General features: G+C 39.3%; 2 protein-coding genes across 3 annotated transcripts in view; one reads left to right on the top strand and one right to left on the bottom strand.

Annotated features, from left to right (window-relative positions):
- The window catches only part of AK9 (adenylate kinase 9), a 71,321-nt gene extending 42,218 nt beyond the window's left edge, over positions 1-29,103 (bottom strand). Inside the window, exons 1-16 of the mRNA XM_060753156.2 lie at positions 28,984-29,103; positions 26,546-26,670; positions 22,104-22,167; positions 18,754-18,806; positions 17,976-18,072; positions 16,642-16,754; positions 15,765-15,965; positions 12,165-12,290; positions 10,906-10,980; positions 9,927-10,025; positions 9,030-9,169; positions 8,770-8,950; positions 6,231-6,375; positions 4,817-4,933; positions 4,206-4,274; positions 2,367-2,518 (exon numbers count right to left, since the gene is read on the bottom strand). Coding sequence (XP_060609139.2) covers positions 2,367-2,518; positions 4,206-4,274; positions 4,817-4,933; positions 6,231-6,375; positions 8,770-8,950; positions 9,030-9,169; positions 9,927-10,025; positions 10,906-10,980; positions 12,165-12,290; positions 15,765-15,965; positions 16,642-16,754; positions 17,976-18,072; positions 18,754-18,806; positions 22,104-22,167; positions 26,546-26,662 — 1,749 coding nt within the window. The 5' untranslated portion in view covers positions 26,663-26,670; positions 28,984-29,103. The remainder of the gene's footprint in view (positions 1-2,366; positions 2,519-4,205; positions 4,275-4,816; positions 4,934-6,230; positions 6,376-8,769; positions 8,951-9,029; positions 9,170-9,926; positions 10,026-10,905; positions 10,981-12,164; positions 12,291-15,764; positions 15,966-16,641; positions 16,755-17,975; positions 18,073-18,753; positions 18,807-22,103; positions 22,168-26,545; positions 26,671-28,983) is intronic.
- A 1,469-nt stretch (positions 29,104-30,572) lies between these two features.
- Positions 30,573-102,409, top strand: FIG4 (FIG4 phosphoinositide 5-phosphatase). Of its 2 annotated transcripts, XM_060753157.2 has the most exons (23): positions 30,573-30,868; positions 43,040-43,138; positions 44,291-44,414; positions 46,722-46,878; positions 49,330-49,380; positions 49,851-49,999; positions 51,980-52,108; positions 60,593-60,693; positions 62,473-62,635; positions 66,824-66,921; positions 75,096-75,229; positions 76,641-76,757; positions 79,897-79,942; positions 80,846-80,994; positions 81,960-82,126; positions 85,526-85,664; positions 86,600-86,658; positions 87,803-87,950; positions 89,492-89,575; positions 93,466-93,661; positions 96,331-96,413; positions 98,439-98,525; positions 99,751-102,409. In XM_060753157.2, the coding sequence occupies exons 1-23, from the start codon at positions 30,806-30,808 to the stop codon at positions 99,926-99,928; spliced, it is 2,721 nt and encodes a 906-aa protein (XP_060609140.2). In that variant the 5' UTR covers positions 30,573-30,805; the 3' UTR covers positions 99,929-102,409. The 2 variants fall into 2 exon arrangements, with proteins under 2 accessions (XP_060609140.2, XP_060609142.2); XM_060753159.2 differs by lacking the exons at positions 30,573-30,868; positions 43,040-43,138; positions 44,291-44,414 and adding an exon at positions 44,943-45,113.
- The last annotated feature ends 41,770 nt before the right edge of the window (positions 102,410-144,179 follow it).

The following is a 144,179-nucleotide window of genomic DNA, read 5'->3' as shown; positions in this document are numbered from 1 at the left end:
AGAGCTGGCATCAACAAAATGATAAATACAAGATTGTACCCTATGACAGGTGATGGTGAAAAAGAGAGACATTTTGTTGAGAGTAAAACTTTAGATCAACTCTTCCTTGCTAACTCTGAACATGTCGATGTGTCTACATCTGAAGAGAGGGTGAGCAGAAAAAGAAGATTTGGCCAGGTGTCGGAAGAGAAATCTCCTTTATCCTTGAACAAAGAAGAAAGAGAGAATAAAAGCCAAGTTGATAGACTGACAAGAAAACTAATATACACAGACTATATTGGTGATAAAAGGAAAAATCTACAATTTCCAGCTTCGGGGGTCCATCCAGACTACAGTGATGAGATCACAAGGGAGAGAGAAGGTGTTCTTGTTCGTTCTTCCAACGGTGGCGAGTTCTCTTCAAGACCAGGAGAGAATATTCAAGGAAGTGCTGATTCTTCGCAACAACAGAGTGCTACGCTGAAGCAAGTCTCATTCCAAGCCTTAGAACTCGATAAAAACAGAACTGTTCCTGATAATTGGAAGACCAGATGGAAAGAGGATAACTCCAGTAGCGGAGAGGAGAAAGGAGAAGAATGTGGTACTGGGGGGAAGTGTATTGGCCTGTTGTAATTTGAGACTGGGTATCAGGGAAAGGAGAATTGGAATTGGGTAAAAGAAAAAAAAACAAAAACCTTATTCTCTACAAGGGCCAGATCAAATAACACATTGCATAATAAAAGTGTTAATGTAGAAAGGTAATAGATGTGTAATGTAGTGTAATATTTAAAAAAAATGGTATCCTGTTTTATTATAGACTTATAAAATATAGGATGTTATTACAGTGATGAACTGTATATGTTTCATACCATAGATATAAGATATAATCCCATTATAATAAAGTGTGATAGGTATATATGTTTTACAATAGGCAATAGATATTTACGAATATATGTATAAGTATAAAAATGTGAGACTTTGATACCACATCCATAGATGATACTAGAATTTCATAGGTTAAAGGTTTGTATGTATGGTAATTGAAATATACTTAACCATAATATGTTTCCCTTTCAGAATTGATATATATGTATTTATTGTTGGATAATATGTGGAATTATTTTTTTGCCATTCTGGGACTGGGAATGGTCCAAAAAAATAATATTTCTGGGGAGGAAGGTGTAGAGATGTGTTCATTATAAAGTGTTATTTATAATGTTTATTATAGAGTGTTAAATGTACTGTGTTGAATCTGTATTTATGTATTACATTTATTGCCATGGCCTAGCTGTGAGGGATAGGTTGCCATGGTGACAAGACAAGGCAGCAGAGGAGGTGGGCGGAGCTAAAGGAGTAAAAGGTTTGAAAGTGGCAGTTAAGCTCCAGTCCGGTGGAGGAGACCCGGAGAAGAGCAGAGCCAGTTAAGGGCTCTGGGAAATAGCAGAGTCAAGAAAGGACTCTGGGGAAAGTAGTTTAGTCCGGTGGAAGAGACCCGGGGAAGAGGAGAGCCAGTTAGGGCTCTGTTGTGAAGCTGTGAGAATTCAGTAGTTCCTAGAATTTGTGAATATTTCTTCAGCAAGAAAGCTGAAGGTGTTACCTTGTTAGATTGCTTAGGTTAAAGGAATCTAACAGAGGGGGTTTTCAGGATTGCCAGTAAGGAAAGACTGGTGATCAGTGGTTTGTTCCGAGTATAGGGCAAACAGTGTGGATATTCACAATAGGGAACTCTGAAGTAGTATAAGCACTTCACTAAAGAAGAAGTTTGTAGAATTGTATCATTAGAAGCATGTATCTCAAACCAGCCATTTTGTAACATCAAGCCTTGTGCCAAGTTCAAATTCTCAAAACTGCAACAATTACGTTCTGTTAACAATAAATCTTGTTCTCTTTGTATTTCAAACCTGCCTCCTCGATTGCTTTCATGCTTGGTGCATTCCACACTACCAAAGTCACCTCACAACACAACTAAAGATAAACAGAGACATAATCCAGCGTCTCTAAACATATTGGTGGCAGCTTAATTGATATTTAAAAGAAGGTTCCTCACAGAATATTGGTGGCATTAAAGAAGATTAATACTTCCTCACATAATTTTTGGTGGCATCTAGTGAGATTAGGGCTGCTTCTTTACATTTTTGTTGACAAGCGGTGGGATTAACGCTTCTTTACAGTGCTTTAGGACAAAACATTTTATACCTAATAGTATGCGAACATGTGATCTCATGTGGGTGTAATAATCAACAATAATCTCAACAATAATAGTCTTTGGTGACTGTTTTGTCTATATCTATGTTATGCAATGAAAATTTCAAAAGAAAATATATATAAATGTAAATTATTAAAATGTTTCTTTATAACTATTTCATATGATACTGAGGCCTTTTTACCGCTGAAAGGGCTTCTTCCAATACTTCAGTATATGCTTCTGGTGGCAGCAATATTGGAGATATCATGGCAGCATCTATAGCTTGCTGTACAAACGCTTGAACCTCTGGATGTTCAGGAGGTATATCTGATTCTGTTTGATGAGTTGATGAATCTGTTAAGTATGTAGCAAACATGCAAAAGTGAATATGTACTTACCAAAGGATAAAATGGAATTAGTGTTTTTTGGCTTACGGAAGGCTTCCTAATAGATAATGCATAAAGGGTAATTCTGCTTTCTCCAATCCCTAACACATTTTCAAATTTATAACAGATGGTTGAAGGATCCTCAGAGCAGATCTGGGAGTGGAGATTGTAGGAACAAGCAAAGAACTGTTGTGTGAATTAAGCTCTGATGAAAGTTTGATGCAGCTCCATATGGTCATTTGGTCAAATGTGTCATAAAGTACGCTTTAGTATATTAATAAACTATATTATGAACATCGGACTAATACAAGTAATTAGCAAAATGCATGCTGATGCAGAAGAAAACTTTTACAGCATTTATTATTGTGGTACTCTTGGCGATTTACTACCTTTTGATGTAACAATACATGATACCAAAGACTGGGCATAAATATGAAGCAAAGGAAAGCACATTCCGAAAACAAGAGACAGCGAGAAGAAGTAGGAGGTGGTAGGTGAGGAGGAATGGAGGGAATGGAGAAAGTACACTCCTGACCTAGGGAAGTATTTAAAACCTCCAAAGATACCCAACATCTTGCCCAAGGTGACAGGCTTGTTGCTTCCCTTGGGTCCCCAAATACACAGTAAAAGATCAGAGATAGAACATGCTGATCAGTATTGTCTCTGAGAGCAGGTCAATCAGACTCTACCATAAAAACATAAAGATTATGTAGACTCTCGCAAACTAAGCACTTCTTTGGAAAGTTTCTTTAATGATGATGTAAAGCCTACCTCTGCAAACTGATCTTAAAAAACAAAGGATTTTTATTTTATTACTAACTCAAGGTGGGATTATGTATATGTCATTCCACTTCCCAAAGTGTCTTCAATTCAAGATGCATTCAGGACCAGAAAAATGTATGCCTTTCAGCATTAGGATACCACAAGTATCTTCCTGCATGGGTCTACCCATCTACATCATTTGAATTGAGACAAAAAGTATCCATGATGGAGCCTTCTCTGTTAAAGTGTTTTTCACTGAAACATGCTCTCCAAATGATGTGATTTATATTCACCTGGGCTTTTAGTCTTCATTAGCTTTAGTCTGATAGTTTTCCCTGACTTTCATACAAGGAACCTTTGATGCACTTTCCCTTTTTACACACATGAGTTCCTTGATTGAGATTTGGTTTTGCAGTGGTTCTTAACCTGTGGGCCATGGACCACCCGTGGGCTGCGAGGACCAAAATTTGGTCTGTGAGCCTCCTTCCTCTTTATTTTGTTTTATTTTCTGCTCCTTTCACGCTGCCTGCCACTCCTTTCCTGTTGCTGACCATAGCATATGTTCTGTATCAAAAGCTAGAACTGATGTGGTCTATCCAATGCAATTTTCTGAATCAGCACCCCAAATAATCAAACCAAATCTAAAGTTGACCAAAAACCGATTTGTAACAGTTTTGGTACTCATGTTGGAGAGTGATCCCTGGTCAAAGTGATCCCTGGTCAAGTTGTCCCTGGTCAAGTGGTCCCTGGGGAAAAAAAGTTTGGGAACTACTTGTTCAAAGGTAGTAATGTCTAGCTTCTACAAAAATATTGGAAACAAAAAAAAATCTACTTCTACTGGGATCACTTTCATTACAAACAATTACTATTTTTAATATGGTTATCAATAATACCTGTTTGAATTGCAGTCTGGGATGAGGACATCTCTTCGATTTCATCTTCTTCTTTTATGGTAGAACTTGCTACAAAAGTAGATGGAGAAAAATATGAAATTTTTGGGACATGGTGCTCATCTCCGTTTCTAAACCGAAGAGCCGGTGTTGTCCGTATATGCCTCCAAGGCCATGCAGCCAGAATGACTGCATGGAGCACTGTTACCTTCCTGCGAATGGTACCTATTGATCTACTCACATTTGGATGTTTTCAAAGTGCTAGTTTGGCAGAAACTGAGGTTAACAGCAGGAGCTCACCCTGCTCCCTGCTCCCCAAATTCAAGCCACCAACCTTTCGGTCAGCAAGTCAGCAGCTCAGTGGTTTAACCCGCTGTGCCACCAGGGCGCCCTGGAACACTAGGGTTCTGTAAAAGGTTGCTAAGTTTTCTGTGAGAGACAGTGATTGTCATTTCTGAACCAGCAATATTTTTATGCAAGGGCTTCCTGAAACCTGAAAAATATTTCAAAGCTAAAATTTGAAATAAGCTCCCAATAAGAGGAAGAAATGAAGGCCTTATAGGCACTTCACAATCTTTGTGAAATATTGTGAAAGAACTGCATTATTACATCACCTTTCTGGCTAGCAGACATTGAAACACTAGGCTGCACTGAAGTTCTTTCATCAGTAGGATTGCTTTCTTCATATTCATCTTGGTCCTTTTCAGCAGCTTCTTCAGCAGCTAGCAAAGCTGTAGAAGATAATTAAATAGTAAAAAATCATTTCAAGAAAAAGAACTTACATTTTCTTTTAGGAATGCTAAAACACTTTTGCAAATGCAAACAGAACATCAACTGGATGTTCTGTTTGTTTTGAGTGACATCATAACTCAAAATCAGTTGGACGAATTGCCGCCAAATTTGGCCACAAGACCCAAAACCAAAACCAAGAAGTGACCATCACTAAAAAAACCTGATTTTGTCATTTGGGAGCTGTAGTTGCTGGGATTTATAGTTAACCTACAATCAAAGAGCATTCTGAACACCACCACCAATGGAATTGAACCAAACTTGGCACACAGGACTCCTATGACCAACATAAAACTCTAGAAAAGTTGAGTTTTGGAGTTGTAGTGCATGTGTTAATAGGTGTGTGTTAATCAATTGTTTTAATTATTGTTTTAATATTTTAATGTATTGTTCATTGTTTTGACACCGTATGGTGTTTGTGAGGTCGCCCTGAGTCCCCCCTCGGGGGTGAGAAGGGCGGCATATAAATATAGGAAATAAATAAAATAAATACATCCCGAAAGCACTATGGACTCAAACAATGAAAGATCTAGACAAAACTTGGCATGAATACTCCATATGCCCAAATATGAACACAGATGGAGTTTGGGGAAAATAGATCTTAACATTTGGGAGTTGTAGTTACTGGGATTTATAGTTCACCTACAATCAAAGAGCATTCTGAACTCCACCAACAATAGAATTGGGCCAAACTTTCCACACAGAACTCCCATGAACAACAGAAAATATTGTGTTTTCTAGTGGTCTTTGGTGACCCTTCTGACACCCCCTTGCAACCCCCCCCCCACCAGACATCCTGACCCCCAGGTTGAGAAATGCTGCCTTAAGGCCCTCCAGTCCAACTCCCTTCATCAGGGCAAGAAAACATAATCAAAGCCCTCCTGGCAAAGAGCCATCCAGCCATATATATAGATATATATATTTGAATCACACACACACATATATATGTATATGACAGATATAGTATCATAGATTTGAAAGGGACCCCTAAAGAAGGACAATTATATGTTGCATGTTCCAGAGTAGGCAAACCAGACAATCTCTACATGAACACTGTCAAAGAAACAAGAAATATTGTTTCCCCACAAGCATAAAGAAATTACATATATTAGAAACCAACTCTTCCCCATTACTTTATTTTCCAGATAACCAGACTGGGCCGCAGCAATATGTGGCATGGGATGGGGTAGTATGATATAAACAACTACATGTCTTCAAATTTATACAGAATATCATCACCTTGTTCCTGTAATATCCGCTCTAGTTCCCGTTTTTCTTTCACTTTAGCAATGCCTGCCTCTGTTGCTTCAATACGAGTTTGCTCAATGAGTTCTATTCTTGCATTTTCATAGTGTGTTTGTAGAAGGACATCCATGTCAAGAACCTAAACAAAGCCACTGAAAATTAAACTATAGAAAATGGAAAGTGGCCAGGTATGTCTGTTCCTGTTATTCCCTCATCTCCATCTATCTCAAACAAACATGCTTCGGCAACTCTACTTTTCCATAATCCTTGGTCCAATTGGTACTTCTACTTCCAAATGTCACAGGAACATTTAGGACCCCATAAAGGAAAAACTGAACTCCGTCACTTTAACCCTAGTCCTGCTTTACGTCTTTCAGGCCCCTGCTGTAGAAAGGTTTCCAAGAGCTGGAAATGTTGACCATGAAACACACCACCAAGTGAATTCATCTCTTCCCTTTGCTGAAATAGATTTCCCAACTCTGCATCTGATAGTAGTATTCTTCCAAATATCTTAGCCAAGATGAGAGGAGGACTCATAGTAAAAAAAAGGTCGCTTGATGAAATGGATTATTCCAATCTAGCTTCAGGCCTAGTTATGGAATGCAGATTATTTTAGTAATCTCAGTGTACGATCTACACCAGTGGTTCTCAACCTGGGGTCCCCAGATGTTTTTGGCTTTCAACTCCCAGAAATCCTAACAGCTGGTAAACTGGCTGGGATTTCTGGGAGTTGTAGGCTATAAACATCTGGGGACCCCAGGTTGAGAACCACTGATCTACACTGTGAATTGGACAGAGGAAGTATAATTCTGTGGGTTCTGCTGGATCTCACAACTGGTTCTATTGGACCAGTATATCCTTCTGGGTGACCACACTAGGGCCCCTTCTACACTGCCATATAAAACCAGATTATTTGCTTGGAACTGGATTATATGATGGTGTAGACCAGGGGTCCTCAAACTAAGGTCCGGGGGCCAGATGCAGCCCTCCAAGGTCATTTACCCGGCCCTCGCTCAGTGTCAACCAAAGTCTGAAACTACTTGAAAGCACACAACAACAACAACCCTATCTCATCAGCCAAAAGTAGGCCCACACTTTCCATTGAAATACTAATAAGTTTATATTTTTAAAATTGTTCTTCATTTTAATTATTACATTGTTTTTATGTGTCTTTTCCACTACAAATAAGATATGTGCAGTGTGCATAGGAATTCATTCATTTTTTTTCAAATTATAATCCGGCCCTCCAACAGTTTGAAGGACTGTGACCTGGCCCTCTGTTTAAAATGTTTGAGGACCCCTGGTGTAGACTCATATAATCCAGCTCAAAGCAAATAATGTTGCTTATATGACAGTGTAGAAAAGGCTCCAGTGATTGTCCTCAGGTTGTAGAATTCTGTACTGGTCCACTGTATTTCCATTAGAAGACAAGAATCTTCTTATTTGGGCTGGGCTTTGGCTCTTAATGTGTTGTGGCTAAATGAGTTTTTAATGCATTGTGTAGATGTTACTTTTTGTTTTGTTTAAAATTGATTTTGAACTGTTTGAACTGTGTTTTCTAGTAAAATAATTATATATACGGTGTGTGTATATATATATATAGAGAGAGAGAGAGAGAGAGGAGAGGAGAGGCGCCCCTGGTAACACAATGGGTTAAACCGCTGAGCTGCTGAACTTGCTGACCAAAAGATTGGCAGTTCAAATTCATGGATGGGGTGAGCTCCTGTCATTAGCCCCAGCTCCTGCCAATGTAGCAATTTGAAAATAGGCAAATGTGAGTAGATCAATAGGTACCACTTTAGGGGGATGCTCCTTGCAGTCATGCTGGCCACATGACCTTGGAGGTGTCTATGGATAACTCTGGCTCTTTGGCTTAGAAATGGAGATGAACACTGCCCCTCAGAGTCAGGCAAGACTAAATTTAATGTCAAGGGGAAACCTTTACTTTTACCTATACCTATGCCTATGTCTGCATTTTGGTTCAGTTTGTTTAAAGATGCCTTGAGTCCTGTGCTGGGAGAAAGGATACACACACATACACTAAATCAAATAAATAAATGAAATAAATAATCCAAAGGCACCAAATCATATCTCATCTTGGTAGCTAAGCAAGGTTGGCTCTAGTTAACACTTGGCTGGAAGGCTGCTAAAAAACACCAAGTGCTGTAGGACAACATTTAAGCAGAGAGAATGGGAAAAACTACCTTTGAGTATTTCTTGACTAAGAAAACCCTTTGAAGTTCATAGGTCCACCAAAAGTCAATGGGCAACTTGAAGGCATGTATACACTCACTCACACACAAACATCCATTACAGTTTAAACCAGCAACTTCATGAATTATATATAGAAACTAAATAGCAACAAATCCACTGACACCAAACTTGGAAGAATATGATCCTTTCTCACACATATCGTAATGATGGAAGTCCATTTCCATTTAGAAAACCATCATTTCAGCTGAAAACAAGATGCACAACTGCTGTTCAAATCAGAACCTTTGCAATTTAGGTATACAAATTAATTGACACTCACCTTTCCCTGATAATAGTTTGCAATCACATCACACAGAGTTGATTTGCCAGATAATGGCGGTCCAACTACTAGAACTTTACAAGGTGGGAGTGGCATAGGTGGCATTAGGTAGGGTCGGGGATTGAGCATAAACTTTTTCTGTGCTTCTTCAGTTGACAAAAGATACATCTTACCTAAAAAGCTAAGAAGAAAACAATGGCACTGAACTGCAAGTTTAGAGTGGCAGGGCATATACTAATGCACTGAGGATTTTTGCCTACCTAATAGCAAAATCTGGTGATCCCATGACAATTTCGCCATCTTTTAAAGCCACAGGGCATGCCCGTCCCCATTTGCTGCGGCGCCATCTGTATCTTGGAGCTACAAGTTTATAGGCTGCAAGCACCCGAAAAAGTTCATCCTGATAATAAAATCAAACACTTAAGACACATATAAATTCTGCAACTTAAAAACCCCCGATTGTTTTTACCTTAGGACACTTCAGATCATTATTCTACCAATATTCTGTAGCACTAACTGTTAAAAAATAACTTTGTGTTATGAACAGCACGACATCACCATAATTGAAGTGACAGGACTTATTAAAGACTAAGGCCCCTTCCACACAGCTGAATAAAATCCCACATTTTCCACTTTGAAAATGGGTTATCTGAGTCCACACTGCTCGGATATATGGCAGTGTGGACTCAGATAACCCTGTTCAAAGCAAATGTTGTGGGATTTTCTGCCTTGATTTTCTGGGTTAGATGACTGTGTGGAATGGCCCATAGAAGAAAATTCTGGATTAAAAAAAAAAAAAAACAGCTTCCAGCTATGGGAATATTCACTTTAGAAAGTTGGCAAATAAATACAATCAAATTCCAGAAGACAATATCAACTGTACTGAAACTATTCCCCTATCAGAGCCATACATTTGAATCTAAGGGCCCTTCCACACCGCCAGTTAACCCAGAATATCAAGGCAGATAATCCACGATATCTGCTTTGAACTGCAATATCTGGGTCCACATTGCCATATAATACAGTTCAGTGTGGATTTTATACAGCTGTGTGGAAGGGCCCTAAGTGCAAAAACTGCTTCGTTACCATGTTAACTCCAAGTCTCCTCTTATGAAATCAGATGCTATTACAACCAGTTGCATAAATATAAGGCTTACGTTCTCCATTCCATCCAACATTTCTTCCTCCTCACTTTGCAGCTTGGTGAGAAGTGCTCCATTTCGTTGCCCCATGGATTGAAGGCGGAGTATTACTGACTAAATAAAATAATACATATTTAAAAAATAAATTGTCACTGAAATATTCAGTTATTATCATGGGTATGTTGTGAAATAAATAGCCAGTTCAGGAACTTGCTTCAATGCCTTTCAAAAGCTACCAAGACTATTTATTAACTATGTAACCCAATCCAATAAAAATGTCAGCTGTATGGTGATGCTTTACAAATACCTGTCTTTCCACTTTTGAAAAGCTGCTTGAGCAGCTGTGGACGCTCCCACTACATACAGTACATTGAATCGAAATGTGCTCTTCAAATACTGGTGACTGTTACATGTCAAACAGCTTAATAGAAATGCTTCTGGTGCACAGGAACATGGCAGGTTCATCTTAAGTATCACAGCTGGTATTAATAGCCGTGAAAATATTTTAGTATACACTATGTGGTAAGACAATGGCTTAGAAAATTATCAAGACAAGATTTTTGGATACAACTATTTCTTGGACTACTATGCTTAACTAGTTCATTACATGTTTTATATGCCCAAAGCGTTACTGGAAGTGAATGAAATTGTTATTTTGATCAGCTTTTCTTTATGACACATAGAGAACAAGCAGCTATTTAAATAGAGTGGTGGCGTGGTGATTGTTGCATTAGGACAATGGGAGACAATGGCCATGAAAACCTATTGAGTGATATTGGACAGGTCACACATTCTAAGCTTCAGAGGAAGGCAAGGGCAAACCCTCTCTGAAGTAATTAATCTGCCACAGAAGTCCCATGATAGATTCGTCCCAGGTTCACCATAAGTCCTAAATTACTTCAAGGTACACAACAGCAAAAAGTTTTAAGCTGCAGTAAGGATAATCAGGGTTTTTTTTTTTAGAGGTAATATGCAATAATTCCCATTCACTCACTGTATAAAGTTCTTCTGCAGTCTTATTTCCATCAAGTTCAAAAAGATATTGGGAATCCTGCTCAGCCATTAACTCCTGGATGTTTTAAAAGAAGAACCAAAGATCTTTGGTAACCGATTTTAAAAAGTCACATAAGATCACGTAACACTCCACCTCGTTTGCTGACGACATATTTGAAAGCAGTTTCATGGAATCACAGAGCGGGCAGAGTCCAGCCCTCTTCTACGCTGGAACACCCATCAAAGCACCTCTGCTTAAAAACCTCCAGAGAAGGGAACTCCACCATACTCTGAGGCATCATATTCCACTGTCAAACAGCTATAACCATCAGGGTGTTCCTAATGTTTCGATGGAATCTTTTTTCTGGCAGTTTGAATCCATTGTTCTGCATCCTAGTCTCTGGAGCAGCAGGAAACAAGATTGCCCCCTCCTCAATATGACATCATTTCTAATATTTAAACATGGCTCTCGCATATCCTCTCAACCTTCTCTTCTCCAAGATAAACATGCCCAGCTCCCTAACCCGTTCCTCACACAGCTTGCTTTGCAAACCTTAGCCAGTTTTTTGTACCTGGATTTTCACATATACTTCTGTAGATTCCTTTAAAAATTAACATCCAAAACACTGCACTATGCTTGTTGCTTTGCTTGACAAGAAATGCACAGGTTTGATAAGTATATTTAGCTTGGAGAAAGAAAGCTAAAAGGTGACATGACAGCCATGTTGAAATATTTGGAAGGACATCATACTGAAGATGGAGCACACTTGTTTCCTGCTGCTTCAGAGACTAGGACAATGAATTCAAACTACAGAAAAAGAATTTCCAACCAAAAATGAGGAAGACCTTCCTGACAGTAAGGCAATGGAATATGCTTTTTGGTAATGGAATATGCTGCCTCAGAGGGTGTTTCCTTATCTAGAAGTTTTTTAACATATGCTGGGTGGCCAGCTCTTCAGAGTTTCTTGATTGTGTATTTCTGTATGAAATGGGATAGGACTGGATGGTCCTTTTGATATCCTTCAACTGTATAACTTTATAGTTCTTTTAACTATAGATGTGACTGCATTCATGCAAAAGACTCATAGGTACTATTATGCTGATAAAACTTTGTTAATAATAGTATGTAACAGCTTAGAAATTGACAAGAGGAATGGGCTGCTGGGATAGCAGCAAGGAGCAATTGCAAAGACATATTTAAAAAGATGATCTAGACTTGTCCTTTTCCTTCTTCTAGAATTTGAGGTGTTTTGTTCTTACCTCCAGAGGATGTAGCATAATATCCTTATAGAGAGTAACTCTCTCTTGCACATTTTCCAAAAAATCTTCTGGTCTCTGCACTAAATATGGCAAAATTTCTGCCAACATGACTTTATCCATAATTGCCTAGGAGAGATTAAATTTTATATGGATTAAATGTTGTGACAACCTTAGATTACAGCATGATAGGTTCTAGTTCTTCCTCAGGCATTATAAAGAGTCACAGCTCTGAACAGTAGCAGAACTGCATGTTATTTTTCAAATGACTGATTTTTAAAAATAAAAATAACAACGAATATAATGATTCATATTGAAGGATGTGGCATTTTAATGCCGAAATCTATGGCAATATCCCAGCATGGTGCAGTACTTTTAGCACTGGTCTAAGACTCTAGCAAGCAGGATTCAAATCCCCTTTAGGCTGTGAAAGCCTACTAGGTAACCTTGTCATATTCTCCCAGCCTTAGAAAGAGGCAGAAGCAACCTCCCCCACCCATAACAAATGCTGATAGTTCACCTTGGATCATCATCAGTCATAAATGACTTGAAGACAACAACCACAGAATGCTTCATACTGAAGGATGTGGCGTTTCAATACAAAAATCCATGCCAGAATCTCATAAAGTGAGTGATCAAGTTTTTAGATTTTAGGTACTGACAGCACTCCAAATTCCAAAAGAACTTGTCCTCTGTAAGAGAGAAGATGCGTGTGACACTTTGTTCTACTGTGTGTTGAATGGCTGGGGGTGCATTGGACTCACCCGAGCATAGCCTTCATTGTTTGAAGACAAAACAAGTAATGTTTCTTACAAAAGTAAAAAAAAACAAAAGCTTGGAATGTCAATTGGAATGTCGATTATTTCTAAATATCAAAGCAGTGCTGTTTTTCCATTACTCTAAACCTAAAATACCCTGATCTCGAGGGCAATCTTTGGACACCAAACTGAGGGACTCATATACTGTTTAATAATACATCTTCCATCACTTTTCTCTTTATTTGAACTTGGGATAATATACAACATCTGCACCTATCACTGAGATTTTGCTTATATGCTCTGACATGAATCGCGATGGGTAGCCATCTCATAACTCTGGTTAACAGACCAGGGCCAAACTGGTTAAAGGGACAAAGGCCTGTCCCTTCTCCTTTAAGGCATAAACCCCAATTCCTACAGTGATGTATTGATTAGAGTGTGGCGACTAACTTTTCTTCAGTTACGTAATCATCAGTGTATGTGCACGGTTGTAAACAATGTCCTCAAATTACAGTCACTTGCCTTGTGCAAATTTTCAACAGAAATGTTCCAACAGATCTTAATTTTTTTACAATGGTGGCATTTTTATGTCCTTGCCAGTGTAATGTACATATTAGAACCAAAAACAGCCTATGCTACTTTTCTGCATCTCATGACGGAATGAAGAAGTGACACAATGTAGTTGTTCATGGGTTGACCCCAAGTATCTTTACATGAACAGACTTTCTGCGTTAACTTGCTCCTGTAAAATTAATTACATTGCTCTTTTCCACTTTCTCTTTTTCACTTTCATGAGAGGATTGGAATAGTTATCTCAATTCTGCCTTTCTTTCTTTCTCAGAGGCATGCTGTGCTGTAGACGTGTAAGAACGTCTTTTCTCCCTATTGTATACCTAATTAATCTATAAATTTAAAGAACTGTTGTGGCAAGGGAACTGCCATGTCAAGTTAGCAGGACAGGAAAGAAAAAACAGTTGCTGTCCTATTTTGCCCAATAATAGCTTTGAAACCAAGTTTAAGGTAAATAAGAAAGTTGTACTCCAGCAAAATCAAAGCAACAGGAGCAAGTCCACAAAAAGAAAGCAAAGTCTCTTGACACAGTCTTATGGAGTTTCCTCAATAAAGCAAATCCACTTACATAGGCAAGACACTGAACTGGGAACAAATCAGGAACAAAGGCTAGGTTTATTTATTTCATATCAAAAGCATTGCATAAATTATTATAAAACTGATAAAAATAGAAGCAGCACACGCAGCTAAATATCTTTTGACCAAAAATGGGCAACAGCATTGTCTGTAGCCTCCAACAATACTTCCTCTGTACATAAGGCAGGGCATAGTGGACAAGCATACAGATGCGGAGTTGTCTGTTCTGCTTCACAGTCACACAAGGTGGAGGATTCTTTTAGGTGGTGCCATTTTGCCAGGTTATCTTTTGATCTGCCCACTCCACTTCTGAGTCTGACTTCCAATTCACCCTTTCTTGGTTTGCCCCTGGAGGCAGACCCTCATGGGGGGGGGGGCAATCCAATTGGGATTTCGTGGTTTAGCTGCCCAGAGGGATGCTCTTGCTGTTGATGGGGAAACATTAAGAAGAGTGGTGGTTCTCATGAAGCTTTCCCTTGATTTGAGTCTACTGGGAGGAGGCTGGTAGCTATGCAATGGATGGCTTTTACAGTGTTCAACCTTATTTCTCTCACAGTTAGCAGCAACTTCTCATCACACATCGGGGGAGGGGGGGCAATGCCAGCTAGTTTGTCAACAGGTGTAGGTTTAAGACATCCTGTGATTATTTTACATTTTTTGTTCAGTGCTATGTCCACATGGTTTGCGTGGGCAGACTTGAGCCAATCAGGGCAGGCATACTCAGCAGTTGATGTTTATTCATCTTGGGTCTGCACCCCACGTGCTGCCAGTAAGTTGCTGTAGGATGCTATTGCATGCAGTACTTTGTGCTTGGCGTTCATACAGTGTTTCCTAAATGTTAGTGTTCGATCCAAGGTGACATTGAGATATTTAGGATGGAAGCAATGATCAAGCTCTTGACCTTCCCAAGTAACTTTCAATTTCCTGTTGGCTTCAAGGTTCCGTAGGTGGAAAGTACACACTTGTGTCTTGGCAGGCTTAGGCAAAGACTAGGTGATGGATTGGTTGCTGGTTGCTGGCACCAGTGGGCTATTCCTCTGCTTCCGATTTATAGCCCCAGTACACAGTGCATGTATCTTTAGGGAGCGGTCTGATTGCTGCACATCTTTCAGCAATCCTTACTGACTTACATCTTGCTTGCTGCTCCCTTCGACATTCCTAAAAACTAGGGATAGACAGAGTGCCTTCCTCCTCCTCTTCTTCCTCCAAACGAGAGCTGACCACCTGCCCAGAATCCCTAACCACTTCCTCTTCAGCCTTCTCTTCTTCCAACTCATCTTCAGAGGAAAAGGGAGACACAACAGCTGGGAAGGGAAAGTGTTCCAAGTGTATGAGAGGATTAAACTACAGTTAACAGATTGGTCCTCTCATGCCATCCTGAGAATAGAAATTTCTTCCAAGAAGGTGCATTAGAATTTTGGGGAGTAAGGAAACAAATACTTCACTACACACAGGAGTATATCAGGAGGTATGTTTGTTTTATCTGATTTTTTTCCTTGTTAACTCAACCTTTTTTCTAGTTCTGATGAGTTAGGATAGAAGACATAAAACACTCCTTTGCTCATATAGTGTTTTATATTGTGTAACAAATTATCACAAATACCAGAAAACACCCATATACCACATTCCCACAGTGAACATTTCTAATCCTTGTGCATCTGAGTTAATAATGACTTCTTGGGAAACCACAGTAAGATACCTGATTTGTTTCCTCTTCCTCTCCTTCTTCCTCCTCCTCCTCCTCCTCTTCTTCCTCTTCCCCAGTTTTATGAGGTTCCTTCTTCTTTTTTCTACGTTTTTCAATAATTTCAGGATCCCACTCTTCTCTTTGGAATATTTGTCCTGTTTCAGGGTGTTGTCTTTGTCCAGATATTCTTTTGCACAAATCGTTATCAGGGCACTAGTTAAAAATAGGGGGGAAACCCATTGTTATACAGATAGGATTGACTAAAACAACCCCATAGTATAACTACCAGTATTAGTGTATGTGTTTTGAGATAGTGTTTAATATCTAAAATAATCTAGTGTGTTACTGTAGAACTAGAATGGCCCAAGATGATATGAGTGATGTCTGGAAATATTCACTGTGTGTCAGTGAAACAGATTCCACCAAAACATTAGGGAAAACTTATTGACAGTAAGAGCTGTTTGACTGTGGAATATGCTGTCCCTCAGTGTGGTAGAGTCTTCTTCTTTGGTGTGTGTGTGTTTGTAAACAGTGGCTAGATGGCCATTGTCAGAGGGTTGGACTGGATGGTCCTGGGGGTTTCTTCCAACTCTATATGATTCTGTGACTTTAAAAGAGCTACACAAGGTGTTTCATCCTATCACCAAAACAGCACCAGTAGTTTAGATGGCTCCTTTAAATTTGAGCTAAAGTTACTCTCCCACTGAAATGGAAGTCACAAGCTACCACCGGTTTCCAAACCAGAGGTAAAATCTACTTTAGTTGTGGTATCAGGCCTAGCTTTTGAAACAACTAAAATACTAAAATTAAATTCTGTAATTCTACCAGTTGATCACATTTGCAGAGTAAGTACAAAGGTGGCAAAGAAATAATCAGAAACTGATATTACCTTAATATTTATCAAGAAATCTGGTTTCAGTTTTAAATTTCTAATTATCTCTATCTGCTCGGGTATACTTAGGAAGTCCTCAGAAAGACTAGGGAAATCACATAGAACATAACCTGCAAAAACACACATACCAAAAAGTATTAACGACAATATCCAAAATAGGGACATTTCACAGTTGCTTTAAATATGAGAGTGAGCCACTTGTGGATGTTCAATAGGGAGGAAAAACATACAAGATAAAAAGTGGCTAGTTTCCATAACCCATGCCACAATGACGTACAGCTCTATTACCTGAGGTAACTGTCTCATGGAGTCCTAGGCTTGACTGCTTTACACAAACCATATTATTTACAAAGTCTGCAAATTCTGACATAAGCATTAAAGTAGCCCCACATAATCACAAACAGCTCTGGATAGACTACAGGTTATATAACATTGCAAGCTACACAAGCTGTCCTAAAGTGATAGAGAGAAAAATAGTTCTATCTTTGCAGTTTTATTCTGTTGGTATACAGCTCTGTTAAAAACATTCTAGTTGGAGGAAATGGAAGGAGCAATTTTCCTTTCCTTTTCCTTCACCTCTCACTCCTTATTTTACTAATAGTTCTGGAAGTTTGGGAGATGGTTCTGGAAAGTCCTCCAATATTGTAACAAATTAGAAAATAGTGAAAGGAGTGGAAAATCAGCAGGTCACCTCCTTTCTCACTCAGGCAATGGAAAAACTGTTATTTATCAAAAGTCATATTGTCTTTCTCTCACTGGGAGACTTATTGGCAGATCCAATCGAATGACAGAGTCTTCTCTCACTAAAAATAGTAGGTATGTGATCAATGCTGTCTGGTAAGAAGGATTGTTCTAGAGACACCTAATATGAGAACAGCTACATTCAATCATGTAGTTACCTTGCTTCATATGACAAAAAATGGTTAAGTAGAACCAAGTTTGAGATTGCCTATGAGTGTTCATCATGCGAGTACAAAAGAAAAAGATGGTACCATTTTTTCTTAATGGGAAAATATATCTTGCATGCAGCTAAGGTCTCAAATACACAATTTAAGAGAATTCATAGCTGGGATATATATAATTTTTAAAAGGATTTCAATGTTACTTGGCAATACAGTACAACATTTCCAGGATGATTTCTAATATTAAAGTCGGGTTTTTGTTGCTTAGTTATTAGCAATACATAACAATACAGAACATCAAAATGTATTCCTTACCATCAGGGCTATCAAGTATCTAATATACATATTACAGACCACTTATTTTGCCTCTATAGAAGAAAATTTATTTATAGGACTATGTGGAGCATATTCAATTCATAAGAAACATACCAAAGTGCACAATCTCTGGAGATTCAAGTTTATTCAGCAGCATCTTTATAAGCAATTCTTCAGGAACACTTTGACCCTGATACAGCAATTCTTTACACTAAAGAAAAACAAATAAAACATTGTATTACCATATTTTATATAGGAAAATATGCATAGTTAACTTAAGAAGTTACCTTATAACGTAAAAGTTCATCTAGCCAATATTGTCCAATTGATGTGGATGCCCTCAAGCATCTCTGACAAAATTTGCAAATGTATTTATTGTTTTTTAAAATATATATTCCTCTTTGTGTCTGGTGATCTCACTTGTCACAAAGATGCTTTTCACTGGCGATGGCAGGACCTGAAGCTGCAAGCAAAGCATCCACTCCAGCATTAAGCTATCTATCGTCTTTTTACCTACAACCCCAATTTAGACCGCCATTGTCTTGCAGTCAAACCACATAATAATTCAAAGTTGCAAGCATCATGTTGATCAGTGGTTCTTAACCTGTGGTTCCCCAGATGTTTTGGTCTTCAACTCCCAGAAATCCTAACAGCTGGTAAACTGGGTGGGATTACTGGGAGTTGTAGCCCAAAACAGCTGGGGGGGGGGGGGGCACAGCTTGAGAACCACTGATGTAGATGAACCAAACTTTCTCTAGAGAGAATCCTAGCTTTATGAAAGTTTCCAGACTTTCGCTGAAGAGAATAATAGCTTGGAGAGAATAACAGCTTTAAAGAATAAAATACAGATCAAAAGAAGGCCCCCAAACCCCAGTTGCAACGCACTGTTTACCTGGAGTCCGTATTCTGTTTCTGCTGTTATGTTTTCATCTATCAGTTCTAAAGCTTTTAAAAAAAACACCACATAAAAAAGTTTGCAACTGTCTCGTAAATGATTTATGCATGATATGTGCAACAAATTTATTAAATGGATCTTAATTAAGACTATTTTAAAGAGTTATTAACCAGCAATAATTTAACACATAATTGCTGTAAAAATCAATATATGTTTCTGGTCCACAACAACCCCTCAGTGTAATATAAAAATGTGTCTACATTTGCTAGTACCTATTTTCACAATATGGAGATAATGTGATCATGGCATAATGAATATTACCAGAAAAAATGGAAAGCAAGGGTTCTTGAGATTTAAGCTGTCTATCTAGCATAACATCTGACCATATTTTGAATACCCAAAATGTCCAGCCTACTGTTTTTAGGCAAGCCATTAATGTGTGTGGTGGCCTCCCAACTCGAGGAGTTTCTGGATGAGATAGATTATCTCTAGATTCATTTCAGACCTAACTATAGGACAGAGACAGCTTTGGTGAGTGACCTGTGCAGGGAATTGGACAGGGGGAATGTGTCCCTGTTGGTTCTGCTGGGCCTCTTACAGCTTTTGATACCATCATCCATGGTATTATTTTGGACTGTCTCACTAGGATGGGACATGGAAGCACTATTTCTTCATGATAAGATTAATCTGAAAGGAGGTGGTGGGGAATTTCTGTTTGACCCCCCAGTTTTTGGCCTTCTCTCACATGCTTATTTTGTCCCCCACGTCTTTTCACATAAACATGAAAACACTGGGAGAGTTCATCTGGAGTTTTGGGGTGCAGTACCATCGCTATGCAGATGACACCCACCTCTACTATGCCTTTCCATTCCAATTCAAGGAAATTGTCTGGTCCTAAACCAGTATCTGGCAACAGTAATGAACTGGATAAGGTTAAACAAACCGAAACTCAATCCAGAAAAGACATGGTTGCTCTTGGTCAGTCAAAAGGGACATCATATGTTAGATGAGGTTACATTCCCCCCAAAGACACAGACTTGCAATGTACCTCTGTACTCAGTGCTGAACCTAGAGACACAAGTTTCTGCAGTGGCCAGGGTTACTTTTGTACATTTAAAGCTTGCATGGTGTATCCATTCCTTGAGATGTCAGATCTTTAGGTGTCATACTTTGGTTATATGATGAGAAGACATGACTCACTAGTAAAGACCAGAATGCTTGGCAAGATAGAGGGCAGTAGGAAAAGAGGACAACTGCATTAATGATAGACGGATTCAATCAAGGAAACCACATCTCTAAGCCTGTAAAATCTGATGATGCTAAGTTGAATTGGAGTTCTCTCAATCATAGTCACCACAAGTCAGAGTTGACTTGACAGCAACAATGAACAAGTAGACTAAGCATTTGGGTCCTGATATCTTCTTCCTCAACTTGTTCTTCATCTTCATTTTAAAAAATATGTGAAATGAACTGATCCACATTTGCACTGAAATTATCTCTTAAAACACACACACACTGCTGCTTTACCAGAAAGCCAATACAGTGGAACCTCTACTTAAGAGTGCCCCAACTTAAGAGCATGCTGAGTTTGAGTGATTGTCAGAGAGAACGCTTTAGGACTTCGTGCCTCATGCCCTTGTCTGCTTTGGGAGACTGCTGTCCACTTTGCTCCTGACTGCTTTGAGGAACTTTGGGTTAGTTGATTTTGTGTGGTTTTTATTCCTGGTATGTTTGGTTTCATGAAGAGAGAGAAAGAGGGAGGGAGGGAGAGAGCTAGAGAGGGAGGCAGGCTGGAATGCAGTATGTTTCTGCCTCTTCACCTTGTGCTTTGTGCTTTCTTGCCACAACTTTGTGATTCCACCATTGTGCCATAACTTTGTGCTTCTACCATTTTAAAGCTGATTTTTCTTTTTTATTGTTCTATGTGAATGTGCATTTATGCATTGTTTGTTATTTATAAAGTACATTTTCTTATTTTAAAACACGTAACAAAAAAGGGGGGTCCAGGGGGCTAGAATGTATGAATTGCATTTCAATGGGGAATCTGCTTTTGAGATAAAAGCATTTTGGGTTAAGAGCTTGGTCACTGAACAAATTAAACTCTTATGTCAAGGTATCCCTGTATAACTATAAATCCTCTACTGTAAAATAACAAAAACAGTAATGGAAGGAAAGGATAAATACTCCTTCCATCTCAAAATGTTACATCTCTGATCTTACTAGTGGGATTATATGATTTTAAAATATCATTGTGTCTTTTTCACCATGGCTTTGACAAACAGTCAGGACTGCAGTTTTAACCACCAGAGGGCTCCCATGTTTTTTCTGGTTAATAAAACCTCAAATGTCTAAAGAAAATAGTTAACAGAGCAAGGTTATCTGGAGACCCTTCTGTAAAATTGCATGGAAAATCAGATTGCAGTTTAAAAATATTAAGACACTAGTTGCACAATGTGATTCTTCAATAAAATTTTAGAGTAACCAGTTCTGTCTTAGAAGACTTAGCCTTTTACTCAGAGTCCCCAGATGAGTCCTGGAGGAGCAGAAATCTAATCCCTGCCTTTCTGTGACATACTTTTAATTCACTCTTGAAAAATTAAATCAAGCAACTGCTCCCAAAGGCAAAATCACTATGGGACGTGTGCCTTTTCTCCTTGGGACAGGCTAGTTCCTGGGAAGAAATTAACTGAAAAATAAAGATTGTAGCTGAAGTGGTGAGGTTGGCCAATAGTATTCCAGAGAGAAAATATGTCTCTCTTAAATTACTTCACAGAGGCAAGAAATATTGGAATATGACTCTGTCCAGCCTATGCTTCCTAGGTCAATGAATTGATGGTAGGGGGGAAATAAATGGGATGAGAAAAGCTTTTGGATGAACAATCAGTTCTCCAAGGTGGATCCTATATCCTTGGTAAAAAGAATGAACACTATACATTAAATATGCTTTTTAAAAGATAGAAGAAGTTGCATCCTTTAACAAAACATTTAGCTATTCAGGAACTGCACTTGGGCACTGGAGAGTCAGATTCTACTTTCCACTTAGCCAGAAAACTTGCTAGATGACCTGGATCCACTCATCCTGACCTATCTTCCAGAGTTGATGTGAGGGTAAAGTGAGGAACAAGAAAGTCATGTATGCCATTTTGAGCTCACTGGAAGAAAGGTATTATGTATATGTATCTAACAACTGCAACAACCCTAAAATATAATATCCTAAATAAAATCATAAGATGATAATGGAAAACATTGTAGATAATTTTATTTACCCCATAGGCCTCTGGAATGTTAGAAATCATTCAAAAGTACAAGGAAGGAAAAACATCAAGCTAATAAGTTTTAATATTTACCATTTATGAGTGTGCACTTCCAAAATTGGGCCAGTTTTTTAGCTAGTGTTTTCTTTCCAACACCCTTAAATAAACAAACAAAATAATTGTTTAATATTATAATACCTTTGTAATGCTGCAAAAGTAATAAAGTACAGTGGAAAGATTATGGCTTATAATATACTGATTTTACTACAATTGGTGATTAGAATTTCCATTCAGACTTTCACGTTACTAGCTTCCACCTCACAAACATACTGGCCCTTGTTTTTGTGTACATGGTATACACTTTCACTCAATTGTGCCTACTATACAGCACTAAATAACACTGTACTGTACTCAAGACATGTGACCTGCGGCCCAGATTGTAGAGTTATTTTGGCAAAGTTCTCTTCCAACCAAAATCCGACTAAATACATTGAAGCAATATAATTTGGCCTGTCAACATTTATATAAATCTCAACAATTAAGTTGTCACATTCCAGTTAGAGAGCCAATGTTGTGTAGTGATTTGAATGTTGGACTATAATACAGTATAATGAACTGCATTATATGGTCAGTGTAGACCCATATAATGCAGTCTGAACTGCATTATAAAAGTCTGCACTGATTATATAATGCAGTTCTTTCCCTTGTTGGATCGTCACCTTGTCATGGTGAGGAAACTAGTGTTCCAGTGAACAAAGTTGAACAGTTTGGCAGTTTGGCAAAGTCACACACTCCCAGCATGGAAGCAAGGTCATGGGGAAGAAACCAGATGAAGAACGATCCAAAGATCTCAGTGGTGGAGCACGCAAATGATATCATGATACATGTTAAAATGGCTGTGTCAGTGTCAGAGCCCAGCACCTGCAGAGAGCCGCAGGAAGAGAGCTGCAGGCTGACACTGAGGAATCTACTCCAGCAGAGGAGAAACAGGAACCTCAGGGAAGTAGGGATGCAGAGTTAGGGCAGGATCAGCAGTTTCAGGAAGAAGACCCGAAGTTAAGCATTCTAGCTAGGCTGCAATTAAGAACTGATTAGATCCAACTGAGGAGAACTAATTGGTTGGGTCAGCAGAGGGCCAATAGGTGAGAGCACTTGGGAAATTGAAATAAATAGCTGGACGCTGGGATCTGGTAGTTGCTGGGAGCAATTTTGTGTTACTGTTCCAGCCTGAATTTCTGTTGGTGAACACTTTGATTAGATCTTGACTTAGGTCACTGGACTATGGCTTGAGTTGGTGAGATAGCTTGGCTTTGACTCTCAGAAAGAACTCTGGATTATTTCTATGCTTTGATTGCTGTATTTGACTTTGGACTGCCTTTGACTATGAGATGATAAGTGGCTGTGTTAACAGAGATTCCGCGGACAGCAGGGCCGTAACCAGAAAAAAATTCTGTGTGTGTGTGTGGAAATTTGGGGGGGGGGGTTGAAAATTTGGGGGGGTGTGAAAATTTCAGGGGGGGTTGAAACCTGCCTCCTAGCTCACGCTGAAGCAAAGAACACAGCAGGGGGCAGAGCAGCCTTCAATAGCCTGCAGCTCTGCCCCTGTCAACCACCTCCACCAAGTCTGGTCTCCTTAATGAGAGCATTCAACACCCTCCCACTTGGTTGCTTCGCTACATCAGCTATTGCTGCAAGTAATGACAGTGTGAATAAACTGTCAGTATTTGCCTGAGATAGTGCTTGCACTTCTGGAGGGACTCTTAATTTTTTGCGTCTCATAGACTTAGCATGGGGATTTGGTTAACCAGTTAAAATTCATGAGTAAAACAGGTTTTTTTTTAACCTGAAAAATTTCGGGGGGGGGGGGGGCTACAGGCCTGGTGGACAGATCTTTAATAGTCAGGGGATGAAGGTGGTAACAGATAAGAGGCCAAAGATGTGTTGGTTGCTGTGCACCAGTCTCGATGCATAAAACAAATTTGTGCACAGGTGTCTTCCTAGACCAGCTAAAACCAACAAAGTTCCATGATCTTTGATAGACGGGTGATGAAGGTGGTAACGCATAAGAGGCCAGAGATGCGACTGGCTGTGCACCAGTCGCATAAAACAAATTTGTGCACAGGTGTCTTCCAATACCAGCCAAAACTAACAAAAGTTCAATGGTGATCAGAGAGTGATGAGGAGACGAGGACTGTGAAATTTGGCAGCTGTTAGTTCTGGACTGGCACATGAGTGGTGGATATGTATTCAGTCATTTTAACTCAAGGTCTGAGGCAGTTGAACAGTTTGGCAGTTGTATCCATGACTGAGCAGCCCTATTCAGGATTGATTCTGCTCACCCCATATGGGGAGAGGGCTACAAAAAGTGTCCTAAACATAGCCTGCCTTTTAAATGTATCTCTGACTGGGCTGACTAATCCAAAGAGATTGTCACATTTCAGTTAAAAAAGATAAATGAACTTTGGAATGTGGAACATAACAGTGTTGGATAATACAGACAACAAACATCCTAAATGTAGGGCTGCTTTTATTGCAAGGGAGTAGACATGTTTTAACACTGATATAGCTGCATTTTGAAAGACCTGAAGAGCAGGAGAGGAAGGAAGAAAAAGGAGGCTACACCTTCTTTTGGAAGGGACGGCCTGAACAAGAATGACAAAATACATGGAGTTGGCTTTGCTATCAAAAACAACCTGGTGAAACATCTGTCTGAAGCACCTGTTGGCAATAACAGACAACTCTCATCCCTCTGAATTAATATTGCCAAAAGAAAGCAGGCAACTGTCATAACTGCCTACACAACAACACTAGATGCTGATGAAGGCATCAAGGATTTTTTTTCCTGTCAGCTAGATACCATGCTGAAGGAGTTGGGAAGGAGTTGGGAACAGAAACCCTATTCCTCACCAAATGTGTGGAACACAACTTTGTCATCACCAACACATTCTTCCACCAGAAAAACATCATGGAAGCAACCTCGGACAAAGCACTGGCATCTTTTAGACCATATACTTACACGTGCCATAGACTGCCATGATGTACTTCTCACATAAAACATGACAAGCACTGTTGACTGCTGGACACATACCACTGACTAATTCAACCCACAATGGCTATCAAAATTGTTCCAAAATGCAGACTCCAAGGAAGAAAGATAAGGTGTAAAATGAATACCGAACTCCCTCAAGAACCCTCTAATTGAGCCCTTCTCTAAATAACGCTTAACAATAATCAACTCACAGACCACTTTTAAAATTTTGAGGAACATTGGAATAAACTCTATCATTACAGCCTGTGAACAAACCATTGGATATCAAACTAAGAAATATCAAAACTGATTGTATGAGAATAATAATGAGATCCAATATTTACTGGATAATAAAAGTAAAGCCTTCCAAATAAGGCAAAGAAACATAAACTCTACTGCTAAGAAAAAGATCTATGCTAATGCAACAGCTGAGGTCCAAAGAAGAACCAGAGAACTTAAGAACATCTGGTAGACAAAAAAGGCTCAAGAAATCAAAAACTTTACAGGTGTCTACAAAACACAGGAATTTATTAAAGCCACAAGTTATTTATGGCCCAACATATCATGGCATACAGGGCCGTAGACAGAAAAAAAATTCGAGAGGGGTTGAAATTTTCGGGGGGGAGGGGGGTTGAAAATTTCACCCGGGGGGGGGGGGGTTGAAACCTGCCTCTTAGCTCACGCTGAAGCAAACAGCACAGCAGGGGGCAGAGCAGCCTTCAATAGCCTGCAGCTCCGTCCCTGTCAATCACCTCCACCAAGTCTGGCCTCCTTAATGAGAGCATTCAACACACACACACCCAACTTGGTTGCTTCACTACATTGGCTATTGCTGCAAGTAATGACAGTGTGAATAAATTGTCAGTATTTGCCTGAGAAAGTGCTTGCAGTTCTGGAGGGACTCTTAATTTTTTGCATCTCATACACTTAGCATGGGGATTTGGTTAACCAGTTAAAATTCATGAGTAAACCAGGTAAAACTAATGGTAAGTTTCTTTGTAATCAGGTCTGTTATAAAAAAAGAATGAGATTGAATGTCTGTAGACTCATTAGTGACAGAAATTTTGCTTGTGAAAAATGCATACTACTTAAAATGTTGTATGCAATTAAAATTTAAATAACATAACATTCAAACTTCAAAAATCCTAGTTATTAACTATGAGAAGAAGAAAAATTATGAGCATTACAGCTAATTTCCCTAACAATATGTGGTTCCATAAGAGACCCTACTACTAATGCTGAAAGCTGTGAAGTTTTTAAACTTTCTTTGTGTTTTTAAAATACATTAACTGTACCCTCAACTTGCTTCTCACACGATAAATAAATACCATAGCCAATGGGACTCTGTTCCAAATATGTGTACTTATGAGAGACTTTATGCACACTTACATAGAAATAAACCTCACTAAACATAATAGGGTAACATTTTTTCTGAGTATAAACACATATACACAAACTGGATTGTCTACAGGGTCAATATAGTCAAAATGGCCATCCTTTCTCTTACTGGTTTTCCAAGGATGACGAAACAGGTAGGTTTTGATAGAAGAAAGACTCGGTCAGCTTCATCTTCATCATATATATCTACAAGAGGGCAGGGCTTTTCCTCCTGTTGAGACGTCATAATTAAACCTATATTAGGAAGCAAAAACTGTTATTTACTCAGGTTACAATAACTTCTGCACATCGGGGCTTGTTTGCTCATAAGCTGCCTGAACCTGCCAACTATGTATGCCAGGCATGGGCAAACTTCGGCCCTCCAAGTGTTTTGGACTTTAACTCCCGCAATTCCTAGGAATTGTGGGAACTGCAGTCCAAAACACATGGAGGGCCAAAGTTTGCCTATGCCTGATCTATGCTGTTCCTCCTCCATGTCCATGAATTCTACCATCCAGGACTTAGAAACATTGTAAAAAATCCAATGTTTTTGCTGTTTTATGTAAGGCACATCTTTTTTCTGTGACATTGTATATAATGACCCTTGAACATCCATAGATTTTTGTATTCATGGAACAAAACCCGAGCAGATATCAAGGGTCTGTGGTATTATTTACTCAGATTTATTTACTTGGAGTGCTTATTTATTTATTATTTACTTGGAGTGCTTTTGTGAGCTGCTCCACGTCCCTTCAGGGAGATGGTGGTGGGATTATTAATAAGGATTATTATTATTATTATTATTATTATTATTATTGATAAACCTGTGAATAAACATGTGGATAAACTTTCAAAAGGCAGCCAAGGTGATTAGCCTAGAGCAGTGGTTCCCAATTTTGGTTCTCCAGATGACTCAGATGTCAGTTCCTAGAACTCCTGATTGTTGGCCAAATTAACTAGGTTTTCTGGGGACTGAAGTCCAAAACATCTGGAGGACCAACGTTTGGGAATAAGTGGCCTTGATGCAGTTTTAACTTGACAGCAGAGGTGTGCAGCCTTCTGTCCGACCTGTTTTGTGAACTTTTTAACAACTCCCAGAAAGTTTGCAGTTGGGGATAAAAACCTGTGGGAGTTGTAATCCAAACCTAGGGAAACTAAATGTTCCTGATCCTTCCTTACAGCTCATGTCGAGTATTGCAAATGGCATATATATATATTAATTTAACTCGGAATAACAGAATTATCCTCTAGCAGGCCCGTAGCCAGGATTTTGATTTGGGGGGAGCTGAGTTTGATTCAAAGGGGGGGGGGGGCTGAGGATCTACCCTTATGTATCGTTCTCCCAATAGCCCCATGGTGATCAGATCATGATATGAATAAACATAACAGTTTAAATAATGTACCAGTAAGACCTTCTCACAGACCACCCAGATAATTTCTATGGGGGGGGGGGGTGGTGGTGGCTGAAGCCCTCAAGCCCCCCCCCGCCCCCCGGCTACATGCCTGTGCTCTAGCAATGGGGCACTAAAGCAGGCATGGGTAAACTTTGGTCCTCCAGGTGTTTTGGCCTGTAACGCCCACAATTCCTAACAATTCCTACCAGCTGTTAGGTATTGTGGGAGCTTAAGTCCAAAACACCTGGAGGGCCAAAGTTTGCCCATGCCTGCACTAATAATAGAATCAAAGAGTTGGAAGAGACCTCATGGGTCATCCAGTCCAACTCCCTGCCAAGAAGCAGGAATATTGCATTCAAATCACCCCTGACAGATGGCCATCCAGCCTCTGTTTAAAAGCTTCCAAAGAAGGAGCCTCCACCACACTCTGGGGCAGAGAGTTCCACTGCTGAACGGCTCTCACAGTCAGGAAGTTCTTCCTCATGTTCAGATGGAATCTCCTCTCTTGTAGTTTGAAGCCATTGTTCCGCATCCTAGTCTCCAGGGAAGCAGAAAACAAGCTTGCTCCCTCCTCCCTGTGGCTTCCTCTCACATATTTATACATGGCTATCATATCTCCTCTCAGCCTTCTCTTCTTCAGGCTAAACATGCCCAGCTCCTTAAGCCGCTCCTCATAGGGCTTGTTCTCCAGACCCTTGATCATTTTAGTCGCCCTCCTCTGGACACATTCCAGCTTGTCAATATCTCTCTTTATTTATACTGTAAATTTAACACAGTTCAATGCCCCTTTAAATGCCATATCTCCATGCTATGGAATCCTGGGATTTGCAGTTTGGGTAGGCACCAGTACTCTTTGGCAGAGAGAGATAAATAGCATGTAAAACTACAACTCCCAGAACTCCATAGAATTGAGTACTGGTGTCAAGTTGCATTAAGTCTACAATGTAGATCAGGCATGGGCAAACTTAGGCCCTCTCTCCAGGTGTTTTGGACTTCAACTCCCACAGGCTGTTAGGAATTGTGGGAGTTGCGGTCCAAAACACCTGGAGAGAGGGCCTAAGTTTGCCCATTCTGAATCAAGGCAAATGTAATCAGGTGCTACTCAACCCACATTCTGGCAGTAGTGTCCAAATGGCAGTGAAAAGGAGGCCAGGGGTAGCCAGGGAGCACTTACTGCGTGGTGGGCCTGAGCGGGTCCCCAGCTCCCCTTTAAACCCACCGAAGTTGGGCCAAAGGAAGAAGGAACAGGGCAGCCACTGAGGCGCCCTGATTTCTGTTTCCTCGTCACCTAGGAGACCGCCCCCCCCGCCCCATTCGGGCCCGCCCCTATTCTCTTCATCCAATCAACGGAGCCGCCGTGCGCGAGGATGACTCACGTGCAAAATCTGTCCCGTGCCTGACTAAACAGCTAGAGGGGAAGAGGGGTGTTTGCTACTGAAAGGGAGATGATAATAATAAGAATCATAATGGTAATAATAAAAATTCAGAGAGTCAGGGGAAAAAGGAAGGGGCCTGTGGCTATTAGGAATGGTGGGAGTTGAAGTCCAAAACACCTGGAGGGAGGACCCAAATTTGCCCAGGCCAGCTGTAGAATGAATGCGAATTGGCACCACTAAAAAAGCCAATGAGATTTTGGTCTGCATCAATAGGAGTATAGTGTCTAGATCCAGGGAAGTCATCTTCCCCCCCCCCCCCCCCCATTCTGCCTTGGTCAGACCACACCTGGACTCACACTGTGTCCAGTTCTGAGCACCACAATTGAAGAGAGATGTTGACAATCTGGAATGTGTCCAGAAAAGGGTGACTAAAATCAAGGGTCTGGAGAACAAGCCCTATGAGTAGCGGCTTGAAGAGCTGGGCATGTTTAGCCTCCAGAAGAGAAGGCTGAGAGGAGACATGATGAGACCCAAGTATAAACATGTGAGGGGAAGTCATAGGGAAGAGAGAGAAAGCTTGTTTTCTGCTGCCCTAGAGACTAGGACGTGGGACAATTTATTTATTTACAATTTATTATTTGCTTATGAGTTTATTGTGTATTGTATGTTGTTGATTGTCGGCGGCCTTGGCCTTTGTAAGCCACATCGAGTCCTTCGGGAGATTTTGTGGGGTATAAATGAAGTTAATAATAATAATAATTTATTTATTTACAATTTATTTATTTACAACATTTCTACCCTGCCCTTTTCAACTCAACAATTCGATGCCGCAAATATCACAATATAGCAACAATATAAAACCATAAATACACAAAAGATTAAAACAATGGCTTCAAACTACAGGAAAAGGAGATTCCACCTGAACTTTAGGAAGAACTTCCTGTCTCTGAGATCTGTTCAACAGAGCTGCCCGAGAGTGTGGTGGAGGCTCCTTCTTTGGAGGCTTTTAAGCAGAGGCTGGATGGCCATCTGTCAGGGATGCTTTGAATGCAATTTCCCTGCTTCTTGGCGGGGATTCAACTGGATGTCCCACTGGATCTCACTAGGATTCTATGACAGAGAAGAGTAAACCTCACAAAACCACAAATCCCAGAATCCCATAGCATTAAGACATGGCATTTATTGGGATGTCCACCTGCTGTGTGGATACTGCTTTGGCTGACAGCTGTTTCAATGGCACGGAGTGTACTTAGCAGCGGGCCACCCCTAAGACATGTCTCACAGTACTGGCGCCATTCCCAAACTCAAAATGGCCGCGGTGGCATCAACGTCAGTCACGTGAGCCTCGCGTTGGCCTTTCGGGTGTCGTTGTACTGCGCCTGCGCAGGATGGGGGGGCGGCCTCTTTTGGGTCTTGTGCGTGAGAGGAAGTTCCGCGCCCAGTGTGCTGTCACTCCTTGGGGTCTCTCGCGAGTCTTGAGGGGAGTGGAAAGGGCTTTGGGGCTCTTGTGGCCCTGAGCCGTAGCCTTAGGTTTGGGAAGGCCCGGGCTTCCCCGGAAGGAGGGAGCGAGGCAGGCTCCAGGGCCTGGCGCCAGGTTCAGCCCCTTCCCCTGGGGTTGCCATGCCGACGGCGGCCCCCATCATCAGCTCTGTGCAAAAGCTGGTGCTCTACGAGACCAGAGCAGTAAGTAGCACCGCAGCGCCTGCTCCTCTCTCCCATTGGCCCAGGACTGGGATGTTTCTACGCAGTAGAGCAGTGTTTCTCAACCTTCCCAATACCGTGACCCCCTAATACAGTTCCTCATGTTGTGGCGATTCCCAACCATAACATTTTCATTGCTACTTCATAACTGTGATTTTGCCACTGTTATGAATTGTAATGTAAATATTCGATATGCAGGATGTATTTTCATTCACTGGACCAAATTTGGCACAAATATTCGCTATACCCACATTTGAGTACTGGTGGGGTTGGGGAGGATTGATTTTGTCATTTGGGAGTTGTACTTGCTGGGATTTATAGTTCACCAACAATCAAAGGGCATTCTGAACTCCATCAACAGTGACATTGAACCAAACTTGGCACACAGAACTCACATTACCAACAAAATATTGGAAGGGTTTGGTGGGCATTGACCTTGAGTTTTGGAGTTGTAGTTCATCTACATCAGTGGTTCTCAACCTGTGGGTGTTTTGGCCTTCAACTCCCAGAAATCCTAACAACTGGTAAACTAGCTGAGATTTCTGGAAGTTGTAGGTCAAAACACCTGGGGACCCACAGGTTGAGAACTGCTGACCTACATCCTGAGAGCAGTGTGGACTCAAACAAGGATGGATCTGGATCAAACTTGACACAAATACTCAATATGCCCAAATGTGGACACTGGTGGAGTTTGTGGAAACAGACCTTGACATTTGGGAGTTGTAGTCGCTGGGATGTATAGTCCACCTGAAAGAGCATTCTGAACCCCACCCATGATAGAATTGGGCCAAACTTCCCACACAAAAACCCCATGACCAACAGAAAATACTGTTTTCTGATGGTCTTTGGTGACCCTTCTGACAACCCCCTCGTGGGCCCCGACCCCCAGGCTGAGAAACAGTGCTGTAGAGTGAATGAATGCTGTTTGACACCACTTGAACTGCAGTGGTTCAAGGCAATGGGGTGATGTGATTTGTTGTTTCGTGAGCCATCAGCTCTCTTTAGTAGAGGAGGAAAACTACAGTCCCTATGATTCCATGGCCATGATCTATAGCACTTGAAGTGGTATCCAACTGCATTTATTCTGCAGTGTAGATGCACCCTGAGAAGCAACATTTTGTGCTGTAGCGATCAAATCATATCGTCATATTTCAATATATTTCTATTCCCCCGCACGATCCATAGGGAAAGGTCTGCAATAATAACGATTGTGTTGATACTTATTGGCTCCCCTCCACTAGCAACACCCTGAACCCATTTATACCTTGAGCTTCTATGGAGGTGGGGGTTGGCTCCAGGACCCCAGTGGATATCAGGATCAGTGGATGCCCAATTCCCATTATCGACAATCGTGTAATACAGGAGTTCTCAAACTTTCAGCTATGGAACCCCTTTTGAAGCAAAAGTTTCTTAAGAAGCCCCAATAAATGTTTGTGTGTATGTGTGTATATATTCGTGTCAGGAGTGACTTGAGAAGCTGCAAGTCACTTCTGGCGTGACAGAATTGGCCGTCTGCTAGGACATTGTCCAGCGGATGCCTGGATTTTTTTTATGTGTTACCATCCTTGTGGGAGGCTACTCTTATGTCCCCACATGAGGAGTTGGAGCAGACAGAAATAGCTCATCTTCGCTCTCCCCGGATTCCAACCTATCAGTCTCCAGTCCTGCCGGCACAAGGGTTTAACTCATTGGTTCTCATCCTGGGGTCTCCAGATGTTTTTGGCATCCAACTCCCAGAAATCCTAACAGCTGGTAAACTGGCTGGCATTTCTGGGAGTTGTAGGCCAAAACACCTGGGGACCCACAGGTTGAGAACCACTGGTTTAACCCATTGCGCCATATCGGCAAACTTTTGGACATGGGCTGTATTGCGTTTTAAAATTTGACAGACAGGCTGGGCCAGTGGCAAATGTGTGAACTAATTGCGAAAAAATGAACAAATTCCTATGCACACAGCACATATCTCATTTGTAGTGGAAAAAGGAAAAACAATGCAATATTTAAAATGAAGACAAATTTTAACCTATATAAACTTAACAGTATTTCAGTGGAAGACCCCAGGGGTCATTCAATCCAAACCGCTTCTGCCATGCAGTAAAAGCACAATCAGGGAACCCCAACAGATGGCCATCCAGCCCTTGTAATAATAACAATAGGAGCAACCTCAGGTGTCATCCAGTCTAACCCCCTTCTACCATGCAGAAAAAGCACAAAGCACTCCTGGTAGATGTTAGCCTTATACTCACAAGGAGTTGCAGAAGTATGATCTTATTGTGTTATCACTTGGAATTGAAATAATGTAACCAGAATTGTTGTTCCTTGATGTATACAAGTTGCTCAACACTAAAGATGCAAAAAGGAGGCAAGCAGAATATCTTTGGTGTGCAGGATATCGATTTATGGAGTTTAATAATGATAATAATGATATTTTTATTTCTTATCTGCCTCTCCTTGTGGCTCGAGATGGGTTACAACATAGTTAAAAACACATAATCATTGTAAACATTCTCTAAAATACTTACTAAAACATATTTCTATTAAAATATTAAAATACACAGAACAAAGATTAAAACATAAGATGTGAATTAATGTTTCAAACTGACTGGGTAAGCCTGCCAGAAGAGTTAGGTCCTCAGATGTGTTTTAAATTCAAACAACTCGTTTAGTTGTTGGAGCTCTTCTGGCAGGTTATTCCACAGTCTTGGGGCAGCTGATAAAAAAGGTCCTCAGGGTGATGGTTTAGTACTGGCTCAGCCATTAGCTAACTGCTGGCTGCTACTGAATGGCATATGTTTTCTGGGTACTGATGTCATCAGGCCAGCTACCTGTGCTGCAACTCCTACTTTCATGGCAACTTAAAATACACTGGTTCGCCAGCCATTGCTCCAGTGGTGCATTTATTAAACCCTTAGTCCAGGGGTCCTTAAACTAAGGCCCGAGGGCCAGATACGGCCCTCCAAGGTCATTTACCCGGCCCTTGCTCAGGGTCAAACTAAGTCTGATATTATTTGAAAGCACACAACAAAACAACAACAATCCTATCTCATCAGCCAAAAGCAGGCCCACACTTCCCTCTGAAATACTAATAAGTTTATATTTGTTAAAATTGTTCTTTATTTTAATTAATGTATTGTTTTAAAGGGTTTTTTTTTTGCACTACAAATAAGATATGTGCAGTTTAATAGGAATTAATTCATTTTTTTTTTCAAATTATAATCCAGCCCTCCAACAGTTTGAAGGACTGTGACCTGGCACTCTGTTTAAAAAGTTTGAGGACCCCTGCCTTAATCCATCATCAGTAGTTAGATCAACACTATTCAGGAAGCAATACACATTTGACTTTTGTGGATTTGATCATTCATTGATTTGGTTAAAGTGTTATCTCAAGAAACCTCTGTGTCCTACTGGTCCATGGTCTAATTATACTGGACCTAGAGAATTTAGGCCCCTTCTACACTACCATATCATCCAGATTATCTGCTTTGAACTGGATTATATGAGGGTACATTGCCATATAATCCAGTTAAAAGCCGACAATCTGGATTTTATATGGCAGTGTAGAAGGGGCCTAAGAAAGTCCTAAGATAGTACCTCTGGCATTTCACCACAGAGTCATGCTGGAGGATCTAGATATTCTTATGAGATGTGTTTCTCAGGTTAAAAAAAATGCTAATCACGATTTTTCATTTTTATGGGGCCCCTGTTCCTCTATTCCCCATTAATGTTGTGGGGTTGACTGTATATAGTTCACTGATAAGGAAGGAGCTAATCATAACTTGTGAAGGAAGAAGTTTCATACTTGTTTCATTAGCACCAAATAATGGATTGACATTAATAACTTCTTACGCAGAGCCTCTTTCCAACTGAACTTGTATTAGAGTGCTGGAAAGAGCGTAATTCAAAGCAGTTTGTGTACAGAAAAAGGCTATTGACTAGTATGACTTGTATTATTGTGAAATATAAAATGGATAAAATGCAGGATGGAGCAAAATACCCCCCTCTGCTTTTTTGCTAAAGTATGAATTATAACAGCCATTATCCCCCAGGTCAGTATGAGTCATAAGAATTTAATAAACATTTAGAAGACTTGTCACTATTGCACATGGCCATGCAACCTGACTAAGACTAAGTTGCAGAGTGTATTTATGTATTTTTTTAAAAAAAGGGGTTTGAGTTAAATCCAGGATTTAAATTAAGTTGGCAATCAATATTTCATATTTCTACATAATATTCATTGATTAGTTAATCTAGCAAATAAGACAATGTAATGTAAAATTAAATGATGTTTATTCACTTTATTTTATCTTAGCATTTACATCCCTGACTAAAACCAACCTATTTTGCAGTTTGGTCTCCGTTTGCAATATGTATACTCAATATTTTACTAAATTTGGAGTAGAGCAGAAATGGAGAAAGGCTGCAGTGCACTTTCCACATCTCTGAGGAGACTCCCAAAGTCCCTAAATACTTCTCTTGTTAAAAATTTGTCTGTTTTCAAGTGAAATTGGCACAAAGTTTCCCAAACCACTATAAAAACATACTTCTCTCTGTTTCCCTCTTCCCTATAAATTATCCTGAAACCCAGAAAAAATAAACATATATGTGCAGCTGAAAATTACATGTGGAAGTGATATTATGCCTCTTGGCTTTATTAAAGTGGCGTTCTGGCCTGCTTGTTGGTGCAGGGTATAATAAGCCTCTCCCCACTTTAGACTGGAAGTTACATGTTATGCTATTTCTTTAATAGCGAACATTGGCAATCAAAATCCTTGACCCTGAATGTTTTTACACCGGTTGCTTTGTGCATGTGAATAAAAGGGCCCTTAACTTTCCTGAATCAGGTTGTGGAGCAAGCACTTAATATTGTTAGAATGAAAAAAAATGTCTATTTAGACAAAGTATTTGTAATTTAAAAGCAGCAGAGATGAAACAATCAAAGAGCATGAAGGCAAGAGCACATTATCACAGTTATAGCTCTGTTCAGGAATTTACGTTCCTGAATGTTTACCTGTAGCTTTAAAATTTGTGGGGACTAGCTGTCTCCTGCCACCCATTGCTGTGGCCCACTCTGTGTATATGTGTTTTGTGTGCGCATATATATATATATATATATATATATATATGTGTGTGTGTGTGTGTGTGTGTGTGTGTGTGTGTGTGTGTGTTTATATATGTGGTTTTTGCACATGCAATGTAATGTATTTTTTTTTTGGCTTTTGAAGTCTCTTCTGCTGTGTTTTTCAGTGTGGTCACTCATTGGCTTGATAGGTGTATTGTGTCCAAATTTGGTGTCAATTTACCCAGTGGTTTTTGAATTATGTTAATCCCACAAACGAACATTACATTTTTATTTATATAGATGACAAGTAAGTTCTGTTGCCAGGGTCCTCCAAGCCTCTGAAGTTAATGTTAAAATCTGTAATTCATCTTGGTTGAATGAATTTACAGAATCCTTATGGCTGGAAATCAGACTTATCAGAGTTTTTGCACATCATCAGGTCAATGTGCTCGATTTGTGAAGGTATAGTTTACTCCTGGGTCCTCAGCTAATATGTGTTTCTGGGTGAGATGGGAATTATGTGCCTGCTTCTGTTCCATATCCAGTTCTATCATTGTACATGTTCCCATGAAAGCCTTATGTATACTGTTGAGGTAATTTGGAAATTGCAGGGAAAAAAACAGAATTGCAGGGAAAAAACCCTATATTTTTCCAACACAGCATATGATCTCTTTATTATATTTCATAGCCCATCTTTAGCTCAGTCTGCAAATTACCAATTATTGGACATGTTTATTTAACATGCCTTTATTTCAGTTTAAATGTTAACAGTTTTTTTTCAAAATAAGATAATTGATGTGTTTTTACAAAAACAATTATTTTAAAAATGATTTTGTGTAACAACTCTACAGTGAGTAACCTGTTTAAACTGCTTCTCTGAATAGACTCTGTTGTTGAGAGTTGTTTTTCGAACATTGGTTGATGATTGCCTGCAGAGAAGTCAGCCACAAATTATCAACTTCAACAGGTTTTAGGCTTCTGTTTGTGGAGCTTGCTTTTTTCATTTTATTTGTTCCTCCTTCCATGGCTTTAAAAAATATATCCAGAAGTGCCTTTTTTATGACAGAAGTGCCTTTTTAATGGAAACTATTATTGTTTTTGCTCCACTCTTTAAGAAAATATTGTTTTTCTATTCTTCTGAAAACATCATGTAATATATCTTTATGTAGTGCTTGATGCATGTAATATTATGCAGCATGCTTAGCACTAAGTGCTTTATTTTACTGTCTGCTGTAAAATGACATGAGCACTTTGTAAACATAATTGTTAGAGAGAGCCAAAAGGCTGGCTAGGAAGATTAGTTTCTTCTCGCTTGCTGAATGCCAGACTATGCCAAATGGAAATCTGTGACTTATCATTTTGGAAGGGGTGCAATTGCAAATAGCAGGTGGTAGGAGATGCAATCTCAATCAGAGATACTCTTTATTTTCTCAGTATAAGCAGCAAGCACACCTGAAACGTGTGACTCTTTTCCCTTGTTTCTTTTACCTGAAGAACTGAGGATTCTTGACCACTTGCGATAAACCTGTATCTAGGTTCTTGTGGGTTTTTTCGGGCTATGGAGCCATGTTCTAGAGGCATTTCTCCTGACGTTTCGCCTGCATCTCAACCTCTGAGGATGCTTGCCATAGATGCAGGCGAAACGTCAGGAGAAATGCCTCTAGAACATGGCTCCATAGCCCGAAAAAACCCACAAGAACCTAGTGATTCCAGCCATGAAAGCCTTCGACAATACATTAAACCTGTATCTATCTGAAGTTTCTTAGTTATTATGGTTCATCCTGAAAACAGTGGTATTGATTAGCACCAACACTCCCCTTGGAATAATAGTAAGCAATGCATTGAAATTTCAAGTTACTTAACATGGGAGAATAAGCATGTAGGCTATTTTATTAGTATAAATCAATTGGTAAATTGCATTTCTGTTCTCAGACAGAAACATAGACTTTGGTCCAGACATATTATCATACATTGACATCTTATGTAAGGAATAAAAAAGGAACCACTTACAGATAACCATGTATATTTAATGTTGGTGAGCAATTGCATGTCATGCACAGCACTATAATATGCTGTATATATATCTAAAAATTTAGTAAAAAATTGACCCAGAAAACCTGAGTTTACTTATCCGTGGGCCAGTGAAAATACCATATCTTAATCATAAAAAAGAATTATCACTTTTCTGACTAGAGTGATGGAAGGTGAGAGCTTAGGCCATGCCAGCAGAACCTGCTCTGGCCACCTATACTCTCTACCGTGATGCTGCTTGTGGCCTTTTTGAATGCCTGGGTAGGAAAATGGTGGTGGTACTGGGAAAATGGTGGTAGAGTTGACCCTCCCTATTACTTTTCACCTAGATACAACAAATTTTATACAATAGATTATGTCTTTTTTGGCAGTAACAATGCATGGCCCATAATTGATCTAACAGTGGAAGGATGATGGCCAGGGGATCGCGCACCTCTGTTTTTAAAACTGAGAGATGGCATTAGGAAGATGGATAAAAAGTGGAGGTTCAATCCTCTGGTTACTTTCAGGAAACAGGATAAACAACTGTTAAAAGACAAAATTAAACACTATTTTAGGAGCAATAGAATGGCCGATATAAAGGGGAATATAATTTGGAATGCTTTTAAAGCTGTGATTGGGGGTAGATGCAGAGAGAAGTGAGACACTAAAACAAGAATGAGACAGATTATTTCAGGCCCTCCAAACACATCAGAATTAAATAAAGATGGAGAGATGCTAAAAAGCTAATAAATAATTTAGAGAAAATTAAAGTAACAAAAATATATGTTCGTAAATAATGATTTCCAGATTAATCCTATAAATAACATTAAGAGACTGGTTAGTTATCTTTAAAAAAAGAACGGGAGTAACAAGATATCAAAAATAAGGAACAAAATGGAGAATTAAAAACCAGTGATGAAGATTTAAAGGAATGGCTAGTTATTACAAAAGACTTTATACAAATATATTGGAAGATCAGAGAGACTAATTACAAGGAAATTAGATTCACAGACATGATCACCATTGAATAAAAATAACATCATTACTGAAATTGAAAAGGTTATTAAGAATCTCAACACAAATTCTTCTTCTGGTCTAGATGGCTTTACTGCTAATTTCTACAAAATATTCCAACCTGAAATCATCCCCAATCTAGCAGTTTTATTTAACGAGATAAATTGATGAAGAGAATCATCCCAGAGACATGGAAAAGGTCAGAGATAGTCACAATTCTAAAACCTAAGAAGGAGGAGACCAACCACAACTCCTACAGACAAATCACGTTATGCAACGTAGATTTTAAAAAATCACAAAAACTCTAGCTAACAGACTTAAAGATATAATCCCAGTGTTAATAGGGGAGGACCAGTATGGTTTTATTAAAAATAGAAGGTTAGCAAACCCAATAAGGAATACACTAAATGTAATAAATGACGCAACAAGAGAAAAAGAGAAACTATTGATAATAAAATTGGATGTTTATAAAGCTCTTGATACAGCAGTAAACCATCAGTACTTGTCCCAAGTATGTGACGAGTCCAACTTGGGAGGAAAATGTTGTGAAGTAATTAAGGAACAAAGACAATCAGGTAAAAATCCTTATTAACTGGTCTAGATCAAGAACAATCAAGATCAAAAGTGGGACAAAACAAAGATGCACCCTTTCCCCCACTCTCTTTGCATTGGCAATTGAACCATTAGCTAATTTCATTAGAAATGAGAACAGAATCAAATGATTTAGAATTGACCAGGAAGAAATTAAGGTAAATTTATATGCAGACAACACAATGAGTGTACTCGGGGCACCAGGGGACTCTGTAAAGGAAGTAACTAACATTATAAAGAAATATGAAAAATTATCAGCGTTGGCCAAAAACATAAAAAAAAAATTCAGAAATCTTACACAAAAATCTTACTTGGAAAGATTTAAAATAACTACTATCCATCTTGAGGATAAAACTGGGTGAGAGAAAGTTAAAATATTTGAGGGTATATTCTCAAAAATCTAAACAACCAAATACAATTAAATTACAATTAATTTTGAAAAAAGGTTGACAAGTAAATTCACAATTACAAAAATTGGAATTAAGATTAAGATGATGATTTTACCCATTTTTTAATTTTTGTTTAAGTATTACCACATAGCATCCCTAACAAAATAATCAAGAAATTGGACAATTCAGTTAAAACTTGGACAGTAGGGACAAACAAAAGTAGAATTGCTAATCGAGTATTTTATTCCACGGAAGGAAACAGAAGGTGGGGAGCCCTAGTTTACAGTGGTATTTTGAGGCCTGTCAACTAACAAGATTGATAGAATTAGATTTTGATGATTAAAAAAGATGGGCCAGAATTGACAGTGGGACCAACTGACTGTGTTTGAAGAGTAGGGTAGACAATAAGGCTTTAAAAGATATCAAAAGGGGTCCAATGATCGCCTCCAATGTTGGAAAAAGTGGCAAAATAAATTACCAGTAAATAAAGTAGATATACATCCAGTGGGGATCTTAGATAATAAAAACGAACAGATATGTGATAAAAAGTGATAAAAAATTAAACAAAGTCGAATGAGGTTGATTGGCAAACTTTTTAATTCAGGTGGGACAATTAAAGATTGGGAGACTATGAAAGATAAATGCGGGCAAAGTAACTGGCTATTATGGAATGGTTTGAAACAAAGGATCATAGAGTGGAGGAGAAAGGAAAGTCCAGAAACAGATTTTGATCAAATTTTAAAATGAAAATCAGAGAAGGAGAAAGGCTTGATGGGTTTCATTTATAAGAAAATAGTTGAAACAAATACTAATCGAGATATGGAAAGAGCATATAAACTGCAATGAGTCAAACAGTGAACCCTGGATTAACTCAATTTAAAAAATTATATTAGGACCAGAGAAATACAATGGAAATATATTGACCACATGGTATAGAACCCTACTTAAATTAGTCCATATAACTAAATTGTCAAAACTATGTTGGCACAAATGCGGCAAAATTGGCTGTTTTATGCATATTTAGTGGGACTGTTATAAAATACAAAAAAATATAATAAAATAAACAAAGAGATGGAAGAATTAATAGGGCAAAAGTAGAGCTAAAGAAAAGGGATTTTTTTAATTCACAAAATAGATGGCAAGAGCAGCACTAATAAATGGGCGAATATAATAAAGCATGATAGAAGAGGCTCAAGCAACCAGGGCCGTAGCCAGAAAAAAAAATCCGTTTTTTTTAATTGGGGGGGGGGGTTGAAACCTGCCTCCTCGCTCACGCTGAAGCAAAGAGCACAGCAGGGGGCAGAGCAGCCTTCAATAGCCTGCAGCTCCGCCCCTGTCAACCACCTCCACCAAGTCTGGCCTCCTTAATGAGAGCATTCAATACCCCCCCCCCCCAATTTGGTTGCTTCACTACATTGGCTATTGCTGCAAGTAATGACAGTGTGAATAAATTGTCAATATTTGCTTGAGATAGTGCTTGCAGTTCTGGAGGGACTCTTAATTGTTTGCATCTCATAGTCTTAGCATAGGGATTTGGTTAACCAGTTAAAATTCATGAGTAAACCAGTTTATTGTTTTTACCTGAAAAAATTCAGGGGGGGGGGTTGAACCCCCCCCTCCCCCTCCCCTACAGGCCTGCAAGCAACTGTCTCTTTGGGCTGGAAAGAGCAGGAAAATGGGAATTAAAAATGTTTGAATATTTAGGAGACTATACTCTAATATTGTAAGAAGAACTGGAACTTGAAATTGGGAATTCTGATAACTAGAGTAAAAAGAAAAAGAATATATAAAGAACTGAATCATACTCTCTTCACGATTGATCAAGTAAAATAATACTCAAATTGAAGATACAACTGTTCCCAGCGGGTGGGGGTGAAGAGAGGGAAGGGGAGGAAAAGGTAAGGTTAAGAAAATAAGACATATTGAGTGAAAATGTAAGTGAAATATCATTATCGAGATTTGTATTCCTCTACTTGTGTTTATTTATTTAAAACATTTATATTCCAGCCTTCTCACCCCAAAGGGGACTCAGGGTGGAGCACAACATATAAACAGCAAACATTCAATGCTGGGACATAAACTATACACAAACACTAAAATCAGTTGTCTCTTACAACAACAGCAACAACATGTCATTGTATATAATGGGATTTCAGCATCCATAGATTTTGGTATCCATGGGGGTCCTGGAATCAAACCCCAGGGGATACCACATCCTCACTGTATCTTCCGCTATACTTCTAGCAGGCCTCCATTGGACATATTATACTTTTCTGCAGGAAGCTCAAACCATAGATCATGTTGTGTGGAACTCCCTGCCTAGGGATATTAGATCAGCCCCCTCCCTCCTGACCTTTCGTAAGAGAGTGAAAACCTGGCTCTTCGAGCAGGCATTCGGAACCCTGGAATAGTCAAGCTTGAGATGGAGAATGACCCAGGAACGGCCAAGACGATGAAACGGATGAGGATTGGATTGAGAGGATATAGCTCTTTTAAAATTGTTATTGCACTGTCTTTTTTGTCTAAATGCACTTAATTGTTTTTGCTTTTGTATTGTATTGATGGCATCGAATTATGCCAATATGTAGACCGCCCTGAATCGCCTGCAGGCTGATATGGACGGGATATAAGTGATGTAAATAAATAAATAAATAAATAAAATAAGCATTATACCAAATTTCAGTATTGGAATTTCACTGGTAGTTATCTTTAATGGTGTGGGGTGTAAAGCTGTATTGATGAGCTAGGGAAACAGCATGGTGAAAGAGTCTCTTTGTCAACTGGTTTGAGAGTATAAATATTGAAATTTACAGTATCTATGTTGTCTATTCCTAATCTGTGTTCTATGCTTCAAAATTAGAAAGATAATTTCAAATGTTTATGTATTTTTGTTTTAAGCACAAAATTGCCGTTATCTCAATGCAGGTTTCATAAAACATGTATCATTTATGAAAACCTATATTGTGATAAATATGTTTGTTTATGGTATCATAAAACACTTTGTCTATAGTTTTGCTAATTATGTTTGTATTGTAACTTTGTACAACATTTATCACTATTTTCCCTGCTTTTCTTTATTCAAAACAGCGGTATTTTCTTGTTGGAAGCAATCATGCAGAAACCAAATATCGTGTTTTGAAAATTGATCGCACAGAACCAAAGGATTTAGTTGTCATTGATGACAGGGTGAGTACTTCATAATTTGACATGTCATCAGGGAAAGAACATAAATGATCTATAACTTTATTTTATTTAGTTGTAGGCTATTACTGTTTAAAACAAAAGGTGAAAATTTTCATCAGGATATGTAGATGCAGAGATATACCAGTAGCTATGACATACCTCAATGTTAGCTTTCAAAATTCTGCCTTTGTATCTTCATAGCACTCTCTAATACAACCATTTCCAAGGCATTGGAAAAAAGCAGAGTGATGAGTAATGATGTGTCCAGTGCCCATCCAGTTGTAGGATAGCTAGCCTGCTTAGTGCTTATAGCTAAGAAAACCCCCCTTACAATCAGCACAAAGACTTAAGGCCATTTCTTGAAAACTGAGGCTGGAAAGGGTGCATGTTTTCTTTAAACAAGTTTCCTGAGTTCCACTATAACAATGGGTAGGAATATGCTGTTGACTTCGGCAGTTATTAGAGCAGCATGCACTACTGTCACGGATGCCTTCAGCAAGGCTTTCTTTGTAATGTATGTCAGAAGGGGCTGTAGTGATACTGGAGAATAGTCCCAAAATTGGTTAGAAAAAGCTTTTCCAATGAAATTCAGTTTTGGAGTAGTATCAGTCAGAAAAGAAAGATAAATTATAGAAGCGGCTTTCGTTTACCAAACCTTCAGATCTGGCTTTTCTTTGTTAGCTTTGTTAGACTTTGAGCTTCCCTCTTCCTTTGTGGTTTATAGCAATTCACGTATTGGAGATTGTAGGGATTGTTTCACTATCTTTTTAAAAAGACGTATTGAATTATCTGCATTTTTTCCACCTGATATAATATTGTCCATGTCAATATAAGAAAACTCAGGGCAGATTTATAATAATTAGGGCACAATTTGCAATCTGATTGAGCTTCTTAAACTTTGTTCCTAAGGCATACAACCCCCTTCCCCCCACCACAGAACGTGTTAACCTGTACACTGAGTTACGTATGAACCCACCTCATTTTGCTGGTGTGTATTTTACAACATTGCAACAATGAAGATGGGGACAAACTGTAATAAACTGATCAGTTTTCTGACCATGTTCAATGTCTATTCTGTAGATCAGTACCTGCAAGTATCTAATGCAATTTATAAAGGAATGTTTTTTTAGATGATTATATATCTTCATTTTTAAGCATGTATATACCCAGCAAGAGGTGAGAGAACTACTTGGTCGCTTAGATCTGGGGAACAGGACAAAAATTGGGCAGAAGGGCTCCTCTGGATTATCACGTGCTATCTCTGCTTTTGGTATAGTAGGTAAGACATTTTGATCATTTATTTACCATGCCATTATAAAAATAAGGCCTAATACAGTTCCCTTAACCTTGGTCAGTTTTTATTTTGCAAATTTTAAAATGTTAAAATTATTTAGTTGTGTATTATGTATGATACATATTACATATTTTAAGACTCAATGTACTTAGTGGGTCTGAAATAAGTGATGAATGAATTGCAAACAGAGATTTTACAAAAGCACAGGTAAATCTTTTATCTTGGTAACCCATCTTCTAGGAGAGGAGAACATTCTTGTGAATATTCTGAGGTGGTCCTTGGATTCATGTCAAGAATGAATGTTCCATCCCAACATGTTGATTTTTTTTAATATGAGGCGTTTCTTGAGTAGATCTCTGTATTCGAGAGCACAAAATTTTGAGTGTTCTGATCCTGATTCCATGCAGAACCCAACTACTGATTTGGAAAGGAATCTTCATTGCTTGGAATGTGATCATTCTACAGGGCTCTGGCAGTCCAAGAGACTTTTTGTCTGCTTGTTTTCTAGGAAACTCAGACTGCTGGTATTGAAGCAGTATTTCTTGGAATTGTGTGGTCTCCACCAACTAGCTTATGAACTGGCCCAGAATGACCCTCCAGTTCCTATTCATGGCCATCCATTAGGGCTGTGACTGTCTTATTCAATAGTGGTCCTTTAGAGGATGTCTGCCAAGCAGCTACAAGGTTGTAACCTTTGACTTTCACTTTTCATTATAGGGTTGATACCCGTTTGAGAACTGATGAGAGGGCAGTTGTGTTTTTCTGTTTGATGTGATGTGGGATATGTATATTCTTAATTTAACATGACACTCATGCCACCTTTGGGTAGTAGCGTACTAGTTTTCAATTTCTGAGTCACACAGACCTCATAGGCTGCATATATGTAAGTGTAGTTCTGAAAGTGGTCTCATGTGTATCCACGCAACCCCACCCATCCTCCTTTTATTGTGTCCTACCTTCTTCCTAGTGCTTAGGATGCTGCAATCAAGTTGTCTATGGAATGGAGGGTAGCCATAATAGCTCTAAATTATTCTCAATGGTACATTGTGCAGGCACAGATGATCCATTTGTGCGGGTTCACAGATGACCACTCAAAGTATGCAGTCTGTTCTTTTGAATTTCCATGGTAAACCCAAGATCATATACTTCATGGATATTGGGATTGTACTGTACCAGAAGCTTCTGCTGTATTTCTTCATCATATCAACCTAGTTAATTGTTAATTATGTGTTAGTCCATATAGTTAAGAGTTAGAAACCATTTGTGAAGTTGCTGATGGTCATCATGTAAAACCACTGTTATGTGTGACGCTACTTCAGTAGATTTTGTCTTTGAGACTGTGGGATTAGATTTGGGGGGGGGGGGGGAGAAATCACCAAATTGGCCAGATAAATTTTGACTGCTTGTATGGGATCAGTATTGTCCCCTTCTGAACCAACTGGGGGAGTTTTTTTTAAGGGTGTGGTAAATATTCCCTTATTAAATGTCTCCATTCCATCTCTGAAGGCGATGGATTTACTGAGAACACAGCCTATAATGAAGGTATTACAAAACAGTCCAATTAATAAGGAAGTTGATGGCTTGAATGTTTGCTTCTCTTTCATGAGTTGAGCTTTCCTTTGTAAGATATAGTTTATATACAGTCTCAGTATACTATCTTCACAGCATTGTGGTAATAGGCCAAAAGCTGGAATCATGGGTGTGTCAAGTGGTTAAATGATTAAGAAATTCTAGGAATGAAAAGTTTAACTGATGTGTCATGTCACATAATATTGGGGTATGGAAAGAATTCATTTCACGAAACAACCCAAAGTCTATAAAACTGGATCTAGAATTTTATATTCTGTTGAGTAGCAATTGTACACTATGTAGCACTGATGCTTTTTTCTCATGTAGAAGCTAGAATGCTAAAAAATAATAAGCACCTAGCTATTGTCCAAATAGCCACACTGCAGTGCCAGACAGTGAAAAGGTAGATTTCAGTTTCCTTAATTCACCCCAGCCACTGACTTGGTGAAATATGCCCTCAGAATCTAATTAATAATTGTATAAAGATGTGAGAAACCTTTTTGAAAAGCAGTATTTATTTGCATTGATTAATGATTGAATATAAAATATAAAAGGAAATGCATACCACTGCAACAAAAAATATAAATTATACATTTTCCCCCTGTAATTTTATAAGATGATTGAAAATATTGTATCATTACTGGAAACTTTGAAAGGTTTTGTGATTATTTTTAGTCTTCCAGCAGTATATTGAATTGAAGCAACTTCTTCTGGTTCTTGTAGGTTTTGTCAGATTTTTAGAAGGCTACTACATTGTGCTAATTACAAAGAGGAGAAAGATGGCAGATATTGGAGGACATGCAATATATAAAATAGAAGATACAAGTATGATCTACATTCCAAATGATTTTGTAAGAGTGACACATCCTGATGAAGCAAGGTAAATTTTTGTGTTTCATAATGTTGTATTGCTTTTTTATGGTAAGATTACACAGAGAGGATGGGAAATTATTTTCTGAATGACCTTAGACCAGTGGTTCTCAACCTGTGGGTCCCCAAATGTTTTGGCCTTCAACTCTCAGAAATCCTAACAGCTGGTAAACTGACTGAGATTTCTGTGAGTTGTAAGTCAAAACACCTGGGGGCACACAGGTTAAGAACCACTGCCTTAGATGACTGGCTGGACATTATACGTGCCCACCCCCTGGGCTGTATTTCTATTTCTAGAATGTGAAAGCAACTAATTGAATTAGATTGCTATGTGGAATTCTTACTATACTATCTCTTAACTCTTCTAGATTTTTTGGGATTGTTTTATTTAGCTTGTTTTGTCCTTAGGTCACACTCTCAACAGGTTTCTATTTTTTTCTGCTTGATCCTTTCCCTTCAGTGCTCTTCATCTGATTGCTGCCCTTTAGCAACTCCTAGTCCTCAGTATTCCCGTTGACCCCATAGATATTTCTCTTACTAGGTTCTGTACTACATTTCATTTCTCCCAAGGCATTTTGGTGTTTGTGTGTGTCACTTAACACTGTGATAAATGCCAATAGCTGGGATGTTTGTACATATTTTGGGAGGTCAACCAGTTGATGCTGGAGCCTTCACTACCATAAGATTCCTTAACACATATTATTTATATTTCCTAATAAAACTGACAGAAAAATTATTTATTTATTTAAAATATTTGTATCCTGTCTTTCTCAGCGTGCGGACTCAAGGCGGCTTACAACATAAAAACATATTTGTATAATTTCTGACAAATAAACTGATACATTTTTAGCTACCTGGTAAAAATAACAGCATTACTGCACACTTTGCAAAAAACCTGTAAATATCTTTGAAAGCGTAGACCTAGAAATAAAGCGTAGTCCTAGAAATAAAACAAAAGGGATTCTTGTGTTTGTGGAAAGTACTTAAGATCCAGCTAAGATTTTTGATGGAGGAAAGATGGGAGCATGATTTTATCCATTCCTACCCATAGCACTATGTCCAAACTAGTTTTACTCTTGTGTTTCAGAAGAAACAGGAATTTGCAGCAATTCTGTCATCAACCTCCCCTGTTTTATACCAGCTGACAAGTCGCTCTGCTGACAAGAACAAGGCATTCATGTGAGGGAATTTGAGACTCAAGAATGCTAGTTTTTTGCTCCCCTGGGACACTCTGAGGCAGAGATCCAATGTTGAAAGGAAGAACTTTCTGACTGTGAGAGATGTTCAACAGTGGAACTCTGCGTCAGAGAGTGGTGGAAGCTCCTTCTTTAGAGGTTTTAAACAGAGGCTGGATGGCCATCTGTCAGGGGTACTTTGATTGTGCTTTTCCTGCATAGCAGGGAGTTGGACTAGATGGCCTATGTGGTCTTTTTCAACTCTATGATTCTATGAGGGCTTCAGTTCAAGCCACTAGCACCAGCTTATTGTCAGCGTCATATCTGATATTGTCAACCGTCCTTTTATGGAATATGTGCACAGTGCTAATACAGCAAGGAACACTGCAGAGGTAGTAGAAATAGAATTAGTTTCCTAGCATTTCTAGCATTATATTACTGTTGCCTCTATCCATTGATCATACATTGCCCCTCCTGGACTAGAGCAGAGCTAAAACACTTTAACGATAACTATTCATTTTTCTGTGTATTTCTTCTTCTTCTTATCTTTATTTACATCCCGCCTTTCTTCCCATGGGGATTCAAGGCGGCTAACACCTATCCACACAAAACAGTTTTAAAAGAGCAATATAAATGTTTAAAACAATAATAACAGAATAAAAATACAGCTAATAGATTAAAATGGCCTTTAAAACTCATATTCCCCCAATCCCATCAATTTCTGTTGATATTCTTCCTGGTGTGTGCTTCTAAAACAGTTTCTCAAACTGTGCTCCCCCAGATGTTTTGGACTTCACCTCCCACATTTCCTAACAGCTGATAAGATGGCTGGTATTTCTGAGAGCCCAAAACTCCCGGAGGAGTACAGTTTGAGAAACACTATTCTAAAGTAAACTGTGTGATAATACTATTACTGGAATGCAGCAACTTTTTGGAAGTGGCATAGAAGACCTTGGCTATTTGGAGTGTGTTCAATAACCTTTAACCCTTTAATTCTTGCTGGAACCAATTTTAATGTAGTTTGATTATATATCAAAATCTTGGTTGGTATCAGTATCAAGAAATCAAGTTACCTAGCACCTTTAGATAATTTGTTAGTTTGTAAACCAATATTATAAGCATGCAAACACATCAAGAACTGATGAAAGCAAGAGCAAATTAATCACATGGACTAATTAGTGCAGCAATGGCATGTTTCACTGTTGGCAGAGTGGCCAAAATGTTAGTGTTTAGTAAACCTTTTGCATATGAATACTAATATAATATCCTGTGTGTATTTTTTTTAGATACCTTCGAATTTTTCAGAACGTAGATTTGTCTAGTAATTTTTATTTCAGGTATGTTTCTTTAATTCCTAACAGCTGGGAAGCGGGTTGGGATTTCTGGGAGCTGAAGTCCAAAAACCTGGAGGAGCACAGTTTTTAGAAACACCGGTGTCATCAGTCAAATTCTATTGTAAAAAGTACTTTTGTATATTTTATTGTATTGCTGTTTTATGTTGTTGATCGAGTCTTAATTTTAGGGAAAAACAGAATATAAATAATAATAGTAATTATCATCATACATAAAAATTGTAGTGAGAATTGCTTATTGCAGCATCAGAAAGAGGAGAGAAATACTTCTGTTTGTGTGAGCTTTATTACTGTGTTATGGATCAGGAATAGATAAAAGTGTAGCTTTTGGCCATTTTCATGGTCCCCAAGGACCTCAGCACTCACAATTGTTCTGAAAACCAGTTTTGGTTTACTTTCTGCTTGTAATAAATACATTTCATTACTGTTTCATTACTGTTTCATTTGGATTTCAGCTACAGCTATGATCTATCTCACTCTCTTCAATATAACCTTACTGTTCTGAGAATGCCCCTTGATGTGCTTAAGACAGAAACAACGCGAACTCGACAGGAGAGTTTTGATATTTTTGAAGATGAGGGACTTGCAACTCAAGGTGGGAGTGGTGAGTGTGAATCAAATCATACATTTATTTCAACAGCTGAAGCATCTCACTGTTTTTATGAATCAGTGCTTTAACAGTTTCAGATTAATCGATATGTATGTAGTGTGTCATTTATAGCTAGGGAAGTGTTTGTTTTGTTCAACATTTTTATAAATGATTAATAATTCATTTTGGTAGAATAGGTACTGGACAAATGATTTTTGGAATGATTTTTCAACATTTTTGATAACAGATTTCATGGATTTGAGTTTTCACCTGAAATACATACGTCTATTATTTAGAATATGAATGGATACTGTTGGGTTGTTGTGAGTTTTTCGAGCTGTATGGCCATGTTCCTGAAGCATTCTCTCCTGACATTTTGCTGGCATCTATGGCAGGCATCCTCAGAGGTTGAGAGGATGTCACATCCTCTGAGGATGCCTGCCATAGATGCAGGTGAAACATCAAGAGAAAATGCTTCTGGAGCATGGCCATATAGCCCAAAAAACTTACAACAACCCAGTGATTCCAGCCATGAAAGCCTTCGACAATACAATGGATACTGTTGTTTTTTAGTTCAGTAGTGCCAAATATTCATGGGAAAACATTGTGGTAGTATAATATTTTTTTTGAGCTGTTATGTTTGAGAATGATAATAATTTAAGACTCATCCTTCCCTTTTTAAATCATTAATATAATATGTTTGAAATTAATTCTTAATCTTATGTTATCACTTCTAACAAGCTACTGAAATAAGTACAAGCCACTTCTTCCATACCCCTCAGCAGGGAGTTCCCTCCCACCCTACCATGTCTTTTTGAAGGATTGGCAGGGGTGATTCCATGTGCAGATTCTTCCAAGGACACCTGCACATTCCCTGGAGCTAAGCTTTGTTGCACTTCAGTAATGTTTGCATCATCACTAATGTTGGAGAGAACTCACAACTTACAGAAAGATTCCTGGTCCTTCTATCCTATGTGTAACATTCCTCCAAGTGTCTACCTCCTGTGTTTAGGCACAACTTCCTCCCCAGAGAGATCTACTGTTTAATTCTCCTGCAAGGTAGTCTGTTTTGCTGGATCCGAAGGCAACTTCTTCCTCTGTAATAAGTTGTAGTGTGGTTACCTGTTCCTTGAGATTCTGGACTTTCTCTTTCAATAGGATCACTAACTTGCACTTGTTACAAGTCCTTCTGGCGAGAATACAAAACTTTCCACAGCTTCTGCAGGTGACTACATGAGCTCCCTCACCTTCCATTCCAAATGACTTTCTGGGATTGGAGAGTTGGCTCATTCAGCTCTCTGGGCATAGCTACTTTCTCACATCACTACTATAATATGTGGCGAGAGTACTTCAACAGTCTAGCTGCCTGGCCATAGCAACACCTACTGAATGACTCCTTGTGTCTTAATTGTATTACATCAAGTCCAGAATGAAGTCCAAAGAAAATAGTACACAAATCTGAAACAATTATGTCTTGTAGCCACTCTGAGTCCCCTTTGGGGTGAGATGGGCAGCATATAAATGTAGTAAATAAATAAATAAATATAATCCTCACATCTTACCAGCATTGTTGTCTAAAAACCCTGTCAGGTTAGATCAAAATTAATCTAAGTCCTTTTTCAGTAATAATCAGGCAGACACCTCTCTTATGATGACTGTCTGTTCTGGTTGTACGGTAATAATTCAGGATATTGTAGGCTGTTTCTGTGTGAGTTACATGAGACCCAGGAACACCCAAAGCCAATGGGTAAGAAAGGAACTTAGCTCACCTCTTATTTTGTAATCTGGATACTTTCTCAAGTATATATATGAGTGAGTTGATTTTCAAAGAAAAAGCCCCTGTCTAATTGAATCAGGGGCATGTGGTCCTTTCGATTTTTATGAAGGATGACGGGAGCTGTGATGCTGCAACATCTGCAGGACCCCATGTTCTCATCTTTGAAATAAATTATATTAAGCACATATGCTTATTGTTTAATTTGTTCATTTTTTCAGGTGTATTTGGAATTTGCAGTGAACCGTACACAAAATATGTGTGGAATGGGAAACTACTGGACATTGTCAAAACTGCAGTTCATCGGGATTGGCTCTTGTATATTATTCATGGGTTCTGTGGGCAGTCAAGTATCCTTCTACTGTTAGAAATGAATGTTTATTACTGTAATTGAAAATTGCAGTTCTAGAAATAAAATGAATTATGGTGGTATACAATGCATTTGTGGCTCAGATTCTTTGGATATGCTGATTAAATCTATTCACAAATTAATTAGCTGTCTTTTGTATAAAAATAAGAACCCCTTGGATCTAAGAGCTGAGAAGTGGAAACAGGAGTTCTCAGCTTTCATCTCCTGCATTGATAATGAAACACAATGAAGGATAATTCTTATTCCTAGCGTGCATGTTACGAGAAATTGTGCAAGGGGTAATGGTGCCAGTGAAGAATTAAGGGCCAGATAAAGCCTTGATCTACCTACCACAGTGACTGTAGTCTATACTTAGCTTCACTGTGAAACTGGGTTTCAATAGCATAATTGAGCATACTTATTTTGGAGTAGGTAATAGCAGTGGACTATCATTTTTTTTTAAAAAAATACCTTGTTTAAAAACATAGTATGGCAGGGAAAATAGAACAGCCATACTCCAAAATAAATGGAATATATTTTAAAGGTTTGAAGTTTAAATATGCTGGGTTGTTCCCTATGCTTTAATTTTGTTCATCGAAGCCTATTTGGTGAAGGCTTTGAAGACTAAAAGCAGATTCCCATAAGACCTTAGCATTCTCCGAAATCCTTGGCACATTGTGAAAAGCAGGGCAATGAAATGTTTTTTCTCCATCCAATTCATAGAAACCTTCCAGATAAAACAACTTTCTGTGAATGAAAGAATAGTGCAATGCTTTGTGTAAGATAATATTTTGATGCATTGTGGTCTTTATTTGTAGTTGTTTTTGTAGTTTTTCTTTATGATCTGTTCATTTTAAACTTCACAGGGATTTTGACATATAACTTCTTTAAACAGGAAGGGGTGGAATTGACAACCCCCCAAATAGTGTTGGGCTAAAATTACCCCTTAAGGACATAGTCAGTGGTAAGAAATTATTGGTGCTGCAGTTCATCAACTTTGACTAGGGCATACATTTCCCATTGCTGCTTTAAACAGACTTAACTATGTTAGAGGTTCAGGAAAAGTCTGTGAGCGAGAACACTAAAGGTATACTTGCTTTTAAAAATCATTTACTTTTATCACAGATGTTCACATTTATTGTTTTGGAAATCAGAATTGATGGTAAGTATCAAATGGTAAGTATCAGCCAGAGCCCTTTGGATCAAGGCTTGCTAGATATATGAGTTGTATGGCAAAGTATGGAACTGGAGGCCAGCTCCAAGCCTGTTTTTTTTTTCAACTTCCAGGGTAAACAAATGAAGACGTTATTTCTTGTTCAAATTAAAGGATGAGTTGTTTTCCTTGAAAGCTTATAGGAATGGCAATTTACTTTTTAAATATGTTGCAGATGTCCATTTCACAGGTTAATGGTAATGTACCAATTTTTCAAAACAAGAAGTGGATTTGTGGCCACTTTTGCAGGAGATGAACATGAATGGATTTTTTTCACAGTCCATGTGGCCCCTTGAAGAATCCATAGGCTAGCATTACCTTGCAAGACCATCATAGTTGTTTATGCCAGTGTATGGCAGTTTTCATGTCTTTTTTACAGTGCTCTCAGAGAATATACAATCATACAGAATAATACCAGCCCTTGCTCCCTTCACACTGTTATTAATATGGAGTTTCAGAAATGCTTTTCATGTGATCATGCATTGAAATGATTAAAAGATTATCTTCTTTAGAGTAAGCTGGGAAAAGGATTTAAAATAATTAGAAATAGGCATTTAAGTGTATGCCCATATTCTTTAGAATTACGTGTGGGCGCTGTAAAATTAAACTTGATATAGAATTTTTAAAGAGAATTGTCTGTTTTCCAGCTCCATTAGAGATTATCTCTTCCTTTTATTAAAGGAGCAGCCTCTGTTTTTAAGAATATGAATTCAAACTGTTTTTAAGATTATGGAGTCACTTGGGAAACATGAAGTTTTAGCAGCTTTAAATATGCAAGCAGATGACAGTTGTATCTTTTCCAGTTTAGTCTGAGGTTCAATTCTTACATTCAACATATCTAATTTTATGGAATGTCCTATACTGTTCATGTTTGAGCTGTGTTTCCCCACAAGAATCCTTGCACACTTCAGTCACTTGCATAATGTGCAGTAGATCTGTTGCTAGCTTCACTGTGACTATTCATCTGGGCCATTAAATAGGTTACAGAAAATTCTTGTTTGACTGTTAAGATGTAGAGAATAATGGTCTGTTTCTATTAGTCAGTCAAACTAGCTAAACAGGTATTTCTATCATTCGGCCTGCAAGACTATCAGCCTGCAAGACTATCATTCGGCCTGCAAGAACAGGAGAGGGTCGGCGTCCTCGCCTCCACACTGGTGAGATAAGGAAGCCAGGAAAGGAGGCTTTAAAACCTCTGTCTGCCAGCTGCAACTTACTATCATTCGGCCTGCAAGAACAGGAGAGGGTCGGCGTCCTGGCTGCCTCGCCTCCACACTGGTGAGATAAGCAAGCCAGGAAAGGAGGCTTTAAAACCTCTGCCTCCCAGCTGCACCTTACTATCATCCTGCCTGCTTCTTGAGAACTTGAGAACTCAGTGCTTGGAGCTACTCCTGCGAAGTTGCTCCTTCGATATCTATTGGTGTAGCTGCTTCTGGAGAACTCAGTGCTTGGAGCTACTCCTACGAAGTTGCTCCTTTGACATCTATTTGTGTAGCTACTTCTTGAGAACTCAGTGCTGGAGCTACTCCTTTAGCTACTCCTTTTGACTTCCGGTATGATGGCGGCGAGGTAACAGCAGCGATCCTTCGCTCCGGTAGGGTGAGAGATTATAATCTGACCTAATCCTACCAAAACCTTGCCATCTGGAACCCCTGAAACCCGCTTCTTCCCCTGTGACAACCCAGGATCACAAAGGTGGCCTTGGGGAGTCAAATTGGGGGAGTGTTATCGAGAAAAGGGTTGAAGAAGGCTTGAAGAAGGAAGGTAGAGCGATTGGGCTGCCGCCATTACAGGCCCTTGAATGCGTGGTCCCAATTGAGACATCTGCGGCTCTGCTCCCCTGCCTGTGGCGCTGCCATCTTGGATCCTGCGTTGTGTTAGACCTGCCGCCATCTTGTGTGATGCCTACCATCACGCACCTCGTTGTTCGCGCCCGGCGTTCCGGTGCCCCTTGTGGCCTATCGGTCCATCAACACCCCCTGGCCCAAGTAAGGCTGGCTTTTCTTCGTGCCATCAGTTGGCTGACTGTGTTGACCGATTGTGTGTTGTACGTTATATGGACTAACTGGACTAACTGTGTTGACCGACGATTCCTCTGCCTTGGGGCGCTACCATCCTGTGTGCAACGTGTGTTGAATCTCTGCCATCCATGTGACGCCTACCATCGCGCCCACTGTTCCACCTCCGGAAGGACTAGTTCATCGGTGGTCATTGTATTATAATTATATGCTATAATTAATTTTTATCAACGATTTGAATGATGCTGTTATCCTAGCTCGGCACTTTAATTTACCAATTCTTATCAATATTGAACGGTGCTGCTAAATTTTAATTTCAATCCTAGCACTTTAGCTGTCAGCACTTTAGCTCATTTGCACTGAAGTGGTCCTTTTAACCTGCCTTACCTCAGCACTTTTTCTCCCTCCATGACGCACTTTATGTAGACACGTCAGAATCAAGTGTTATGTCTATTGCACTTTAATAAGTGTTATGTCTATTACACTTTAACAACTTTTTATTATCTGTGTTATGCCCATTGCACTTTAACAACAAGTGTTACGCCTATTGCACTTTAACAACTTTTTATTACCTGTATAGTTGATATAACTTTGTGTGCACTTTAAGAACGAGGGATAAGCAGACTGACAGTGTTTTATTGTGAATTTTCTACATCCTCACCCATGCTACTGTCCATTCCCTGGTATTGGTATCTGTTAACCCTTCTTGTAACCAGTGGTAGTATAGATAAGGAATGGAGTGGACTGAGGAGTCCCGGAAGTAATATAGCATGGGATGAAGCTATGAATGCAGACTGCGTCATGGAGGAGGGAGGGTGTTCCAGTGGCCGGGGAGCCCCCATAGAAGTCGTGGTGGGGAGGGGGAGATACGGGAAAGGGAGACCTTTAATTCGGCCTAGGGAACGTGGATCAACATTAGTAATTCCAAAGCGGTCTCCTGATGTGGGAAGTTGGTGTAACCAGGAAGGCGGTCCCGCCGGGTTAAAGGTGGTGCTGTTGAACGCCAGATCAGTCAATGGTAAAACAGCTTTCATCCAGGATTTGATCCTGGATGAACGGGCAGATCTGGCGTGCATCACAGAGACCTGGCTGGATGAAGCTGGAGGAGTGAATTTGACCCAGCTTTGTCCACCAGGCTTCTCTGTGCAGCACCAACCGAGATCCGGAGGGCGGGGAGACGGGGTTGCAGTGGTCTATAGAGATTCCATTCGTCTGACCAGGGACCCCATCCCGCAGTCAACAAAATTTGAATGCGTCCACCTGAGGGTGGGTGACCGGGACAGTTTAGGGATTCTGTTAGTGTACCGTCCACCTCGCTGCACTACGGACTCCCTGACTGAGCTAGCGGGGGTGGTCTCGGACCTGGCGTTGGAATCCCAACGGCTACTTGTGCTGGGGAACTTCAACGTCCACGCCGAGGCCATCTTATCGGGAGCAGCTCAGGACTTCATGTCTGCCATGGCAACCATGGGGCTGTCCCAACAGGTATCTGGCCCCACCCACAGTGTTGGACATACATTGGACTTGGTTTTCTGTCAGGGATGGGAGGAAGGTGGCGGTGTTGAGGAGTTATCCATCTCTCCGTTGCCATGGACCGACCACCACCTGGTCAGCTTTAGACTCACTGCACCCCCTAACCTCCGCAGAGGTGGAGGACCCATTAAGTTGGTCCGCCCCAGGAGGCTTATGGATCCGGATGGATTCCTGACGGCTCTTGGGGAATTTCCCGCCGCCTCGGTTGGTGATCCTGTCGATGCCCTGGTCGCTCTCTGGAATGGGGAGATGACTAGGGCAATAGACACGATCGCCCCAGAACGTCCCCTCTTGAGTAGCCGAGCTAAACCAGCTCCTTGGTTTACTGAGGAGCTGGCAGCGTTGAAGCGAAAGAAGAGGGTACTAGAGAGCGTGTGGCGTTCGGATCCGAGCGAGCCAAATCGAACACGGTTTGTGTCCTTTCTAAGGGCATACGCCGCGGCAATAAAAGCCGCAAAGAAGACCTTCTTTGCGGCCACTATTCGTCTGCAAAGAACCGTCCGGCAGAACTGTTCCGAGTTGTCAGAGGCCTGTTAAAGCCCACCATGCAGGATGGGTGCCCTGATGACTCGGCAGCTCGCTGTGAAGCCTTTGCTCAGTTCTTTGCAGACAAAGTCGCTTTGATCCGCTCTGGTCTGGATACCATATTAACGGCAGTCTCTGAGGATGTAACACGAGCATCTGCTTGTCCGGTTTTGATGGATTCATTTCAATTGGTTCAATCCGAGGATGTGGACAAGGTGCTTGGAGAAATGAGAGCTACCACATGCATCCTAGACCCTGCCCATCCTGGCTTCTGAAGGAGGCCAGAGGGGGATTGGCCGAGTGGGTGAAGGTGGTGGTTAATGCCTCCCTTCGGGAAGGCATATTTCCAGCCAGCTTAAAGCAAGCTGTGATAAAACCGCTGTTGAAAAAACCATCACTGGACCCCACTCAATTCGTCAACTATCAGCCTGTTTCCAATCTCCCCTTCTTGGGCAAAGTCCTGGAACGTGTGGTGGCCTCACAACTCCAGGCATTCTTGGTAGACACGGATTATCTGGACCCGGCACAGTCTGGCTTTAGGCCGGGGCATGGTACCGAGACAGCTTTGGTCGCCTTAGTCGATGATCTGCGCCGGGAGCTCGACAGGGGGAGTGTGTCCCTGTTGGTGCTGCTGGACCGCTCAGCGGCCTTCGATACCGTCGACCACGGTATCCTTCTGGGACGCCTCGCGGGAATGGCTCTTGGAGGAACTGTTCTACAGTGGCTCCACTCATTCCTCGAGGGTCGGTCTCAGAAGGTGTTATTGGGAGACTCCTGCTCAACCCCACAACCTTTGTCTTGTGGGGTTCCTCAGGGTTCAATATTATCTCCCATGTTGTTCAACATCTACATGAAGCCCCTGGGTGAGATCATCCGGAGTTTCGGGGTGCGATGTCATTTGTACGCAGATGATGTTCAACTCTGTCACTCCTTCCCACCTGTCACTAAGGAGGCTGTCGAGGTCCTGAACCGGTGCTTGGCCGCTGTGACGGTCTGGATGCGGGCGAACAAATTGAAATTGAATCCAGACAAGACAGAGGTACTCCTGGTCAGTCGCAAGGCCGAACAGGATATAGGATTACAGCCTGTGTTGGATGGGGTCGCACTCCCCCTGAAGACGCAGGTTCGCAGTTTGGGTGTGATCCTGGACTCATCGCTGAGCCTGGAACCCCAGGTTTCGGCGGTGACCAGGGGAGCATTCGCACAGTTAAAACTTGTGCGCCAACTGCGCCCGTACCTTGGGAAGTCTGACTTGGCCACGGTAGTCCACGCTCTGGTTACATCCCGTTTAGACTACTGCAACGCTCTCTACGTGGGGTTGCCTTTGAAGACGGCTCGGAAGCTCCAATTAGTCCAACGGTCGGCAGCCATGATACTAACTGGAGCGGAGCGCAGGGAGCGCACAACTCCTTTGCTGCACCAGCTCCACTGGCTGCCGATTTGCTACCGGGCTCAATTCAAAGTGCTGGCGTTGGCCTTTAAAGCCCTAAACGGTTCTGGCCCAACCTACCTATCCGAACGTATCTCGGCCTATCAGCCCACCAGGACCCTAAGATCTTCTGGGGAGGCCTTGCTCTCTATCCCGCCTGCTTCACAGGTGCGGCTGGCGGGGACGAGAGACGGCCTTTTCTGTGGTGGCCCCTCGGCTCTGGACGCCCTTCCCATGGAGGTAAGATCAGCCTCCTCGCTGATGGTATTCCGAAAAAGACTAAAAACTTGGATGTTCAAGCAGGCATTTGGTTAATTGGGTGCAATGAATGTGTCGACTACGGATTGGTAATATGGATGATGCAATTGGACCACGATTTTAGTTAGGAGATGTATTAGATTGTGATTTATGTGAAATATTGTGTATTATGTTTTTTACGGTTTTAATTGTATACTGTGTACTGTATATTCTGTTGTAAACCGCGTTGAGTCGCCAGTTAGGCTGAGAAACGGCGGTATACAAGGACAGTAAATAAATAAATAAATAAATATTTCAGTTTTGTATAGATTTCAGTGAAAATCCAGAGAGTTTGAGTTTCCTGATGGTGATAATTTCTGATCCATAGAGGATTCTGCCCATGTAAGGACAGAATCCAACCTACAAAGGTTCCTGAGTCATCCATTCCCAACTCCTCTCATCTGGGAGAAAGGAATTCCTGTTATCATTCCTTGATTGAAAATAACAGTGGGGATTTCGCTTCCTACCATTCTCCCCTGCAGTGCAGTGCATTCTAATAGCTGGTTTTTTAATACTAGCACCCAACAGCCAGCTATCTATTTCTGGTATTTCAGAATACCAACTTCAAAGCCTGTATTGAAGTTCTGAGAGGAAATATTGGAATGAAAACTATGTTTTGTAGTTTAATAATCATGAATATATAGACATAATGCTGCGTGTTCTTTTATGTTTACTGTCTTTATTCCATAGGAAGCAAATCTGAAAATGGTATTTTAAAAGGAACTAAAGTAAGGGGAAGCTTGAATGCTCAGGCATGGCTTTCTTCTATTGGAGGAATCTTTTCCTGTTTTGCTTCCTTAAATAATTAATTATCGTAGTAGGTAGTGCCAATTTGTAGAAATTTTGAACAGAGAAGAAATAATTACATGTATTTTTATTTATAAATACAACTACCCTATCTTATTTTACTTTTATTAAATAAATTTGTATGTTTTAAGTGATATGCTATTCTTTTGAAATGAGAACAATTTAGTTGATCTGTTTATATATATATATATATATATATATATATATATATATATATATGCTTAAGGCAAGTTAAAAGGAAATAAGAATGTGAAACATATGCGTTTGGATCATTTATTTATTTGTTTATTTATTTAAAACATTTATATTTTGCCCTTCTCACCCCGAAGGGGACTCAGGGTGGAGCACAGCATATACATGGCAAACATTCAATGGCGGGACACAAATTCACATGTGATTTTAATGTTTTTATTAGGTGTTTTCATTCTTATATTTCATGTTTTAAATGTCCTTTTTTCTTATAGTGAATTCCCTATTTATTTTATGCTTAGTTATATGGTGTTGATTTGTGATTTGGTTTACATATGTAAGTCATTGAATTTTGCCATTATTTCTGTGTAAATTGCTTTGAGTCCCTCCAGTGATGAGAAAAGTGGTATATAAATACTGTAAATAAATAAATTGTATATATTGTATTCTATAATCCTTAACTTGGCTTCCAAGAACTGCTCATATATGGCCGTCCTGTGTATGTCACCCTGATAGCTAGAAGATCAAGTAAATTTGCTGGAACACGGTTTCTAAAGAGAGGAGCAAATTGTGAGGTAAAAAAGACAATCCATTATTTTATTGTGTATTGTTATTTGTAAGATGTATATTTTGCTAGGGATAACAAGTTCTCAAAAACATTTTGCTGCAGAGCATGTATCTTGTGCATTTTGATACCCATCAAAGCAAATCTGAGGCATGCATGTCTTAGTAAACTTATATGACATACATATAAATAATGTGATGGAGAAGTCACATCATGTACTGAAACCCTTTAATGAACAAATGAATATTACACGTAGAATCTAAGTTTAGATGCTGATGACTGCTGGACAGACCACAAGTTAATTCAATTTACCATGGCCATCTTGGATCGAATGGCATAACATTTGAAAACGTTGATCATTTTCCCTACCTTGGCAGCCACCTGTCAACAAAAGTCAACACCGACACTGAAATACAACACCGTCTCAGCTCTGTGAGTGTAGCATTTTCTTGAGCAGAGAAGTGTTTGAGGATTGGGACATTCGTAGGGATACCAAGATGCTTGTTTATAAAGCTATTGTGCTCCCAATCATGTTATATGCCTATGAAATGTGGACTGTCTACTCAATTTCTGGAATATGTTCCCTCCAAAAATCCTGCGTATATCTTGAGAAGACAGGTAGACAAATGTCAGTGTGCTGGAAGAAGCAAAGATCACCAGCATTCGCCATCAACTTCACTGGACTGGCCACGTTGTCCAAATGTCCGATCATCATCTTCCAAAGCAGTTACTATACTCTCAGTTCAAGAATGGAAAACAAAAAATTGGTGAACAGGAAAAGAGATTTAAATATGGGCTTAAAATCAACCTAGAAATCTTTGGCATAGACACCTAGAACTGGGAAGCCCTGGCCCTTGAGCATTCTAACTGGAGGTTAGCTGTGACCAACAGTGCTATGGAATTTGAAGAGCCACAAATGAAGGGCAAAAGGGAGAAACATGTCAAAAGGAAGGCACATCAGGCCAACCCTGACCAGGACCACCTTCATCTGGTCACATCATGTACTGAAACCCTTTAATGCACGAATGAAGAATCAAAGCTTGTAAAAGAACATCCAGGTCAAAAATCAGTCTCTACAGTCACCTATGGACTCACTGCCAAGACCCTACGCTTGGAAGGCAATCATTCTCGGACACGATGGATTGCCGATGATGATGATGCAGGTATCTTGTCTACAATATATTTTCTCCAGGAAATTTCCTCCTGAAAGAGTTATCATGGAGAAAAGGTATTTTCACTGAAGTTTTATCCTCAATCCTTGTTTCTACAACAAGCCACATTTTTCAAAATCCAGTTAACACAAGGACAGAAAGTGAGGTGAAATCCTTTGAACAGGGGCACAGACAGCAAAGGAAACACCACACAGTTGTTAACTTTTCCCTATGCTATCAAAGCCCCCCCCCCCCCCCGGGTATATATATGGCTGGAGTTACACTTACAAAATGCATATGTTCTGACTAACATACAAATTCAATTTAAGAACAAATTTACAGAACGGATCTAATTCGTAATTTGGGGACTGACTATACAGCGTAAGGCTGCTATTGTGTAGAAGGAAACAAAACAAAAGTGTTCTTGTCATTCTTTTTGAATTACTTTTGTTTAGGTCTGGTATTCAAGTCATTTAAGTTGGTTTGTGTTAAGATGAATACAACAAATGTCTTACTAAGTCCTCCTTTAATGAAAATTAAATTTTTGAATGAAAGTCTAATGTTCTATTTTGAGAATGTAGCTAAATATTTGAAGCAGCATACTATATTAATTGTTTTGTTTGTTGTTTTTTGTCTAGGGCGATGTAGCAAATGAAGTAGAAACTGAGCAAATACTTTATGATGCTTCAGTGTTGTCCTTTTCTGCTGGGAGCTATTCGTCTTATGTCCAAGTACGGGGTTCTGTTCCCCTGTATTGGTCTCAGGACATCTCAACTATGATGCCAAAACCACCAATTACATGTATGTACAATGTATAAATGGTGTTATTTAACAAATGTACAATCTCAAATGAAATAATGAGAATCTATTTATTAGTCAGTTGGGAGCTTCAAGGAAGTGTATCCTTGACAACATTTTTAAAAAGAGAGGCCTAAGGAGGGCATGTGAGAAGAGGAGGACAACATGGTAAACATGTGACTTGCAGGTCGCTGGAATAATTCTCATAGTATGTGCTAAGCAGCAGTCTAGGTAACTTTCATTTTTGTGACACCCCTCCCCTCCTGCTAAAATTCTATGTAGAACATCTGTGTTTGTTGTCCCACTTCATTCAGTTGTCATGTCGCATTGTTCAAACTGCAGCTTCTTCTTCATGACCTCTATGTCTGAGATATGTGAGGTTTCTACCTGTGCAAGATTTTGTTCAGAATTTTCCAGAGCTGAGTTTTTCCTCTTCCCCTCTGTTTATTTTAGCCCAGCAGGATACTATTATCTCAATTTCTTTTTGTCTGCTAGTTGAACAGCTTTCTTTTTGGCGTTCTCCTCTGAATAGCTTTCCCCCTTGCTATTTTCATCATCTTTCTACTTCAAATCAGTTTCTTTTAAAAAATACTATACTTCCCAACTGCCTTTCTCCCACTGAATACTCCTCCCACCCCCTGTTCCTCTGACTGTCTTCTCATTTTATGGCTTCTTTTATGTCTTTATTTAACTTGTGCATTACTTGTAAATAATAGTTTCTTTATCTGATAAGACACGACAGGCTCCTACTCTGTTTAGTAGAAAAGCACACAGTTGAAAATTGCTCAGTCTGTAAGGGATTCATATTCCAGGGTTTAAAAACAAGGTCCCAGTGGTTTAAAATGCACTGTTGCAAGAAATCTGTTCAGGTTCTTTGCTGCATAGGACAAACCACTGTTTTCAACTTTGTCAGTGGTTTCCCACCATATGGAAGACGAAGTCCACATTGGAAATACTGAAAGAGATTCTTATCTTGTCGACACCAACTCTGTCTGGCTTTAACTATGGAGGATTCTGTTGTACCTCAGCCTATTACTATTTCTGTAGCAGAAGAATCTCAATCCAATCTCAGAGTAATGTTGGGCAAGGCACACTTTAAATCAAGTTGCAAGAGACGATATTTTCTGATGACCATTCTGCTCCTAAACAGAAAAAGGATGAGGCTCTGAAGAAAACAAAAGAAATCAAAACATAATCAATTTAATGTAAACCAGGATATTATCCTTCCTGTCCTTCATTTGATACTGACTTTTACTCTTGAAAGATCCTAGTATTCCTTGAATATATGGTATGGATTTGCATTCTGCATCTAGTGTACAACAGGTTTTCTCAAAGCAAAGGATTATTTGTTTGTTTGTGGAGGTCTTAGGAACAGAAATCAAATTTCATCACAGCAGATGTTTGAATGCTATACATTTTGCCTGTGAGCTAGCCCAAATGACCTGTACTCACATGTTTGAAACCTGCCCTACCTTCCCCACTTTTGGATCCCTGTACATTATATGGCGGACTATGAAACTGAGATAATCGTAGTTTGTTGGGCTAAGAGATGTGTGATAAGGAAATGGGGGAAAACACTAAGTTACTTAGGTCTGGAAAATTCCAAACAGAGTCTTGCACAGTCACACAACTTACTTGTATGAAGGCAGAGATTGCTACTCAGAGAACCACATTTTCAGATAAGCAACCTTTCCGTTTATTATCTTGTTAAATGAAACAATATTTTACATAGAATACTTCATAATTCTTTTCCTTTTTTACTCTTCCAAAATAAATATGGTATTTCAGCAAGACCACCTCTATTTAGAATCTGAAGTTTTCTTAGCTCAAATTGGCTCCAGTACTTTAGTTAACAGTTCTTTATATTTTGTTCCTGTTTGCTTTCGAGTTGTTTTCAGCATAGGGCAACTGTAAGTCATGGGGTTTTCTGAGGCTGAGACTTGCCCAAAATCACCCATTGGGTTTCCATGGCCATATAAGGAATTGAGCCTTGGTCTCCATAATCTTGGTCCAGTTATCAAATCACACCATGTCATAATAGTCAGTTGTATAATTTTGCTGCCTGAACTTAATGATCAGCTGAAGTAATGTGAGAAAGAAGATACAAAATAAAACACCAAATGTAGATTTAAGGATAATATAAAACTTGTGTTAGTAGCAAATGATTGGGAATTTGTAAAATTCCTATGCAATGCATTAATTATTCATTATGCTGGGGGAAATGAAAGAAAAAAGGAATTGGGCACGCCAAGGGCAAGATGGATGGATGGTATCCTTGAAGTGACTGGATTGACTGGAAGGAGCTCCATGGCTGACAGGGAGTCCTGGCATGGGCTGGTCTATGAGGTCATGAAGAGTCAGAAGCAACTGAACAAATAAACAACAACACTGCATTAATTGTGCAGTTAACTAACTTTTGAAAATACTTTCGTCTTTATTAGTTATTACCAAACACATAGGAGAGTCAGCATTACATCTTGTTGCTAATAAAACATTTCCTAAGTACGAAATTAGAACCTTACAAGGCCCAGGAATTGCTCTTGCTCTGTGTCTGTTATTTTGGCATTAAAGAACAGTGAGGTCTGTCCTGTTGTCAGCCTTCCTGTCCCCTACTAACCAATTATATGAGATAAAAGCAGGCAAGTGCAAACCATGATGGTGATTTACCATCATTCATTTTATTTTTAAATCCTTCAAGAAAGAGAAAGTAAGGAGACAGTAGATTGCTCTCTAGCTGGTATCACCCCACCGATGGAATGTTCTTCATCTGTCAGTAGAAAGAAGGAGGCCCTTTCTGGCTGTTTCCTCTTTCTCCTTCAGACCCCAGCAGTCCTGTCCCTCAAATTTTCTCCCGAAGATTGATAACCTCTTAGCAGTAATGCAGGAGTTTGTGTGGAATTCTGCAGGGGTCCCCATCCATCTGATACAGCTGTGACAGTTATACAAAGAATGGACCAGAATTGAAGAATCCAGATTTGCAATTAGTTTTACCCTGTGCCTTTCCAGAATAGGAATCTCCAACAACAACTCCCAGAAGCACTTTACTAGAATTAAGATTGCCACACACTGCACACTGCACTTACCCTATAATCCTTACATATCACCTGTCACATCAGCACTTTTAACCTTGTACCCATTACTCTGGCCCGGCCCAGTTTTATAGTGTTTTGTTGTATTGTTTATTGCTTGTTGTTTAATATGCTTTAACTGTTTTTAATTTGCTTAGGTGTTGTATTGTTATGTTGTGTTTTGAGGCCTTGGCCTTTGTAAGCCGCATCGAGTCATAGAATCATAGAATCAAAGAGTTGGAAGAGACCTCATGGGCCATCCAGTCCAACCCCCTGCCAAGAAGCAGGAATATTGCATTCAAATCACCCCTGACAAATGGCCATCCAGCCTCTGCTTAAAAGCTTCCAAAGAAGGAGCCTCCACCACACTCCGGGGCAGAGAGTTCCACTGCTGAACGGCTCTCACAGTCAGGAAGTTCTTCCTAATGTTCAGATGGAATCTCCTCTCTTGTAGTTTGAAGCCATTGTTCCGCATCCTAGTCCTTCGGGAGATGCTAGCGGGGTACAAATAAAGATAATAATAATAATAATAATAATAATAATAATAATAATTGTAATTGCTGCAAGATATATTTGTATTGTGGAAGGGGTTTTATGAAAACAAGAAGCATGGATCAGTTTTTCTTTATTTAAAACTTTAAATAAAGTTTTGTACGAGAAACCAAAATTTTTCACCTTTTGTACATCAAATGGTAATAATAATGGTGGTCAAATGCGCTTCTGTTCCAGTCTAACACAACAACAAATGTGCAAAAAGCAAAGTTGGCACTTTTGAAGTTAAAGCTCTGAAATGTTTTACCTATAAACAGTAACATGGCGGAAATCATTCAAAGAACAAAGAAAGTGGGAGAAAAAGAAGAAGACATTTGACAGTACCTTTTCAAAACTATTTCAGGGAAAGTTCCTTTTGTTATATGTGTTCTAGTGCAGACTCTTGTATTAATTTATGTAGTGGAATCGTTGTTTCATAATATAATGGGTGAGAAGGAAATAATATCACCAGTCGTGTTTATAAGTTAAAAATTGTGCTTTTTTACCCAGCTTTGTAGTTTTGTTACTAAATATGAATTTTAAAAACAAGATCCTATATGCATCATTCTAACAATAATTGCCCTTTTTTTAGTGGATCAGGCAGACCCATATGCACATGTAGCTGCTCTTCATTTTGATCAGATGCTCCAGAGATTTGGCTCCCCCATCATCATTTTGAATCTTGTGAAGGTAAAGCATCGCTAATGAATCTTTTTTGAGTGTTTGTTTCTATTTTCTTGTGGTTATTTTTCCATGTCTTTTGTCTCTGAGAGAGATTATTAAATGATCTTATTTTTGGTTTTTGGTGGAGGGGGAGGAAATGTTTTCAGAATTGACATACAAATTTGGTAACAGGATCAGCTGAAGTTTATGCAGTGCACTCTTGAATATCGCAAATGTCTATATAAAGAAAAACATTTGGATCAAAAAACAACATTTTTGTTTGAACTTACAGATGTCTTCATACTTTTATTAAATATTTCTGTGCATAAAATATTATTTTGTGTATCTTAATTCTTCTGTGTAAAATCATGAAAGTCTATTTGTAATTCCATAAATTTCATTGTCTTAAGCTATGTTTATGATGATTCCATTACTTTCTATTTGTAAGGAAAGGTTGCTAATTCTTTCGTCTTCATAGTCTTTGCAACTTGCACAAATGGGATTACCACCTGTGTCAGCACAGTGGGTCATTTGGAATATTCTAGAGCTATTACATAAGCTTTTTGGCAGTAGCCTCACTCAGTTTCTGTGTGCTATGTCAGCGTGCTTCCTGCCTTAATGCTCAGCATTGGGGGAACATTCTGTTAGGTTTTAGGTCTGACTTTTTAGGTTTTCTGTCAGACTTTTGATTTTCACTTACTATAGTCTTAGATTATCATTTAGATTTGTCATTTTGGCTTGCTTCATGGTTTTGGTCTAGTTTGGATTTCTCTTGTAATTGGATTGCAGTCCAGTTCAGGCTAGTGTTGGCCACTCTCCCTCTTCAGAGTTTATGGCCTTTCTGGCTTCATTTAAAAACTGCATCTTGGGGCACAATAATTCCACACTCAAAGTGTTCAGAAGAACAGAGAATGATTACTTTGCATACGTTGGTCTCATTGAGGTGTAACTTCTCATTGAGGTCTCATTGACCCGTGGCCATTCCACTCTTCCTTACTGTGAGCTTTTGTAGGTTCCCTGTGTTATAAATATATCTTGGGCCATTGTAAAGGGCACAGTTTCTGAAAGCTGATAGGTAAATCTGGACTTCTATTAGTTTTACCCTGTTTATCCTGCACTTTAAGATACTTTTTGCCAGTAGTTTTACTTTTGTGATTTTAGAAACTTCTGCTTGAACTCTGTAATTATCATAATTTGGCGAGTAAATATTAATAATTATTTCCAAATGCATTCTTAAGTATGAAGGCTGTGCTCAGCCAGCTTCAACTCTGGCAGCTTTTCAGACAACATTCAGACAACATTTATCTGAGGCTACTGCATTAGTGAGTTGAGAATTTGAACTTCCTGGCTTTTCTTGGTAATAATCTAATTGCATGTAATGCTTGTGCATTTTCCTCACATTAATTTATAGGCTCTTGATCAAAATAGCCTTTTGATCTCTTGAAAACATAATTTAGTCACAGGGAGTTAGTTCTGCAGTGGGAAGCAAACTACTCACCCAACCCAAATAGTTAATTTGTTTTCATTTTCTTCGCTCTAGATCACTTTCAGAATAGCTGATCCCATAGCCTTGCGCTATGATAGTTAAAGTTGTGTCAAACTGCAGTAATTCTACCATGTAGAAGCTAAGAGGCCAGAGCTAGGATAAATAGAGGTACTGTTTAAACCATTAATAGTTGCTAGTTGCTATTTTTCTCCATATTCTAGAATCCCTCAAAGGTATCCTAGAATATGCATTATCATCTACCCAGGTAAACACTTTTTCTAGGCAGCACAGTCATGAGTAAATTACATGTGTATGGCATGTTTTGAATCAAACCAAAATGGAGGCAAGGGTCTGTAGCTAAAAGAGCGATGATTCCCATGTGTCATTTTTAAATTGCTGTGTCCATATGGTAAAACAAGACTTGGAGCCAACCCAGATGCTTCTTGTTATAGTTCTTTTAAAACTGAAGGAGATTTGAGGGAAGTCTGGAAAGGAGATGAAAAGATTCATTAAAATAATTGAAACCCATCCTGAAGAAATCTGGGAAACAAGCAACAGATGGAAGAAGCTTTTCAGCTAGCATTAAATTTCTAATAAATTTTCTGCTGTTTTGTTATTCATGACAGGAAAAATCTTGTGATGACCAAGCTTTTGTGGCACTTTACTAGCTTTTATTTGGCATCTGAAGCCTTTTTAATCCGCAGGTATTTATCTTGATGTTTCATCTTTATTATTATTGTCATGGTTGGTCCTGAAAAGGTCCATTGGTTGTTTTGCTTTCTTGCTTGCATGCTGCAAGTCGCTTCTGGAGTGACAGAATCAGCCGTCTACAAAGACAAAACAAAAGCTCATCCCTTGTTTGGGTATCAGCCAGCACGTCAACGACTTAAATCATGAAATAGTTTTCTAAGATCTACACAGACACTCGCTGGAACACCCCAGCAAGCGAGAATCCAAAAGTGGCAGGCTCAAACCCAGAATCTCAATCAATGGCTGATACCAAATGAGAGACTTCCCCCCTGGGCACACAGAAAACTGGGCGACTTGGAAGGCGCTGAACAGACTGCGCTCTGGCAACATGAGATGCAGAGCCAATCTTAAGAAATGGGGCTACAAAGTGGAATCCATGACATGCGAATGTGGAGAAGAGCAAACCACTGACCAGGTGGTCCTGCAATGCAACCTGAGCCCTGCTACATGCACAATGGAGGACCTCCTTGCGGCAATGCCAGAGGCACTCCAAGTGACCAGATACTGGTCAAAGGACATTTAATCAACTACCAAGCTTGCAAACTTTGTGTTTTGTCTGTCTGTTTGTTTGTTTTGTTAAAAATGTAATACAAATGTCTGGTTGCTCCTGACACGATAAATAAATAAAAATCTGTATTATTGAAAGCAAAGGACATGTAAGAAATTCGAACACAGAGAATACCTATTCTCATTAGATACTTCTCTACTTTCATTTATATTCTACTTCTGGTGTGGGTCATGCTGCCTAAATATGTTAGATTTATAGTTAGCATTTGTTATGATCTAGCAATTGCTCGTCTACCTGTCCTTCCCAGTACAAGGTTTTGATATAAAACTGAGTGTCTTGTGTGTAATGAACAAGAGCAGTAATTTTTGTAATGTTTTAAATCCAGCCTTGGGAAAGTCTTGACTTGTGTTTAATTTCTGTTACATTTGGTAAAACATGTTACACAGTACATGTATGGTCTGTATGTGCCTCCATGTGAACAGGCAGTCCCATTCTCCAGAAAGGAGTGAAGTAAGGATGATTTAGTACAATTTGGAAGTATTTTTCCATATGAAGGGTCATGCAAGATTGGCTGGGTTTTGTATTTACTATTTTTATTTTCATTGGTTAAGGATTTGATATGCCTCCTTTTTTGATAGTTTAATTACATATTTAATTTGTGCATGTTGTCAGTTTTATCTGTTTGTTTTGGCTATAGAAATCTGTCTTAAATCCCAAACTGAGAGAAGAAGGGATATAAATCAATCAATCAATCAATAATGTTGTATAATCTATAACACAATGGATTTGATAAATAGCAAATGTATAGGCTTATACTGTATTTATATTACTACATTTTAATTTTCCCCAGTGATAGAAAGGTAACTGAAGTGTTTGTGGCTTCAAATAGCCTGTGGATTTATGGCTATCCATTATCAAATCCACCAAGAAATTTAACTATATTTGAAATTATATGTAATAATAGTCTAGCCAAACAAGAAGCTTCAAAATTATATAGAAACCTACAGGAAGCTCAATTTGGCAAACCAATAAGAACAACACTTGTTTAGGAATCATATTTAGAATCAAAGCAGTTGAAAATGTATGGAATTCAATTTGGGAAGCCTTATTTTGTAAATCAAAGCTCAAATGAGAGAGAACGTGTTGAAAATTATCCCTCAATTGTATTATTATCCACTCAAGTTGCACAGACTCAATAATGGAGTGTCAAAATTATGCTGGAGTGGGTATGGAGCATTAGGAGATTGGAATGATATATGAGTGTTACAGTCAAATATAACAAAGTTTTGGAAACAGGTCTTAACTCGGATAGGCCAAATAAAAAGTCCAGAGGGAAGTTATTTTTAATTTTTTATTCAAAAACACAAACGAGAATTTACTGACTAAAGGCCTTATTTTTGGTATGCACTGCAAGAATGAAGATAGTTAAGTATAGAAGACATTGGAGAATCTACTGGTATATAATTGGTTAAATAGAATATGGGCTATATCTCAATCTGAAAAATTCCTCAGTTTGCTTTCAGATTAAATGGATCATTTCTCCTGTTTTTGTTTTAGACAATGTCTCTTCTGGTTCTGTCTGTTGTTGACTTTGTGTGCTGTGACTCGTAGCTCTGTTTGCCTGAAGCTCCAGCTGCGATGAGATGCCATGTTCTCTGTCTTTCCAGTTCCAATGAATATTAAGTATCATTGGAAAACATCATTGCAACCATGGAGATGGTTCAGAATCCCACTTAGACTTCAACTTTTCCTCTTGAGTTGCAGCAAAAGTAAAATCTACTTAAATGGCCCCTTCAAACTTCTCCCAAGCCAAATCAAGTGGTTGTGCATAATATTTTGTGGCAGTCCCACTCCTTTATATTAAGATTAATCTAACTTCTCCTAATGTTAGTCTGAGGTAGTCTGGATTTAAACAGAATGACATATGTCCCATTCAGGGAGAAAAATATAAATTAAATTAAATATATTAAAAATATGATACAATCTGCCTTTTGTGTCCATTGATCCTGTATCTGCAGATTCAACCATTCACAGCTTGAAAATACCCAATGTATTATAAACCTTGATTTTGCCATTTTACATATAAAAGGGACACCGTTGTGCTACTCCACTGTATGTGATAGGACCTGAGCATCCAAGATTTTGGTATCCATGGAACCAAACTCTGGTGGATACAAATGGCCCATTGTATGGAGATATTCTTAAGGCATGGAAATACTCAGGACATATAGATGTATAAAAATGTTTAGTTTAAAAAGCTCAATGTGAGGAACCTTTTGAAATAGTCCAATTAAGGCTATGTTCAGCAGTCACAGGGTTTGATCTGCTTAGGAAAAAGAAACTTGGGATGGGGAGAATGAAATCGAATGTCTGGCAATCTGAATTGACACTTTTCTCTCATTTTTGTATTCTGTTGTAGGTCACCACATATTTGCAATAGTTATGTTATTAAAATACGTTGAGAAGCTAATAGAGCATGCCTTTGAAGAGTTTTTTTTATTACTGATCCTTGTAATGAGTCAAAGATTTGGTGTGATTCATAACTACCTTTTTCTATTAGGTTTCTAAATGTCTTTTTAATGCTTTGGCACTATTGTTAAATGTCTAAGCCTGTTAGGTCATCTGTGTGTGTCTGAAATGCAAAACTTGAACTTTTCAGATCTACAAGATAAAACGTAAACTTTAATTAAAAAAATTAGAAATGTGCCTTTAAGAAGCTTAGCACGAGGCTGTTGTAAACAGCGATGGAAATAGGATACAGCAAAATGGTTTGCTTCTTATATTTTTAGACTGAGTTAGAACTGAAATGTGTACCTAGGCACACATGATTGCGCCATGTGAATCATTATGTGTTCTTATTCACAGGGCTAACAATGTGTTTCTCTGTAGGTGCTCAGTACTAGGATATTGAATTAATTTTCTCCTCACACTTGCATATGGAGATGCGAGGAGTATTTTCTTCCACGTGTGATTGAGGATTAAATCAATTTCCTAATAACCAAATGTTTTTCTAATTCAAGAGTCTACAGTTTAAAGAGAATATTAAAAGGTCAATGAAATCTTTGTTTTCTTTGTTCTAATGTGTTTGCTTGTTTAGGATGATATAGAAAGAGATAAGAGTTGGTAATGCCTATTCTTGTTATTTATGGAAGCATGACTTCCATGGTATTAATTTTAACAGGTTTTATATTCTAAAACACAGAGAAAAATTAATTTGGGTGGAAGATGAGCTTCAAAATGTAACTCCCAGATCTTCTTTTATGGTTTGAAATGTTGTCATTTTGAGCCTCAGGTTTACAATTTTTTAAAAAACTTAAAGTGCCTCTAAATGTCTCCAGAATTTTTTTTCCATGTATGTCACATCTAATGCTGTCTTGCATCACTTATGACCCCTTTTGCTTTTGTTTTCCTGTTCTGTTTCTTGTTCTGTGTAAATTCTTGGAAGTATTTTTATTTAGTCACTTCTGTAAGGTGACTTCACAGAGGTTATGCAGTAGAAGCGAGTTTTCAGCTCTGCATGTGTACAATGGACTGCAAGACCATATTTTTCAACTAAATTGGAACTAAAAGTCACTTTTTTGTGGATTTGAAGAGTGCGGTGGAGGGTACTTCATAATTCTATGATTCCTGGAACCATCATCATTGGGAATGTTATTTCATTTCAAAACTTTTTTAAATGTTTCAAAACTTTTTAAAAAGTGTGGGTCTGCTTTTGGCTGATGAGATAATCAAGTTAATGAGGATTGTTGTTGTGTGCCTTCAAGTCATTTCAGACTTAAGGCGACCCTAAGTCTGGGAACCCCTGCTCTAAAGTCACCATAAATGTACTATGATATAGTACAATATATTATATAATACAAATAGTATAATATACTGGTACTGTAGTATATATTGTGGTATAATAATATAGTACAATATAATACTATATAATAATTGTATATTACAGATTACATGTAATATTACAAATAATATTGCAGTACAATGGGGTTTTTTCCCATGTCAGAAGTGACTTGAGAAACTGCAAGTTGCTTCTGGTGTGCGAGAATTGGCCATCTGCAAGGATGTTGCCTGGATGTTTCCTGATCCAGGCAACATGTGGGAGGCTCCTCTCATGTCCCCACATGGGGAGCTGGAGCTGACAGAGGGAACTAATCCACACTTTCCCCGGATTCAAACCTCTGACCTGTCAGTCTTCAGTCCTGCTGGCACAAGGGTTTAAACCCATTGTGCCACCGGGGTCTCCGAGTACAGTGACATAGTACAATATAGTAATATATAATAATAATATTGTGCTATGCTAATAAGATATTGTATATGCACATATAGTATTGATAATATTATAATGGAATACAATATAATACTAATAATAACACAATATAATATATTATAATCATATTCTACTATAGTAATCCTAATATATTAAATATAATTACTACTGATAATATATAATAAAGTGATATGCTGTTTTATTATTGTATATTTGTATATTTTAAGTTGTAATGTTTTGAATTGTGAGCTGTTTTGAGTTTCCGCATGGAGAGATAAAGTGGGATATAAATACATTTAATTTTTTAAAAATGTGCAAAAATGGCATTGGACTTCAGCCAACCAAGAGACCAACCTTTTCTCACCCTTGAGATAAGGTAAGATGTTATAAATGAGGTGGAAGAGGTGAGAAAGGAAAAAAGAGAGAAGGAGAATAGGAGGTGAGAAAACCAAGAAGAAAAACTATTATATGGGATCAGTTAATCCAGTTATCACAATTCCTCTAGTTCTGAGTCTGGTTTATACTGGTGGATGATTCTCTGTTCTATATATATATTTATTATTGGCAAATGTTATTGGGTTTGCAAAATGAGATATTTACTTAAATAAATGGGAATGCTATTTTTGTATAGTGAAATTGTCACAGAATGATGTTTCCAATATGGGTGAATAAAAAGCTCACAGGAAATGCAAATAATGCTGTGTGGCTTCATTGCAATCGCCCCACAAAATGTCCGCATTTTCTCAAAATATTGGTTGCTTGATGTCTGATATGAGAATTCTGTTTTTTCTTGCCATGATTATGCTCTAGGATTATTACAGGAAATGCAGAATAGAAGGAAATCAATAGTATTATAAAATGATTATCAAAGAAATATTCTCTCTTAAACAAGTGGCAATCTTGAATGTTTGCATTCATACATATGAAGCACAAATCTGAATAAGTATTTTGTTTCATGTGCATATAAAACCAGAATAGGACTCCCAATACCTTTTTGTTTAGTTGAACAAAATAGGCAAGTCAGAAACAAGTGATTCATTTTCTAATGTCTATAATGATTGCCCTCACGAAAGGTTCCCTGCCCTTGTTGAGAGGTCAGGCTATTTCTGGCTTATAGTAAGTGATTTAGCAACATATTTTGGTTTTCGCTGTGAGCATACATACTTTTAATTTAATGTTTATTTTTGAAGGAACGCGAAAAAAGAAAACACGAAAGGATACTGAGTGAAGAACTTGTTGCTGCTGTAACCTACCTCAATCAGTTTTTACCTCCTGAGCATGCTATTGTATATATTCCTTGGGATATGGCCAAGTATACAAAGAGGTGTGTGTTTCCAACCCCTCCCCCCCCATTTTTTATTGTTTCATCTTTTCAATACCTTGCTTGAGTAATAATAAAGCTTTATTTATACCACGCTTCATCTCCTCGAAGAGACTTGGGGCAGCTCACAAAAGCAATCAAGGTGCCACGCAGAAGATTAAAATTACATAGCACCAAAACAATACATAAATTAACTGAATACAAACAATAAACAACATCAATTGATAAAATTAAGAGTTTAAAATTTCTAAAACATAGTCAAACTTGTGGGTCATTGGGCTTCTTCAGTCACGAACTAAAGTGCTAAGCAATAATGGTCGATGTCATCACATACAACCATAGTACACTACTCCAGGTCAAAGGCCTGTTTAAATAGCTATGTCTTTAGGCTAGACTGAAAGTTTTGGAGAGTTGTGGCTAATTCCAGTTGGGGCTAATTCCAGTCCGGGGAGCCTCCACCGAGAAGCCCGTCTCTCTTGTCCCTACCAATTACACCTGTGACGGTGATGGGATCAAGTGAAGCACTTCCCCAGCAGATCTCAGGTCCCGCACCGATTCATAGAAGGAGATGCGGTCTCTAAGATAGGTTAGACCCGAAGTGTATACACTTAATTTCCATTGGTGCTCATATTTATACAAACTTCATTTCCACATAACATTGCTTTTATCTGCACCCTTTCTTTTTATACATCCTTCTCTTTTTTAAAAAAGGAAAAAAGAAAAATAGGAGGGTCTATCCTAATCTAGTCACAAAGAAAGCTGATATCATATGCTTCACCCTCTAGTCTTCTCTTTACTAACTCTTTTCTGGTATTACAACATCAACAAAAACTTTAGTTTATTCTTCAAAACTGAAAGAGAAATTTGAGGCAGCATTCAAGAAGAGTCCTGATCATTGTTAGCATCATTGTGACACATTGTAGACCAGTTTGTTGAAATTGACATTTTGTAGAAGAATGTAGGCTTGGAGTTCCAATTCAACATTTTTTTTGCTTCCTGCACATCTAAATTGTCTGTGATTCATTTGTTTTAGTAGTGTTAGAAAACCAGAGTGTCTTTGTTTATCTTATGTTTCAGAGCGCTTCAGGAGTCCGCATGATCATCTTCATTTTCTTTGGGATGCCTTATCCAGCATGTTGGGATGACTAATAATGATTAGGCATTAGTGATCTTTTCTTCTGACATTGCTACGTATAAATCTCATTCTGCTGGAATAAATAGTTATGATTTTACTAATAGTGTGTGAATTTCAAGGGGTTTTATCCTTCTAAAAATCTGTCCCAAAATAGCACTTTGCACTTAGTACATGCAAAGTAGGGTTTTATTTTATAAGATGGCATAAACTGAAGTTAATTAATTGAGGACATATTTCAACAGAGAATTACATCTATTTTTTCCTTTTATTCCCATATAGCAAACTTTGTAACGTCCTTGACAGACTGAATGTGATTGCAGAGAATGTGGTGAAGAAAACTGGTTTCTTTGTAAATCGCCCTGATTCCTACTGCAGTGTTTTGCGCCCAGATGAAAAGTATGTGTAGAAAAGAGTAGTGTTAAGTGCAATCATTTTTAAAATGACTAAAATTAATAGAAATCTACATTTATTCCTTTTAATGATAACTTACATATCAAACGTGAAATTAAGCACCATATATTTTTTGTAATAATGACCCATTTCTTTGTTTGAAATGCAGTAAAGTTTTATGAATTATTTTATGTCCTTTCAAAGTCTCCTGTCAACTTATGAACTTCATAAGATTTTCTTAGGCAAGAAATACTCAGAGGAGGTTTTGTCAATTACATCCACTGAAATATAACCTAAGTACCTGGTACTCATTGGTGGTCTCCCTTCCAGGTACTAACTAGGGCTGACCCTGCTTGGTCTCTAGTTTTGTACATGTGGCTGATTTATTTTTGTGTTGTCAAAGGCTTTCATGGCCAAAATCACTGGGTTGCTGTGAGTTTTCCAGGCTGTGTGGCCATGTTCCAGAAGGCCCAGATACTTTGCAGTGAGTCCATCTTCTGAAACATGACCATACAGCCTGGAAAACTCAAAGCAAACCAGTGATTTATTTTTGTTTCATGTTCCAAGAATCCTGATTATTTTACAGTGCAAATTGTATTAGGGCTAATGTGACCTTGATTCCTTCCAATCATTAGCTTTTAAATCTATGCTGTTGTCAACATGCTATTAGAGACAGTTCAGTTTGGTTACTTGCATGATTGTGAAATAATCGCCTTTGTATGCTCAACAAATGTCTTTTTAAGATGGTTACTTGTGTATCTGTTAATCAAGCATTTTAAAAGTTTCAGTCCTGCATTTTAGAGCCCTTTACAGTATCAAACAAAAGGTGTGATGAATACTTTGAAGGAAGAAGGGATCAGCTTTAGGAAGGCACCAATCCAAATCTAGGTGCCAAACAAGAATGCCAGACATTATTGTAAGGAGTTTCTACTGCATTTTCATTTCCTCCATCAAAAGAGTAAGACCCTTACACTCCTTTAGGTACCTCTTGTTGCTCCAGGGAAATTCTATGGGCAACCTTCACCAGAACTTGACCATAAACTTGCCTTTGGAGACCTGGAGTTTTCTAGAGAGAACATGATAATCAAATCTATAAATAATCAAATTCACAATATGGAGGGACCTGTAATGGCCGCCCTGAGTCCCCCTTCGGGGGAGAGAAGGGCATGGTAGAAATGCATGAAATAAATAAATAATAGCAATCCCAGATACTTTGCAATGAGTCCATGCAAATTTACACCTGTATCATAGGCGTGCACAATGTAATATTTTTTACTAAATATTGCTAAAAAAGGTTTAATGACAAATTGCTATTAACATAATCTTATTAACCTAATCCACTGTAATTCAAGTTAATGGTTTTACTAAATTGTTACCAAACACTTTATAAGGCCATTTTCCCTTTTGTGTGTGAATTTTTTGCTTCACTTTTCCCATTATTAATTCTGAATTCCGATATTGCATATCTTCCTGTAAAAGGTTAAGCAAATATACATTAAAAATCGATCTATACACCTAATAAAAGTGACACATAATAAAAGTGAAAATATGTATGTGCGTATGTGACTGGATCATCCACTTACACAGCCAAATTCCTGCCTCCACAAGCAGCTATAGCTCCCACTGCTCAGGAGACACCAATGGCCCTCCCTTCAGTGACATTAAAGGTTATAGTGAGTGCCATGAACATGTAGCCCTATCCCTGCCAATGTCCTCCCCAAACACCATACTGCCCACCACCCAAGTGAAGGATTTCATGCAGGGACCATTTCAGCCTAGATTTTCTGTTTTTTCTCCACAACAGCCCAGTATTCCTTACTCTCTCCATTGGTATGGAAGATGCATGACCTCACCCACTGCCTCTCCCTTAATCCTTTCCTATTCTTTTCTATGGCACACAGCAAACAGGGGAACTGATCAGCAACTGAACATACTAGAGAGGCTTGGGGAGAATTCACCATGATTTATAGGAGTTGTAGATACTGGGGTGTATAGTTCACCTGCAATCTAAGAGCACTGAACTCCACCAACAATGGAACTGTAACTAACTTGACACACAGAACCACCATGGCCAACAAAAATACTGGAGTTCTTTGGAGGGATTTATTGGAATTGTAGTTCACCTACATCCAGAGCACACTACGAACCCAAACAATGATGGATCTGCACCTTCCTTTCTGGGAATTGTAGTTCACTCACAATCAGAGAAACTACAACTTCCCCGTTGATGGACCTGGACCAAACTTGGCACACAGAATTCCCATGACTAACTCTACCTACTGGAGGCATTTGAGGGGATTGACTCACCATAGTGGGAGTTGTAGTTTACCTAGCAGCCAGAGACCACACTGAACCTCACTAGAGCCTCTAGAGCAAACTTGCTCAACATAACAAACTTTAAATACTGATGGAGCTTTTCAGGATTAACCTGGCATAATATGAGCTGGTCTGAGTTCCTCTACGGAGGTAGGGAAGATCGGGATATAAAAGTTTTAAATAAATAAATAAATAAATAAATAAATAAATAGTTCACCCACAACCTTATGCATTTTGTACAATTAAAAATTGACTTTTTCAAATAACCCGAGCAACACTGGGTACCCAAGCTAGTTAAAATATTTTTCAAAATCATAGAGAATTCAAATCAGGACATCTGATATGTCTCAGGCATGAGGAATCATGGTCCTCTCTGTTTTGTCAGATTGCATGTTGAAGAATGATAGCAGATTTAGTAGAACAACATATCAAATCTAACACAATTAGTATCCCTGGCTTAAAGGGGCAATAAATAGTTATGCAAGCATTGCTGTGAAGGATTGCCAAAAAGCAAATTGATTGCTGTTGATAGACTGAAACTTACATCAAGGAAGAAAGTTATCTAGTGGTGCCTACAGTGAACCTGAATTGAAAATTAATACTATATTATAGTTTTTATTGACTTTCTCTCTGCCTGGTTGAGGTTTACTGCATCCATTCAGGTCTTCTGTAGAATCACATTTCTACAGAATTCTCTCTCCTAGAATTTAGTTCATGAGATATAAATTGATGTGGCGGTATCTTGTGGGATTTTACTTTATTGGGTAAGGATAGAGTAAATCTAATTACTATATAAATGCATTGTAAGATATAGTGTTCTGTCCTACAGGTGGAATGAGCTGGGAGGATTTGTGGTTCCCACTGGCCGTCTACAGGTATTGAAATGGAATTAATTTTAAAACTAATATTATTATGGATCAATATGTGCTAAAATGTTTTTTAGGTTTTTTTTTCTTTGAAATAGACAGAAATATTTTTATATAATCATTTTATTAGCCTTCCCTCTCAATACAGTTGGAATACAGTTGTTCCTAAATATTCCTTTTGATTTTTTTGCTGTTAGGTCAGCTCTAACATGTTGACCTCCAAAAGCTCTAGTCATTAGCATCACTGCTCAAGTAATGTAAACTGAGGGCTGTGGCTTCCTTGTTTGAGGACATCCACATGTACTGCATTCTTCTAATGTACTTCAGCTTTGTAGCATGTTGTCAGCCTACTTTCAAGTCAGGTTTTTAGAAACTATGGTATAAATCCATTTTTATTGTCAACTAAAATAGATTAATAGAATCAGTGGTGATTTGGTAACACTTTTGCAAATGCCATTGATTCACTAACATTAGGATTTGGGCCTATGTCTGCAAGGTGGTTGTGTGCAGAAGTGAGGAAATGAAGTACTGGAAAGTAAGGCACAGACCTATGTAAAACTGTCATATGCCAACTTCTATATATGCATGCAATGTTAAGAGTTAATTATTGTAGTTTAAATAAAAGCACAATAGCTCTAATGATAATGGGAAGACTGGTTAGCTAAAATATATTCCTAATTAGTCTGATAGACATAGGTAAAATTGCACAAACTTCATATTTGGTAGGACGCCATGAATAGAAAGAAAACTGTCCTCACAGAGACCTTTGCAGTGAGTGGAACCATTTTTTTCAACTACGGTCCATTTGTACTGTGCACCTTACACCACATATTTATATCCTAAAGAATAATTTGCTATTTTACTAATGGGTTTCAAATTATAGGCCTTGTGTATATTTCATTTCTTTCATAGACAGGAATTCTTCGAACTAATTGTGTAGACTGTCTGGATCGCACAAACACAGCCCAGTTTATGGTTGGGAAATGTGCATTGGCCTATCAGCTTTATTCTTTAGGATTGATTGACAAACCCAACCTGCTGTTTGATACAGATGCTGTTAGGTAAGGTTTATACATTTTTTTCCCTGCAAAAAGTGATATAAATCAAGCATTTCTTTCCTTTTTGTTGTTACTTGTTGTTGACACTTGTCTTGCTGCTGTATATCATTTAAGGTCAATGCAGATATTTGTTTTTCAGTTCCTGGAAATCTGATTCATTGCATTTTCTTCAGGTTATGTCATTGTATATCTTGCTTTGTTTGTGACTTTTGTTGCTTACTCAAAGGTTTTTTTTTGTTTACTTACATTTATCATTTCACATAATAGTGAATTTTCACGTAATAGTGCAGTCAGTTTTATGTTATGTTTGTCCTTTATATAATTTTTTTTAAAAATGGAATATACCGTAGAGTCTCGCTTATCCAACCTTTGCTCATCCAATGTTCTGTATTATCCAACACAGTATGGCTCCCACCTGAATCCACAGTTTGAGAACCACCATTATAAGGCCTCGGGTACTTTCTAGGTCCTGGTACAAATAATGGAATTTAAGTTATTATAAGTTGTAGATAGGTTCATGTAAAAAATTCAGTCCTGCACATATCTGAACCATTTGCTACTTTGAAGGTGAAACGGTTCCCTTAAATTGAGCCCAGAAACAAACTGAATGAATGCCAGTGGATTTAGTGTAATATGGAATACAAAAGGTCTACCCACCACATTTTTCATTAGGGAGTCCCAAGAAAACATTGCATTTGTTTAAGTGAGTGGTGATTAAGGCATGAGTCACTCTGGCAAAATCATCCAAACTAAAAAGAAATTGTGCCTGGTGTATCAAATGAAACTGAATAAAGACATAATAATAATATTATTATTAAATTATTACAACCCCGGACTCACCGTGTCACATCACCTCGCTTCTGAAATTTAGCTCTGTGTCATGATGTGTTCTTGCATGCCTAGGAAATGGTCAATAGTAAGCTGTGTTCCCCATGTTGGAATTCTTCACAGTATTCTCTCTGGTTTAGATTATTTGAAGAATTGTATGAAGATCATGGGGATACCCTGTCTCTCCAGTATGGTGGTTCTCAGCTTGTTCACCGAGTAAAAACCTACAGAAAGATCGCACCCTGGACCCAGCATTCTAAAGATATTATGCAAACTCTTTCAAGATACTACAGTAATGCTTTTTCAGGTAAATTGCACTGCCTTTCAGGCAAAATGTCTTCTCCTTCTGCAGCCTCCCCCCCCCCCCCCCCGGCCATTGCTTGCTACGAATCCCTGCTTAAATATCCCCCTTGATGTGTTTTAGTAATTACCAACAGCAGTCAGTCTTAACAAAATGAGAACTATTTTTTAAAAAAGAACTTCAACAACTAGCCACCTAGTGGTTTTTGAATTTTATGATAAAGCTGAAATTAGGTCAAGCTAAGATGGTGACAGCATACAAAATATTTGGGTCAGGCCAAACTTCAAAATAAGTAGCATAGATATTGCATTAAGGCCTAAGGGGAAGAACATTGGTGTTATAATGCTGCAGTAGCAGCACAGTGGTTCACAGCTAGATGAACCTTTGGTTTGTTTGTTTATTTATTTAAAATATTTCTGTTCCTTTACCTTTATCAGGACATTTCAAGTCAAATGACATAATTTCAACAATTCTAAATTACAATAAATAAATAATTTGTACAAGATAAAAACATGAAATACTTAATTCAGGCAGAGCTTTAAAAAGCAAAAAGAATTCTAAAAACATGTTCAAAAGGAAATTAAATACCAAAAGCTTCAGTAAAAAGCCTTATATTCACCTGGCATGAAAAAGAAACCAACACTGGCACCAGTCGTGGCTTCTAGGGGAGAGATTCAACAAGTGAAGTGGCTCATAGCCAAGAGGATCTTCTCTTGTGTCTTCTTACCCTCACATTTTAGCTGAAAATATCCAAAAGGGAAAAGCAGTCTGCCCACTGGAGTGTTGTGTGGTGTCCGGGCTGTATGGCCATATTCTGGCATCATTTTCTCTTGATGTTTCACTTGCATCTGTGGCTGGTATCTTCAGAGGATCTGATGGTATTCAAGCAAGTGGAATACAGCCCGGAAACCGCACAACACTCCAGTGATTCCGGTCATGAAAGCCTTTGACAATACAGTCTGCCTACTATTTTCAAACTTGCTTCTTAGAATGTGGTAGACAGAATTTCACAGAAGAAATGCAACACATATAGGTTAGAATGAGTGATAATAAAATAGTTCTTTTATTAATATCATGCCGATCCCAAATTAAGCAAAATGGAGTTTGTTCATCACTAGAGATAGTGATGCCTTTCAAGGGTTTGTGGCTTTCCAAGTGTAAGGTGGATATTGAAAAATGGTTGATGCCAAATCAAGAAAACCCATATTGTTGCACTGGAACTATTTAAACAAGGAATGGTGTTGTTTCTGTTGATCTTATTTTTAAAAGTGTCCTTTCCAAATAGACAGCAATGTTGAAAATGTGATCATTCTAACAAACATTATAAATGTGAGTTCTTTGACTTAATGTTGTCAAATAAATTGGAGGAGCCAATTTTAAAGTGGCATTTCTGATCTGTATAGAAAGAGCAATGATCACTGCAAATTTGAAATGTTAATAATACCACATTTCATGTTAGAGATTTCTGGAATCTAAAACAGTTCATTTACTCAGAAACAGGGCTGGGCTATCAATTTCTCTTTAAGCCAGTGATCTGATTATTTCATCTTGTTAAACCTAGTGCACTCCGTTCTAGTCACACTACGCCTGGTATTTGAGGGTTTGTGGGGGCACTGAAGTGTTTCGGCAAATTCAATTACTGCGGCTCATTAGCTCTGGTTATGTCTCTTTCTACAAACAGCATACAAAAAATGTGCTATACCACACGTAGATACAATGACTATTTTTTAAATGGCTCTGCGGGATTTTTCTAAGTGTAGTGTTTACTTTCTGGATCTGTTGCTAAGTGAGAACTACAACCGTTTTTGTCCATGTTTCAATTTGCATGGTTTCTTTTTAATGAAATAAAATTTTGAAAGCATTGTTCTGTTTGTCTATTGGAAACAATTAGTTTGGTAGCCTAATTTCACTTGAGCAGTCAACACTAATGCTTTGAGGCAACACTTGTTTATTGACGTGCTGCTATCTTTTTCCTATATATATAATGCCAATTGAATTTTTCAGTTTTGTGTGTTTTTACAAACTGTGATGCAACTTTTGATGTAATGTAGTCTTAATCCCAGGGTGGACAATAGTCAGAAGTTAGCTAGTTCTGTTGTCCTGCAGGGACATTGAGAGCCATACTGCGTTGCTAGATCATCCATTCCCATTTTTAAAAACTATTTTTGGTCCAAAATGCCTTTCAGAGTTCACTGGTGGGATTTGCTCATGTTTGTGGTGAGAGTGGCGTGGGGACAAGGCTGTTGTTGGTTCTTTTAAAATAGGAAGCACATCAGAAAACAATGTCTATTTCACTTCATGTTTAAAATAATGGTTGCATTTGCACCTAAATCAGACAAATGGGTGATGTAGGAAAATTGACCCTCATGTTCCGTGGTGAACATTTTAGGCCAATTTTGTTAAAAACAAAATCTCATTTAAATTTTGGGGAAGGCCTTAATGTATGCACTTCCCCAGTCTTATTCTTGACTAATTCTATGATTTCATGTTGGAATGTCTCTCTTTTCTTTGAGAGAGATGGGTTCCAAAGCAAAATACCCTAAATGAAATGAGAGCTGAAATGAATGATAGGTGGAGGAAAGAGGGTTACAGATGCACTGAGGTGAGGCTTATCTTTTTCATTCCAATTCCCCTCCTCACTTTTTTAAAACAACATTTCTAGCATCCCTGGGATGATAGTTGTGAGACAGTTGACTCTGTGTGTGTAAGGAGAAGATTCCACCTGGGGTTTTTTCAGTGGCAGAAACCTTTGCTGCAGTTTTTCCTCTCCCAGCAAGGTTTGACTAAGCAGAAGAAGATGGAGAAGACTAAACCATCATTAGTACTTGAAATGTGATATATGATACATCTATGTCTTAGTCTAAAGGTAAAGGTAAAGGTTTCCCTGTGACATTGAGTCTAGTTGTGTCCGACTCGGGGCGTGGTGCTCATCTCCATTTCTAAGCCAAAGAGCCAGCATTGTCCATAGACATCTCCTAGGTCATATGGCTGGCATGACTGCAATGGAGCACCATTACCTTCCCGCCAGAGTGGTACCAATTGAACTACTCACATTTGCATGTTTTTGAACTGCTAGGTTGGTAGAATCTGGGGCTACGTCTTAGTCTAAAGCTAGCAAATAATTGAAAATAACAATTTCAAGATGGGAAGCTAACAGGTCGAATGGTGGTTTATGTTTTCCTCCCTTGTTGGGGGCATATGGAAGTGAGCAAACTCCAGATGTTTGAAATTTGAACCCCATAATAATTGTCTGAATTGACTGGTGCATGACAGTTGTAGTCCAAAACATCTGAGGGACATCCATTGGCCTTCCCTTGCTAGAAAAAGTAAAAATAAATAAATCAATTGCTTGTGTGTATGTGCGTTGTAAATGAAATTTCAAAATTGTGATTATATCTCTTCTAGATGCTGATAGGCAAGATTCAATTAATCTTTTCCTGGGAGTATTTCAGCCTGAAGAAGGGAAGCCTCACCTCTGGGAGCTTCCTACTGATTTCTACTTGCACCAGAAGGACACAATGAATCTTCTTCAGACAAGGCGAAGGTAGTTATGGCTCTATAAAATATGCAGATAATTTAAGAGCTCAAAGACAATTTTCATGTGCCCTAAATATACATTTTTTTAAGCATTTGTGAAAGCACTACACCTTCTAAGTGGGAGGATCCTAGCACATTTGAGAGGATTATATAGTGGGGATAAAGATCTGAATGTTTAACTTCGTTTTTTTAATAATCTGTCTAGGTGTATATTTCAGAACTCAAGATGAAACCTAAATGTTCAGAAATTTGTGTTGTCTGGTTTTATTAAGAAGTGTTTCTTTAAAATGTTATAGAAAGAGCTATAAGCAACTCAGATAAGATGCAAATGGAGTAAAACTGATCAAACAAAAATATTTATTTATTTACACTACTTATATTCAGCCCTTCTCACCCCAAAGGGGACTCAGGGCGGATCACAGAACACATATATGGCAAACGTTCAATGCCCATTATACAATGACAAGACAGACAACAGATAGAGGTATATTTAGGCTTTTTCTCATCATTTGGCATTTTTGGAGGCTGTGCTCAGTTCTGGCCACATGGGCTAGAACCATCACAACAACCATTAAAAAACCTATTTTTTCTGACAAATCAGGCAAACATGAGTCGAAAGCCTTCTTTACCTAAGAGTATTGGTGCCTTACCAAACTGTAGCTCCCGTGATTCCATAGCATTGAGCCATGACAGTTAAAGTGGTGCCATACTGCATTCATTCTAGAATGCGCAGATGCACTCTTAGTTTGAGTAGATTATAAGAATTAGAGCAGTGGATATTGAGGGAAAATTTAAAAGGAGTACATACATCATACAGTTGTTATGAGAGGCAGTTCAGAGCACAATGGGTTTCAAAAGAGACAGACTGATGTATGCAGCTGCAAGAGATCTTTCAGAACTTTTTTTAGAATTAAAGATTATACTTTTTGTTTTATTCCTAAGCTACACTTTCTGGTGGACTCCAGGTGTACTGAAATACTTACCACTCCCTTATGATGAAGGTAAGTTACATTTTTTTACTTATTTAAAAGAATGAGCACAATTTTTTTTACAACAGCAACATAAAAATTCATTAAAAATCATAATTGCATAAAACAAAATAGTCCTCTTACCTAAAATGTTGTTGTTAATTATTTATTTTTCCTTCAAGATGGGGACTCAAACTCACTCACACTTAAAAAAAAGTTGAAAATATACAAGGTAGAAATAATAAAATAGCATTAAACTAATTATAATACTACATTCAGACCACAGTGCAAGAATAAAATGCCCTTTAAAAAGATAAGAACAGTTCAGGTAAAACAGTATAGCCCACCCCCAAGTTTGTTCTTTAAACATTTCTGTTTTAAAAGCCCCAGTTAGCAATCTGCTGCAACTCTTCGGATCAGCTAAAGTTACCAAACATTCTTTGGAGATGGCCCTAAATACAGCATTTTACAGTAGTCTAAATGAAATGTAACTCAGACATGTACTATCATGGCCACATCTGACATCTCAAGGAACAGGTGCAGTTGGTACATAAGCTTGAAGTATTAGTATCAGTAGTAGAGCCTTCAAAGACTCTGGTTGGGATGTTGACAGTGGTCAGTAAAGCCAGTCCTGAATGCAGCTGAATCCCAATAGACACTAGTGTTTACTGAGGGATCAGTCTCCATTCAGTCATAGCATATTATGCTATGTGCTGCTGCCTTTTAAGGATTACAGCTCTGCTTTTCGCACTCCTCACTTTTTAAAGCCACTTTAGTTAGACCCCCCCCCCCTGAGTATAAATAAATAACATGTTTGCCTATACAAATAAGAGTTGTTTAGGAATACCTGTATCAAATCAGTGACATAAAATGGTGCACCGGGGGCTCCTGGTTTTTTTCTCATACCCCCTGCTGAGATTAGTCAGGAAAATTAATGTAAAGATGTTGAAATGCAGAACAATTTACAGTTCACAGTACTTTAATTGCCTGTTTAAAAGACTTTAAATGCTTGTGGGTGTGGTGTGTGTAATGATGATGGTGATGATGATGATACATTTATTATTACCCACCTCTCCCTGCGGCTGAACATATATGCATACTTCTTGTAATTGCAAGATGTAATTGCTTATAAGAGATTTTCTTTGGAATTAGATGTTTTTCTGTGTGTTTGTTTTAGTGATATGTGCTGAAAATAGAAGGAAGCTAATGGTGAAGAAATTTCATAAGTTTGATGAAGAAGTTGATATTCATAATGAATTTTTTCGGCCTTATGAACTTAGCAGTTTTGATGAAACTTTTTGCTTGGCGATGACGAATTCAACACGGTATGACTATTTTATTTTTGCACGTGTAATTTTGAATCTGCCCCTGTAATTTCAAAAGCCATTTAAAAAAATCTTTCATTAAGTAACATATATTCCATTTGCAGACTTATACAGGAGGGCTGTTAAAATTCACACCCATCTGCAACCAAATGTGAGTGCACATCTTCACGCACAACTAAATTTGTGACCATGGATAATAGACAAGAACACATATTGCACATATGCAGTCATGCACAAAGAAACCACACGTGCAACTCTGTTTCTGTAGCCTTGAATTAATGCAATAACTCCACATTCCATTGTCTAGCCTCTTCCTTGAGGGAGCTTGTGCACCAACAGACACAATAGGATAATTTGGATGCTGATCCTGATATGTACCCAGCCTCTACTGTAGAACTATTTTCAGATGCTGTTCATTTGAGAATGTGTGCAGTCACCTGTTCATGTTGCTCAGCTATAAAGAACTGAATCCTGTCTTGTGTTTCTTATATAGAACAACACCATTTCATAAATATAGAATAGTGGGCCTTTGAGACATTTAGCCAAAGATTAATACTCTTAGGGTTGTTGTAGGTTTTTTCGGGCTATATGGCCATGTTCTAGAGGCATTCTCTCCTGGCGTTTCACCTGCATCTATGGTAAGCATCCTCAGAGGTTGTGAGGTGATACTCTTAATACTCTTAGCCCAAGCTCACTTTGAACATTTCTTACGTTAACTATAATTTTTCCCCTCCCCCTCCAACTTTACACCAGTGTGTATTATTCACTTGAAGTTCTTTCATATTTTTTTACATTGCCAATATTTATTAATTTAAACTACAACAAATGTTGGTTTATGCACTGAATATGTATTTTAGCAATGTCTTCATAATACATAATTTGGTTTATTTCTACTTTATTTTTGGGTACAGAGTAATTTCTTTCATCAGTGTCTGTCCTACCTTCTCTTTATGGAGCTCAAGGTAGTATGCATGGCTGTCCTCCTGATTTTTCCCCTCATTACAGCTTTGTAAAGTAATTTAGGCAGAGATTGATTGATTTGTATCTTATTGTGGAACCCAAAACAACTGATAACAAAGTAAATACAACAGGAAAAAAATCAGACATTAAATGTATTAACTTCGCTTCTGGTGTGAGAGAATTGGCCGTCTGCAAGGACGTTGCCCAGGGGACGCCTGGATGAATTGATGTTTTTATCATCCTTGTGGGAAGCTTCTCTCATGTCCCCGCATGAGGAGCTGGAGCTGACAGAGGGAGCTCATCCGCCTCACCCCGGATTCGAACCTGCGACCTGTCGGTCTTCAGTCCTGCCAGCACAGGGGTTTAACCCACTGTGCCACCGGGGGCTCCTGAAACATGAAGAATGACCTGCAAAGATTATAAGTAAAGCTGACGTCTGAACCCCTCAAATATTTTAATACACACTGACTCTTAACATTGTGTCTGATGTAACTGTTCGTTCTGTTTGATAAGAAACTGTTTTCATAGAGGTAACTGAACTTTTGAATTACTGATTCCCCCCTTCCTTTTTTCTTCTTCAGAGATTTTATGCCTAAGAACATTGGCATTGATCCCAGCCCATTTACTGTACGTAAACCTGATGAAACTGGAAAATCAGTTTTGGGGTAAGAAAATCAATCGTTTTATATCCTTTTACATATGTTGTTTTATTTGTTTAATTCTACATTAATGCTTGGCATAATTATATGAAATCACCACATTAGCTTTATCAATCAAAACGGCCAATGTCTTCTTCTTGTATAATCTGTAGATAAGATTTGGGAAGGTGCATTGGTAGAATGCACACAGAACAATGTTACTTTAGATCAGAGGTCCTCAAACTTTTTAAACAGAGCGCCAGGTCACAATCCCTCAAACTATTGGAGGGCCAGATTATAATAAAAAAAACCAACTTAATGAAATCCTATGCACATATCTTATTTGTAGTGCAAAAAACACTTTAAAACAATACAATAATTAAAATGAAGAACAATTTTTACAAATATAAACTTATTAGTATTTCAATGGGATGTGTGGGCTGCTTTTGGCTGATGAGATAAGATTGTTGTTGTTGGTGTGTGCTTTCAATTCATTTCAGACTTAGGTTGACCCTGAGTGAGGGCCGGGAAAATGACCTTGAAGGGCCATATGCAGGCCCAGGGCCTTAGTTTAAGGACCCCTGCTTTAGATCCTCAATCCAGGATCTTGGATTAAGAAAACCTCAAAGATGTCAACAAGAGAACAGAGGAAAAGAAGGTCACGGTTCTATTATGCCTTTCTGGCCAGTTTGTTTTCCATCATTGCCTTTTATTCTCTAAATTGATAAAATGAATAAGCCACATGACTTAACGTGAAAGCAATTTGCAGTCTGCGGTGTGATGGAGCAGCTGGGCATCCTTCTCTATAATGGTTGGCGTGGCATTCTTCCAGGGGCCCGTGTGTGTACACCAGTGTAGCCCGGGAAGAAAAGGTAGGAATTGTTAGTTAGTGAGTTGAAATCTTACAGATTGAATCAATTGAGTGATAATTAATTAATTGAATTAATTGAGTGACGGGGGACCATGCTAGAAGACAGCCAGCTTGTGGATCTTGACCTATCCCAATGATTCCAACACTGAGCCAGAATATTAGTTTATCAGTCAACAGGAGGATTGGTCGATGCCTGGAATCACAGATCCAATTTTCTTAATATGAATGTTGATAAGAAATTTGACTGGTCTTGCTAGAAGATGATGTTTTTATGTTTACATCAAAATATCCATCTTTTCTAGTGGCATTGCAAGTTAACATTGTGAAGAACATAAATTAAAAAGTAGAAGGGGAAGGAGTTTCACCCTTCTCACATCTTATTTCATATTTGCAATCCTTCCCTTTTGAGGGTGTTCATCTCTGTCCATCAAATGGGCTTGCCTACAATCTTTGAAGCAGGGAAGGAGAAGGAGAAGTATAGGTTATTAGAGCTACATTTGCAAAAGGAAATTGACAGGGAGGAGGAAAACTAAGCCCCACTCTAGTAAATGTTCTTTTATGCTAGCATCCCTACTTTAATTTTACAATGCAAACTGAACTTGCAAAAAAAAAAACTAAAGAAAAAAAACTATGCTTGTCTCATCAATAGTCCTTCCCTTATGACACTACCTCAGCTGGCTTTTAATGGTTTTATTTCATATAATTGCATATTTTAATTTAGTGTATAATGTTTAGTATTGTTATTTGTTTACATTTTTACGGTTTTCATTTGATATAGACATTGAGTGTTTGCCTGTTGTATTGGAAGCTGCCCTGAGCCCCCATGGAGAGATGGGGTGGGGTACAAATTTATTATTAACTATATTTATACCCTGCCCTTCTCACCCCAAAGGGGACTCAGGGCGGGGTATAAATAAAGTATTATTATTATTACTATTACTATTACTCTTATTATAAATGGTTGGCACATTATTTCGTTGTTATTTAATTATTTGTTGAAGTACAGTAATGATTCACTTCCTGTTTCTATAGAAGAGAGATCAGTAACAATGTTTCCTGTTGCTCTTGTTTCTCTTTATGGTGTCTGAAAAAGGCAAATCTGTTCCCTTTTTGTGTGCTGCCCTTTGTATATAAATTGCCTTCTGATAGTTGGAGGTCAGAAATATGGTAGCGTCTACACACATTCCTTCATAACCAGATTACTGATGATATATGTTGCAGTAGCGTTGTTCAGATGTGTTTTATATTTTCCATTTTCATTTTAGTTGATCTGAGACTTCTTCCTTGTATGTAAAAGTAAGGTCACTTTCCAAAAAGAATCCATTACCGGTAGCAAGCAGTGGAAACAATAAGTTCTATGGTCAACTGTAGTAAATGGCTTTCACTTTGTGCTGGGACATCGCTGAACTTGTATTGCTTTTTCCAGTTATTCTTGAATTTTTGTAATGCTGTGTAAAAAATGGTTCCCTTTTGTATCTTTATGATTGCTATGTTTGAAATACAAGAACTCCTTGTCCTTTTGATTGTTCAGATTCCTTAAATTTGTCCTCTACGATTTCTGGTTGCAATTTTTTTCTTTAAGGAACATCCAGATGCAGTTTCATTATTACTTCCCTCTTGTTTGTCTCTCAGACCCTATTTGCTAAGAGCACATTCTGTATTTCTAAGGAAGAAATTACTTCAGTATGTGCATAAAATCAATAAGACTATCTTTTCTCAGAATCCTAAATCGAAACTTTATGCCTAATATTTTAGAAGCAGTAGCCTGGTTCAGTTGTATTATTTCCTTATAACAGCACCAATTTTTTATGGTTTTTTTTCCAAAGTGTAATGGTATCAAAATGTTCTTCTCCTGGTCTGGAGCTACATATTGTTCACTAGCTGACAATTTATTGTTTTCCAGGATTCTACAGTAAGTATTAGCAAATGACTGACTTTGTTTAGCAAAGTATCTTGAAAGACTTCCTCTGTTGTATTTGTAGCATAATTGGGTGTTTATACTCTGATGTTTTTATAGCTCAGTTTAAGATGTGGTAGTCAGTGTCCACAACAGAATAACAAAGTTCAAAGAGTCTTGTGTAGTGATTGATAATAGTAAAACGCAAACAGTTTCACAGTACTTTAGAACAGTGGTTCCCAACATTTTTTTCACCAGGGACCACTTTGACCAGGGAACACTCTCCAACATTAGTACCAAAAGGGTTACAAATCAGTTTTTGGTCAACTTTAGATTTGATTTGGTTATTTGGGGTGCTGATTCAGAAAGCTGCATTGGATAGACTACATTAGCTCTAGTTTCTGATACAGAACATATGCCATCCAGTAGTCACCATCTCCTCGCCCACAGAAAACCATATTTAATAAGCCCTGGCATTATAAGAGGGTTTCATGAGACCAGTTACTCTCATTGCAACGGTGTAGTAATGGTGAGGTTGCGAACCATACTTTAGTTCTTGCAGACCACTGGCGGTCCAAGGACCACAGGTTGGGAACCACTGCTTTAGAAAGATACCTTTACTCTGGCCTTGTTTTTGTTGTTGTTGTTGTTGTTGTTGTTGTTGTTGTTTTTGTTCCATTCAAGCATTACTTTAATCTGTTACTTCCCATCTCTGCGCAAATTACTTTTCTTTCCTGGTCAGGATTTTCTGAGGCCTGTGCTGTCATAAACAGAGGCCATGTAAACGCAAGAAACCAACATAAGAAAGGGAGCATTCAATCCTACCTCACTCCTAACCTCTTAATGGGGAATCTAGACAAAGCTAAATATTGGGTTCACCTAAGAGACAGAATTTGCAATGTCTTTCCCTTGCCTTGCTAATGATTAATTGTTATTTAGTGACAGAAACTAATGCATAATTCCTCTTATTTTCTTGGGACAACTTCTTGTTAACCCTCTTGAGGAGGCTCCTTCTTTGGAGGCTTTAAAACTGAGGCTGGATGGCCATCTGTTGTGGATGCTTTGAATGCAGTTTCCCTGCTTCCTGGCAGGGGGTTGGACTGGATGGCCCACAAGGTCTCTTCCAACCCTATGATTCTATGGTTCTAGGAACAAAAGTAACAGAGAAGAAACTGTTCTGCAGCGTAAAACAGCAGCTAGTGCTCCCCCACCCCCCAGCGAAGAGGCTGTGTCAAGCAGCTCTGAGGATGATTCTGGGACAGATAAGGAAGACGAGGGGGCTGTGTCTCAGCGTTCAACGCCAGTGAAAATCACAGATACAGGCGATAATACCAAAATAACAGAAGTAAGTCATAGTTTTAACCTGTATGTAGTTTCTGGAGTTGTGCTTCACTTGCATTTATTATAGCTTGGGCATACATGTCTGGCTTGTGTTGTGCATTTGAGATACTTCATTCAGCAGTTAGAAACATCATATTTTTTCTAAAAAATATATAAAGGCCATAAAAATTGAAAAAGGATCTTCAGAAGGAGAGGTATTTCTTAAAAAGCTATTGAAATTAGTGTTTTATAGCTCATTTGATTGCAAGCTTAATATCTACTGTTAAGGACTAATTTGTATCAGACTCTTAAATTAATCTAGGTAACTGAGCTACGAATGAAAAATGGGTTAACCGAGGATTGAGTTAATGTAGAAATATGGTTTAATAAAGAAGTTCCAAATCTGAGCACTAATTTTGCCAAATGATGCTCTTGTGCTCTTCAGAATCATTATAATAGTTCAATATCTGGGGATGTGAATGAAGATTCATAAAACACAATAACTGGAGAGAGCTTAGCCATTTTAAATTGCAGCCTGGATTTTTAAATGGCAGAGGGAATGCACACAGACAACGTCTAGCAGGATGAATGGCAATTACGATACCATTTGAGCTGGAGAAAAAGGGGGAAACCTCAGGGGGATCTCATGACTCTGGCTAGTTTGTTCAACAATCAATGTCTGAATATAGTCTGCTTGGAATGAAAATATGGCCAGGAAAAAAACCCAAGGAGGACAGAAGAACAAGGAAAATTGCTACAATAAATTATTGTTTGGAGAATATTCACAATTTCCAAGAGTTGTCAGAATGATCCAAATAATTCATAATACTAAGCATTTGTGCCACAGGATGTAAAGTTGTGAGATGCAAGTTCATTTTTATATTATGTCTTGTGCATTAGAGCAAAGAATACTGTTTAAGTCTCTGTTTAAAATAGGATACTGTTTCCACCGCTCCACTAGACTTCAAGTGCCCAAAGTTTAAATCACACTGCATCTCTTGTCTCTCCTACAGTGCAGCTGAATGATTCCCAGGCCAAAAAAAGAAGGGAAGGAGGGGAGGCTGCTTTTTTTCTCCTCCAGTTATGGCAAAGGAGGGGTAATGGGGTGGGAGTGCTTCTTCCATGGCCCTCTTCAACAAGAAAGATTGTTTACCTCTGCTTCTTGTCACTGCCTTCATGCTGGGTCCTTAATAGAGGAATTATTCTTTCCTTGTTCTTCTGTCCCTCCCTGATTTTTTTTTTCTGGCCATATTCTCCTTCCTTTTCCTCATTTATATCATTTCTCTGTCTGTATTTGTTTAGATGTAGACATTTTAAGGTTAGCACCTGATTTCTACATGCTGATAAATCCAAAGTCCCTGCGGTCCATAAGGAGGGCATTTCTCTGCCCATGTCCAGTATCCCAATTAACCTCTATTCTCCTGAAATTCCCAATGAAAGTCAGCAGTGCTCCCTTCTACCTCTAAACTTCACATTCTGTTGTGGAGTTTTTGTATCCAAGTCAACAAGATAGATAGATAGATAGATAGATAGAGATAGATAGATAGATAGATAGATAGATAGATAGATAGATAGATCGATAGATCGATCGATCGATAGAATCTTTTATTTTGGTACTTCTCAGTGTTATTTGAGTTGCTCTTCTATCTATTTGGCTATTGACTTTGCACAATCTCTGGCCTTTGCCTACCTGTTTAAGCTTCTGATCTGTTGCTGACCATACAGCACAGAAGTGTCTTGATCCATTGCCTGGCAAGCTCACCTTGTCCTCCTTCTCACATTGTAACTGAAGAGTAAAATGAGTCATGGGCAATTGCAAAAATGATATAAGGTACAATAAAAAAACATTTCAGGAATTTGAAAGAAAAAAAAGCCCAGTGAATTTCTTAGCAGGATAAAATTAAAGGATGAAGGCTTGTTATACTGACACCTCCAGCACTGGAAAATAATTTAGTGTAGCAACTTATTTATATTTATTTCACAATTCTCCAGTTTGTTGTGAAGGGAAATAAAATCATTCGAAAATTCAAAAGAAATGACCATTGTTTTATTCCCGTATACTGTATCCCATACAAAAATAGCTGTTTTTTTCCTAAATTCTTTTGTAAACTGAAAGGATGTGAAGTGTTCACCCCAGATGATATAACATCTCTAAACATTTTCATCTCAGAGAGTTCAAAATTTGCATGCATGTCTTCCTTTTTCTTGCCTTTATTTTCATACACACACACTTACTATCACTTTTTCTCCATAAAACTAATTAATCAGCATATTTCAAATTAATTGAAATAATGTACATTAAAAGCACCACCTGCTGAGAATTGAAAAGCACCATTTTTATGTCAGCTCAGTTTAACTACAAAGGCAAATGAAGGCTTTACTGTCGCCTGTGTTATGGAAGATAGATTGCACAGCAATTCAAGAAGACTGTGAACTCATCTTTGTAGCAGTTGAGATATAAAATTGGCATCTTTTGAAAAGACAGCAACTGCTGAAGGCAAATTTGTGGTTCTTTGTGGGTGCTGAGTCTGTTGTGTTGCATGATTAGCATGCAATGTTTTATTACTAACTTTTAATGTTGCTGTTTTGGAAGTCAACTTGCCTTCCAAAGAAAGAAGGTATAAATGTTTAAATAAGCATGAAGCCTAAGACTAATTGTCACTGGGATTTCTCTCTCTCTCTCTTCCTCCTCAGAATGTAGTGCAGCCTGTAAAAGATGTATATGGGATTAATCTTTCAGAATCTCCTTCAGAAGATGATCTCAGCATATACACAAGGTAATATGTTTCTAGTTATGTTGATGATGTTGACAATGAACAGGTTTTATTTATTTATGCATATTTAAGTCTCGCTTTTCAATAGGACAGTCAATAAATTAAATAGATTTATAGACACCTTTATATTTTACCTGCATTGTGTTTATGTATGTGTAGAAAAAGTTGTGCATCTACTCCATATTTTTTTTACATTATTATTTCTCCAAGAGTTTTTCTACTAACATTATTTTTAAAGGAATTGTATAGCTAGAAAAAGGGAGAGCTAAGTATTGGCCTTGGTTTACAGTGAGAATTTCAAACCAGATTTCCCACTCCTGCTGTTTAGATATTGTTATACATATTGGTTCTGAGCAGAAGTAAACAACTTCCCTAGATCCAGGGACTATGTAAACAATTTCCCCGGATCTAGAAGGACCTTACCTTATATGCCTTATATTGTGGGTTTTTTTTCTCTAGTGAGAGACTCTCAGCTCATGAATTTTATGATTCATGACCATAATTTCATCAGGATTTTAGGTTTCATGTGTCTGTTTTAAGCCTGGGGAGGACTTTTTTCAAATAGAAAAATCAAGCTATTATATTCCCATTTGGCTATATTGTCCTGTTGTATGGTGAGGTAAATGTTATCATACTTTTTCTATGGTTAGAATGAATGAACAGATATGTATGTTCTGTTTCCTCACTAGAGAACTTCAAGCACAGTCTTAAGTGGACATCTTCTTGGGAAAATTCTGTGTTTGCATTTCCTTCATGAACCATGTTTATGGACAAGACACATATAAAATTCCCTTGCATTTATTGTTTCTTGCCACTTGAAATATAAGGATAGATTAAATGTCAAGGGATTTCTCTTACATTACAATAATATTGTATTACGGTCCATAGACCCATCAGTAAAACTAACAGTCATTATAAATTCTCCTATCTCAGGAGAAGTCCGTTACACAAGATACATCTACACCAGTGTTTCTCAACCTTTCTAAGGCTGCGACCCCTTAATACAGTTCCTCATGTTGTGGTGACCCCCAACCATAACTTTATTTTTGTTGCTACTTCAGGACTGTAATTTTGCCACTGTTGTGATCATAATGTAAATACCTGATATGCAATATGTATTTTCATTTACTGGACCAAATTTGGCACAAATACCTGATACACCCAAATTTGAACACTGGTGGGGTTGAGGGGGGATTGATTTTGTCATTTGGGAGTTGTATTTGCTGGGATTTATAGTTTAACTACAATCAAAGAGCATTCGGAACTCCACCTACAATGGAATTAAACCAAACTTGGCACACAGAACTCCCATGACCAAGAGAAAGTACTGGAAAGGTTTTGTGGGCATTGACCTTGAGTTTTGCAGGTGTTGTTCACCTGTACCCAGAGAGCACTGTGGACTCAAATAATGATGAATCTGGACCAAACTTGGCACAAATACTCAATATTCCCAAAATTGAACACTGGTGGAGAAAATAGACCTTGACATTTGGGAGTTGTAGTTGCTGGGATTTATAGTTCACTTATAATCAAAGACTATTCAGTAGAATTGGGCCAAACTTCCCACACAGAACTCCCATGACCAACAGAAAATTTTCTGAAATGTTTTCTGATGGTCTTTGATGACTCCTCTGACATTCCATTGTGACTCCCCCCCCCCCCTTTCCAGGGATCTCGACGTCCAGGTTGAGAAACGCTGATCTACATGGTTTCAAGTAGATTAGAAATGTATGTTAGATGTGTGACTAAATCTTCTTTTGCTGTCAGTAGTTTTCATTTTAGAAAAGGAAGCCTTACAAATCTTCAAATTGCCAACACTAAAGTAGACATTTGTAAAAAATAGTTCCGAACTTCAACATTACTCACCCACAAAATAAGGCTGTGTGTTCTAGCTGTCCTTAATGGAACTTGGTGTCCCTTCGTGAAAGCTGTATGACTCTTACAAAGTCTGCAAGAGACATGTTATCTTCATTATTTCAGGAAGTTCCTTTCCTATTGTGCTTTTTCTATTTCTATTTCTATTCCTAGGTTTGTTCAATTGGGGCAGAGTCAACACAAACAAGTCAAGAGTCATCAACCTCTTTGTTCTAAACACTTAGATGGGGTTATACATTTGTAAGTACTGGTCATTGTCTATACTCAAAACCTCTCTCTGAGCCTCCTCGCTTGCGTTAATAATGGTTCAGAGTTGTGTTTGTAGATTTTAATTGGACTCTGCAATTTCCAGGACTGCTCTGGCATAAAACAGCTAGTAAAATCCAAAGTGGTATGTGAAAAAACAACATTGAGTTAGGGTTAAAATACAACCATAAATTATAATTCTCCATTGCCATGTAACATACATAGAAGCTTTTTGCACAAACCTTCGTGTTTAAGCAGATGTTTAGCTATAAATCAGGAGCATAAAGATTTGCAGAAGCCCTGAGGCTTCACAGCAGTCCCTCAGCACTATCTTCTAGATCAGTGGTTCCCAACTTGTGGTCCATGAACCACCAGTGGTCCACAAAAACTAAAATATGGTCTGCAGCCTCACTGTTACTACACCATTACAACGAGAGCAACTGGTCTCGCGAAACCCTCTTATAGTGCTGAGGCTTATTAAATACAGTTTTTCATGGGTGGGCAGATGGATGACTACTGGATGACATATGTTCTGTATCAGAAACTAGAGCTGATGTAGTCTACCTGATGCAATTTTCTGAATCAGCACCCCAAATAACTAAACTAAATCTAAAGTTGGCCAAAAACTGATTCGTAACCCTTTTGGTACTAATGTGGAGAGTGGTCCCTGGTCAAGTGGTCCCTGGGCAAAAAAAGTCTGGGAGCCACTGTTCTAGATATATTCAGTCCAAAAGGAGAATAGGCTCATTAAAAAACAGTGCCCTTAAGTCCTCTATCAACCAAATGACCAAGAAGGATATAATGATCAATGGTACTGAATGGCACTGGAATGTTCTGCAGAACCAGTGGGGACACACTGGCTTGGACTAGTTCCCTGTGTTGGTGACCAGGGCTGTTTCTTTCCCACAACCATATCTGAACACATTTGAAATAAATGCGGGGAATCAATTTCCTCTGGTAGTTCTAATCAGCTATAGATGTGGATATAAAGAACAGATAGTTGGCCTCACCTCTGTGCCTCACACAAAAGGGGTTTTGTGTCCACCACAATAGATCCCTAAAGCATGTAAGGCTGATGTCACTCACTCACCTTGTATGTACACAATTAGGCAGTAGAATTATCTGTGTCTGTAAAATATTTTTTTAGTTGAATCTCTGATAGGTGATTTTAATTTAATACTGCCTTTGTTTGTTTATCTATTTGTTGCTTTTTTTCTAGAACACACATTTCCGCTTTTTCTCAGGACAACATTTATGAAGTCCAGCCTCCTAAAGTTGACAGAAAATCTATTGAGATCTTTCACGCTCATATCCAGGCTGCAAAGGGCATAATGCAGCCGCTGGGAAAAGATGATATCCTTCTCTATCGAGAATATATTAGAAACAGATACATGTGAGGAAATAATTGTGCTCAGTCTCTCTGGCTGCTGTATCTCCGAGTCTCCAAAATGCCTTGAAAAGGCTACCAGCAGGAATGCCTCTTACATGTATATGTTTCCCCATTTAAGGGATTGTATATAGCTTTGCTGAACTTTAGTATTTTCTTATATGAATTAAGTGTAAATTAAAACATGAAACTTGTTCTTAACTTCCTATGTTGTATAAGTCAAATTAAATGAAGTAAAGAGGTACACACCAGTGGGTATGGCTGAAGTTCTTTTCCTATGGTACAGGTGTTTTTAGCCTTTTTGAATTTGTCTAACTAGAATTGTGTATGTGTTCGGCCTATGTTTCCATTAGAATCTTTGAAAGAAAATAAATAGGTGTTAGATACTTTCACTAAGATGTCTGCATTGCATAATCTGACGGGTTTTTTTAAATGTGTGGTGAATTTTTTTTTGATTGACAGAAGTCAAAAAGACCCAGCAGGCTAGTTTTTCATGCTGAGAATAGAAATGGCACTTGGTATTTGGTCCATTCCTCTCCTTCTGACTGCTGTGGACAGGCTCTCAGAGGCCTCTCTAGAAATATTATTGCTTGCTGCAAAGTAATTTCTAAAGCTTCCCTCTAAGAGCGGAGTGTCATTAAAATTTCATTTGATAAAGCAGTGATGTGTTTTGTGATTAGGTAATAAAGATGAGAACATGCTGTGGTTTGAAAGAGATGGATTACTCCATTTATGTACCTGTTGGTCTATTGAAAGGCTGTAATTCTAGAATATAAGTGTTTTCTTGCCCATGTGAAAATTATGCTCAAGAAATAAGAGAAGTCTCCTGATTGGTAAAGAGTTTCTGTCTTCCCCATAAATATCTTATTCTTTGGAAGACATTCTATATTGTGAGGTCTGTTGCCTCTTGTTAATGAGTGTTTTGCTTTGACATTCAGCAGCTATTTTCCAGTCTACTCTTCAGCCATTTATCTGATTCTTCAAAACCACCATTTACACCTCTTTTCAGGAGGTTGTCAGTTGCTAACTAGATTCTAGCCCAGGCATGAGCAAACTTCGGCCCTCCAGGTGTTTTGGACTTCAACTCCTAACAGCCGGTAAGCTGGCTGGGATTTTTGGGAGTTGAAGTCCAAAACACCTGGAGGGTAAAAGTTTGCCCATGCCTGTCTAGCCACAACAATGATTTTGTCCTCAAATGGCATTTCTGAAAGACAAAACACTTGATGAATTGTAAAAGCAGGGATTGATTGCCACAGCAGACACATTATGGAATGCGGACCAAAATGTTGGTCGGAGCCTCCCACTTGGGACAAGATTTCACAGATGGCAACCACCAAGTAAGGCATTGCCCATCTCATGTTGTGTAACAGACGGATTTTGTTTCCAAAGACAAATGATTAGCAAGTTCAGGTCAGCAGACACTTGTCTTGGGAACCAGCTTACATGATGCTTATCAGCAGTTGCCTTGTAGAAAGCTGATGCCACGGCAAAGATTTTGCCATTGTGTAGTATTCTGCTGGTTTTATCTTCATCTTAATGATAATGATAATAATAATGTATGTTATCCTTGTGGCTTGAGGTAGGGTACAAAATGGTTAAAACAGCAAAATAAAACAGTATTGAAATGCATATAACAAATGTACACAGAATAAATGCAGATTAAAATTCACCCTGCAGGTAATATTCATAAGTTAAAACACTGGGTATGCCTACCAGAAGGGATAAGTCTTCAGTTGTCTTTTAAATTCTGACAGATCATTTATCTGTTGGTGTTCTTGTAGTCAGGTTATTCCACAATCTTGGGGCAGCCAATGATGAAACAGTCCTCTGAGTGACAGCTGCCAGTCGGGTTCTGACTGACTGCAGGAAATGCCCCTAGAGGACCTCAGTGTCTGGGGCGGACTGGACTGTAAAGCAAAAGGTTATCCTGTAGGGCTTTAAAGGTCAAAACCAACACTTTGTACTTTAAGATCCCACTCTTACTTCATTTAAACTACTTGAAATCTTAGTTAAATATGGCTGCCCATTCCAACAATTCCAGATGTTACTCTTATTTATTTTATTTATTTGTTGCAATTGTATGCTGCCATTCTCCCAGTTTAGTTATGTTTTGAGAGTATACAGCAGTGCTTCAAATTTGTAAAAAGCTACTGTAATCAAGCATTTGCTTTGAAAGAGAAGAGAATGGTAGATTACGTTTAAGGATTCCACATGTTCTGATACTTGCCTATCTAACGTCACCATTTCTATCTAGCAGATAGAAATCTGTAGCAAATTTTGGAGACAGATTCCATATGCATAGGAGTGATTGTTGAAGTCCAATACACCCGGAGGGCCAAAGTTTGCCCATGCCTGATCTAGACTGAAGATGGGCCATGGGAGAAATGAGAATAACTAATTGTCTGTTTTCCATTCCATGCAATTTACCCTTTTCTACAAATGTTTTTTCCTGTATTTGTTGAAAAAAGTTAATTAAAAATCATGTAAAGGGCTCATTTCTAGTGGTTTGCTTTCCCCCCCTGTACATTGAAGGTAATTTAATAGATTTGCCAGCCAAACAAACATAAACTACCATAGATAGCAAAATGCTTATTCACAGAAAATAGAAGTGCATCTATGTTGTTCTATAGAATTATAAATCTTTCAAATGCTAAAAAAAATCAGCAGTACATTTGATGTTATGCTGTAATTCTTAGTAAGGAGTTCAAGCTTGCTTTGAGCATTTGAAATCAGAGCCTTGCATATGAGGCAACAAGGGAGAAATCCAAATGTTAACTCCCTTTTCCCTAGAAGATCAGCCTTTTTCCTGCCTACTGCTTCAATTAAGACACATCTTCTGTTCTGCTTCATCACTGCAGCCACTCCGGTCCTCTTGCATAATTTCTTGTCTCTTCTCGCTCTTTCTTGGCTTTTTTCAGTCCTGCATTTAAAAACCCCTTATTAAAACTTTACTTTTAACTATCAGTCCTTTATTTATTTATTTATTTATTTATTTATTACATTTCTATCCCGCCCTTCTCCCCACAAGGGGACTTCAACCTTAGACTGCTTTGTTTTTAGCCTTCCACTGCTTCCTCCTGCCCCACGTCTGGGAGTACAGAATGTTGTGATGGCAAGGTTACAGAAAATGGAGGAGTGAAGCTCAGCTTAGCTGATAACTCTTCTCCATCATCCAAATCTGTGATGGGAGGTCAGAGATCCCACTTGGAGAGTGAAAAAACATGAAGGGAAATGTGTGAGGAAATAGGTGAGTAAAAATTCTTCCATGACACCCTGTCCATACACCACCACTCCCCAGATTCAAATGGGCCAGGAGGAGTCACAACATTAAAGAAGACAGGGAGCAAATGTGTTGGTGGGAGAATGTGCTAGACTGCACATAGTTCTCTCCTAATTGGGAGAGTGTGTTGTGTGCTTTCCTTTCTGATCAGTTCCGTATGTTCTGCAAATGATAATAGCCTTCATCCCTTTTGCTGAGTTAGCAACTGACCTTCTAGGGATTGTTCCCCCATGTGGGGACTCCAGAAGGTCTTTATTTTTTCCTGCCTATTGGAGTAAGTTGAAGGAGCAACTCAAGTTACAGGATATTCAACCCTAATCTGCTGTGGAAGCAAAAGTGTCACAGGTCAGACTAACATTCCTTTTTATACTTTTCCTCTAAAATCAAGAAAATGTTCTTAGTCTCCTTGTGCATATCCCTCACTCAAGGGAGGGCTGTTGTTTTGCAGTGTTTCCTCAGCATTAGTGGTCTCATGACTAATAACAAGGAGGGTGCTGAACTGATTAAAGCCTAGGGTTATTGCATTAGCTTAAATCAGTAATGGGTTATGAGGTGGGAGAAACCTATTTTAAGATCTTAATAAGGAAGGCCCATGATTTCTCATAGAAGAAAGTCACCAGTACTCAAAACATGAAATTTATTAGTAATGTTTCTTGTCAGCTTTTGTGTCTTGAAGACCAAGTGAAGAGTGTGGTTTTGCATCTTGCAGCAATGAGCACAGACCACATTTTGTTGGAATAGGAAATCTGACAGCTTTATTGGTTATACTTGAATACTCTTTGCCTAGAAAATGAGTCTGGATCCTAGCTCTAGTTGACCCACTAGTTGGCCAATGGAAACTAATTTATTATCCAATTATCCCACTTTCTGGGTAGCATTGAAATGATAGGGATGGGAATCCACCCAGGCAGAAGCTACTGTGTAATTAACCTGCCATTGAATGTGAGGCAGACTCATTTGTCTCCATTGTGGACATGACATGGTTGCATACAGTTCAAAGGACCCGCTACACTGGAAATGATGAGTGCATTAGCTCAAACTGGATCTGTGCCTAAAGTTGTTGACAATGTTAGTTGTGTGATATCCCTGACAATGCAATTGTCTATACAACCCCCCACCCCCCACCCCAGCGGTCCACAAGTTACAGACATCCCACTTACAAATTACTCATAATTAAGAATGGGGATGAGACAACAGAAAGTGAGAGAAATCTACCCCTCAGAAGGTAAATTCACTCCTGAAAAGAGTTATTGTCATGGGGAAAAGGTGTCTCAACTGAAGCTTTATCACCAATCTTTGTTTCCACAACAAGCCACAGAGAAAGAAAATGCAGTGAAATCTTCTGAATAGGGGCACAGACAGCAAAACACACTACAGGGGGGTTAACCTTTCCCTATGCTATCCAAAGTGTGTGTGTATGTATGTGTGTGTGTGTGTGTGTGTGTGTGTGTGGCTGGAGTTACACTTTTAAAATGTACCTGTTCCAACTTACAAATAAATACCTAGTTTCATTTTGAACAATGTAATGTTTTGTTTTGGGATTTGCCAGTATTGCTATTTTTGTAATAAAAACCTGACGTACATCAAATTATAATACATCAATAGTGATACCTTGACTTAAGAGTTTAATTTGCTCTGTGACTGAGCGCTTAACTCAAAATGCTCTTATAACAAAGTGAGTTTTCCCATTGAAATACTATTAATCCGTTCTGCCCCCAAACACAGACCCCCATTTTTTGTTATGTGCTTTTAAATAAGAAAATGTACTTTATAAATAACAAATAATGTATAAATGCACATTCACATGGGACAATAAAAAAGATCAACTTTAAAATGGTAAAAGCAAGAAGTTGTGGCAAGGAAGCACAAAGCACAAAACGAAGAGGTAGAAGCATTATTTTCTTATACTGTACTCATTCCAGCCTCTCCCTCTCCCTCTTCATGAAACCAAACATACAAAGAATAAACCCACCAAAAAGCATGAGAGCGCCTCCCTTGAAACCCTAAAGCGCTAGTGCTCTCTCTGGCACTCGCTCTTAACTCAAAATGCTACTCTTATGTCAAAGCAAAACCTGGGCTGAGCAACACTTTAACTCAAAATGCTCTTAAGTTGGAATGCTCTTAAGTAGGTGTTCCAATGTACTTCCAACATAGAGAATTATGGTGTAAAAAGGATATTTACTTGTCCTTAAAAGCCCTTTGAAAAGCAGAATAACTATAAGAATAACATTTAAGCTGATAACAATGGGAAGTACAGCAGTGAAAACAGGGTTAATTTTTTTTGCCATTAAATATAATTTTTTAGAAAAATCGCTATGGGTTAGAGTAGAGTGTTTTTTTTTAAAAAAAAAATGCCCATGGAAATTGAAGATCTCTCAATGTGTGTTATCCATAATAAGCTATTGACAATGAACTGAAAATATATATTGTCGGCAATATCCATTACTGATGTGTTATCTCCCAGGGAATTGAGTTAAGCCATTATTATTTCATTTGATAAATGTTCTGTTTTGCCATACTGAGGAATGTTTTCCTTTTAGCTACATTGAAAAGGCTCTTACTGGAATGATCTCTATTCTCTCATACCATTAGATATTGTACCTGTGTTGTGCTTATATAGGCAATTACCATTTTTCTAACCCTGGCCTGTTCTCGCCCCTGCCTAATGTAGTTACTACTAAGCAGCAGTTTAGCATATTGGCGATTTCCATTTTAATTAAGCAACTGCTACTTCCCTGTGGTCATATGAAAGTTCATTGTACACTGTAGTAGTTACTGCTCTATAAATCCCAAAGGGCACCTGCTATACTTGGTTTACTGTAAAGCAGCTTGGTTTCTGTCTCTACTCTACTTTAATGGCTGTCCCTCAGATTTGGATTGGAAGGCAGTGTGCCAAGAGAAAGGGAGACAAATCATAGACTGCCCCATCTATGGTGAGTTTATGTAAAATTCAGAGACTCTGCCTTGTCTTTATCCAGACAAGCTTGAAGAGGCATGAGCAAACTTCAACCTTCCAGGTGTCTTGAATTTCAACTCCCAGAAATCCCAGCTATCTTACCAGCTGTCAGGAATTGTGGGAGTTTAAGTCCAAAACACCTGAAGGGCCAAAGTTTTCCCATGCCTGAGTTAGAACCATTATTTACTTACTTACTTACTTTATCCCACTTTTCTTCCATAAATGGGACTCAAAGCAGCATATAAAATAAAACACAACTACATAATACAAAAACCCTCATCCCACAACCCAGCATGTATGTGGCGGAGGTGTTCAGTTATATAGACAGCCTCTCACCTCTATAACTCACAGTGTTGAAGAGCCTCCTAAAGCCCTCCCTCCAAGGACATTGAAGGTTAAAGCGGGTGTCATGAACATGCCTCCCAATCCCTGCCAATGTCCTCCCCAAACACCACACTGCCTGCCACTTATGTGAAGACTTTCATGCAGGGACAATGTCATTCTAGAAGTTCTGTTTTTCCTCTAAAATGGACATCCCAGGGTTCCTTTCTCCATTGGTATGGAATTTGCATGACCCCACCCACTGCTTCTCCCTTAACCCTTTTCTACCCATTCCTTTGGCACACAGCAAACAGAGGATAGTGTTACAAATTACTAAACTATAACTACCTAATACCCCAAAACAAACAATGCCTTTTTCAAATAATCCGAGCACCACCGTGTCCCCAAGCTAGTAAACAATAAATCAACAACATTGCATAGACCCACATTGCAGAAATATAAATAAGCATAAAATAACACATATATCATTATCATGCTAAAAATTCTACCCCTAAGGCCACTCAGGATTGCCCTAATACATTAAAACATAATAAGCATTAAGTTGAACAGTTATGAGCTCCTTATCTTTGGCCATATGAGCCTTGAGCCTTATCTGACCAAAATGACTACTCTTGTGAGTTAACGGAAGGCCTGTTTCCATAAAACGGTTTTCACTAGGGAGCAAAAGGCCAATAACAAGAAGGCTAAACATACCTCTTTGGGAAGGGAGTTCCAGAGCCATGGGGCCACTACCGAAAGGATCTTCTCCATCATTCCCACCAACCGTACTTGTAATGGTAGTGGGACTGAGAGGAGGTCCTCGCCTGATGATCTCAGGGCTCATGTGGGCTGATAGGAGAACATGCTGTCCCTCAAGTAAGCTGGTTTGTTCTGGACTTATTGCTCAGGCTTGTTTGGAGAGAAACAAATTAGGATCCCTGATTTGCATGTTCACACTTCACTAGGATATATGTGTCCAAGCAACATCACATTGTGCCCAAGATGACAAGGGCCGTTAATAAAGAAGAATGGGATCCGGGTGAAGTTGCAGCACTTTGCTTTTGCCAGAACATACTGAAAAGAGAAAGATTTGGTCCCCTCCTCTTCCCTTAGTGGAATGAATTGTAAAAAAGTATTTTTGCTCTCAATTTATAGCTGTGGAAGCAAGCTGAAGATAAAGGAGGAAAACGGGAGGAGAGAGAAACTCGAATACTTTCACATAATTGAAAGAGTGGAACAAAAGGGGGTGTTGGTAATTGGGACTCCCTGGCAAATCAGGACAAATCAGAAAAACTCAGGAAGGTCTGTGGTTTGTTTGTTCCTTATGTGTTGAAGGAGCCAGTAGAAGACATCATGTAGCACATACAAGTATACCTATAGACAGGGGCGGCTCAACCCATTACGCAAAGTAAGCATTTGCAGTATAATTGATTTTGCCCAGGGGCGCTCTTGAGGCGCTCTTGGGGGAAAACAGACCTTGACATATGCGAGTTGTAGTTACTGGGATGTATAGTTCACCTACAATCAAAGAGCTTTCTGAACTCCACCAATATGGCACACAGAACTCCCACAACGAACAGAATATATATATCAGTGATTGGGGTTTTTTGGGGGGGGGGGGCAAAATACTGAAAATTACCTAGGGCCGCTTCTGCGTGTTGAGCACTGCTACCTGAAAGAATACCTGAAAACTTCAATATTCAGCCTTCTATAAGCAATCGTTTTAAAATATTGTATTAAATGGAAGCTTACAGGTATTGTTCGTGTGCAAAAACTTGCCAAATCTACTCAATTAGAAACCACCACAACCACAAAACATATGACTGAAAATTCTGGAGAAGCCATACAACCTTTGCCTAAACACTACTTTTTAGTGGTGTCTGGAGAAACATATGCATCACAATATTATGTACATTGTTATCTGAAGCCATGACAATTTTGGAACTTTGTAATAAGTCCTGGGCAAAAATACAGGGGAATAGAGAACAGAAGTAGAACGTGGCCATACACGGGTGACATTGTCTACTTACTTAGTCCAAAATAATATAATAAGGCGGAATCTGCCTTTGTTACAAGGTGCTTGTTCAAAAGCAGAGGTAATAAGTCTATTTCTGTCCCTAAGTAATTCCTGAAAAAAAGTATTGTATAAAATGAACAGAAATCATTAAAGCTATTTACCATTTGGCAGTTGCATATGTTGTCGATCTCAAATCTTTACGACTGAGTGGGGGAAAACGGGGAGGAATCAACCTCCTTATTCTGCTTTGCAGAATCAAGCATAATATTCAAAAGAGCCTTGAAAAGCACTGACATTTTGACATGATTATATTTGCTTGAAGGAACATATGATCATTGCCTTACCTGACCCAAGCTGTAAAAATAACATTTAAATTTCATTTTCTAGCTTTATTGGCCTGAGAAACCTTGATGAGATAATGTAATAAAGCTGAAACAGAAACTAAATGTCCTACTCAACTAGCAAGAGATCAGAGGTTCAAAAGAATAATAGCTCCCAGTGTGAGAAGTCTCCATACAGGCATTTGGAAGTGATATTTTTACAGTCCTTTAAATGTATGCATGATTTCTGTATTGCAGTAGTTTTGCTTCAATATGATTATTTTCTATTTAACAAACGGTTCTAACTGGGCTATTTACTTTATTTATTTATTTAAGAATAGGGCTCCACAGCCACATACGGACCCACAAGGAAATCCATAATGGAAGACCATCTTACTCGTCCAACGAGGGATCGCCTAAGTAAGTAAGTAAGTAATTTACTGTTTGCAAACAACATTTAATCCTTACTACATACTTGTTTGGGAACAACTATCTGTAGTTTCAGAACAAAACTGATTTGTCTTCATGTTGTTTCCTGCTCCTTGGGTTGCTCAACATTTTTATAAGTGACCTGGGAGAGTCAGAGAGGTGTTACTTTTTGAATTCGTAGGTGACACAAATATAAAAGGCATCAGGTTATGCACCAAAAACATGATCGAGATTCAAGAGAGTCTAGACGTGCTGAAACTAACAAGATTCAGCAGAGACAAATGACTTGTTTTTAGGTCAAAGAAGCGAAACCAAAGACAAAAATACGAGACCTCTCTTGACCTATTTTACATGTAAAAAGTACTAAGTGTTTTCAAAGTTAAGGTTGTACAATCTTGGGTTATATTACCAGAAGCATAGTTTCTAGCCCTTTCACACTGCAGTTATAGCACTATGATTCAACTGCAGTCCTCTGTGGAATCTTGGAATTTGTAGTTTGGCGATGTGCTATAGTTATCTGCCTGAAAGTTCCAAATACTCTTTCCTAAACAGCATATCTCAAGTTTCCATAAGACATTGATATAATTGCATAATGGAAAAGGGCCCCGAGTCTCTGGATATAGACCAAGGAGCAACGGTAAGAACAGACCTCGGAACAACAGACTGGTTCAAGATTGGGAAAGGAGTACGGCAGGACTGTATACTCTCACCCTATCTATTAAACTTGTATGCAGAACACAAGTGAGGTGCAGGGCTTGACAAATCCAAGGCTGGAGTTAAAATTGTTGGAGGAAACATTAAAAACCTTAGGTATGCAGATGATACCACTTTGATGGTTGAAAGTGAGGAGGAGCTGAGGAGCCTTATAACCAAGGTGAAAGAAGAAAGTACAAAAGCTGGGTTGCAGTTAAACATAAAAAAAAACAAGATTATGGCAACAAGAATTATTGAAAACTGGCAAATAGAGGGAGAAAACATGGAGGCAGTGAGAGGCTTTGTATTTCTAGGCACAAGATTAGTGCAGATGCAGACTGCAGTGAGGAAATCAGAAGACGTTTACTTCTTGGGAGGAGAGCAATGACCAATCTCAATAAAATAGTGAAGACATCACACTAGCAACAAAGGTCCACATAGTTAAAGCAATGGTATTCCCCGCAGTAACCTATGGATGCAAGAGCTGGACCATAAGGAAGGCTTGAGCAAAGGAAGAAAGATGCTTTTGAACTGTGGTGTTGGAGGAAAATTCTGAGAGTACCTTAGACTTTATTTATATTCCATGGAGCATCTGGTGGCACAATGGGTTAAACCCTTGTGCTGGCAGGACTGAAAACCGAGAGGTCGGAGGTTCAAATCCGGGGAGAGAGTGGATGAGCTCCCTGTGTCAGCTCCAGCTCCCCATGCAGGGATATGAGAGAAGCCTCCCACAAGGATGGTAAAACATCAACCATCCAGGTGTCACCTGGGCAACATCCTCGCAGACAGCCAATTCTCTCAAGTCGCTCCTTACATGAAAAAAACATTCCACCCTTCTCCCCTTGGGGAATCAGAGTGGTTTACAGCATTTACAGCAGACATAGGCAAACATTCAATGCCTTTACAATCACATACAATGAGACACACAAACACAAACAAATGCAAAGGCTTCTTTCATTTCCAACTTCTGGAGGCTGTGGTCATCTCTGGCTCTGCAGGAGGTGCTCTTTCTTCATTTCCAAGCCAAGGAGCTTGGGTTGTCACCTCCTGTTGTGTGGCCGGCATAACTGCTTGGAGTGTCTTTTTGCCTTTTCCCACCGAAGTGTTACCTATTTATCTACTTACATTTGCATGTTTTTGAACGGCTAAGTTGGCAGGAACTAGGGCTAACAGCGGGGGCTCACCCCATCCCACGGATTTGAACTGCCAACCTTTAGTTCAGCAGTTCAGCAGCACAAGGGTTTAACCCATTGCATCACCACAGCCCAATGTACTAGATAGATCTTTAATACAATATGTCTCCTCTAGTGTTTTCCTTGGTGACCTTGGATTTATCTTTCCTTCTCAGCCTGATCTACCTGATAGAGTTGTTGTGAGGATTAAGTGGAAATTATGGGCCATGGACGCCAACATAAGAATAAATGTCACTAAAGAAGAAGATTGCAGTCACCAATAGAGATCCAATATGTTGGTCCAAGGGGTTTTTTTGTTTTTTTTTTTTGGTCATTGATAAGGAAATCAAACCTGCTAACCTTGACGAAAACATATTAATCCCTGCTCAGCCATGGATCTTAGGCAAGTCACACCTTCTCGGCCTCCGAGGAAGACAAAAGCAAACCTTCTCTGAACAAATATTTCCAAGAAAACCCTCTTGAAGGCACACAATAACAAGATACTACTTGGCAATCAAGTCGATGCTTTCCATTTCCAGGAAATTAAAATATAGCTCAAGGATCTGTTTTCTAATTGAAATGATAGATTTACAGGAATGAGACAATAGCTGTTTCACCTTGATTTCCACAAATAAGCCTTTTGTCAGTATATAACATGTGCATTTTTAGTTTCTTTGCAGTAGATTTTTTAATATTTAAAAATGAATAGAGTTGCTTGCTTTGGTCACACTCCTGATTTAATTTCCTGTCTTTAAAAAATATGATAAAAAATGTAATCCAAATCTATACACCTCATGAAATTGAACCATCCAGTTTGTCTCCAAAAATCAGAATATATCTATTTCCAGTAAACTTTAAAGTTTGTTCTTTGAAGAGAGAGCACATAACTTATTTTAAATGGAGAATCAACTTAGTCTTTCTTTTTCTCTCTGTCTATCCATTGGTTAGAGTCGCCTGGTGGCACGGTGGATCAAACTGCTTAACTTGCTGACGGAAAGGTTGGCGGTTCAAATCTGGGGAGCGGGGTGAGCTCCCACTGTTAGGTCCAGCTTCTCCCAGCCTAGCAGATTGAAAACATGCAAATGTGAGTAGATCAATAGGTACTTTTCGGGCTATATGGCCATGTTCTAGAAGCATTTTCTCCTGACGTTTTGCCTGCATCTGTGGCAGGCATCCTCGGAGGTTATGAGGTCTGTTGGAAACTAGAAAAACAAGGGAACCACTGACTGCATAGGGAAGCTGATGAGGAAACACAACTACAAACTATCTACAGACCCACTAAGAAAATACAACAAATGCTACGTTCAGCAAAAGACAAGACAGATCCTCTCCCTCTGCAGGAGTCTACTGTATACCATGCAACTGTGGACAAGTCTACATAGGCACCACCAAATGCAGAATTGCCCAAACACGAATCAAGGAACATGGAAGGCACTGCAGACTAACTCAACCAGAGAAGTCAGCCATAGCAGAGCACTTGATGAACCAACCTGGACACAGCTTATTATTTGAAAACACATAAATGCTGGACCACTCCAACAACTACCATGCCAGACTACACAGAGAGGCTATTGAAATCCACAAGCATGTGGACAATTTCAACAGAAAGGAAGAAACCATGAATATGAACAAAATATGGCTACCAGTATTTTAAAAAATCTAAAATCAGGACAGTAAATAAAGAACAAAAGTCAAACACAGGGGAACTCCAGACAAGAAACCATCAGGAACACCCAATCTCCTCTCAACAAAGGATTTTCCCAGGCAGTAACAAACAACACCTAAAAACTGTCAGGCCATGAAATGCTAATCAAGGTGGCCAATTTTAACATTTACTCCTAGTACTAACAGACAAGAGTTCTTTCTCCCACTCTGGACCTTCCACAGATATATAAATCCAATTTTCCTAGTTTCCAACAGACCTCACAACCTCTGAAGATGCCTGTCACAGAAGCAGGTGAAATGTCAGGAAAGAATGCTTCTAGAACATGGCCATACAGCCTGAAAAACCTACAACAACCCAGTGATTCCGGCCATGAAAGCCTTTGTCAATACGTACTGCTTCTGCAGGAAGGTAACAGCACTCCATGCAGTCACACCAGCCACATGACTTTGGAAGTGTCTACAGACAACATCGGCTCTTCGACTTAGAAATGGAGATGAGCACCACCCCCAGAGTCTGACACAACTAGACTTTTGTCAACCAACTCACCCATCTATTTGGTGAAATTTTTTTCTGCAAACTGCAAAATTGTTCACAGAGCTGCATGTAACCTATAGCAAGGATAGTCTCAACTTTTCTACCTTGATCACCCACAATATTTTCCCTCCAAAAAAGCATGCCAGCTGCCTTTCTTCATAGAACTTGATTTCTATTTTGTGAATACTTCACATTGGATCCTTGGTATCGGCTGGAGTTCCAGGACTATAAGTGGATTCTACAATCCATGGATAACCAAGTCCCTTTATATGCAATGGCATAGTAAAATGATGCCCCTTATATAAAATGATGAAATCACAGGGAGGTGTTGTGGGTTGAACCTTTATAAAAATATATTCAAGGTGCAGATTATTTAATCCATCTAGACACAATCCATGAATACAGAGAACTGTATATTGTCATCCTAGTTGATCTAAACGTTGGAAGGGAAAGTGTGCCTCCCAAGCTGCTCTTGAGAGATGGGAAGCACAAAAGCACAAAAATCCATACAGAAGATGCCTCACTCATTGGGATGCCATGCCTCCCCCCCCCCCACCACCACCCAAGCCCATGGACCCAATGCAAGCAATACTGAAGAAGATAGTCCAATCACCTGTTGGAATGAGGCAGCTTCACGTGCTACTAAAATGCTTTAAATTGCCCATTACTACTTCTTTCATTGATTTCCATTGCTTGTTGACTTGCCCCTTGCTTTGGCATCACTCTCGAAGTCCCGGGGCAACACATGTTGGCTATTACTGCTCATCATATTACTTCTCAGTCTTTGCTTGCTCATTCAGAGAGGGCAGATGGGCTGGCAGTGATACTATGAAGAAAGAGCAATGGGTTTGGGGTGGTTTGGGGACAAGCAGTGGAGCCTTTTTGGAGAATGTAGTTCAGCAGGTGAGCAATAATAATAATAATAATACACTTTATTTATAATCCATGGAGCACCTGGTGGCGCAATGGGTTAAACCCTTGTGCCAGCAGGATTGAAAACTGGCAGTTCGGAGGTTCGAATCTGGGGAGAGGGCGGATGAACTCCCTGTGTCAGCTCCAGCTCCCCATGCCGGGACATGAGAGAAGCCTCCCAAAGGATGGTAAAACATCAAAACATCCAGGTGACCCCTGGGCTATGTCCTTGCAAATGGCCAATTCTCTCAAGTCGCTCCTTACACGGGAAAAATATATATATATTCCACGCTTCTCCCCTAGGGGACTCAGAGTGGATTACAGTAGACATAGGCAAACATTCAATGCCTTTACAATCACATACAATGAGACATACAAACACAAAGGCAAAAACTTCTCCTTTCATTTCCAACTTCTGGAAGCTGTGGTCATCCCTGGCTCTGGAGGAGGTGCTTTTCTCCATTTTCGAGCCAAGGAACCTTGTTGTTACCTTCTGGTTGTGCGGCCAGCAAGATTGTTAGGAGGGTCTCTTCGCCTTTTGCCACCAAAGCAGTGCCTATTTATCTGTTCACATTTGCATGTTTTCAAACTGCTAGGTTTGCAGGAGCTAGGGCTGATAGAAGGAGCTCACGCCATCTCACTGATTCAAACTGCTGACCTTCAGGTCAGCAGTTCAGCAGCACAAGGGTTTAACCCATTGTGCCGCCATGGCAATGATGCCCCCAAGACAAACTATGGTCTTGTAACCTATATCATAAACTTTAAAAGACATCTTATTTACTCAAAATTGATGTCTTTGTGTCTTTCAACAGGAAGTTGGTAGCATAGCCCTTCATAGACTAAGCAACTTGATTCTCTTGATTACTCTGTAAATTTTGACAAAATTCCCTTGCACACTGATGTTCCAAACTAACAAACCCTTCTCTTTTATTACAGCATTAAATGTGCTGCCCGCTGATAATTTTTCCAAGAATAACTTCATTTAAAATTGTACTAGGCAACACTTTCCTGCACTTATATTGCATCTTTCAACTTGTTATCAGAAATGCTTTCTAAAAAGCTGTTTTACCTTACCTCCTTGAAATACTACTTGCCAACGGTTGACTTTTGATTAAGCAGCGGTGATCCATATTTCACCTATGACTTAACAAACTCATATACTTTTTGTAGTAACAACAGGATTTGACTAGTTACAAATGTGTCCTGCTTCTTTTTAAAGTATTTCGCTGACAAAATAGAGGACCAAAGACTCCTAAACTGAAATGAAGATGGGGGAAAGATTTAATTCACATGAGCTTCCCAGGAATAGTATTTTAACACATGATAAACATGACAGAAGGCTTGCAGTTGGAAAAGCCAATACTAATGACTAGATTTTTTTTTTGCCATCATAGAGTTCAGCAGTAAACGTGAAATGGACTTGGAGACAGTGGGATCAATAGGGGAGATACGGAGCCCAAGCATCTCGGAAGAGCCAAAGATCCTAAGCCAAGATACAGGAGATTGACCTGCCTGAGACCCATAACCCTGGACTAGCATTAATAACCACTGAATGGCAACAGCATAACCAGCATGAGCTCAGAATGGCAACACCATGTTCACCTGGGATGTGCTAAGCTCCAAACCAAATACATGTCCCTTTAAAGATCCCAATTTATGGGAAAGGGTCCATAAATTGGAGGGTTAGTTTCACATAAGAGGAAGGACCTCAGCTGAGTATGAGATCCCATTGAAGCAAGTTGCTCTCTAAGGATGTTATCACACCAGGGCTTTAAAGCGGGCAGCCCCGCATTTCTGCCACCTGCAGCATTCTGGGAAAGGTAGTTTAGGTGGGACCTTTTGAACACTCAACTACAGAAGTCCTTGCCTTCCCAAACTACATTCCCCAGAATACTGCAGGTGGCAGAAATGAGGGGCTGCCTGCTTCAAAACCCTGGTGTGATAATGTGGTTAGAGCCTGCTAGCCAACCTTGACCCCTTCCACTACACCAAACATAACACTTCCTCTCTGCTAAAATCATTAGCAGAGTCTTTGACTTGATTTAACTCGTGTCGCTGGTCAGCTGCCAAGCATTTTGTCAGGTTACTTTAGGGTAACATTTCATACCTTTGTATTTTCCGGAGAGCACTTGAAAAATGATCCTGTATGATGTCTAGTCTCCACCGCCATTTCTTTGGCGCCACATCATCATCTGTGGCATTCTTAATGTGTCTAGTCTCACCACCCCAAATCCCAGACTCTTGATTTCCTTTTTCTTTCTCTTCCATTTACCAATATCCTTCACTGCTGGCATTCTCCTGTATTGATAGTGCTCACTGCATGAACCCTATCGCGGATTTCTTTCTCCCATAGTCTCAAGAGGCAGTTTGAGCAGTCTACTATCTATATAACATACCTAAAAATGTGTCAAAAGTGACAGAATGTACCTGACTTTGATTTATGTCACAGTGGGCCACAAACTGTTTAGGACTGTGTGAGTTTCTGCACCTCCTCCTTCAGTGATTGCAAAAGTTTAGGCTGTCAAAACCCTGCAAGTGAGAAACATACCTTTTAGCTTGGTTTTTTCCCTTTGAAATATTGCATCAAACCCATTCACTATCAGTAAAGTATTCAATACTTTTAAAATTTAGCATTTCCTTCCCTCAATCAAGTGAATAAAAATGTAACAGAAAACTGTACCCATTGAGTCTTCTTGTGGAGAGAAAAAGTAGGGTATAAATAAACGTAAACATAGCAATAACAATAACGTGTTGTCGAAGGCTTTTATGACTGGAATCACTGGGTTGCTGTGAGCTTTCCAGACTGTGTGGCCACATTCCAGAAGCATTCTCTCCTGACATTTCACCCACATCTATAGCAGGCATCCTCAGCGGCTGTGAGGTCTGTTGGGAATTAGACAAGTAAGGTTTATACTGTATATCTGTGGAAGGTCCAGGGTGAGAGAAATAACTTTTGTCTGCTTGAGGCAAGTGTGGATGTTGCAATTGGCCACCTCAATTTGCATTGAATGGCCTTGTAGCTTCAACATCTGGCTGACTGCTGCCTGGGAATCCTTTGTTGGGAGGTGTTATCTGGCCCTGATTGATTCTTGTCTGGAACCCCCCCCCCCTTTTTAGTGTGTTGCTCTTTATTTAGAGTCCTATTTTAGAGTTTTTTAAAAATACTGTTAGCCAGATTTTGTTCATTTTCATAGTTTCCTCCTTTCTGTTGAAATCATCCACATGCTTGTGGATTCCAATGGCTTCTCTGTGTAGTCTGACATGGTGGTTGTTAAAGTGGTCCAGCATTTCTGTGTTCTCAAATAATATGTTATGTCCAAGTTGGTTCATTAGGTGCTATGGATGACTTCTCTGAGTTAGTCTGCAGTGCCTTTCATGTTCCTTGATTTGTTGTTGGGCAATGTTGCTCTTGGTGGTCCCTATGTAGACTTGTCCACAGCTGCATGGTATACGGTAGACTCCTGCAGAGGATCCCTCTTGACGTTTGCTGAATGTAGCATTTGTTGGATTTTCTTAGTGGGGCTGTTATTAATGACAATAACAATAATTCACTCACAGCAACTCTTAAACATCTAACTATAGTTCTGCTCTGCCCTTATGGATTTTTGCAGCATCCTTATCTTGATGTGCATACGAAAGCCACAAAATTCACTAGATCATCTTTAGACCTGTATCTAAATTGACCTCTTAAAGTCCTCCACCATATTTGTGTTCAGAGAAATTTGGTTCGCAACACTTTAATTTCTCCAAAAAAAGAATATATTCTCTCCTATTTTTCTAAGAGGGGTCTCATCCTCAGAAGCAGCAGAACCATGACATATTCCTTTCACCCCTTCAGGACTTCCTTCCTTCCCATTGCAACTGCTGAAAATAAGGAACACAAGAATGATCTTGGGAGCTAGCAGCTTGCAACATCTACATCTGAGCATCATTCTGTGGCACACTGTTTAATGTAAAATATGGTTGAGCTCATGTGGAGAAAGTTCTGTAAGGTGCTGCTCTTTTTCTTAAGAAGTGAGAACAAAAAACTGAAGTATGAAATTGTCGAAGGCTTTCATGGCCTGAATCACTGGGTTGTTATAGGTTTTTTGGGCTGTATGGCCATGTTCTAGAAGTATTCTCTCCTGATGTTTCACCTGCATCTCAATAAAAATAAAGAACAAAACTCAAACACTGGGGAACTCCATAGAAGAAACAATCAGGAACAGCCAATCACCTCTTAACAAGGATTTCCCCTAGGCGGTAACAGGGCACACCTAAAAACTGTCTGGCCATCAAATGCTAATCAAGGGGGCCAATTGAACATTCACACCTAGCTCTAACAGACAAGAGTTATTTCTCCCACCCTGGACTTTCCACAGATATATAAACCTCACAACCTCTAAGGATGCCTGCCACAGATGTGGGCGAAACGTCAGGAGAGACTGCTTCTAGAACATGGCCACGCAGCCTGAAATACCTACAACAACTGAAGTGTGAAATATTTTTTCCCCACAGCAAAACTATCATCTTTTACAATGACAGGAAACCTGCTGTTTTCTCTGCTTTTAATTTCGGTGTCCAATTATCAAAAACTCACAATCCACTAAATCAATTTCCCTGAAAACAGTCTCTTCAGGAGCATCAGCCCAGCAAAATTCTAGCTTATGTAATTACCTTTACATTTCTCCTGGGTTTCCATGAAAATAAGTTTTTGGAAGCAGTATTTTGATCTCCTCAGTTCCAATGTGTTCATACTCATATGAACCTGGGACAATTGGGGAAGGCAACAAGAGCAGGAAAGGCTAGCTCTACTATTCAATAGAGCAAGGCAGCCGTCGTAGGGAGTAGATTTCGGATGGCATGAGATGGCAACAGACTGAATTTGCTTTATGGCTAGAGATGGGAAGAGCTTCTTGAGGGAATTCTTTCTTCTTGCACCAAATTAGGCTGGCTCTTAAGGTAATACATACCTTACCTTACATGTATATGTAACACTATTTCCTTTTTGTGTGTTTGTGCCTTCAAATTACCTGTCGACTTATGGCCAAACCATGAATTTCATAGGCAAGTAATATTTAGAGATGGTTTTGCCACTTCCTTCTTAAACGTAGTTACAGCACCTGATATACATTAGTAGTCTCCCATCCAAGTATTTCAAGATCCAACTTTGGGGTATTTAGGTCCCAGGGTACAAAGCGTTTTGTGAGCTTGCTAGCACTACATAATACTCAGACTTTGCTTTCTGGGATGAAACAGTATTAATCAATCAATCAATTAATTAATTCCCAACATTTTTACCCCATCCTTCTCAACCCTCAAAGGGGGACTCAGGGTGGCTTACATCGGCAACAATTCGATGCCAACACATACAGAATACATACACAATATATCACAACATTACACATTAAATAAAATCATTAAGTTAAAATCCTTTTAAAATTAATTAGACCACAAACAAACCTCTTCAAAAAACGCAACAAATGAGATGACAGATTGAGCACCCCTTATCTGGAATTCCAAATCCCAAATACTCCCAAATCATTCATTTGAATAGTTTTGCTTTCTGTTGTTTCAATGTACACAAGCTTTGTTTCATACACAATTTTTTTTAAATGATTAGGGGTGTGCAAAATTCCATTTGTTGATTTGGATTTTGGGAAAATTTGGTGATGCAGCCTACTAGGCCTACCTCCTTCAGGGCCCAAGTGAAAGGCCTCATAACTTATGGTAACTAGCACAGGATCTCATTTGTCCTAAATCCGGTACTGCATTTTTGGCTAGTACTTATCACATGGTGTAATGTCTCTTTTTGCTGCTTTGCATTTCAGTCAAAGGTAGAGCACCTCTTGTCACTGACGGGAAAAAAAATCCATCAATGGTTCCAATATCTCTGCTGTTTCCATACTGCCCCTGATGTGATTGGTCTCTTCCACAGCAGTTCCAATAATCTCAGTCGTCTTCGTGAGTAGACATGATTCTCTTCCCCTCACTCTCGATAGTCCCAATTAGGCTAAAGTTGCTTTTGGAATAAAATTAAAAGTATATAAATTCATGGCAAAAGTAAAATTTTAAACCCAAAAGCTAGGTAGGTTGGTGTTGCCAGGAAAGGAAACACCTCTGTACTTAACCTCCACACACCAGTCCAAGTTAAATCAGCAAAGCAATTTATTAAAGATTATATAAAAAGCACTGTAGCAAAAATAGTAAAAACTTCAAAGTATATACATATAAGATAGTCCACAAAGTTCAAGGTACAAGAGTAATCCAAAATCCCAAAGAAACAGGACATCCTGCACAGGAATTCAAGAAAACCAGGAAGTACAAGTCAGCAGAAAATCCTAAACAAAAATCCAGGAACAATCCTTCAAACTTGGAAGCATGAAACAGGAGCAAAGACATGGAACTAAAATTCCCTCAGAAAGGTTGACTAGGACTTGGCAAGAGCCTCAATTACCAACGTTGACCAGACTGGCTGGAAAAAACCCTTTACACATTAAATCATGACTGCTCCCATGACTTCTTCATACAAGTCTCTTCTCTAACAAGCACTGTGAACTTTGGAGATTCTGTTGAGCAGCACGAAGTTTACAAAAACTAAGTCTCCTATCAACCAGCTCATTATCTTGCACCTCATTATTCTCTCCACCTGAGATTTCAGCCTCTGAACTTGTTTCCCTAGAGAATGACTCTTCTGCACCATTTCAGCACCTCTCTGGAATGTGACCTTCCCTAACTGCTGGAGACACAGACTGATAATTTTCAGGGCTTAAAATCTCATGTTGGCTCGCAGGCCTAAAGTTCCCATTATCCACTTTTCCATTTACATCGGTATCAGCCACAACCATGGGTGAACTACAACAGTTGGAAAGTGATTTTGGGACCATGTGTTTCCAAACTAGCACTATAACATGATAGCACTATAACATGATTGCAGGGAGGAGTGATAATGGCCGCTTCCATACAGGTATGCTTCTATCTTCTTCAGCAAGGTGATAAAGCCCTTAGAGCTTGGAAGTAAAGTCCTTCAAGCTTGGGCTAATCTTTATCTCTGGATTAAAGTATGCAGAGCTTTAGTAGAGGGGAAATCTACCTTTCTTAGGCTGTGAATGTTACATATAGATAGAGAAAAGAGAAATCAATAAACTAAAGACAGATCTCTGAAAAGACATTAACTTTGTACATGGTAAGGACATTGTTTATCTGGAATGAAGTGTGTCGGGTCCCATTATAAGCTTGCAAAGAGCCAAATGTTGATGTACTTAGATTAATGTGCCTCTCAGCTAAGCTACTATCATGGCAAGAGTGTGGCTGATGGGAGGTTTTACAAACAGTTCCCAGGAATGCAATCAGGAGAAAGCCTGGCCGCTGTTACTGATTTAGCCAGTAGCAAACAGAAGTCATTGTTGAAAGAAGGAGTAAAAGGACAGGTTACTGGCAGAGGTAGAATAATACATCATTAGGGATTAATAATTACTGCAAATGAAGTCGAAAGCAATCAAAATGCACAGCTGTGCTTTGCATTTGAAAAGGCAGTGATGATGTTGAAAATCAGTTTGACTGAATGCATGCTTTTTAACATATCATAAATATTATTACAGAAATAAATGCTTTGTAGACTTTAAAGTGCTTGGTTTAAATTCTTACCCACTAGAAATTATCAGTCTGTACGCTGAATGGGCAAAATCAATCTCTTCATAGCTTCATGATAAATATGTTGATGTATACACTTGTGAATTTCAGATGTGTTAATTGGCACAGGGTAGGATACCTACAACTGTACTGAAAAGGAATCGGCAGGGGTTTCTTTTCTTATTTACCTATCTGGAGTTTCATTGTTGCTATGGTTTCTATTTCAAGACATTGCAATTTTAGAAAATGGAAGAGAAATTGGAAACAATCAAAGGTGACTTGGGTAAATGCACTCTTGCTTACCTTGGGAATCATATAAAACAAAATGATTATAATCAGTTACCATCCCAGTATTCTTGTTTCAAGCCACTCCAATTGAATCTAGCAGAATAGATTTTCTTAATTCTCTATCATTACTCTGCAGAGGCCAGGTATACAAAAAATAAACTGATATACTGGAGCAAATAAGACTTCAATACAGCCTAAGAGGTTTCTGATGTGACTTTTACCTCTGCCATGAACCCATTAGATTTGTTTTACCAAGTCACTCCCAGACTCAGTGCCATCTGCAATAAGATTTACCTCCCACTTACAGGGTTCTTCTGAAGCAAGGAAGGGCAAGACCAGATTAAAATAAGGTTGCTGTGAGTTTTTAGGCTGTCTGGTCATGTTCCAGTAGCATTCTTTTCTAATGCCCATACAGCTCGAAAAGCTCACAGCAACTCAATGATTTCGGCCATGAAAGTCTTCAACAATACAGATTAAAATAGTTGGGGCTCTGGAGCTGCTCCAAAAACAATCCTCTCTTTCAAAAGAAACACCACCTGGTAAATTTAAAATCAGTTAAAACAATCTCGATGAAGACAACCATAAAAATGTGCATCCTGAATACAATAGGTTTGCCCAAAGGCAAACCTATTGTATTAATAAAAAATCTAGGCTTCAACTTGGTGCTTTTTTTCCATGTCAGGAGCTACTTGAGAAACTGCAAGTCACTTTTGGTGTTAGAATTGGCCGTCTGCAAGGACATTGCCCAGGGGACACCCGGATGCTTTACTGTCCTGTGGGAGGCTTCTCTCATGTCCCTGCATGGGAAGCTGGAGCTGACAGATGGGAGTTCACCATGCTCCCCGGATGCGAAACACTGACCTTTCAGTCAGCAGTCCTACCAGCACATTGTGCCACTGGGGGCTCCTTCCAACTTGGTGCTGAAAGGATTCTAATGTTGATGCTAATCAATGAATATTTGTGGATATCAATCCACTTCCTCAAATGGAATGGCTCAACACCAAGTTGATTCTGAATTTTGCAGTAGCTTCAATTTCTAAACATTTCTAAAGCCAGTCCAAGGAGCTCCTTAAAGTAGTCTGATTGAGAAGTAACTAAGACATGAAACTTCATGGCCAGACATACTATCTTTACCAACAAAGGTAGCTGTTATCCTTCATTTCATCCATTCTTTTGTTAGCTTTGAGAGCACATAACAAGAAGGCCCCTCCTGGTATGAAAATCAGCTCGACACAAAAGCAAGTGGGAGCTGATCCTGGCTCCTCGCATTCTTTCCCTGAGTACGTGGTGCTCCATGCCTCCTTTCCTTGGAAAGAGACTGAGTGAGTGAGTGTGGTGTGCAGGCCCAGAAAGCATGTGTGCATGCCTGCAGCCAAGCGCCTCCTCTAGAGTAAGAATAAGAACTTGCCTATTGCCTCCTTGTCTTGGAGAGTTTGGGTGTATGTGGCATGCAGGCCCAGAAAGTGTGTGTGCCTTCCTGCAGCTAAGCAGTTCCTTTAGAGTAAGAATGAGAACTTGCCTCCTTGCCTTGGAAAAAAGTGTGTGTGTGGCATGCAGGCCCAGAAAGCATCAGCGCCTGCCTGCAGCCGAGTGCCTCTCCTCTGGAGTAGAAACAGGTAGAAGCCTCCTTAAAACACGTGCCTGCTTGAAGCTGAGTGCCTTTCCTCTAGAGTAAAACAGCTTCAATGCCTAAAATGATGGGAAGGAGAGCCTGGGGAGTCCCACTCCCATAATGGGCCAATAGAAAACAGATCTTTTGGCACCCAAGAGTAAAAATCTTTCCTCCTGATTTTGGGAGGCTCCCAAAAATTGATCAGAACACCCACCAAAAGCCAGGATATGAAACTGGTCAAGGTTTACCCGAAAACACAATCCAGCTGGTAACCACCTAATTGAGAAAAAGTGTTCCTGGCTGCTGCTTTCCAGGCGTATGGCTGAATTCAAGATCACTACCAAGTTATGAATCTAATCTTTTGAACTGTGGCACATACAGAACACACGCGGTTCTTTGAGGTAAGAAAATTGGGCTCCAGATTACATGGAAATCCTATGATGTGAAGGATTCTGGAATGCATCCCCTGTGTCCTATTTTATTTGCAACCTTCACGCCTTCTTTCTAGAACAATGTGAATGGGGTATGAGGGTGCTGGGAAGAATTTAACATGTAACTTAATTTATGATCCAAGTCACATTTTGAGAAGTTGTCCCCTTCCTTCAGGAAGAGAAGCTGGTAACAGACTACATTTTCTGGGACATACTGTTCTGCTGGTGATTATTACCAAATGGAAGGGAGTGGCAGGGTCATGTGCAGGATCCTTGTTTAAAAGGTAAGGAATAAGAGGTGTATGAATAAGAGCTGGGAATGTTTAGCTTGCAGAGACAAAGCTGAGAGGAGACATGATGAGGGCCATGTATAAAGATGTGAGGAGAAGTAATAGGGAGGAGGGAGCAAGCTTGTTTTCTGCTCTCCTGGAGACTAGGACGTGGAAGAATGGCTTCAAACTACAGCAAAGGAGATTCCACCTGAACATGAGGAAGAACTTCCTGACTGTGAGAGCTGTTTAACAGTGGAACTCTCTGCCTCGGAGTGTAGTGGAGGCTCCTTCTTTGGAGGCTTTTAAACAGAGGCTGGATGACCATCTGTCGGGGGTGCTTTGAATGCGATTTTTCTGCTTCTTGACAGGGAGTTGGACTGGATGGGCCTCAAGGTCTCTTCCAACTCTATGATTCTACCAGTCTATGAATCCTCTCATCTACAAGGTTACAGCAAACCTCACAGCCCTCAAAGGATGAGTAATACCTTGTAAATTGTTTAAAAAGGTTAGAAAATCCACCCCCAACATAGTTGCATTGGAAGGGGGGGGGGGACGGTTGACCTGAAAATGATCTGTCATTCTAACACACTCTTTCCAAGGTCCAGATAATCTCAACATGAATCTAATAACATCCTCACCCATTCCCGAGCTGCTAGTGAAACTGTAACCTGAGGAATGATCAGTGGAACTGTGCAAGGCATTTTCACTCTGTATCAGCAGCAATGATTTTGTTCTTAGCTGTTTGATGTTGTCGTCAGTTTCTTTAAAATGTCATTTAAAATGAGATTGCCAGGCGTATCCTTAAATGAAGCTAATTTGCTACATTTTCAGTTTTGTTCATTCAGAAATTGTCCCAATATTGACGTGATGAGGCATTCAAAGGTAAAGTGGTGCCTGGTGGGATTGCCAACTAAACACTTTTGAACACTAATGACAGCAACGTCTTATTGCCACCTTCTCAAGTAGCTCCCCAAAACTTACACCTCCAGATGTATGTACAGAAAGTCCCACCATCCCCATCCATTGGATTTGTGAGTAAGGATTTTAAAAAAAAAAATATGAATCACCCGAGATCAAATATCTTTTATGCCTGATATTCAATACTGCAATTACAGATTCATAACTGTATTCAGTAAGATTGTGTAGTCTTATTGTAAGACTATATAAATGCCACCCTGCCCACCCTTAAAAATTAGAAGCCATATCAGGTGAAGGAGTTACATTTGGGGCAGAAGGAGATGTTTCCACCAATCTCTCTCTCTCTCTCTCTCTCTCTCCTTAGAGGCAGGAGGGAAAACATCCTCTTTTTTGTGCCCCAGGCAGGAGATGAATAGACCCTCTTGCCCTGAACTGAGTGCTGGCTCAAGGTGGGCTGGGAGCAGTGGTGGGGAGGAGATGTTAGTTACATCTCCTTAACTAAGTAGCCAATCTAGGCTACTATATATATATATATATATATATATATATATATATATATATATATATTTAAAGTGTGCACAGCCTGGATCACACCTGCAGCAAGTTGGCTGGGGTGACAGAAAATGTGGTCCAAAATACTGGAGAGTGTCAAGTTGGGGGATCCTGTTTCTGGTTTGAAAGTATTTTTCCTGCTTATTTGTGCAGGACTTACTTTGAAGGTAGTTGCTATACTCCAAAAGCTTCATTTGTGTGGCTGCCACAAACTATGTTGAATTGGTTGAGATGCTATGAGATATTCATTGGAAAACTATAGCAAAAAATGCTCCAGGATGTCCTGAAAAAACAAACTTTTTGCATGTTTTTCTGATAGAACCAATTAGGAAATGACATTTATAACCAAGGAACAAACATAATGTTATGTAGTGCAATGTATCTTTAAATCCAAGGCTGGAGTTAAAATTGCTGGACGAAACATTAATAAACTTATATATGCAGATGATACCACTCTGATGGCTGAAAGTGAGGAGGAGCTGAGCAGCCTTCTAACCAAGGTGAAAGAAGAAAGTGCAAAAGCTGGGTTGCAGTTAAACATCAAAAAAAACAACCAAGATTATGGCAACTAGACTGATTGATAACTGGCAAATAGAGGGAGAAAATGTGGTGGCAATGACAGACTCTAGTCGCGAAGATTATTGCAGATGCAGACTGCAGCCAGGAAATCAGAAGGTGTTTACTTCTTGGGAGGAGAGCAAAGGAGAGCAAAGGAAGGCTGAGCAAACGAAGATAGATGCTTTTGAACTGTGGTGTTGGAGGAAAATTCTGAGAGTGAGTTGGACCGTGAGAAGATCAAACCCGTCCATACTCCAGGAAATGAAGCCCGACGACTCACTGGAGGGAAGAATATAAAAGGCAAAGACCAAATATCTTTGATTATTTAATAATAAAAATAACCTCTGGGAAAATGACTCTGGGAATTGCCACTGAATGCTCCAGAACAATAGAGGCATAATCAGAATATTTGAAATGAAACTCTCACATAACTACATCAGCAGATAAGAACATTTATTCTGCCTGGATATTTCCTTAATATAATAACATACTGAGGCCATCCATAACTAAGCAGTGGTATACAAATGCCCTGGGTGCAATTGTAATATATTATAATAGAATAGAATCATTCCAAGCCCTTTGTCGAAAAATCAGATGTATGAAAATGAAATGACTGATGCTTCTGGGACTTGTGTAATATATGAATACCACCCTTCCTGTATATTTCAAGTGCTTTGACAAATTCTTATTTGGAGAATTGCTCAGCTGTTTATGACACCTGTGGTGAGAGAAGTCATGTTCCGTACTCTCTGAGTTCCTGTCATTTCGTTTCATGCACCATTCCTGTATGAAACATCAAGAACTTACCTGAATGCATGTTTCTCTATTGCTGGGAAATTTGCTGTATTTGTTCCCTTTATTTTATTTTATTTTATTTTATTTTATTTTATTTTATTTTTGCCAGAGGCTACAATCTGCCTAGTAGCCTTCTCACTTATTTTCCATGGAAGTGACATGCAGCCTAATATGCTGTGTCACGTTAGCCGTCTTTTCCACAGGCCGCAAGTGGTGCGCAGCAGGGGAGGAAATAAACCCTCTCCATTCTTGAGCTGCCATTGCAAGTCACACAAAGACACACAACGAAACTATGCAACATTTTTCAGAATTTGTCTGTGAGTCAAGAAGAGGGGGAAAATTGTATATTTCTACAAAAGAAACAGTCCCTATAATTCTTTTGCACTCTGATTTGAACATCCCGCTGCAAAGTTATGCTGGTTTTCTGAAATACTCTACTTCCATTGCAGACAATCCTTTACCTGTCTGCCTGTATTTTCAAATACCTACAAAAGTGAATCATTGCAGTATCCAAGCAACAGGAAACAGAACAATATTGGATGCTGACAAGACAGGTACTCTACTTACAGACACTGAAAGCCCTAAAGCAATGTTTCTCAACCTGAGGGTTGGGACCCCTGGAGTGGTCACAAGCGCGTTTCAGAGGAGTCACCAAAGACCATCTTATGGTCATATGAATCCCTTTGGTAGAAAAGGCTGAAGATCTCTCTACCTGTCCTTCTCTTCCTTTTTGGAAACAGATGGCAAATCCTCCCACTAAATGTCCTCTTCTGCTGTGATTGGCTGGCATCTCAGCCAAGGTGAGGGCTCTTACTGAGACTCAAAGCAGGGAGAGCAGGCATGCTTGGCGCATGGCAGCATCATGCACATGTGCAGGCAAGGGAGAGCATGTGAGATTGGAGGGAGGCTCACGCCAGCGAGTCCCTTCAAGGCATTGTGGTTCTGTGTGGGAAGTTTTGCCCAGTTCTATCAATGGTGGGGTTCAAAGGGTTCTTTGATTGTAGGTGAATTATAAATCCCAGCAACTACAACTGTCTATTTTCCCCAAATTCCACCAGTGTTCACATTTGGGCATATTGAGTATTTGTGCCAAGTTTGGTCCAGATCTATCTTGTTTGAGTCTGCAGTGCTCTCTGGATGTAGGTGAACTACAAATCCAAAACTCGAGGTCAGTGCCCACCAAACCCTTCCAGTATTTTCTGTGTGCCAAGTTTGGTTCAATTCCATCATTGGTGGAGCTCAGAATGCTCTTTGATTGTAGGTTAACTATAAATCTCTACAACTACAACTCCTAAATGACAACATCAATCTCCCCCCACTCCCACCAGTATTGAAATTTGGGCATATTGAATATTTGTGCCAAATTTGATCCAGTGAATGAAAATACATTCTGCATATCAGATATTTACATTATGATTCATAATAGTAGTAAAATTGCAATTATGAAGTAGCAACGAAAATAATATCATGGTAGGGGGTCACCACAACATGCGGAACTGTATTAAGGGGTCGCAGTATTAAGCAGGTTGAGACGCACTGCCCTAAAGCATTAAAAGAAGGCAGTTTTCACCCTACCATTCCCTGCCCACTAGGGCTGGGCGGTTTCGTTTCGTTAATTCGTAATTCGTTAATAATTCGTTAATTTTTTCAATTACAAAACGATAACGAACCATTCTGGAGCAATTATTAAAAAAACGAATTTTCAAAAACGTTTTGTAAATGCTTCGTATTTCGATATTTTATTCGTTTCGTTATTGTTTTGAGGTCGTTTCGTTATTATTTCCGCATGTCTGGGCCAGTTTTATGGTTTAATTAGTGAAAAAAAATTATAATATCACACCAACAGTCAACAACAGAGGGAGAGGGAAGCTTCAGAAGGTTTTGGAGGTTTTTTAGCGTATTTTGCGGTCGCGTCCGCCATTAACGAATCGATTCGTTATTGTTTCGGAAATCGATTCGTTAATTTTTTACCATTTACGAAATTTCGTAAATATCGAACTTTTTAAAAGGAAAATTTTGTAATTATTTTAAATATCGAAACAAAAAAAAACCCCAAATACAAATCGATTTTAGAAACAAATTTTTCCGTTGTTACCCAGGCCTACTGCCCACCTCTCCCATGTGCATCTCCATACTATCTTGAAGATGCAGCATGACTTTTCTGGAATGTGCCAGAGCTTAATATCAAGTTCAATATCTGGCCTTGCCATTTAAGAGGATCCCAAATATTAGGCCTATAAAACACCTCTGTCTATCGAGCTTCAGCCAAAGAAGAAGATACTGGCTAGAATGAGCAATGCTCTGATTCATTCTAGGGATAAACTGAACCACTCTCTGGCAGATTCATAATTGTACAACCCAAGGGTGCCATTTTGTTTGTTCTTAATGGCTATCTTATAGAGTCGGCTATTTTGAGCAGCTGTTTAGGCCCCAACAGGCTTGTTGCTCAACACATTTTAGAATAGAAGAGGTGGTGGAAGAGCAATCCATTACACATGGGATATTTTTCTGTGCCAGCTACCAAGGCAGGAAAAGATAGACTAAAACATAAACACCCCACAAAACATCTAAGAATGAGTATTCATCATGAGTTGGAAGCTAGCTTCAGAGCATATAAGACAGAGGTGGGGAAAAGGTAGGATATGGAGTCCATGAGGCCTCCAAGGTTGTTTTTGAGGTCTCTGGGTCCCATCTCTTCTCTTAAAAACCTCCCTCTCCCCTTCCTTCTGGCTGTGCCAGTTTCAGGAAAGGCTATTTATTTGTGTTGTCAAAGGCTTTCATGGCCAGAATCACTGGGTTACTGTGAGTTTTTCAGGCTGTATGTTCATGTTCCAGTAGCATTCTTTCCTAGCATTTCACCTACATCTGTGACTGGCATCTTCAAAGGTTTGTTCTGAGTAAACCTCTGAGGATCCTTGCCACAGATGCAGATGTATGTATCTAAGGACCTCCAGGATTTGAAAAAAACCCCCCACATGTTTTTGGATTTGGGGATGCCAAAAAGTAATTCTTCCAAGTTTTGGTGATCTTTTGCAATTAAGTAACCAAGGCATACCTTCTGCTACTCTAGTAAAGAAAAAATAGCAAATAACAGGGCTATTTGGGCAGCTTTTCTGCTTCAATATAATAAGCATCAACATTTTTAGGCGTGGGGTAGCCCAAGTCATTTTTCTGCCTGAGGTGAAGCAGCAAAGGACATTCTCCCCCAACACAAGTCAAGGTACATCGTAAACAGTACCTAAAAACAGGCAATTTGTTTTGGAACATGAGTCAAATAACCTAAAAGCATATCTCTTGCTTCCTGATAAAACAATTATAGCAACATGCAAACAGCTAAATCTTTACTGCCCTTTAATGTTACACAAAATATGCTTCCTGAGGCACCCACTTCACTCTGTCTAATGGGAGAGCCAGACTACTCTGGCTTGTTATCAGTGGACATCATTTTCTCAGTTAAAAACACAAATTAATGATATGAAAATATTGGTTCAGAAGGAGGTGGGGTGGTGGGAGAGATGAACTGATAGAGATTGGATGATCTCATGGGACCACACAAAGAAGATGAGATGGACACTCACTGCAGCATCCCATCCATAGGAAAGTGTTGGATGCAATGCCTTCTTGACACAGTCCTGTCAGCAACTTGACCACTGCTTATCCTTTTTTTTTGCCTCTTGCCCAGAACAAACAGTTACAAGGTCAAGGGCCCTTTCTCTTCTGATGCCTGCTCTATTTCTGGGACTGGTAGAGACAGAGAGTTCTTGGGTACCAATTGTGCCTGCCTGTTTCAAGAGATGCTGAGGTAACAGGAGGCCAACAGGCTCCTCCAGGAAGTGATTGATTCCAGCAGGTGCAAACATGAAAGCTGCTCTAGCCTGATCTCCTCTTCACTTAATTTCACTGAAAAGTCATGCAAATCAATGCCGGGTTCTTCCTCCGTAACAAATTTATTCATCAACCAAATCAGATGCTGCCCGGTTCTACCATAAGTGACCAGGATCACATTTAGGGATGGGAAATCAATCATTTCTGCTTTTTTCTCTTTTCTTTTTATCACAGTCATGAAGAAACATACAAATTTGGATAGAATCATATTAAAATCAACCCAAATGAAATTCTAAGATTGTTCAAATTTGAGAGGGTTGGTTATCCACATCATAGATAAGGTCAGAGCCTAATTCCATTGTTAGTACAGTGGGTTCTTGGTGCCCCTTGGCATTTGGCACTAGGACCCCAATGGGTAACAAACCCCATGGATGCTCAACTCTTATTATATACAGTGGTGTAGTAAAATGGTGTCCCTTACATAAAATGGCAAACTCAACATTGCTTTTTGGAATATTGTTGGATGAATTTTTTCAAGCTGTGAATGGTTGAACACAGGAATAGAAAATCTCTGGATAGTCCTTATCCTGACTATCCCAACCAGAGAAGACTCGTTGAATTAATTTTTTTATGAGGATTGAGGTCAAAAGTGGCTCTAAAAACAGCACTAAAGACAGAGAGGTCTGTTTATATTTGCCACGTCTATATTGCAAACATTGTCAAAATGTCTTTTAAAACTCTCCACTCTTTTTCATACCTTATAGACCAGGCATGGATAAACTTTGGCCCTCCAGGTGTTTTGGACTTCAACTCCCACCATTCCTAACAGCCTCAGTCCCTTTACTTTTCCACCCTCAAGAATTCCCCACCCAGGCAGGAAGTAGACAGGCATTGAAGCTGCAATGTCATTAAAAGCTAATCAAGGTGGCCAGTTGTAACAGTCACACTTGCCTCAAGCACACAAGACTTCTTTCTCCCACCCTGGACATTCCACAGATATAGAAACCTCACTTGCCTAGTTTTCAACAGACCTGCCATAGATTTGAGTGAAACATCAGGAAAACTCACAGCAACCTAAGTTGGGTTTTTTTTTTGTCATGTCAGGAGCAACCTGAGAAACTGCAAGTCACTTCTGGTGTGAGAGAATTGGCCGTCTGCAAGGACATTGCCCAGGGGATGCCCAGATGATTTTTGATGTTTTATTATCCTTGTGGGAGGCTTCTCTCATGTTCCCGCATGAGGAGCTGGAGCTTGATAGAGAGAGCTCATCCGCCTCTCCCCGGATTTGAACCTGCGACCTGTCGGTCTTCAGTCCTACCGGCACAGGGTTTTAACCCACTGCACCACCGGGGGCTCCAGCAACCTAAGTTAATACTGTTGACTTGAATTGGGCAAGTCTTTTTTTAAGGAAGTAAGCAATACACATGTCAGTTCTGCCTGAGACGACAACACTCTTCAATTAGTTCTGGTGAAAACTTGAAAAGAGAGCTGAAAATTGTTCGACAGAATTGTCTTTGTTCACAGCGTACACATATGTCTTTTACTGTGAGGCTGCCTCAGGTCAAATTGATTTGAAATGTCTTCGAATCAACACCAAAGCATCCAAAACCTACCCACCAGAGGTGAAGGTGAGATGGTTGCACATATCGCCAGCAACAATTCATATTTCAAACTATAATTCCCTGTCAGAAAGAGTCAGGGGGAGGGACTGTTGTTATTGTTTAGCCTGAAATATACATTGTAAAACTCTTGACACACAGATAAAAATGCCTTTTGAAAAACTCTGCAAGAATGATTGACTAAGCGGGGGAGCTGTCCTTGGTGCTGAACTATCCTTGTCCATGACTCATTGAGCAAAAAAGCACCGAAGGATGGGAAACTCGGGGATTGGGCATTAAAATGGCAATTGCAGCTTGTGTAAATAAATGTAATATGATGAATGCATTGGGATAAATAACTGTTATTGCTACTACCACTATAGCAGCAGTGATGCACTGGGTCAAATAACAATCACTACTACTACCAGTACTACTGCAGATCCCTTTCTTGGATCTCAGAAGAGTTTAAGAACAGGCTGAATGACTATCCAGTCCACCGACCAACAGGGAAATCTGCAAGCAGGATGTGACTGTGAAAGCGCCCTCACCCTCATGCTTCCCAGCAACTAATTTGCAGTGATTCACCCCACTTTGATACTGAGGGAAATATGTAGGCCATCACAGCAAGCTTGTACTGATACTGTCCTCCTCCATGAATCGGCCCAGTCACTCTTTAAAGCTAGCAAGCAGTGTAGCCCATCAACCCCCTTTGTGGTTATGAATTTTGCAACAATTGTGCACTATGAAAAGTATAGTCAGCTCTCTACGCCTGCAGGCTTTATTTTTGTGGATTTGATTAATACAGTAGAGACTAACTTATCCGACCCTCTCTTATCCAACATTCCATCTTATCTGACAATCTTATCCAATCCCCCCCCCCCATTCCTCCAGTATTTCCCCCTCAATTAAAGGAGCACTCCCCAACTCTCTCTCCATCCCCATCTGTGCCCGTACCTTGGGAAGTCTGACTTTGCCATGGTAGTCCACGCTCTGCATACATACATAGACTGCAATGCACTCAATTTGGGGTTGACTTTGAAGACTGTTCAGAAGCTTCAAATGGTCCAGTGGGCGGCAGCCAGGTTATTAATGGGAGCAGCACTCAGGGCACACAACTCTGTTGCACCAACTCCACTGGCTGCCAGTTTGCTACCGGGCACAATTCAAAGTGCTGGCTTTAGCCTATAAAGCCTTAAAGGGTTCTGGCCCAGCTTACCTGTCTGAACGTATCTCACCTTATGAACCATCTAGGAATTTAAGATTGTCTGGGGAGGCCCTGCTCTTGGTCCTGCCTTTGTTGCAGGCATGTTTGGTAGGGAAGAGAGACAGGGCCTTCTCCGTTGTGGTCCTTCAGCTGTAGAACTCCCTTCCTAGGGATATTAGATCAGCCCCCTCCCTCCAGACCTTTCGGAAAAGAGTAAAAACCTGGCTCTTCAAGTAAGCTTTCGGAAACGCAGCATAATCAAATAAACACAGTATGATGAAATAACGAACACGGAATGGCTTAAATGATGTAAATGGATAAGGAGTTGAACTGGAAGACATTGATGATTATAGTTTTAATGGTTTTATATGGATTTTTGTTATGTGATATTAAATATTTTTAATTTAAATGTATGTAAGTTGTGGCATCTAATTGTTGCCAATCTGTATGCCACCTGAGTCTCCTTCGGGCCGAAAAGAGCAGGTAAATAATAAATAAATAAATAATAAGTGAAAAGAGCAAGACATGGAGGAGGAGGGGGGGGGGGAGGGGGAAAAGAGGCAGGACTAGAAGCATCCTCCCTCCTTCCCTCTGTGATTTCCACGCTCCTCTTCTGTATCTGGGCACTTCCTGCTGGGCCACTGTAGTCTCGAGGTGTTGTCTTGCCTTAATCCTTTGAGTCCCTGTTGTTAATATTTAGGTGTCTAGCACTGTGTTGGACGGGTAACGGTAGGAGACTCTGTAATATCCAACATTTTCATTTATCTGACGTTCTGCCAGCCCGCTTATGTTAGATAAGCAAGACTCTACTGTATGTTCTCTAGATCCTCCACCATGACTCTGTGGTCAACTCTCCAAATCCTTAGAGAAGTGTTCCCTCAGATTAACGAAACAGCATTCTTTACATTGGTGGTTTTTCTACTTTTGCAGAGGTCCTGCTCCCCTAACCCAGAGAATGTGGATGTCTGACAGTGTTTCCATTTAGTTTTTCTGAATCTACCATCTTCTACTCAGTGGATAAACCTAGAGTCTAGTATTACAAGGAGGGGAGCTTCTTCCTGACCACTTTCTCTGCACCATGATTGTTGTATTGCTGTATCATGTCCTTTCTTTCTTTTCTTCTAAGCTGTGCAGCCCAAAATGTCATAGTCATTCTTCACAGGAGAGTTGCACCTGCTCTTTGATTGTTTTGCTTGCCTTTTCAGCACCCTTTCCCCCCTCCTTTTTACAAGACCTTTTTTCAAGTGTGGTGACTAGAACATAGTATTCCAAGTGCAATCACAGTAGAGATTTATATAATGGCACGGTGACACTAGCAGTTTTATTTTTGATTCCTTTTCTATTTTAGCCCAGCATGAAGTTTTCTTTTCTTATGTCTGCTAAATGCACTTGCTTGATATTTTTGTTGCGTTATGCACCACAATCTCAAGATCCTTTTCTTGGCCATTTGCTATCCATTCAGATCACTTCAGTGTATATGTGACATTGACATTTCATTGCCCTGAGATTCATCATCTTTATATTTGCTCTGCATCTTATTCAGTGAATGACTTCCAATCTATAATGGCTTCTCCTCCTGTCAGATTACAGTTATATTTTCTCAAGAGTCTTTGGTGAGGACCTTTGTCTGAAACCCTTTGGAAGTTCTGACAAACAAAGTGTACCAGATCATTCCTCTGCACATATTGAGTGACACTTTCAAAGAACTCTACAAGGTTAGGGAGACCTCACTTGCCTCTTCAGAAGCTGTATTGATCCTTTTTCCCTTTTATGTGCTTGGAAAGTTCATCCTTAAGAACACTTTTCATAGTGAGGGCTGGGTCTTTGGATCTCTTTAAAGGATGATTAGACAGGTTCATGTAGGGTAAAGCCATGGCTATTGACAAATATATATATATATGAAAAGTTTTGCCTTCAGAAGACACTATCCCCTGTACCAGTTTCTGGGATGCTAGGGTGGCAGGGAGCAGTGCGGGAGGGGATGCTATTGCACTGTTTGACTATCAAATGTGACTCTACTCTAATCCAATGCAGTGGGAATTTTATGTTGATCTTATTAGCACGTGGCATTCAAAACATTGCATTTGTCATTAGTTTGCATATAACAGTTAAGCCAGAGTTACAACTGAATCCTGGCTTATTATGTCACACAGTTATCCATATAACCTCTTATTGTTTCTCAACCTGGGGGTCAAGACCCCTGGGGGGTTGGGAGGGCATGTCCGTGGGGTTGCCAAAGGCCATCAGAAAAAAAGTATTTTCTGTTGGTCATGGGGGTTCTGTGTGGGAAGTTTGTATTGTTGAAGGGGTTCAGAATGCTATTTGATTGTAGGTGAACTATAAATCCCAGCAACTACAACTCTCAAACATCAATGTCAGTTTCCCATAAACTCCATCTGTGTTCACATTTGGACATATTGAGTATTTGTGCCAAGTTTGGTCCAGATCCATCCTTGTTTGAGTTCACAGTGCTCTCTGGAGGTAGGTGAGCCACAACTCCAAAACTCAAGGTCAGTGCCCACCAAAACCTGCCAGTATTTTCTGTTGGTCATGGGAGTTCTGTGCGCCAAGTATGGTTCATTTCCATTGTTGGTGGAGTTCAGAATGCTCTTTGATTGTAGGTGAACTATAAATCCCAGCAACTACAACTCCCAAATCACAAAATCAATCCCCCCAACCCCACAAGTATTCAAATTTGGGCATATTGGATATTTGTACCAAATTTGGTCCAGTGAATGAAAATACATCCTGCATATTAGATATTTACATTATGATTCATAACAGTAACACAATTACAGTTACGAAGTAGCAATAAAAATAATTTTATGGGTGGGGGTCACCACCACATGAGGAACTGTATTAAGGGGTCACAGCATTAGAAAAGTTGAGAACCATTGTTGTATTAGCACAAACAGGAAACTGATTTTTTCACGTGATTTATGAACACAGAATCCTGACCAGGTATAAATTACAGTTGGTTGTTGTCTATAAATCCTGGCTCATTGCAACACCACAACAAGAATGAAAATGTAATTCACTAGCTCATGCTAGCAAGAATATGTTTTATGTATAAATGAATGCTGGTTCTTCATGGTTAGCCAGCTTTCAGCTTAACATTATGTATGAATGCTGCCAGTGTCAAAGATTTGGCATGTAGCAGCAGACAGCTGGGACAGTATTTGACAAATGACATGTAGTTACAGACAGTATTTTACCTTTTTCTAGTGCATAACCTGTATTTCAAACTAGGTGTGCAGTAGTCATTAACATTTAACAATTCTGGGTGTATGACAGTTTGTGTATATTTGTACCTGGAGGTTAACTGACAACATAATTTGATAAATAATGCATTGACTTTATTCATTCATTTATTCACACATTTTAAAATATTTATGTCAAACTTCTATTCCAAACTTCAAATGTTGACATTACAAGCTGATATGTGACATTTGAAGTTTATGTATGTTTCAATTTGGTGAAATAATTAATTTACCAGTAGCTTCCCGCTCTTCACATTTTAAGAAAGCCCATATGTTGCTCCTGCCATCATTTACAACGTTGCCCTCTTTCCACAGTCCTGAAGGCACTTTCCACCAAGTTGGGAATGAGACCAGGGAGAGTAGTGTAGGTCTGAAGGTCTTTGAGTACGAAGTGGGTTTAGAAACAAATCAGTGTCGTTGCTGCAAATGACTGTGCGTGAGTGAAAACACACCACAGGCAATACCAGCACAAAAAACATTAATTGGCCATGTTTCCATAGAAACATACCATTGTTAATTTTCTAGTCAGAATGTTCCCACTAAGTAGGATGCTCAATTTATTTAGCAGATCTGTAAGAAAGGTCTTCTATTTGGCATCCGAACGGAGCACATTCTAGGAAAGAGACCTTCTATTTTATGCAGAGAGCTGCTGTAAAGGATGATCTGATGACTGCAACCTTATTCAGCTTGTAAACTAATGGGCGCTTGAGGTCTAATATTAGATGTTCCTGCAGAGCATGCAAACTTGCACCTAGGGCCTGTTTCCAAGGTGACCAGTGATTGGTTTACTAGGTGACAGGACTAGCTCAATTTGAGGAATGTGCCCTTTGAAAGCATCTCAGTGACAATGATTCATCAAAAAAACAAAACAAAACAAAACACTGGACTAGCAGCAATTCAGAGAGCAACATTTATTTTATGCTAGGTGGCAATGACCTCTGGGGTTGTTTTCCCAATGTGTTCTGGGTTACTCTTTCCCCCCACCAGGCCTTTCGCTGGGATCAAATGCCAGCGGAAAGGCCATGGAGTGATTGGCACCATTTCTAGGGGCACCTTATCTCTGTTACAGGATTGAGGATGATGTTTCATTCTTCACTTTATTCATCACTATTTAGCAGGGTGTTGGATAGACTACACTGCCTCTCATTGTTCTAGTTTGTCAACATATTCTGATGTAGGTCATGGTCACGGACTCCAGCTCCTTCCATTGCAAACGTTTTGAATGTTAATAGCCAAAAAAACTACACTTCCTGTTATCTAAATGAATGACCAAACAAGTTACTTTGGGGATGAAAATTCTTACAATTCCCCCTGCCCTCATGGTGGACACTTTAATAAATACAGTTAATTTTCCACAGTCTAAGATTTTCTGTTTTGCACTATTTGAGGAATGCATTCAAGAAAGAGACCCCATGCATTTCATAAACAAGCAATACTCAGAGGCTGCTTGACAGCTGATTCCTTTGAAATACTGGTGTTCAAAACTTTGCTTTTGACGCCCCACTTTCTGACAACTCACTCTTTCAGTCCACTCTTGTCAGTTCTTCATGCCTATGAGGCTCACTTGGGACTGCTTGCATGCATGTTCATGATCCAAAGGCTTGCCTAGAAGAAGTTTGCTCCTTCATCATTTCTTCATGACTATGTGGCTCGCTTGGGACTGTTTGCCTGCATGCGCATGATCCAAAGGCTTGCCTAAGAGAAGTGTGATATTTCTTCAGTTCTTCACACCCATGAGCCTTTCTTAGAACTGCTTGCATGTATGCACATTTTCCCAAGGCTTGCCTATGAAATGTTTGGATCTTCCACAGATATGCCAAAAGTATTTTCCAATCAAGCTGGAAAGGGTATGCAATGCAGCATAATTCTGCAGATGATTTTGCTGAAAAACATACATATGTAGGCAATGCATCATCATTTATTAACTCCAGTTACATAAAGTGGCAACCTATGGATGCGAGAGCTGGACCATAAGGAAGGCTGAGTGAAGGAAAATAGATGCTTTTGAACTGTGGTGTTGGAGTGCCTTGGACTACAAGAAGATCCAACCAGTCCATACTCTAGGAAATAATGCCCGGCTACTCACTGGAGGGAAGGATATAAGAGGTAAATGTGAAGTGCTTTGGCCACATCACAAGAAGACAAGAAAGCTCGGAGAAGATAACGATGATGGGAAAAATGGAAGGAAAAAGGAAGAGGGGCCGACCAAGGGCAATATGGATGGATGATATCCTTGAAGTGACTGACTTGACCTTGAAGGAGCTGGGGGTGGGGTGGGGGGAGGTTGGCCACGGCCGACAGGGAGCTCCGGTGTGGGCTGGTCCATGAGGTCACGAAGAGTCGGAAGTGATTGAACAAATAAACAACAGATAAAGTGGGAGGCAAGAATAAGAAGATGGAGTGGTTTAGCCACAAGTTGACACTTTTTTCCTGAATTTTCTGCCCAGTTTCTGTTTTCTGTGATCTGGATCTAGCAAGGTCACCCATGGCTTGGGTTTTTTTTCTTCCCACATCCATAGAAAAGTTTCTAAAGCACTTCATTTTATGGGCATGCTGATAAGGAAAGATCCAAGCTGCTTTTATCTTGCTTTCAATTCCTGTTCCTATTTTTAGATACATTGGCTTGATGCGAGAAAGTGATTCCATCTGTCTTTCTCATCATAACTGAATGCTTTTGTTGACATTAGCAATCAAATGGTGTTTGCAGAGCCGAGGCGCAGAGCCTTGTCACTGTGACTCTGACCATTTGAATGGATTTGCTAGGTCATCCCGCAAATTTCATCCCTGACACACTTTGTAGATTTTGTCCTCATTCCCAGTCAAAGGTTTGCAAATTCTGTACGTGTGGAATATTTTTTAATCTCATATTAGCCTGCAAAAATCTCAAGTGCCCCTTCAGAAATGTGTATTTAACAAACTAGCATTTGACCATTCAGCATGGTATGAGTTGGTAAAAAGTAAGAGAAATGAGTTAAGCTCGTTTTTGTTCACACAAAAGTGAGTGCTGAAATTATGCACCAACTAAATAGACCATAGATCCTAAGTCTATAAAAAGCCTCTAAAGCAGGATGGGCAAACTCCAGCCCTCCAGGTGTTTTGGACTACAACTTCCACAATCCAAGTAAGGTGGCCTTTTGCAGTTGACAGATCATGATTTTGTCAATGTTTATTGTTTCCAAATGCCGGCTGAGATCTTTTGGCATGGCACCCAGTGTGCTGATGACCACTGGAACCACCTGGACTGGTTTATGCCAGAGCCTTTGCAGTTTGATTTTGAGGTTTTGATAATGGCTGAGTTTTTCCTGTTGATGTTATTGTAAGAACTTGGAAATAACATGTCACAAGTAGCTGCAACATAAATGTGATGTAATATTTACTTGCTCAAATTATATTCCATCTTTGTCCCAAAATGGAATCTACTTTTGTGGGGTAATGAGTGCATAATGATGGTCCTATGGAGAAAAAAACCCAGATAATGTTATTGCTTTTATAGCATATCAAGCCATGTTAATCCTAAATCACAATGACTGGAATCCTTTATGGAAGTTACAATTCATAGACCGCTATTACACACTACTGACTGTTATGTATACTACAGAGCCCCTAATTTGGGAGCTACATGGGGATCATAGAAGTTCCCTAGTTGTTGGGAGCCCTCGGTGGTGTAGTGCGTAAAAGTGCTGAGCTGCTGAACTTGCTAACCAAAAGGTCACAGGTTCGAATCCGGGGAGCAGGGTGAGCTCCTGCTGTTAGCCCCAGCTTCTGCCAATCTAGCAGTTCGGCAGGAAGGTAACAGTGCTCCATGCGGTCATGCTGGCCACATGACCTTGGAGGTGTCTACAGACAAGACTGGCTCTTTGACTTAGAAATGGAGATGAGCACCAACCCCCCAGAGTCAGAAACGACTGGACTTAATGTCAGGGGAAGCTGTCCTTATCTATGGGGGTCTGTTTTCATATTAGATGGGAAATAGCTGTCAACTTTCTGTCAGCAAGTGAATGTTTTTTCCCCTTCCAGTAGGCTTTTGGCAACTGCCTGGCTACAGAAAAAAGTCAGTTTTTAATGTAACAGTGCTGTACTGTTTTTTTAATGATGTGTTTTAATTCAACTATGTTTAAGCTTTGTTATTCCATAAATTGTGCTTTTTAACATTTATGTTTCTTGGCTTTGCTTGTGCCCCTTTATACATCTTTTTAAAAAGTTGACAGTTGGTGTTTTGATCTTATGGTGGGCCATCTCGAATCCCCCATTTCCAGTTCTGGATGCAATGTAAGTCAGAGAAAAAGAAAGAGAAGAAAAGGAAAAGAAGAAAATGAAAGGGGGGAAAAGACTCTCTGCTCCAGGGTACGCAGACATTTGCTACACAGTGCTGGAAACTACAACAGCTCATATTATTATTGTGTTCAGCCAGCCAGCTCATCTTGGCCAAGCAGGTCAGAAGCTAAACAGGTTAAGGAAATCCCTCTTTGAGGACTCAGGAGTGGTGAGCAATAGCAGGGGAACAAAAACAGAAAGACTGGAGTGATGCATACCTGAGACAGCCATGTTTTTTTAAAAAAGATTTTATCTGGCTTTTGTAAGCTGCCAGCATATTGTGCCAAATGGAAAGGTTAATATATTAGTTAGTCACTTTTCTGAGTATTTCCCTGTCTTTTGTCTCCCTGTTTTCTTGGCTTAGCCACACATTGACATATTTTCCTGAAGCTTCTTCCAGTGCTTCAGTCTATAATCCCCATTTGAAAGGGTTACCCAAAAATGTTTGTGTTCTGAGAAACTGTACGTTAGCTGCTGAAACCCTCAAATCCTTTGGAAATGACAATGAAGTAGGCTATTTCAGCAGGCTCAGAAAGATATATAGACATGTCCTTTTTTCAAAAAGAGTGTGTAATAGAATCATAGCATTGAAGAATTGGAAGAGATCCCAAGGGCCATCCAGTATGCTGAATGGAGATCTATACATAGATTAAAACTATGACTTACTTCTGTTCTTTTGGCATTATCTCCGATCGCTGACATGTTCCCTGGTGTTGAATGCTGAGACACAGGACCGCATCTTCTTTATTAGTCCCGGAATCATCCTCAGAGCTGTTTCACACAATTTCTTCAATGGGGGAGTGCTAGCATTCATTTTATGCCACCGTTTCTTCTCTGTAATTTTCTTTCACTACAATTACCATCCAGAGATAGCAATGTAAGGACAAAGAAATGAAAGTCTTCTCTCTTAGGTGAGCCCAATGCTTTGCTTCCTCTAATGGGTTAGGGTTAGGGTTAGTCTCTGCACTCTACTTTAAGGGAGTTCATGTAAGGTTAATGAAATATTTTAAGACTTCTCCAAATTTTCCAATCTCTAGGTTTGCAACCCTAAGCCTTGCTCAAGGTAAAAGCTGCTGCTGCTGCTGCTGGTGGTGGTGGTGGTGGGAATCTTCACGCCAAAGGGAAGGCTTGGAAAGGGAGCACACAAATGTATAGACTACTCCTAATGATTTTGATTCTTAGTATGTTATTGGAGTCATTGATGACAAAAAGTCAGTCTGTCTGTGTTTCTCTCATTCACAATCTATCCAGGTCATGAGTAAATCGTAGATTTAGAATAGATCACAAGAACCATCTATCTAATGCCCCGCCATGCAGAAACAGAACAGCAGAAAAGTGCTTGCTCCATCTGCAATATGTTCAGCTCCCTAGGGCACCTCTCATTGGGCTTCCAATGCTTTGATCATTTTGGTCACCATCTTCTTGACATGTTCCAGCCTTTTCTTCAAATGTGGTGCCCAAAATTGGACACAGTATTCCAGGTGATGTCCGACTAAAGAAAAATAGAATGGCACTATTACTTCTCTTGATTTAGATATTATACTACTATTGGTGAAGCCTGGAAATGATTACTTTTTAAACTGCCATATCATAGTGTTGACTCATGTTTAGTTTGTGGCCTGATATGACTCCTAGGTTCATTTTCAAGCCAGATGTCATTCATCCTATATTTCTGCATTTCATTTTTTTCTGCCTGTAGTATACTACAATTCTCTCTATTGACATCCATTTTTATAGTTTTGGCCCAGCTCTCCAATTTGTTAAAGTAATTTTGAATTCTGATTCTGTCCTCTGGGATATTAGCTATCCCTCCCAATTTGATGTCATCTGCAGATTTGAAAAACATGCCATCTCTTCCGTCATCCAAGTCATTGATAAGGATGTTGAATAGCACTGGGCCCAGGGCACAATCTTTTGGTCACTTCTCTTCAGGAAGAGGTAAGCACCCTTTGAGATCTGTGAAAAACCAATACGCAATCTACCTAACAGTAGCATTGTCTAGCCCCATTTTACTAACTTTGTGAGAATGTCATGGGAGACCTTGTCAAAGGCCTGACTGAAATTAAGATATGCTACAGCCACAGAATTCTCTTCAACTCCATCAGAAACAAGCAAAGAACACTGAGCTCAAAAGACTGAAGCAGTAGCTAAATAGAGTGAGTGGCTGGGAAAGAACATGGCCAAAGATAAATGAAAGTCCTCACAGACATCTTCTAATAACAGTCAAGGAATCAAAGATGACCCCCACCCCACCCCACCCCCAAAAACACAGCACATGCTAGAGTCCAAAATCTATTCCCCTTTATCATTATCGTGTTTATAAAGGGAGTAGTGGTCATTACTTGTGATGGTTTTTAGAAAGTATCTTATTTCCTTGCTCATTGAGCCACTTTTAGTACTTTGAGGAGGGAAACTTAGGAAGTCTGAAAGAATATCATTAAATAATAAAAACACAGTGAAATGCTACTAAAATACTTTTAAATGCCCTTTAAAACTAAGTCTGAAAAGAAACTGGAAATGATTACTCATTACGCTAATAAAATAAGACTATTCCCACACATTTCTTTAGAAATATAAATTCATTAAGCCATCATAACACCTACCCACACACAATAATCGCTGCAGGTGACTATTATTTCTCAGCTTTCTTGTGGTTTCTGTCACAACCTCTGTGTGTGTGTGAATATATATATATATATATATATATATGTGTGTGTGTGTGT

This window comes from Anolis sagrei, chromosome 1 (assembly GCF_037176765.1).
Source record: "Anolis sagrei isolate rAnoSag1 chromosome 1, rAnoSag1.mat, whole genome shotgun sequence".
Lineage (NCBI taxonomy): Eukaryota > Metazoa > Chordata > Lepidosauria > Squamata > Dactyloidae > Anolis > Anolis sagrei.
The sequence above is the reverse complement of the archived record's forward strand: the minus strand, read 5'-3'. Positions and strand labels throughout refer to the sequence as shown.

Excerpts from the sequence above, each read along its gene's own strand:
- FIG4 (XM_060753157.2), top strand. The coding sequence starts at position 30,806 with ATGCCGACGGCGGCCCCCATCATCAGCTCTGTGCAAAAGCTGGTGCTC. Across the intron at positions 62,636-66,823 it reads GCCAAAACCACCAATTACAT|TGGATCAGGCAGACCCATAT; the intron begins GTATGTACAATG and ends CCCTTTTTTTAG. Across the intron at positions 82,127-85,525 it reads CTACAGTAATGCTTTTTCAG|ATGCTGATAGGCAAGATTCA; the intron begins GTAAATTGCACT and ends TATCTCTTCTAG.